The 144,179-nt window shown below is 36.9% G+C and overlaps 1 protein-coding gene across 1 annotated transcript; it reads left to right on the top strand.

The window, feature by feature from the left end:
- Positions 1-50,919: 50,919 nt before the first annotated feature.
- Positions 50,920-141,345, top strand: LOC131030692 (peptidyl-prolyl cis-trans isomerase FKBP20-1). Its single transcript, XM_057961591.1, has 6 exons — positions 50,920-51,249; positions 106,737-106,850; positions 140,244-140,377; positions 140,484-140,563; positions 140,672-140,764; positions 140,869-141,345. Exons 2-6 carry the CDS (start codon positions 106,742-106,744, stop codon positions 141,023-141,025), a joined length of 573 nt encoding a protein of 190 aa, XP_057817574.1. The 5' UTR covers positions 50,920-51,249; positions 106,737-106,741; the 3' UTR covers positions 141,026-141,345.
- Positions 141,346-144,179: the final 2,834 nt, after the last annotated feature.

The following is a 144,179-nucleotide window of genomic DNA, read 5'->3' as shown; positions in this document are numbered from 1 at the left end:
CTCATAATCAAACTATTGGACCCAAGAGTAAGAGCCCACACACATATCTATAGCATCTGGCAAAGGCTTACTAAGATCAATTTCAACACAAATACGAGCAAAAGTCATTACCTTTCTCCCCAAGTTTTGCGTTGAAAATCCAACAGGCTTCCCAAGCAAGGAGGCTAGCATTCACAACACATCCTCCCGACAACATTCTACTGGAAAACGAGGTAATCGAACCCACACTGGGACCCGATTCGGAAGCTCCTCTAAAGGGTTAAATTTTGCCTACCAAGGTTTGATGAACAACCCCACCTCATTATAAAAATAAGGGCCTCCCTCAAAGACTCGATTGTGATCATCCATGCAATTAAAAGTGACCATGAAGTAATTGTTTGCCAACAACATAACCTCCATTTCCCCTTCCGACGCCCAAGTCCTCTGAGCCCAATTCTTCAAAAACTGTAAAGAAACCCTCATCCCCAAAAATTTGAAGTATAACGAGTGCTTTGAGAAATATTCAACATCTTCAGCAATCATCTCAGGCGGAATTACCAATTTTGGCCGCTCTTCGCATCTCTCTAGGCAGCCATTAATCTTCAAAATCTGAGCACCATTGGACAAGCCCACCCTAGTAAACCTCAAATCTAGAATAAATAGATCATTAGCGAAGGTCTTGGTACCTTGGGATGGGGATTTCGTGCCCAACACACCCCAAAAATCCATACTGGGTGAGTCCCCTGAGGCTTCTCCCCCTGTAGTTGACATCACACCCAATGGCAAAACCCACACCCAAAACTAAAGTGGGTGAGGAAGCCTCACACCCCAGCACACACCAAACACCCACCCCTCTCAACCACCACCAAATAAAAACTGGCCAAAGCCCCCCACACCTCACAGGCTTCCCACTAAACAACTGCTAACACTAAATCCCTATCGTACCTTGAACAAACTCTCCACCCACGAACAACCACACCGCCACCACACCAGTCACTCAACAAACCAATCGGCTCCTCCTTGCACGAAGCCACGATGCTCTTCCGTCTGCGCACTACCAAACACAAACCGTCCACAAGCTAGGGCTCGGATGCCCTAGCTCGAACCCTACAACCTTCCCCCGCATGCGAAGCCATCAGCGTAATCTGAGAGAGCTCCTGCAATGCTTAATATTTTTCCAATATTATATCTTCTTCATTAATATTTATATTCATTTTAATTAATTATTAATGAATTCAATAATAATTCAATTTTATATTTATCTAAACATTTATATATTCAAAAATAATAAATTAGAGTATCATTTAAACCAAAATAACATTAAAATTATAAAAGTGAATTTAATATATAATATTGGCTATACTACAATTTTAAATAAATAAAAACCCTTTTTATAGAAATAAATTCAAAAACTTAACTCCATAAATATGGGGACCACTATTTACTGGTCCACTAGCAATTTCCACTCCATAATTATAGATTTGCCCATAAATAGGTCTGCCCTGTAGTTTAATAAATGAAATTATTATTATTTCATTATTTTCATTTAATATTAAATATAAACACTTATCATTTAGTGATATTTAATTTAATAATATTAGATGTATTAAAATAATGGATTGGCACCTCTCTTTTTTATTTTTATTTTTTGTATTTAAAAAATAATAATTTATCATTAAATATGTTAAAGTGGGTGTTTCAAGGTAGATATGTAATGGATCTTTTTTATTTATTTTATCAATAAATCTAAATAAATTAAAACACTATTAGCTTTCTTTTGAAATAAAATTTGATTTAAAACTAATAGAAGAAAAAAAACCCTATATTTATTTCATTTCTAAAAGACAAACAATAAATTATTTTATTTCCTAAGATATTACATGAAATGAAGACTTTATAATTTTTGAAATAAAACTAAATAAATTTTATAGATCAAACTTCCTTAATCATTTGAAGGAAGATTCACTTATCTGGTAATGCTCTCCTTTGTTGAAGATATTCAAATCCCTTTTATTTCTTTTTGGCTTTTCCTCTTGCTCACTTATAAGATTGTTGACATTTCTTCGATTTCAAAATAAAATTTCTTGCAAAATCTATTACTAAGAACTACCAAAAAAACAACATTTTCAAAAACATTCCTCATAATTCCCCCAAGTAATTTCAATATGCATGCAAGCAAAACCCCCCTCTTTTCCATTTTGAAAGAGTGCACAAAGAAAATTACTAAGAAAGAGGAAAAATGGGAACCTAAAACTATAAAAAGATCAAGACCCTTTTGTTGAACCAAACACCTATTTTCGGTTGTCCTCCTTCAAGTTTCTCTTGAAATCTGATCTCCTCTAAGAGCTTCTAAAATCCCACTTCATACTATAAAATACATTCACAAAAAATTCTCCTGCACAACTAGCATGATTCAACATAAATCTCTTAAGAAATTCAAAGACTAAACTTGTCACGTAACCTTGATTTCCTTTTTCAAAAATCTAGCATCCAATATATAGAAATTTGTGATCCATTTGATATTTGAAAAGTAATTATTATTTTAGAGATTCTTTGCCAAAAATAATTTAATGCAAAACTATTATTGTCATATTTTATGACATATTCCTTATGACTTGTATATTGGGGTTAACACTTGTCCATTGCTTCATCAAATTTGAAATATCTTTTCCCTTGTGTCAATTTTTCTATTTCTTCCATTTTGTCAAAATGAATTTTGTAACCCCTTTGTCATAAAAATGCCATGAATAGATATATTCTTGTCATAGAATAAATTTGTCTCCTATGTCATAAAATTTGATAATATAATATTATTCCTTCCAAAATAAACAAATATGGTAACTTCCACTTGTCATAGAATATGCTTATAATAACTTCCTCTTCTATTATGCCAAGTGTCTTGGCCTTCCCCTTTTCCCCTACACCATGTGCTTAATAAAAATATATGCATTAAAATAAATATAAAATAAGTTTTATCTATTGTTTAAATTTTAAAATTAATTATCTGCATATATGTATGTATTTGTTAGCAAAATAAGTTTTATATATATATATATATATATATATATATATATATATATATATATATATATAAAAGTCTACTATTATATTCAATCAAGTTTATTATTTAATTTCATCCATTTATTAATTTTGATTTTGTTTGATTTATTAGTTAATTTTTTCAATTTGTTAAATATAGAAATAACACCAATAATTATCTAAAAAATAAAAAATAATAATTAAATAAAATTATGTCATGTCAAGATGATAGATCACTGAATGATCTGAAACATATAGAATTAACTATAAAAAATAATCTTTTATATAAATTGTGATAGCCATAAACAATTATTAGAGAAGAGTTGAAATGCTCTCTCCATAATAAATGATCTTATTTATAACATGTCTAGTATGGTGATGAGATCTGAAATAAAAATACAAATGAATCAATGAATTAAAATAATAATTTATAGTCAAATTTAATGAACATGATTAACTTTAAATGGAGGTTGTTTTCTATTAATATTCATTAAAGAGAAGAGAATTAGAATAGAAGTGCTCTCTAAAATAAGATTACATCATTTTTGGTATCGATTCTTTTTCTAAACATAGTTGTGGGCATAAAAGTGGAATAAGATTTTACAATGAACATTCATTAGAAATGACATTATCTTCAAATTTACATGTGAACACTATCCCTTTTCTTTCATCAGCTTCCTCTAAAAAGTATCCACACTAGTTTATCCTTCTCTTATATCATCATTCCTCTTAAATAATGCGACTATAAATTGGTAGATCAAAAGGAAGGAATACATACAATGTTTATCCCAAATCAATCTGTTTGTGGAAATAGTAAATAAAGTATACTTCCTCTTCTAATTAAGAGTTTTTTTTTTTGCTAAGTAATAATTTATATTTTATTAATATTCAAAGATAGTCATACAAAAACATAAAAGTATCTTCCATAATAGTTCACAGAATACCCAAAAAAGACAACCCCCACACCAAGACGAGTCATTACAAGATACTCCCATATGAAAATGATAGCTACACTATCAAAAAATAAACTACCCCAATCCACCTCTATCCTACCAAACTAGGAAGTTAACAAAATAGTGGATAACCACTACAGACAAAATTAATCCAATTAATTGCAGGTTCATCAACTCACTGTCTTCACTTGCATCGCAGGCCAAAATCTTCATCACATTTTCTCGCCTCTGTCTCCCTTTGCTTCCTCGGATGAAGCACTCTCCTCGCAATACCCTCCACTTTGGCTTTAGCACTTTCTATAACTACATCTAATTCTTTGATTTCCACCACAAGTTTTAAGGCTTCCCATCCTCGCTCCACCTCTGCTCTGTGGTGCACCTAACACAAACCTCTCGGCCACCTTAGAAATGGAATCAAACCTGTCTGATTCCCATGAACATCTACCTCCATGCCTTTTCACATCAAATCCTACACCCGACACTGCCACTCTAGAAACGTTTCTATTCTTACCAAAAAATCCTCATGGACTATCATTTCCATGACCCGCCTCACCGTGCCTAGTTCTCCCCCACTTCCAATCCCCGTGCCATTATCAACAAGTAAATGTCTATTATCGTCTTATATCTATGCTTAACCAAGTTAAAGGCACCACCCACAATGATGAGCACAACATTGTGGTAGCAATTCATCTGAAAACCTAAACATTCCCCTAACCCTTTAAATTGTTAAGTCCCCATAGAAAGGACATAACCACTTCTTGCTTCTCAATGTAAAATTAGCCTCCATTTCTATTCCTTGCACCACTCCACCACCGCACCCTACTCATCTCAAATTTGCCCCTGCAAAAACCCTTTGCAAAAAGCTCGACTTTCTTCACAATGAAGCCTAGATGGAAGATGGGACATTAACTTAAATGCAAGTTCTATCTGCTTGACAACCAACATTGATGAGTCTCCAAGTTTTAAATGCCCGGCGCCCACCTCAACTCTGTTCTTCGTACTTATCCCATGCACTAAATCATTATATTGCAGAATCCTTACTCCTCTTCAAATAAAAACTGTCGAAAATCTTCAATTTTTAAATCTCCAATTGTACTAAAGGACAAAGCCCATTTAGAAAGGATATCAACTTCCACATTGCTTTCTCGCTTTACATGACTTATTTGGTAATCATAAAAAAATTTAAGTTCTTCAATTATACTATTATTCCAATTTTGCAAGTGCCATGCCTCTATACCTCCCTTCATTATTGCTTGAATGACAATCAAGGAATCCCCCTCTAGATGTAATTTCCTGAGACCCAACTTCTTACCAATTCTAACCACTAACAATGTCACTGACACTTCTGCTATATTATTTGAGTCTTCATCAAGCTTTTGAGCACCTAAAGCTACCACCTCACCCTTTCAATCTCGTACAATGACCCCTGCCCCAAATGGTCCAAGATTGCCTTTAGAAGCACCATCAAAATTAAATTTCCACCACCCCTCCAAAGGTCTCTCCCACTCCTCACTAGAAAGACACACATTGCAAGTTTGAACCCAGATTTGCCCCTTAATGGGCCTAAAGTGAATGTCAGGCCATTGAGATTGTACCCATCGATTTGGTACAGTAAAGGAGACTCTCAGATTTAAAAACTGGGATGATGTTGCACCTACCATTTCCTCTATAGCATGGTTGATTCTCAATTTTAACCTTTCCAAAGATTTTGTCTAAACCATAAAAATGTGTCTATTCCTCTCTTTCCACAACTCTCAAATGACTAAAGAAGGACTAACCTTCCAAACACAAGAAAATGTCAATTTTTACCACCTCAATGGCTAGCTCTCAAAAACCTATTTTAGTGTTGTTGGCACTGGACTCTACCACCCCAATAAACCCCTTAACATTTCCCAACAAGAGAGGGATATTTTGCAATTTACTAATAGGTGGTATGTTGTTTTTTTAGCTTCTCCATACATAACATACTTCGATGGTCCATAGAAACCCAAATGTTTTCTTCCGACACCCGTAAGAATGTGCCCTCTAAACGCCAACCATGAAAACACTACTGCTTTAGCTAGAACTTCCTTCCCCCAGTACAGATCCACTAGACAATTATCCCCATCAACACCTATCTCCAAAATTTGGTAACCCAATTTCACTAAGTACTTACCGTTGACAGCCCCACACCACACCACTTTATCTTCACTGTTCACCCTCTGAATATTTCTGGAACTGAAAATCCCCTGCATAAGAACTTTCAAACGAACTGGAATCTCTAAATCCTGAATAGATTTCCATCGTCAAAGACCACCTAAGGGTCCACCCTCAAAAGAAAGGTAATTGCGGACCTTTTCCCCCCAATGCTATGAGAACCACTCCCTTAATTCCTCATATTCAGGATTATCCTTTAAGACTGGGTAACCATTCCAGGACTCGTCCCAAAATTTGGCTTTCATACCGGAACCGACCTGCCAAGTAATATGTTCAACAATGAATTTTTGGCAAGAAATGATGAAATTATAGATTGTAGAACCCTTTGGGGGATTACTAATTGTGAATATCCTTCAACTATCCATAGAGTCCAAATATTTTTCTTTTAGAAATTTTACCCACAACTGAGATGGTTGAGAATAAATGCTCCATACAAGTTTTGCCTCTAAGGCTTCATTCATTAGGTTCCAATCCCTAAGACCCACGCCCCCTTTATTCTTTGCCAAACATCTTTTGTCCCATGCCAATAGAGGAATTTTATCTTGATCATTCACCCCATTCCAGAAGAACTTTCGCATCCTTTTCCCTATAGTCTTAACAATTTTCCTAGGAATTCTAAGGCACATCGTTGAAAAATCGGAATTGTTGATACCACTGATTTTAGCATTAGAATCATTCTTGCCGAACTTAACCATTTTCTCCTCCAACCATCCATTCTTCAAAGACAACTCAACTAAATCCTTCCACACAACCGATTTAATAGCGCCCCCAAAAAGAGGGATACCTAAATACTTTCTAGGTAAAGTGCCATGTTTCATACCCAGAATGGAGCAAATTTCCCTTTGTTTTTTACTACTAGTATTAAAAAAGAAAATCTCAGATTTTCTCCAATTTATACACTATCCAGAAACACGACTATATCTATCCAGCACATCCTTCATTATTCTTGCCTCCTTGAAAGAAGTCTCTCCCAATAATAAGGTGTCATCTGCAAACTACAAATGTGATAAATTCTCTAAACCTTCCGCCACCTTTACACCCCTCCAACTCCTATCTCTCCTTTTTTTTTTGAAATCAATCTTCCAAGGACCTCAACCATTATGATAAAGAGGAATGGAGATATGGGATCACCCTATCTCAAACCTTTCTCAATCTCAAAAACACCTTGTGGGCTGCCATTAACTAAAACCGAGAATCGAGGAGTCTTAATGCAACTTTTCACCCAATTCACCCATTCCGAACAAAGCCCAAATTTTTTTTAGTACATCAAGAAGGAAGTCTCTCTTCACTTCATCATAAGCCTTTCTGATATCTAGTTTTACCATCATTTTGTCTATTCATGAGGTTTAGATAGAGTGAATTGCCTCATTAGCTACAATCACACCTTCATAACTAGAGCGATTGGGTGAGAAACTGCTCTGCTCCAAGGAAATGATCGAATCCAGGATCACTTTTAGCCTATTCACCATTACTTTAGAAATGATCTTGTATATTGTGTTACAAAGTGATATAGGTCCAAAATCATTAAAAGACTATACATATCTATTCTTCGGTATGAGGACAATGAAGGTATTGTTGAAATCTTTTAATACAAAAGTTCCCATCCTAGATTCTTCCACTACCTCTAAGAGGTCATTTGCAAGAACCTCCCACATTCCTTGATAAAAGAGAGCCATAAAACCATCCATACCTGGAGCTTTCTCTGCTCCCATGCTAAACAAAGCTACTCTCACTTCTTCCAATGATACTTTTCTTGTTAGGAAAGCATTTTGAGCATCAGTAATTATAGCTGAGATCACATTTAAGATATCATCTCTCTGAGAGTCTTGTAAAAAATTGATAGAGGGGCTAGAAAAGAAGCGAACCACTTCAGAACATATATCCTCCTTCTCCGTGAGGACAACACCATTAGCTTTGAATAAAAAAAAAATTGTTACTTCCTCTCCTTACCTTGAATGAACTATGAAGAACTTTGTATTGAGATCCCCTTCCTTCAACCAGATTTCTCTAGATTTTTGCCTCCAAAAGACTTCCTCTCTTGCTAACACCTCTGAGTATTCTCTTTTTAGATCTTTCTCTTTCATGAACTCATCCTCTCCCATTCCCCCTTTAATCACTTTTTGATGTAAATCCCCTGATTCCTTCTCTAATCTAAACTTCTCCAAAAAAATATTTTAAAAAACTTCCCTATTCCATTGCTTTAATTTCTCTTTAATGTACTGCATGTTTTTAAAGAAGTTAAAAGCTTTATTACCATACCTTTGTGGAGCCTCAAACCATCGCTTAGCCACTCGATCGAGGAATTCTTCTTCTCTCAGCCACATCTTTTCAAATTTAAAGGGACATCTTTCTGGAGCCTCATCCTCGTGAATCCTTAAACAAATTGGATAATTGATGGTTCAAAAATAATATAGTATTATCCAGAGTTTATATTATATTTCTCTTCTATTTCCTCTTCTTTCTCTCTACATTTTTTAACCACTTATATATGTGTTTGAATTGGCACCATACCCCTTTTGGGGTGAAAAGTCACCATTTTACATTAAAATTAACAAAACCCATTGAAATTAATATGCAAACTAGTTAGTCAATAACCTTGCTTTAAGCTATCCTTCAGGTTTTTGTTTGGTCGGAAAACTTAAACTTCAGATAAGAATCTAAAATTTTTTGTGGTAGTAGGAAACATCCACTTCTAAAATGGGTCTTCATCAGATTTTATATTTGAATATATTTTCATTCCAAGTCGACATCTTTTTTCATGCAGGTCAAAATAATAGGCTTTTCAGCCTTCTTACGGTCTTCTGTATGGTCTACAACCAAAAACACATTGTACATATCAAATATTTTTACTGGATCTTGGAAACTTGATTTTATGAAATGGGTATTTCTTATATTTTCATGTTTCATTCATTTTAATTCTCTGTTCATATCATCTTTTTTACAGATCAAAAACGCTAGTCTTTCATGGGGTCCATTGGAATTAATTTATTCATATCCTCCTTTACTCTAGTTGTTCAAATCATTAATCATCCATTATGTGTCATTTCCATGAAGTGACCACCATTTTTAATATTAGGGTGCTTGAAATTATTTGGAAATTTGAAGCCCCAATAGTGGCTCTGTCTCGGGATGTATGCCCCTTGCGGGCATAGCATGAATCCAGTTTTCTCTGGTAGAGTAGACCATTGCCAATCACCTCCCTTCTATAGATTAAGTTAAAACTGCTTCTGGTGGCCCCTAGGTCCCAAAAACATGAACACTCATTTCTCTTGGACCAAACACCTGGTTCTCATTTTGCAACAACATTCCAATTTGGTACACATCATTGACCAATCCGATTTCAGCATGAGGCACATCAATTGTCATCTTTCCATGTTTGTCATATATGTTATAGTGACTTCTATTATTATAATATGTCCTATAACTTGGATAATGGTCTTTTGAGTAATTACTCGGGTAATTACTTTCTCCTTTTCCCCTTACTTTTGGGGACTTTGGAATTTCATAAATTATTATATCCACACTTTGAAATTGTCCCTGGTTTACATATATCTTATTTCTCATTCCTCTTTTTCGAGCATGCTTCACATTACCCACTTGACATTTGTTTTTGCCTTCTACTTCATGCTTAGGTTTAGGCAAGATATCAATATTAGGGTTCAAAATATTATTACTCTCTTCTTCGGATATTTCCTCATAAAAAGTTAAAAACTTATATTTTTTCCTATTTTCCTTTTGAAGTATCTTCATGTCCGCAAATGCCCTATTCTTCATCCCTATATTATAGGGGTTCTCCACTTTAATAAAAAAAAATTGTTGTTCAACTTTTATTTCATCCTTAGCGATGTCAACATTGAAACTCAATAAATAATTTTTTTTTCTTCAGATATTGTTTCACATTCCTCCATAGAACTATACACCTCATATTTTCCCACTGAACCAACATCCATCACTATACCACTCATTCCATCTAAACTTACTTTTCCCTCTTCAAACATTGGACAGGAAAATTCAAACATGCCTATGTATATGCCCTGGCAAAATAACTGAGGTTCCTCTGAGACTTCACCATATAATGGATTTGAACAAAATTTGAGGCCATTTTCAAATGTATTTTCTTCCATGCGTTGATCACAATGCACATTTCTATTAGATACAACCTCCCCTATCTTCCATGAATTTCTATGATGCATATCTTCAGTATCAAATTTTATCTGTGCAGGAGATAGAGGTTTTGAATTTCTCTTATATTTATGATACACTATATCCAACAAATCTGAAATTTGTTCACTACTGAGTGAATATTCTTCTTCTTCACCAATTAAATCATCGCAGTTCTCATGTATGGATGAATCAACCATTTGTTCATTGTCAAACAAGTATGCTTCTTCACATGGAGACCATTCCTCATCATCACTATCAACAATAATTTCTTCATGTTCTGACTCGTACTCACAAACATCATCAATTGCTTCTTCATTAGATGGGCCTTCCAAATGGATAACTGATTCTCGTATATATTCGTCTTCATTTGCATCTCTTATGTTGATGTTACTCTTCTCACGTATATCATGTAGTGTCTTGTTCATCTCCATAGCAATCGAACATGCTAATTCCAAATTATCAGGTCTGCATTCCCTCATGAGTAATTCCATAAGCATAGATATATTAGGCCTTATATCATCAGGTATTTGCAAATAAGTTGTCATTGTTCTACCAATTAATCCTTTTATAGATTCTCCTTCCTTTCTCCTTATGCTAAAGAATGCATTAATACGTGCGAAAGGATCAATATAATGATTTGTTTGAATCTGATTATGGAATGTAAAACATTGTGGCGAATAGACTGATGGATTGATGACAGATACATTTTCTTTAATGATGCCATAGAAATCCTCTACAAACCACCATTCAAGTTCCTCCCATGATTAGATTCTTTGTGGGGACAATAAATTAAAAATCCGTTTTGCAACACCTTCCAGTGTCATCACGAACAGTTTCATGATCAATTCCTCCGCACAAATCTGAAATTTTTCAATAAACCAGTAATATTCTTTCAAATGCTCAATTGATGATTCACCCTCCGCTCCATGAAACCTCAGCATACGAGTTTTAAGCTCATAGGGGAATGGATATGGATACATAGGGATGCTATTGAAATCCAACGGCTTGTATGCTTCATAAAATTGCCATTTTGTATATGTATGTTGTATCCCCGAACACGAAGCTTTATAAGAATATGGATAATGATACATTTTGGATTGATATTGTATCAACCAGTGATCTTTTCTTCATTAATTATACACAGAGTCGCCACCTCCTTCATGGAGGACAAAATTTTTTTTGTTTCTTCTGAGTTTCTTTTCTGATCAAAGTTCAATTGTACTATTAGATGGCCTTGTGTTATTGACCTCCTTCCGTACATAAAATTTCTTATTTCAGATTCACCACCTTTCTTCTTGAAAGGAAATTGTACTTTGTATATGAGTTCTTTCCCACAGCAGAGTCTTTCTTAAATTGAATGTGTCCCTAGCAGAGTCGCCAATCTGTTGGATCTCAAATCAACAAATCGGATAAGTTCTAAGGAAATGCCAACTCCTATGGTCAAACCCTCCAATTTACTTGGCCAACTTATAGAGTGAACCTATTTGGTTACTAACTCTCTCACTTTAGGCTCTACAAGACCTAGGCGGGTATACCTATTCACTAGTGGCTTTCAATGACTAGTGCTTTTTAAAGCAGATTGAGTGTCTTCATCTAAGTTCTTCCCTATCTTAGAATGTCATAGGTTCCTAGGATAGGTAGCTTTTAGATAAGTTCAAGATGGTTATTTGTGAAAGCTATTCAATATTTGCACTTGAAATTTATATATTTACACTATTGCTAGTTTATTCTATATTTCCTACTCAACTATTCCTATTGCTTTAAAGTAAAGGTAATTGATATGGTAAAGAGTTGTGATTTGTGAATGACCAGTGTCTTTCCTGTTATTTGGGCTATAGAGTCTTATATTTCTCTAGGACTTAATGTATGATTTGTGAGATAGTTTTTAAACTTACCCCCTTTGGTAAATCTGTTAGTTACTATTTCTTAAGAGATCTGCTAAATGTTTATATCATAAACTGCCTGAATGAATTTAACCCTAACCTTAAGGGACCATTCAAGGAAGAACTACAAGGAGCAATTACAATCCACGATTAGATCTTTTTAATCCAAATTTATAACATAGGAACATAGACTTAACTGTAAGTTTACGAATAACCTTATCTCTTTTAGATAATATCATAAACAACTGCCTACAGAAAATGAGTAATCCACAACACATATGCAAAGGAAAACAACTGATTGAATTGATGGTTCAAAAATAATACAGTATTATCCAGAGTTTATATTATATTTCTCTTCTATTTCCTCTTCTTTCTCTCTACATTTTTTAACCACTTATATATGTGGTTTAATGGGCACCATACCCCTTTTGGGGTGAAAATTCGCCATTTTACATTAAAATTAACAAAACCCATTGAAATTAATATGCAAACTAGTTAGTCAATAACCTTGCTTTAAGCTATCCTTCGGGTTTTTGTTTGGTTGGCACCCTTACACTTCATATACGAATCTAAAAAAAATTTGGTAGTAGGAAACATCCACTTCTAAAATGGGTCTTCATCAGATTTGATAGTTGCATACATTTTCATTCCAAGTCGACATCTTCTTTCATGCTGGTTGAAATAACAGGCTTTTCAGCCTTCTTACGGTCTTTTGTATGGTCTACAGCCAAAAACACGTTGTACGTATCTAATATTTTTACTGGAGCTTGGAAACTTGATTTTATGAAATGGGTATTTCTTATATTTTCATGTTTCATTCATTTTAATTCTCTATTCATATCATCTTTTCTACATATCAAAAACACTAGTCTTTCATGGGGTCCATTGGAATTAATTTATTCATATCCTCCTTTACTCTAGTTGTTAAATCATTAATCATCCATTATGTGTCATTTCCATGAAGTGACCACCATTTTTAATAGTAGGGTGCTTGAAATTATTTGTAAATTTGAAGCCCCAATAGTGGCTCTGTCTCGGGATGTATGCCCCTTGCGGGCATAGCAAGAATCCAATTTTCTCTGGTAGAGTAGACCATTACCAATCACCTCCCTTCTATAGATTATGTTAAAAGTGCTTCTGGTGGCCCCTAGGTCCCAAAAACATGAACACTCATTTCTCTTGGATCAAACACCTGGTTCTCATTTTGCAACAACATTCCAATTTGGCACACATCATTGACCAATCTGATTTCATCATGAGGCACATCAATTGTCATCTTTCCATGTTTTTCATATATGTTATAGTGACTTCTATTATTATAATTTTTCCTATAACCTGGATAATGGTCTTTTGATTAATTACTCGGGTAATTACTTTCTCCTTTTCCCCTTACTTTTGTGGACTTTGGAATTTCACAAATTATTATATCCACACTTCGAAATTATCCCTGGTTTACATATATCTTATTTCTCGTTCCTCTTTTTCGAGCATGTTGCACATTACCCACTTGACATTTGTTTTTGCCTTCTACTTCATGCTTAGGTTTAGGCGAGATATCAATATTAGGGTTCAAAATATTATTACTCTCTTCTTTGGATATTTCCTCATAAAAAGTTAAAAACTTATATTTTTTCCTATTTTCCTTTTGAAGTATCTTCATGTCCGCAAATGCCCTATTCTTCATCCCTATATTATAGGGGTTCTCCACTTTAATAAAAAAAATTGTTGTTCAACTTTTATTTCATCCTTAGCGATGTCAACATTGGAACTCAAGAAATAATTTTTTTTCTTCAGATATTGTTTCACATTCCTCCACAGAACTATACACCTCATATTTTCCCACTGAACCAACATCCATCACTATACCGCTCATTCCATCTAAACTTACTTTTCCCTCTTCAAACATTGGACTGGAAAATTCAAACATACCATATATGTATATGCCTTGGCAAAATAATTGAGGTTCCTTTGACACTTCGCCATATAATGGATTTGAAAAAAAATTGAGGCCATTTTCAAATGTATTTTCTACCATGTGTTGATCACAATGCACATTTTTATTAGATACAACCTCCCCTATCTTCCATGAATTTATATGATGCATAACTTCAGTATCAAATTTTATCTGTGCAGGAGATAGAGGTTTTGAATTTCTCTTATATTTATGATACTCTATATCCAACAAATCTGAAATTTGTTCACTACTGAGTGAATATTCTTCTTCTTCACCAATTAAATCATCGCAGTTCTCATGTATGGATGAATCGGACATTTTTTCATTGTCAAACAAGTATGCTTCTTCACATGGAGACCATTCCTCAACATCACTATCAACAATAATTTCTTCAGGTTCTGACTTGTACTCACAAACATCATCAATTGCTTCTTCATCAGATGGGCCTTCCAAATGGATAATTGATTCTCCTATATATTCATCTTCATTTGCATCTCTTATGTTGATGTTACTCTTCTCACGTATATCATGTAGTGTCTTGTTCATCTCCATAGCAACCGAACACGCTAATTCCAAATTATCAAGTCCGCATTCCCTCATGAGTAATTCCATGAGCATAGATATATTAGGCCTTATATCATTAGGTATTTGCAAATAAGTTGTCATCATTCTACCAATTAATCCTTTTATAGATTCTCCTTCATTTCTCCTTATGCTTAAGAATGCATTAATACGTGCGAAAGGATCAATATAATGATCTGTTTGAATCTGATTATGGAATGTAAAACATTGTGGAGAATAGACTGATGGATTGATGACAAATACATTTTCTTCAATGACACCATAGAACTCCTCTACAAACCACCATTCAAGTTCCTCCCATGATGAGATGCTTTGTGGGGACAACAACCTAAAAATCCGTTCTGCAGCATCTTCCAGTGTCATCACAAACAGTTTCATGATCAATTCCTCTGCACAAATCTGAAATTTTTCAATAAACCAGTAATATTCTTTCAAATGCTCAATTGGTGATTCACCCTCCGCTCCATGAAACCTTGACATACGAGTTTTAAGCTCATAGGGGAATGGATATGGATACATAGGGATGCTACTGAAATCCAACAGCTTGTATCCTTCATAAAGTTATCATTTTGTATATGTATGTTGTTGTTACTACTTATCAAGTTGTCATTAGTTTTATGTTCAAAGTTATTCTATATACTCTAGTCGGTTATCTCTACCGAGATATTTAGTCGGTATGCACAGTCCAGTCGGTTATTGAAGAAAGTAGTCTCAGAGCGTAGTATACACCGAGCTGTCTATCGAGTATCATTTCATGTCTACCGAGCAGCAAAGATGACACACCGAGTTGATATACACCGAGTAAAACATGTTACCAGATTCATTCAACCTGGACATACATATGAAAACGTGTAACAAGATCGAGGCACATCTAACCGTTATCACATTGGAAATTGCACTTAAAGATTGTGTATGATGTTGAGGTCATCTAACCAATGAAATATCTTGCATGGTTATTCATTCGATAAATCATATTTGTAAGATCGAAGCAATGAATGGATCACCATCATAAAAGATCTATTTATACAGCATGAGTTAAGAATTAAAGAAGTGTGTGCATGAGTGTAAGAAGACTATTACAAAGGCATAGAGGTCACCGAGAAGGTTTTCAAAGAACAGTCGAAGAACAGAGTAAACAAAAGGGTTTACCGAGTTACTATATGGGTTATCGAGGTATGCTATAAGCAAGGTAACTTATTCTGAGCACATAGAATTTGCTATAACATTCCAGATGTAAAGTTGCAGATATTTGTAATGATTTTATTGTAATATTTTGAAGTTGTAAGAGAAACCTTTAACAGGGTAAAAGACTCTAATCAAGTCTATAAATTGTAAAGCCTCTAACCAGGTGCAACATTTAGATTAAGTGTTGTAAAATCCTTTAGCAAGGTAGATCTAACAGATCTTGATACTCCTAACAGGGTAAGCTATCAGAAATAGCTAAACATGTAGCTCTAACCAAGCACTCTTTATTATTGCAGTAGTGAAGTTGTGGGTGCCATCCCCACCGTAGTTTTTCTCTCTAACCAAGAGTTTCTGCGTAACCAAAATATATGTCTTATGAAGTGAATCATGTATGATTGTTATCTATTGTTTTAGCTTTATATTATATTACTGCACTATTCAGTTTATGCATAACAGTAAAGTTATTATTAAAGAAAGGTTTTGGAGTACTGATTCACCCCTCCCCTCTCAGTACATTAGCTTTCCATATTGGGCCTAACAGTTGTATCCCTGAACACAGAGCTTCATAAGAATATGGATAACGATACATTTTGGATTGATATTGTATCAACCACTAATCTTTTCTTCATTAATTATACACAGAGTCGCCACCTCCTTCATGGAGGACAAAATTTCTTTTTGTTTCTTCTGAGTTTCTTTTCTGATCAAAGTTCAATTGTACTATTGGATGGCCTTGTGTTATTGACCTCCTTCCGTACATAAAATTTCTTATTTTAGAGTCACCACCTTTCTTCTTGAAAGGAAATTGTACTTTGTCTATGAGTTCTTTCCCACAACAAAGTCTTTCTTAAATTGAATGTGTCCCCAGCAGAGTCGCCAATCTGTTGGATCTCAAATCAACAGATTGGATAAGTTATAAGGAAATGCCAACTCCTATGGTCAAACCCTCCAATTGACTTGGCCAACTTACAGAGTGAACCTATTTGGTTACTAACTCTCTCACTTTAGGCTCTGCAAGACATAGGCGGGTATACCTATTCACTAGTGGCTTTCAATGACTAGTGCTTTTTATAACAGATTGAGTGTCTTGATCTAAGTTCTTTCCTGTCTCAGAATGGCATAGGTTCCTAGGATAGGTAGCTTTTAGATAAGTTCAAGATGGTTATTTGTGAAAGCTATTCGATATTTGCACTTGAAATTTATATATTTACACTATTGCTAGTTTATTTTATATTTCCTACTCAACTATTCCTATTGCTTTAAAGTAAAGGTAATTGATATGGTAAAAAGTTGTGAGTTGTGAATGACCAGTGCCTTTCCTGTTATTTGGGCTACAGAGTCTTATATTTCTCTAAGACTTAATGTATGATTTGTGAGATAGTTTTCAAACTTACCCCCTTTGATAAATCTGTTAGTTACTGTTTCTTGCGAGATCTGCTAAATGTTTATATCATAAACCGCCTGAATGAATTTAACCCTAATCTTAAGGGACCATTCAAGGAAGAACTACAAGGAACAATTACAATCCACGAGTAGATATTTTTAGTCCAAATTTATAACATAGGAGCATAGACTCCACTGTAATAATATCAATAACCTTATCTCCTTTAGATAATATCATAAACAACTGCCTACAGAAAATGAGATAATCCACAACACATATGTGAAGGAAAACAACTGATTGAATTGATGGTTCAAAAATAATACAGTATTATCCAGAGTTTATATTATATTTCTCTTCTATTTCCTCTTCTTTCTCTCTACATTTTTTAACCACTTATATATGTGGTTGAATGGGCACCATACCCCTTTTGGGGTGAAAATTCACCATTTTACATTAAAATTAACAAAACCCTTTGAAATTAATATGCAAACTAGTTAGTCAATAACCTTGCTTTAAGCTATCCTTCGGGTTTTTGTTTGGTCGACAGCCTTAAACTTCAGATAAGAATTTGAAATTGGTTTTGGTTGTAGAAAACATTCACTTCTAAAATGGGTCTTCATCAGATTTTATATTTGCATACATTTCCATGCCATGTCGATGTCTTCTTTCATGTAGGTCGAAATAACAGACTTTTCAGCCTTCTTATGGTCTTCTGTATGGTTTACAGCCAAAAATACATTGTACAAATCTAATATTTTTACTGGAGCTTTGAAACTTGATTTTATGAAATGTGTATTTCTTATATTTTCATATTTCATTCATTTTAATTCTATGTTCATATAATATTTTTTACAGATCAAAAACACTAGTCTTTCATAGGGTCCATTGGAATTAATTTATTCATATCCTCCTTTACTCTAGTTGTTCAAATTATTAATCATCCATTATGTGTCATTTCCATGAAGTGACCAACATTTTTAATAGTAGGGTGCTTGAAATTATTTGGAAATTTGAAGCCCCAACACATCCATCAATCCATTGTTACTAACAAAGTCACTAAAGTCTTCATGCTTCTAATTGTTCCATCCTGTACCTCCAGTTTTATCCGAGGGCCGCAAAATAGAATTGAAATCACCCCCTAAAAGAAAGAGTTTGTCACCATGACTAACTATTCCTCAAATAGAGTCTCCCAGACAATCTTCAACTCCTGAATATTATTGGGCCCATAAACATTTATCAAATAAAACTAAAATGTAGTTGTTTTCACCATACTTCTAAAGGCATTGCCAAGATCTCTTAGCTCTAATCATTTGAATGTCCACCACTGGATCCTTCCATAGGATTCCCAAACCACCCAAATTTCCAACCGACTCAACAATCATGCACTTCCAACCTTTAAAACTTCTAGTAAATCTCTCAACATCTTCACCATGTAACTTCATCTCTTGCAAGATAACTATTTCAGTTCTTGTTTGATCAAAACATCGCTTGATCAAACGAATCTTGTTAGGGGCATTTCAGCCCTCGACTTTCCACGATAGGACCCTCATGGCTCCCAGGAAAAGGCATGGCCTTTTTCCGATCTCAATTTTTTCTGACCTGCTACACTCCCTGCCATTTCCAGCTTTACTCTGGTAGACTTTGGTCCCCTCTTCTTTTCCCCTACTGATGGTTTCAATTTTTTCGCTATAGTCTGGTCCAAAGATATCTTTTCCATAATGCCCATAACTACTATAAGACCTAACTCATCCCCATCTTCTACTTCTTCCTCAGAATGAGAATCCTATTCTAACTCCTCAAAAGAGTTATCATCCTCCTTCGCTTCTTCAAGAGAACTTTCTATATTTCTTATTGGGGAAATTTGTATGTCTTAAAAAAGGAGTTCTGAATCTTCCCCAATAGCTTCAGTTGTAAGGGTAGGTTCTAAACCCAGATTCCCTATGTTTACCTGATTGTCAATACAAGATTCTCCAGGTTTCCCCCCCTCAAAGCCAAATCCAGTGATTTATCTCTAGAGGGAGGCCAAATTAACTCCTTTCCTTCACTATCCTTGCAATTTGACATTCCCCCATTCTGATTTATCTCAACCTCCATTGCCGTACCCTTGGAGGGGCATTTCATTTCCTCTAACATTGGACTCCTATAACTTCACTATGAGTCCGTTGTGTTTTGAATAATATCAAACTCCATCAGTTCCTGCTCCTTTCTATGCACCATTTCCATTGTAAATCCTTCCTCATCCCTTACCAAAGACCAAGTATCTAAATTATAAATAGAGTTATCTAGCCCCTATTCAGACTTACCATGTTGATCTTTCCTCTACAACATCACCTCAATGAAGTTCGGATCTTTGGCCACAAAAGAATCCTCCTTATTGAGAAGCATCTCAGTGAGCTTCTCTTGTTCCAATCCTTTTCCTTTAGTATGAACCAAACACTCATTATCTGAGTGTCCCTACCCTTTACAGACCTTACATATTTCTATGTGCTCCTCAAACTCCACTTACTGTTTCCATATGCCCTCTCCAGTTCTTAGCTCTACCATTTTCGGAAGTGGGTGCTCAGCTTGCCAAAGAACGTATAAGAAGGCATACTTATTATAATACTTTACTGTAATAGCCTCATCTACTTTAACAAAAGTACCCAAGATCTGGGTTAGGGTTTCAAGATTCCAACACTCATGCGGTAGGTTATATAACCTAATCCACATTGGTGTCTTTGTGATGAATTATTATTTTGGGTTGAAATTTGGAGTCCAATCCTTAAGATAAAAACCTTTCCCCCCCATCATGTAAGGTCCACTATTAAAAATCCACTCCTTATCTTTTGAGCTTGGACATATTACCAAGTAGAAGCCATTCGGTAACGTTTTCAAAACCATCTTCCCCCAGTGATCATTACACCAATCTCTAACCCATTTGAAATCCAACCAAGGGCCACTCCATTTCATGAAAAAATCTTTCTCTTTCAAGTTATTTACTGATTCATTCCAATCTTTGTCATCTATAGACAAAGAGAGTACAGTCGTGTGTTCAAAGTTAGGGCTTACCTTATCCTGACTCTTCTCCTCGCATGGAGACTTTTTCCTCCAAAACATTTTCTCTATCCTTTTGAAATCAAAAGTCCCATTCAATCATAAGTCCACAAAACCCCATATGTTCCTCTTTAGTGTTTCCTACTAAGGTTTTATGAGCCATTTACGGTGGTCTTGTTGAAGTTCTTTACCAAAGCCTTCCATGCTTGATGTGGAGGCCAACAAGCCCTGTTCTACAAGTGATGGTTAGCCCTCCTGTTGAATGGCTAAGCGCCATGACCTCTACCCATCCATCGATCTTGGGGTCTGTAAAACCCTATCTCTCTCCTCTATTCCGCCATCCCGATTCTAATTAAGAGTATTGTAACTAAGGAAAACTTGCAAATATGCAATGTATACTTCCATTAAAAAGTGTAAGTTTATTAAACAATTTAAGTGTCTTAAAAAAATAAGTTTCTTAGAAAGAGTAATATTAATAAGTAAAACTTGCGATTTTCATAAAATTAAATATGTATGCTACTGCAAGCTAACTAGACTAAGTATAAGTTGTTTGGATGATGCACTGCATATTGGATCCGTATTCAAATAGAACTAAAAATTAAACTAAAATATGCTAAAATGCATGGCTTCAAAATATTTTAGTTATGATACTGGTGAAAATTCATGTCTTCAAAATATTTTATTTATTTAATTTAATTTAATTTTAGTTATTTAATTAAATTTAAGTTATTCTATTCAATTTTTTAATTCTTAAAAAATTAAAGTTTCTTAAAATTTAGTTTCTTAAAAAGAGTAATATTAATAAAAGAATCTTGCAATTTTCATAAAATAAATACATGTGGTAGTGCAAGCTGACTGAACTAAGTATAAGTTGATGGACCATGCACTACATATTATATCCATACTATTCGATTCATATCTAAATAAAATTAAAAGATGCTAAAATGTATAACTTCAAAATATTTTAGTTGTGAGACTAGTGAACATGCATGTCTTCAAAATATTTCTTTTTTTGAGAGTTGGCCATGGAGGTGGCGGAAATCGACCTTTTCTTGTGTCTAGAAGGTTAGTCTTTCTTTAGTCATTTGGGAGGTGTGGAAAGAGAGGAACAAGCATATTTTCATGGATAAGACAGAGTCTTTGGAAAGGTTAAAAATGAGAATCAATAATGCTATTGAGGAAATGGTAGGTGCAGCAACATCCCAGTATTTTAATTTGAAGGTCTCCTTCACTGTAGTGGATTGATGGGTACAATCCCAGTGGCCTGGTATTTTCTTCAGGCCCGTTAAGGGGCATAGCTGGGTTCAAACTAGCAATGTGTGTATGTCTAGTGAGGTGTGGGAGAGACCTTTGGAGGGGTGGTGGAAATTTAATTTTGATGGTGCTTCTAAGGGCAATCCTTGGACCATTTGGGGCAGGGGCTATTGTCCCGGATTGGAAGGGTGAGGTGATAGCTTTAGGTGCTCAAAAGCTGGAGAAAGGCACAAATAATATAGGAGAAGCATCAGCGACATTATTAGCGGCGAGAATTGGTAAGATGTTGGTTGTTAGGAAACTGCATCTAGAGGGGGATTCCTTGATTGACATTGAAGCTATTATGAAGGGTAGTATAGAGGCGTAGCACTTGCAAAGTCGTATTAATAGTATAATTCATGAATTTAGATTTTTTTATGATTACCAAGTAAGTCATGTGAGGCGAACAGGGAATGTGGAAACGGATATTCTTTCTAAATGGGCGTTGTCCTTTAATTCTAATGAAGATTTAAAATTTGAAGATTTTCAATAGGCTTTGTTTGAAGAGGAGAAAGGAATCTGCATTATAATGATGTTAGCACTTAGGACAAGTACAGAGAGAAGAGTTGAGATGGTTAAAGGTGACAGGCATTTAAAACATGGAGCTGCATTTATTTTAGTTGTCAAGAGGATAGAACATGGTATTAAGATAGTGTCTCATCATTCATCGAAGCTTGTTAGCGAAGAAAGTTGAGCCTTTGACGGGGGTTTAGTAGGGTTGTTTTTGAAGCAGAGTTCAGTGCGGTGGTGGAGTGGTGTGGGGCGAAGAAATGTAAGCTAATTTTGCTTTGAAGAGCAGGAAGCAGCTATGTCATTTTTATGGGGACTTAACAATTAAAAGGCTTAGCAAAATGTTCAGGTTTTTCAGATGAATTGTTGCCACAATGTGTGGCTATCATTGTTGGTGATGCTTTCAACCTGGTTAAGCACAAGTATAAAACCAGGATGGACATCTACTTGTTGATAATACCGTGGGGATTGGAAGTGGGGGAGAACATTGGAACGTTGAGACAGATCATACATATGATAATTCATGAGGGTTTCTTAGTTGGGATGGAAACATTTATGGAGTGGGTTGTGACGGGTGCAGGATTTGATGTGAGTAAAGGCATGGAGGTGGATAAGTGAGGTAGACAGACATGATTGATTCCTTTCCTAATGTGGCTGAGAGGTCTATGCAAGGTACACCGCAAAGCAGAGGCGAGGTATGGATGAGATGCCTTAAAATTGGTAGTCAAAATTAAAGACCTGGATGCAGTGATTGAGATTGCTAAATCTGAAGCGAAAGATTCTGCAAGGAGAGTGTTACATCCAAGGAAGCATGGGAAAACATATGAGAAAAAATCTGAGGAGGATTCTAGCTTGCAATGCAAACGAAGGTAGTGAGTTGATGAACATGTTTTTAATTGGGTGCTTTTTGTCTGTAGTGGGTTGCCATTTTTTTTGTCAACTTCCTAGATTGGCAAGATAGAGGTAGTTTCATGTAGTTTGCTTTATGATAGCATAGCTATTGTTTCTAAATGGGAGCTTTTTGGATTGATTCATCTTTGAGATGGGGGATGTATTTTGGGTAATTTGTGAACATTTAAGGAAGACTCTTTGATGATGTTGTAAGACTTTTATTTATTTTTTATCGGTAATTTTTCTTTTGTATTAATTCAGAAATAAAAGATATACATATCAACCAGCATCCATAAATCATTTACATGTTGTAAACAGCATCCCCAAAATGTCTACAGCCATATCCTATACTAAAGCCATACATATGCAAGCCCAAAAAGGAAATTGTCTAGTGCATCTTCGCACCAAATATTACAGAAATGTGATTTAAAGCAACTAATAATAGTATATCAAAAAAGAAAAGAGAAAACAATGGCCAAATGGCAACTCACTCGCTCTCACTTTGATTCTCCTTCTCCCCTTCCACCTTATCAATTGGAGCTTTACCCTTTGTTGCTTCACTTTTTATCTTTGGTATGCAATCCAGGCATCCAAAGTCAGGATCTCCTTCCAAACTCGCCAGCAGTTGGATACCCCGCCCTTCCTCAAACCTGTCTCTCAGCTCCCTCCCAACCTCCATCTATGCCACCACCATTAAAGTCTTCAAAACCTCATCTGTCCTAATATTTACATAGATCTTCATGGCTTCCCATCCAATACGAGCTCGTTCGCGACATTGTTCTTTTATGTCATCCTCTGGCCCACAAACAAAGGGCAGCAGCTCCTCCTAATCATCTCCCTCATTGATGTGAATTCCTATCTAGGGTACTACCCACTCCAGAATGGAGTCAAGATTGGTCAGATGCTCCTCGTCGATCAATTTGGTCAAAGTGAGTTTGATTTTCTCCACCTCCGACTCAAACTCACATGCCCATGCCAGAATCAGGGAATACACCTCCATATTCATCCTATAACAGAAGTGGATGTGCGCCACCTCTTCTGCAAGCATAAGATGTGCCACACTCCATAGCTTCTCCTCCTTGTACCGGAAGATTCTATGCATCCTCTTCTCTGACACTTTGCCCAGGAAAGGCACCAGCTTCTTCTCTATACGTAGGGTGAAATTTGATTCCATGAACACCTGCAAAATATATTCACTCCTGCTTCTACAATAAGAATGTCATAAGAAACACTAAGAGTTGCAATAATAAAGAAATGCAACCCCAAACACGCAAACCAAAGGAAATAAATTCCTCCACCGTTGTTTGAGTTGAGTAATAAATGCAGGATTGATGTTGTAAGAGCCATGAGATTGCATGGCAGATTTGCTGCCTCCGCCACCCTCTCCAAAATGTATTGTTTGTCATGGACAACTTCCCCTTTAAAGAGCATGCGCCAGCTTGCAATGTACTTGCCATAAAGGAACTTACTTTGCGTGCATATTGTAGACTGCAAATTAGGCTTGCATTTAAGACCACCTCCACACACTTTCGTCTCCTCTCCACCACTTGGTCATATAAGTATCCATGTCACAACCAATATTAGAGAGTAGATCAGCCACTACATTTGCACCTCGCCTGACATGGGAGACATGAAATTCCACAAATAAATTGAGTCTCTCGGATAATAGACACCCAATGATTTAATTTCCAACTAGGAGTGTTGCCTTTAGCAATTGCATTAATGACCACCAGAGAGTCTCCTTCCAAATGGAGCCGTTGGACTTTCATATTTAAAGCCAACTCGGTTGCCAGAAGTGCTACCTGAGCCTCCACTTTGTTATTCGTACCATCCTGTAGACGTCGTGCTCCTTTGAAAAGTATAGATCCGACATCATTCCTCGCCACTACCCCAACACTTGAGATTCCCGGATTTCCTCTAGAAGCACCATCGAAATTTATCTTTATCCATTTCTTGCTAGGTGGCTCTCATATGACCTCCCCTTTATCTGATGAAAGATTAACCCCCAAAGACCCATTAACGGGTATGTTGTAAGACTTTTATTGATAATTAATAAAATATAAATTATTACCAAGCAAAAAATATATATTTTACTTTTTAAATTTTAATTATTTAAGTATTTGATTTAATTTAATTCAAGTTATTTAGTTTAAGTTTTTAATAGTTAAAATAAAACAAGTTTCTTAAATTAATTTCATTTTAGCTATTTAATTAAATTTCATTGACACTCACAAGCACGTCAAATTAAATGCTTTTAGATGAGTATAGGTAAAGTATGTCAAAAGATTTCATATATGTTCATTATTTTACTTAAAAAATTATTATATTATGATATTCTAATTAATATTAAAATATTATAAAATATTATTATATTTCTATTAAACTCTTGACTAAAACAAATTTTTTGTTAAGGCTACATTATTATCATTATTATCATATCATTATATTATTATAATATTAGATTGAGATAATTACAAGTTAACTGATTGTATGATGGAATATAGAAAATTGATTCATTAGTTAAACTTAGAGTGAGTGGTAGTTGAGAGTTGAGAAGAGAAAATAAATAAAACATTTTTTCTTTTCATGCATTTAAGCGTCACAAACATGTCAAATTGAATGCTTCTAGTTTTTATTGACAGATGATTTTGTATGCATTGTGTGAGTGTAATACGCCTTTGACGTAATAAAAAAATAGAAAATTAAAAATAAAATTTATATTAAATAATTTTGTTTTGTTTTCACTATATTTGATTTTAAAATTTGATCTATTGATTTTTTGTAATATATAGAAGTCTCATATCTAAAATTCAAAATTTCATATTAATTTAAGTAGCATTAAAAATCCATATTATTATTATGTTTAAAAAAATCTTTATTATTATTATTATTTTTTTGCTCGATACTTTATTATTAATTATTACATTTTAAAAAAATCTCTATAAATATTGATTATAAAATTAAAAAAAATTAACAATATTTGACATTATCTATGATATCAAAAGATAATAAAAAAATTACATAAACAAAATTAATTTGTTTTACCCTTTTAATATGTTTCTTTGTATTGAGGAAATGGCGTCAAGGTGAAGGCTTAGTCTGCAACTGATGGATTTCAGGGATTTCAGTCAGAGAGAGCAACCCAGATACTATGCTTAGTCGACTTTTAAGTTGTGGTCGAAACCAAAGTGGGTTTGGGAGGAACAGATCATATTTCAGATTTCGTCACAGTTGCATTTGGATAACAACAATGGCGGAAACAAGGGTTTTGGTTGGCATTAGAATGATCCTGTGGGGATTTCAAGGGCCTTAATGGTTTACCAGATGGCTCGAAGGCAAATTTGAAGTCAGTTCACGAAAAAGAATGGTGTCTGAAAAAGATATCTCGAGTGAATAAGGAGAAGGACGGGCAATCGAGTCTTGAAGTCAAGAAATTGTCCTTTTTCTACACAACAACAGTTGGAATGACTCAGTCTCTTTTCTGAAGGCGAGAGATTTTTTTATGAAATGGGTGGGGGAGTGATCTGCAATCAATAGAGTAAAGAAGTGGTGTACAGAAAACTGGCCCTTTAAAGTGGAAATTAAGTCTATGTCGAATGACATCTTCTTAGGAATTGCAAAGGATGGTGCTAGTAAAAATTGGGTTTTTAATAATGGTCCTTTTTTATGGGAGGTAAGGGTTTGTTTGTGAAAGATTGGGAGCCAAATTGTAATCCACTGAAAGCCCATTTAGAAGAGGTTCTGGTCTGGCTTAGAATTTATAACCTCCCGAGAAAATATTGGAATGAAGAGACTTTCAGTACTATTGGTAACAAGCTAGGGTTTTACATCAAATCATATGAGGCCATTGAAGAAAATGATTTCAGCATGTACGCATGGATCTGTATCAGGTGGAAACCACACTTTCCACTTCCTTCCATCATTGAGATCAATACGAATAAGGGTTGTTGGTGCCAACAGATTTAGATTGAGGAAAAAATGAAGCATTGTAAAGTTTGTAAGAAAGAAGGCCACTCGGAAGGTGTGTGTTTGATTGGCCATAAGGGTAAGACAGTGGATGTTAATGAGAGGAATATTTTAGAACGGGCTATACAAGAGGAGGTCAATGCTCACTAGAAGAAGAAAATGGAGGATGGGATTTTGGCTTCTTCAAGTTCTATTCAAGTTAATGGGCCTAATGGGGGAAGTCAGCCAAACCTAAATGGTGAGGGATGATTGACTCAAGGGGCAGGTCTAGTCCTTAGTCATGCTGAAGTAGCTCATTTTATGGGAGAGGCCCTCGATAAAGTCAAAAAACTTATGGAAGTGTCTGAGAAGGAGCAGACAAAGGACCAGATTGAAGGTAATAATGGCCAAGAGGAGTCAATGAGTTCGAAAGAACATGAGAGAGGGATGGCAAGTGAGGCAAATAATGATTTTGATGGTATGTCTTGGGAGGATGATGAGGATGATTAGGGTCTACAATAGGAGGAAGGCATAGTGGAAGCTCACACAATTAATTAGACAGATTCACATGTCTTTATTTAGCTTGTTTGGGGGACAAAAATATAAGGGGGCAAAAACCCAATAGAGTTCAACTAGCAATGGCAGGCAGTGCTAAGGGGCAACGTAAGTTATCAATAGGGAAGGGGGATACCCTTCCTGAAGAGAAATGAAAATCATAAGCTAAAATATCAGGGGATGCAATGCCTCTGACAAGTGTCATTTGATCAAGCAAGGTTTTGATCAAATAAACCCAGAGTTAGTGTGTTTACAGGAAACAAAGATGAGTTTGGTTGATGCAGGTAATTGGTTAAGATACTGGAGGTCATGGGCAGGTATTTTCTCTGAAGCGTATGGGTCTGCAAGTGGTCTTGGTATTCTTTGGAACCCAACAACTTTTAATGTGGAGGAATTGGTCAATGCCCAGTTCTAGCAACTTTGTAAGGTCCATTCTTTTATTTTAATTGTCTATGGTCCTCCTAAGGCTTGTCTTCAACAATAAGTTTAGAGACAGCTATCGCTAATTTTCCAAAATTGGGCGGATGAATTAGTTATTTTGGGGGGATATTTTAATGCAACTTTGGAACTGGCAGACAAGAAAGGGGGTAGTGTGGACTTTAGAAGCTCACAGGTGGAATGTCAAAACTCCGTTGCCTCAAACAGCTTGAGGGAGTTCAAAATTGGTGATAGCGCCTTTACCTAGACTAATAAAAGGTGGGGGCTAGGGCACATAGTTGATAAATTGGACAGGTTTTTTCTAGGTGGTAAATGGGATAATAAACCACTGCTATTTGAAGCTGCCATTAAACCAATTGTAGCCTCAGATCATTTTCTAGTTGAGTTGCTTGTGAATCTTGATAGAGTTCCTATCAGATGCTTGTTTAAGTTTGAAAATATGTGGCTACGTGATAGAGGTCTCCCAGATCTTGTGAAACAATGGTGGGTAGAGGCTCTAAGGATTGTGGGAACCCATGCTTTTAAATTCTTTAAACAAATGCAGTTTGTGAAAGACAAGTTGAAGGAAGGGAATAGGGTTAAATTTGGGAACATTTTCTTTGATAAAGTAGCTATAGAATTAGAATTAGGTGTGGCACAGGAGATCATCATAAACCAAGGCATGCCAGCAGATACCTTTGATAAGGAAAGGATCCTGAAAAGTAAATATGATGACATTTTAGCCAGGGAGGAGGTGTATTGGAGGCAGAAATCACGAGAGTGTTGGTTAAAAGAAGGGGATCACAATACAAAAAAAAATCATGACTCAGTTAAAGTGCAGAGATCTTGGAATAAGATCACCTCCATCAGAGGAAAAAATAACGTAGTTCTGGATAATGTGAAAGCTATCAATAAGGAGGTGGTGGAATTCTTCCAAGATCTGTTGAAATAGAACAAGGAGCTGAACGCTCAGCAGCAGGATTTGTTACTTGCAAATATTCCTCAACTAATCAAAGATAGTCAAAATCAGGCCTTATGTAAACCGATCACATTGGAGGAGGTTAAGGAGGTTGTGTTCTCAATGCCTAGGGACAAAGCTTTGGGTCCTGATGGATTCCCTAGTTTCTTTTTTTATCACTTTTGGGATGTTGTCAGACAAGAAGTTTGGCTAGTGGTGGAGGAATCTCGAGATAGTGCTTATGTGGCTAGAGAATTAAACTGTACTTCCATTGATCTTATTCCCAAAGTTGAGAAGATTGAGACCTTTAGTGATTTTTGACCTATATCCCTTTGTAATACATTGTACAAAGTGATTACCAAGGTAATCATGAACAAGATGAAACCGATTCTGAAGTTTATTATCTCAGAAGAGCATAGTGGTTTCATACCTGGTAGGTCTATTGTGGAGGGCATAATCATTACTCATGAGGCCATCCACACAATGAGGAAAGATAAGGTGGATCAGATGTTGATTAAAATGGATATCATGAAAGCTTACAACATGGTGGATCACTTGTTTTGCTTCAAGTTTTGAAAGGCTTTGGCTTTGTTGAATCTTGGTTGAACTAGGTAAATGCTTGCATTGAAGGACCTTGGTTTTTAGTTTTAGTTCATGGTAGACCTCAACAATTTTTTCAATCTTCATGAGGGTTAAGGTAGGGGGATCCTTTGTCTTCCTTTCTCTTTATTATTCTAGTAGAGGCCTTGGGGAGAGTTATCCAGAATTTGAGGAGCAGCAATAAGTGGAAGGGCATAAATATTGCAGCGGGTGTATCACCTTCCACGCACCAACAATTTGTTGATGATACCATCCTCTCTGGGGAAGAATCACTCAAAGAAGCTCGCATTATTAAGAAGGCCCTTGCTTCCTTCTGTGATGCCTTAGGACCGCACATAAATTGGGCAAAATCTGATATTTTTTCCTTTAATGCCCCTTTGGATCAGTAGAGAGAGGTTGTCAGGATCCTTGGGATAAAAGCAGGTAGCCTACCGGGAAGGTTCCTTGGCACTTCTCTTTTTAGAGGTATTAACAAGACAGAGTTGTGGAATAGTTTGGTAGATTTTTGTGTTAATAAGTTAGAGGGATGGAAGAGTAAATGGCTTTCGTCAGCTGGTAGGTTATTGATGCTTAAGTTGGTGTTGTCTATCATTCCCATTTACTCCATTATGTGCTTGAAAATTCCTGAAAAAGTGGTAAAATATATTAATCAACGCATGAGGAAATTCTTTTGGAATGGTAAAAGCAATCAAGACAAAATCCCTCTGGTGGCTTGGGATAAGCTTTGTCTTTCCAAAGAGTCTAGTGGTGCAAGATTACGAGATTGGAGTCTCTTGAATGAATCTATGGGTGCAAAACTTATTTGGCAAATGTATCTAAAACCTGAACAAAAATAGGTTCAAATCCTAACCCATAAGTATCTGGATTCATAGCACAAGGAAAGAATTATTTTTATTCATGATCCACCTAGAGGTTCAACAATTTGGAATTTCTTGGCTTCTTGTCAGAGAGTGATCACAGATCATCTCACATGGCAATTGGGAAATGGGGAGAAAATTGATTTCTAGAGAGATTCTTGGGATGGAAAGTCTACTTTGACTTTGTGGGATGATATAGAGGTAATTAAATAGGTGGCAGAGCAGCATTGGGGATCTAAGGTTTGTGATTACATGAAAACGTCAAGAAGGAGTGGAGTAGATGAATGGAGATGGAAGGATGTTAGGGCCCTTCCGTTGTCACCTAATCAATTTGTACTGTTTGAAAGTATTTTAAATGAATACAGACCATATCTCTCAAACAAGGAGGATGTTATAAGGTGGACCGACTCAAAATCAGGGATGTACTCAGTTAAGTTAGGTTATAAGTTGGAAAAGGAAGCAATAATTATTGAGGATTGACCATCTGTATTGTGTTGGAACCCGAAAGGCCTATCAAAAGTTTGGGGTTTTCGCTTGGTTGGTTCTAAAAGGAAGAATCTTAATCGGTGATAGACTTAACAGATTGGGCTTTGATGGTCCTTTCCAATGCGTGATGTGTAAAGATGGGAGTGAATCTTTGGATCATTTACTGTTGCATTGTAAGGTGGAGTAGAGTCTCTAGAAATTTTTATTGCATAAACTTTCATGGGGAATCACATTACCAGCTAAGATAATAGATTTGTTTAAGAGCTGGTTTGAGGAAAAGGTAAAATCGATTTACTTGTGCATTTGGTCTGTTTCTCCTTCAGTGGTGGTGTGGGAGATTTGGAAAGAGAGAAATAGATGAGTTTTTCAGGATAAGGAAGAACCAGTGGAGAAGTTGTGTGACAAAGTAGAAAGAGAGATTTCAAAAGTTATCTCTGTGTCCACAGGTAGCCATAATTATACTAAATACCCCTTTAATATGGCAGACAAGCTAATTTAGGCCAATAGGCCTCTTTTAAAGTTCAGGCCCCTTCATGGGCGACCTAAGGTTAATCTTAGTTCGAAGAGGGGCTCGGTTTGTGTTCGGTCTAAACTTGAGCATGGGTGGATAAATGCCAGCTTTGACGAAGCTTCGAGGGGCAACCCAAGTATCTCAGGTGCAGAGTGTGTTGCTTGTGATGAGGAAGGCAAAATCCTATTCAACAGTGCTCAACGCTTGCAGGATGGAACGAATAACAAAGCGGAGGTGCAAGCAACTTTGCTTGCGATAGAGCTAGCAAGTAATTTGAAGGCTCTGAAGGTCCATTAGAAGGAGATTCACAAGTTTTTGTGAAGGCAATTTCTAAGGGATCCTCCCCATGTTGATGGATCAGTAAGTTTATATCCATCATCTACTCTAAATTACGTACTTTTCAAGATTTTTGAATTTCACACATTAAAAGGGTAGGAAATGGGGTGGTGGATTATTTGTCAAATGTGGCATGTAAATTGGACCAATTTGCAACCAGGTGGTGGGGGGAATGCAGATGAAGAGGTACATTGGGCTGCTTAGGTGGCAGTCAGAGGTTTTTTTTTTGAAATTTTTTAGAGAAGATGTCGAAGTACCAAACACCGTAATAAGTGCAAGGAATGATCAACGAATTGGCGAGGGAGTGGCATTAATGGGGAATTTTGTAATTATTGTCCATTGGATTGTTTTTTTCCTTTTAGTAAGTACAAGCCTTTAATGCAAGCTCATTTCATTTCCTTGGGAAGCATGCAAACTACCTTTTCATGCTCGAAAGGGGACGGGCTAAGTTTAATGCATTGATGGTTTTAAATGGTTTTTATGCCACTTGTCATGTTTCAGGTTTCATCTTCATTCCTGATTTTAGTTGATAGAGTGAAATGGTCTCGGTAGGCATGGAAGCCAAATTCACATTGAAAACCATAAAGCAGCTTTGCCCATTTCTTGGGCCATTTTCGAAGAGAAGATTGAATGGCATGTTCTTGTACAGAGATGAAAGGCTGGTGAAATGCATTAAGAGGTTGATGTGTGAGAGCATTGGGGTGGTGGAGCATTGTTACAATACCAATGTGGACTCATATTCATTAATTGTGGCGTGGGGATTGGAATTGGAGCACTCGGTGGAGCCGGTTAAAAAGGTGGTGGATGCCATTATCCCAGAGGAGTATAGCCTGTGTTTAGAATCCATTTTTGAATGGGTGGTTCCTGGTAGGGGATTTGACTTATGCAAAGGTATTATGAATTTTCAGCGTTTATGAGGGCAGTATTTCATCCCTTTCCTGAGGTGGCTGGATTTCTATCCAAAAGTGAATTTCAGGGAGGAGGCCCAAATTGGGTGGGAGGCTCTCAAGACCATTGTTGGTTTGATGAAGGTGGAAGAGGAGTTTGAGTGTGCCATCAAGGAGGATAGAGCCTTGGAAGAAGTGAAAGCAAGTGGAGTTGCAGAGTGTCATACAAGGAAGAGGAAGTGTGAGGACCCTTGCTCCTCCTCTGAGTAGTTTCGTCAATGAAGTCTTTATTGTGTTTTTTGTTTTTAGGGGTTAATCTTGGGTTTTGTTTTGTCGAATCCTAGATTTCAATCTGTTTGAATTGTTTAGACTATATTATTCGGCTATTATAATGAGCAATTTTTGAGTGTTCGAACTATTATTTTTGCAAGGTGGGTTACATGGGGGTCAAGTTCAGTGGTTTTGGATTAGATGGTGGTTTGAAGGGTGGCTTTGGAATGTTTTTTGAATGGTGGTTTGCTACTTTCTGGACAATTAGAATGTAAACTTTCTTAATATTAATAAAATTCTACTACTAATCAAGAAAAAATATGTTTCTTTGTATTTTTAGCTTTTTTATTATAATTTAAATTGTAATTTTTAATGTGAAAGTTAAAATTTAAATTGTATCAATTTAAAAAATAGATTATTTTATTTTTAATCTTTTACTTGAATTATAGTTTTAATTTTTCAAATTTAATTTATTTAAGAATTTTACTATATTTGTTTTCAATTTTATAATAAAAAATTATTTGTTTATATTAAATTTATCTTTCAATTAACATTATAATTGTTTGTACTAACAATATTTTATATTCTTATACTTTTAAAAATTTAAATTTAGATTAAGAAATATAATTTTGTCAACTAGTATAATATTATAAAATAAAATAATATAATATGAACATGTTCCATTTAGAAAAAAAAATCTTGATATAAGAATATTATTTTGTTAAATATTTTTTTTTATCAATAAAGGGTCGAAGTCGATAAGAGTTTATATTATATAATAAAAAGTGATACAATGTGCATAGTAATAGATCAGTTATCTGGATCGTTGCAAGTAACATTCAAAGCCCCAAATCGCCCCCAAAAACCTGATTGGAAATTATACAAAACATGCCATCCACAAACCCTAACCTAATCATACGCCTAAAATTCAGATATAAAATGGTCACTGACTTTCTATATCCCATTATTATGTATAAAACTAACTAACAAATTACATAAAGCAGGGGCCAAAAAGACTACTCCCCTGTAGTTCAACCCGCATTTTGAAGATTAAAAAACCATCAAGAGATGTTAATTCATCATCATTGCTTTACCCTTATCACCTGAGATGCAGAGGGAAGATCATATTGTATCCCTGTTGCTTTGTTCCAAACCCTGCGCCTCAAAATTTCCTCCAGACCATCCACCCTCAACTCAGCCCATTCCTCCTCGTCACTGGTATCAATCCCATCCACTTTCATGTAGCTCTAAATCTAATTCTCCCATTCATTCTTCCCCATATGGTTTAGTTTCATCTGGAATATCACATTGTGTTTGATATCTGCTTTCCTAGCTCCAAATGCCCTTGCATCCCTAATCACTGAGATGGGAAAATGTGGCATTGACTTCCCATCCTAAATAATGACCTTATAATCCTTAGGGTAAGGAATGATTAATTCATCACTAATGTTATCCATGACCTTGTCCAGGTCTCCAATAATTTCTTTCTTGAAGATTTTTTCTACACAACCCTGTAGTAGCTTCCTTGTACTCACCAACATGGAGTGTGGCAAGAAACATGACTGGAATTTTCATGTTGACTCCATATTTGTGAAGAGGTAAATATGAATTCCCCACGCAGAATTTTCATAACGACTGAATGAATCAACACCTCCTTCATTCTCTTGTCCTTAATTTCTCGTATGAATTCCATTTGCCTCTTACTCACCACCGGATGGATTGGAGATTCCATTATAATAACCATCTACAACTCCTCACTCCTCAAATCTATAACTTCCCGACTTGATAGACCAAGACAAGGCTCGAGTAAATAATGCCAAAGAAAAGCTCGAGGAGTGATTTATGGAAAAGGACTCTCTGCCCTACCAAATCGGGACTAGATATCATAATATCCAAATAAATCAGAGCATATAAAAGTCCTTGAAAATCAAAATCAAATCATTCACAAAAAGTAATCGTGTCATTCCTTAGGGCATCGTAGCCCAATTGTCATTGACATGTGGAATAGCCATTAAGGAAATTCGCTACTATCTAGAAACATCATTACTCAGGCCTATTTATTAATATGTGTGTGTGTGTGTGTGTGTGTGTGTTATTTTAAAATCTTTTATAACAACCCTCCTAGCTATATATTGCCTCAAGAGGAAAAGGGCTACCAACTTCAAAACTTGATAATGCTACATCATCAAAAAACAGTGGATGAGTGAGATGTCTACCTCACCATCAAATCCTCATTTGAAATTTGAAATACCTTCTTGCTCACAACATTTACCTTGCGAAGATGTTGTATTTTAAAATAAAATTTACCTACTCCTTGACAACATATTCTCAACAAAGCAAAATCTAACTATGTTGGCATAAAAAAATGCTCGACCACCTCCCTGTATGCTCCCAAATTAGCTAAATGGTCAACTACCAAGTTTGCCTCCCTATAGATATGACTGATTAGTGAATGCCTTATAAGATTTAAGAAATTCCAAGGCTCTACCTAACAGGGCATTAAGTCTCCAATTCGGGATAGAGTTTATTCTAACTGCATTAACTACTAATGTTGAATCTCCTTTGATTTCAATCTTCTTGACCCTGAGATGAATGTAGAGAAGCAAACCTTCTATAAGTTCCTTAAACTCTACCATGTTATTAGTATCCTCCTCTAGAGGATTAGCCAGTCTGGCCACCACCAAACAATCTCAACGATGAACCCCACAACTCGCTCCTAAAGCTCCAATAATTCCCCTAGAAGCTCCATCAAAATTCAATTTAAACCATCCATCTTTATGGGGAGCCCAAACACTATTCTCTCTAGTCTTCCTGTTGTTTGTCCCACCTTTTCCACATAAAGGTGGAATTCTTAGCCCATTCCACCATCCCTTGATAATCCCATCCTAATTAGTGAATTAGGAATCTTTAATGAAATGCTCTTCAATCTTGCAATTTACCACTTCCACAATAATTTCCTCTAACTTGTTAATAAAAGAGCCCCACTCCATCTTCTTGTCTTGAAAAAGTCTGTGATTCCTCTCTTTCCAAATCTTCCATATAGTTACAAAGGGACTTACCACCCAAATACAACCGTATAAACAATTTTTGTTTAATCCAGGCCAAGACTTAAACAAACTTAGAATATAATTGGGAAGAACTGTAGTCCAACTTAATTTAGTGCATAACCACCTCCAACATTTATGAGAAAAGGCACAACTTAATAGGATATGATCAATTGTTTATTCATCTTGTTCATATAGAACACACCTTGAGGGACCTTCAAAACCAATCTTCCTAAATCTCTTAGCTGTGAAAATTCTACCTTGCATATCTACCCATGAGAAAATACCTGCTTTGGAGAGACATAATTTATTCCAACATAGTTTAGTGGGAATGTCTGATTGTGGGAAGTGTTGTTTCTTAATAATAGTGTTGTATCTATCTTTGGAACTATAACTACCAGAATTTTCTCCTACCTAAACAATTTTGTCATGACCATTGCAAAAAGTTAAAATTTTGCCCTTCAAAATATCCTTTAGATGTTTAACATCTTCATCCTACAAATGATGCTCACAAGGTTTCCACTTCCACCCCAATGTGGGATCTCCATCAACAAACTCCAAATAATCTCTAACATTTGGTCGCCAGACCTGCTCCAAAATATTGCTCATCCTCTCCACATTCATCAAAGAAGTAATGTGTGGATAGTCCCCCAAGAATCCTCCCAAAATAATGCACTTCTGCCATCAACAATATCTGATGATTAATTCTCAATAATGATATAGATACATTTTAGCATAAACTTCCATACTTTGGACCCCTTAGGTGGATTAGTTGTCCTGTAAATGCCACTAATATTATCGTCCTCCAAATATTTGGCTTTCATAATTCAAACCCATTGAGATGAGGATCCTGATACATCTTCCACACTACTTATTCTCTTTTGCTTTGGTCTGCCATAATTGATTTCTCAATCCTACACCCCCAATCTCTTTTGGTTTGCATATCTTGTCCCAAGCTATCGTCACTATCTTGGTCTTCTCTGCCAATATTTTCCAAAATAAATTTCTCATTCTTTAAATTAGTTTGGAATGAGCTCCGACTGAAAGAGAAAGAGGGAGGAAAGACATCAGATAGATAGGCACTATTGAGAGGACAACGTTGAGAACCGTTACTCTACCTACCCATGATAACCATTTTCCTTTCCATGAATTCATCTTTTTGTGTCCATCTTCTCACCCGTAGGTTCCCACACTTTAGTGGACTTAAATCCTTTATTTAGGGGAAGGCCTAAGTAAGTACATGGTAATTTACCTACTCTAAACCCCAAAATATTAAAAATGTCTCTTTCTTCCCTTGGTTTAATGAAGAAAAATATTTATGACTTCTCTTGAATAATCAGATGACCAAAGGCTTTCGATTAAAGACTAAAAATCCTCTTAAACCGTCCTGATTCCAACGTATTCCCATCTCCCAAAAACATAGTATCATCGATGGACTATTAATGAGAGATAGGTGGTTGTGAATTTGGAACCCTGATACCTCTAATCAGCACCACCTCTTGAGGCTTCACAATGGATTTTCTTAGAGCCTCTTCCATAAAGATAAAAAGAAACAGAGAGATAAAATATCCTTGCATTAGGGCTCTGGAAGACTCAAAGAAACCCTATGGGGAACCATTAACTAAGATTGGAAATCTAGGACTTGAGATGCAATACAATATTAGGTTAATCCATTGCATGCAAAAACCAAAGGCTTCCAAACATTTGCTCAAAAACATCCAATCCACTTTATCATGAGCTTTCTTTATATCAAGCTTTATTAACATGCTTGGTTGTTTATTGTTGTGAATGGAGTGAAGAGCTTCTTGAGTTATGATCACTCCATCAAGAATCGATCTCCCTGACATAAAACATGTTTGTTCTTCAACTATGATTGTTGGGAGGACATTTTTTAGTCTATTGGCCAAGGCCTTTGCAAAAATTTTATACAAGGTGTTGCATAAGGATATTGGTCTAAAGTCATCTAGACACATAGCATTTTCTTTCTTCAGAATTAACACTACAAAGGTGTTGTTTATCTCACTTATAAACCTTCCTGGTACTCTAGTAACTTCTAAAGCTTCCACCAACTCCTACCCAAAAATATACTAGCATTTAAAAAAAAAGAGTATTGGAAGACCATCTAGACTGAGGGCCTTATTTGGATGCAAATGCCTAAGAGCCATTTCAATCTTTGCCGCTGATAAATTTCATGTTAGCATCTTGTTCTTGTCCTCTAAGACTAGTTTAGGAATATCACCTAGTAATGCTAATTGAGTAGTCAAATCTAAACCTTCCTAATTATTCAAAATGTCATTGAAGAATGATACTACCTCTCTAGCTATACTCCTTGGGTCTTCAATGACATTGTCATCATCTCCTCTCAATCTGAAAATCCTATTAATGCTCCTCCTCATCTTAGTGCTATTATGAAAAAACATAAAAAAATTATCTCCTTCTGCTAACCATAACTCCCTATATTTTTGCCTCCAACAGATTTCCTCCCTTGTTAATACCTCCTCGTTCTCACAAAAGATCCTTCCCTTTAAAAATCTATCTTGATCCTTGTTTACACTAGTTACTTCTAAATTCAATGGTTGCAAAGCTTCCTCAATGCTAATCTTTATTTCTAAAATATTCTTTAAGTGTTTCATATTCTATTTTAGGGCCTTTTTCTTGATTGATTTTATTTTAGAAACAAAACAAAAGAGCTTTGAACCCTCAAATTGTTCCTTATTCCACCAAGTCTTGAGTAGCTCAAAAAATTGCATGTCCTTCATCCACATCTTTCAAATTTGAAAGGGCAATTCAAGGGTCTTTTATCCCCTAGAAAAGTTAATTCACCAGATGATGATTTGAGCTTGAATAGGCTAAAATCAAAGACTTCATCTACCAAGGGAAGGATGTCATATCACCTTTAAAGAAAAATCTATTTGACCTCTCTGCTATATAGCTAAAACCCATTCTTCTGTTATTCTAAGTAAAGGTGTCATTCTCCAAGGCTACCTCCAATAAATTATTGCTAAAGACCCATTCCTTAAAATCTTTTTGAGGTTGTAGTTCCTTCTAAATTCCCCCTCTTTTCTTTGACAAATATATAATAGCCTTGAAATGTTCCCCAATTATAAAATGTGTTGAAGGAAGCTTATTCAAAAAACCATTTAAATCCCACCACACCTCATTTTTCTTGTTGTTTGCAATAGATCCATATACATTAATTAATACAAATCTCAGATTGCTAACCGCACTTCTAATCACCGCCCCATTCAGTGCTTACTTTTTGTAATGGGTTCAAAGGATATTCTAGCTGGATTCCAAAGAATAGCTAACCCACCTCAAGATCCCTCTTCTGGAATATATGCTACTCCCCACAACCCTATTCTTTTCTAAAAACCAACCAATTCCTCTCTGGTCAATTTTGTTTCCTGTAGCAAAATTCCTTCTTCTTTGGACAAGTATGTTCCATGCTTGACCAAACACTTTTTAATAGGAGAATTTAAGCCGCTAACATTCCATGATAGGAGACTCATATCTCCTTGGGAAGTAACTTACCCTTCCTTGCATTTAATAATCTAGTTATTTTAGTTTCATCCACAATAGATCCATCCACCAATCAAAGCTCTACCAAAGATTTCCTGCCTCTCCTCTTGTTTGTAGATTTCCCATGGTATGGTTTGTCCTTATTGGGAAAACATTATCAAATGCCTAATAATTCTTCCCCTTTAACCCCTTCCTCAGATTCCTAATTGAATTCTTCTACATAAAGAATTTCTTGATCTGCCTCCTCATCCGCATCTAGCTCCAATGTTTTTTGAATCAACAATTTTTTTTTTCAACTATTCTTCATTTTCTTTTGTTTGTGGCTGAGATATGCCTAAAAAGTCACAATTTGCTTCTAGTTGTGGGGAAATATTGTTGCATTCTGCCATTTCAAACCCTTATCTCCCCCTTTTTTCTCATCTCCTTCTTTAGTTAAAAAAGAATCCTTTAATGTACCCCTATGTTTTGCATCTTTATAGTGAGTATCGTCTTCAAAAGACCTAATATATGACATTTATGCATTGGGACTTTCCATTTGTCTCTTTGATGCTTTGATCAATGATAATTATCGATTGGTATCCTGACTAGGAGCCTCAACCTCAATCCTTAGTTGGTAAATCTCTTCCTTGTTAAAATCACCAAATTCTATCTGCTTCTTATTCTCCTTTCTCCCTCCAATCGGTTTGGTCATTAAAGACCATACATTTGTCCCAAAGATAGTATTATCATCTAACACTACTGCCCTAACTCCACCCGCTCCATCTTTAGTTTGATTTCTTGAAAACACAAAGGTAGACTTACTAAGACCCTCACCATTCAAAGGAGATTTGCCTTTTGTATCTGCCACTCGATCCCCAACCTCTTTAGGAATTGAATAAGTTGTCTCTCCTACATCCACACATTCTCTACTCTACTCATCCACCAAATCTCTAATTCCTTAACACTCTATTATCATTTATTCCCTTAGGAGGCATTTACCTGGTTGTTGATACCTTAAAACTTGCAATTTTTGGTGCCATATTCCCAAATCTGAAAGAATATCTAGTTCTCTATAGACTCCTGGATTTGTATCTATCTCAACATAAATGTTTTCCACATCCCCTTTTTTCCAATTGGGGAAATCCTCTTCCACCCCCAAAAAGGAACTTAATGAGTCTCCTATCCTCAATAGGGCTTCTACATTCCAACATTCAGCTAGTAAGCATATTGGACTATACCGCATTGGGGTTTTCTTGAAAAGTATATTGTGATGGATAGAAGTCGGGATTCCAATTGATTCTATGAATGCTTGATCCTTTGAAAAATATGGGTTTTCCATACAATATTTTTTCTTTCACATTTGAATCTATACATTCAATGAGGAAAAAATCATTCTATAAGGGGAAAATACTTAACTTAGTAGGAAAAGATTTTCTCCACCATTATGTGATCTCAGCCTCAATCCCTCCATCTCCACACCATTTCATCAAAAAGGCTCTTTCTTTTAGTCGTTGAGCATTTGGAGCTACCAAGTTTGAAGGCATGACAAAAAGTTTACTTCCTAGGTTCTTTCTCACCCTATTACCTTCATCTTTATTGGGTTCCTTAGGGTTCAATAATCTTCAATTATTCTACCATATCCACTGCCTCATGCTCCGGAACCCATGTTGAGCTTGAATCATCAAGCTTCTTTGTCTATCCGCTTTTTCCCTATCTACTTCTGATTGATTATATTGAAGCTCAAGTGCTCTATGCTTTAGTTGATCTCCTAAGTGACTCCTAAGGCTCTGAATCGACAACCATCCCCCTTTCCCAAGAGGAATTTTGTTCGAGGTTGTTATGAATGAGGGTAAATTTTGATCTGATACGATATTGTTTAAATTTCTAGAACCACGCTTATGTTGATCCCTTGATTTATTTGCTATATTTTGAGTAAAAAGACCCTCGTTCTTCCATGATCTCCTTTGCCAAGAGCAGAAAGTTGCAGAGCTCCTCTCCACTTTTAATATTAAATATTTAATTTTTATATAAAATTATTATTCAATTATATTTATTTTATGTATAAACTATATAATATAATTTATACTTATTATTATATGTAATATTTTAATATCATATATTAAATTATAATATATACCATTTCCTATATATTTATCTATTCATCTTTATATACACGTATCTTCCTCTCCCCTCTCTCCCTATCACAAACATAGCATGTGTGTATTATCAATTGATCGTTATTACTCTCTATCACTCTATATCACCGCATATATCTCTCTCTCTCTCTCTCTCTCTCTCATGCTTTATGTCTCCCTCTCTATCTTCCTACCTCTTTTCCTCTCTATCTTCCTACCTCTTTTTATCTATATCTCTCCCTCGACCTCTCTCTGTATCTATATCTATTTGTCTCTCTTTTTGTCTTACTCTATCTTCCTTCCACTCCCTCTATCTCTAGACATGTGTCCTTTGTTCATTGATGTTTCTCCCTCTCCATCCCTCTATGTCCATCTCACTATTCTTAGGCCTCTATATTTATATCTCATTGTCTCTTTATCTCTATCTCTCCATACTTCTTCTCCCAACCCTTCCTTTATCTTAATCTTGTTATCTTGTCCTCTCTCTCCACTCCTATATCTCTGTAGTAGTCTACCCCAAATTTCAACCAATTTTTTGTGCAAAATTTACCACATAACTAAGTAGGAATTTTGTCAAGCAGTTGTCAAGTATTCATGAAATGATATTATTTCCATATAATAACAATCACATTAAAATACTTGAAAATCTATATTCTAACATTCATTTTGCTTAGTGACCGACTGATCTTAGCTTCAATTCTATAGTATAGTAAATGGATGTGGCATCGACACTATAAATAATGTTGGAAACGCAAGCTACACCAACAAAATTGACACCAATCCCAAATATGTATTCACTATTTTGAACCCAGAAATACATCAATAGTAGATTGTCTTTGTATGTTCTCAATTAATACCAACAGTACAAAGTATTTATGCATAATAGAATTGTTCTTTAGTGTACTAACAATAGTAGTAAGCCTTGGAAGTCCTTCACCAAACTATTTTGAGACCTATACAATATTGTTCCAGCAAGTACGAATGTCTTTAGTTGAGTCTACACCTATATGATGCTCTTGTTGTTGGTCTCAAACTTTCCAACACCCTAGCCGTTGATTCTTAGTCCTATAGCTGTCTCTCAGGTCTATACGACACCTAACCAGTCTTGTACGACTCCAAACACTCTATACAAACTCTCATGGTGAACAATAATACACTTCAAACACAACTCAAATCGTTATCTTGAATGATTGCGACTCATTTGAATGGGAAATGAACAACTAAATCAGATTTTAACTTAATGCTCAATTAAATCCCCAAACTATGTCTTCCGATAACGTAGAGATTGTTAGCAAAGAGAGATTTTGTCCTCCAAGCCCATGACAAATAACTCTCCAAACAATTTTATAAATTTCATATTCAATCTAGCCTACCTAAAAGAGAACTATTGAATCTCTCTTATAACTATCTTAAGAGAGTCCATTCACTCATCTTGTCAATGTGGGATAAAAGAAACACCTTTATTTAATATTTAGCTACTCTTTATGTGTGTCATGTACTTATAGTGAAAGGGGACATTTAATATTTATAACATATTACTTTATTGTCCCCACTATAGTCATTTATTAAATAACGATAAAGTTATATATTTTAATTTAACTTTATATCTCACTTTATTGTTAAATAAATAATAATCATGTGACTAATTGAACACCAGTCAAATAATTAATTGTCATCCACCTAAAGATTGTCCATGAAGTCTCTGGTGTCACTGAACTAGCCCACAACTAACTTACTATAATTACTAAATTCCTCAAAAACATCTCAAATCACCTCAGAATGGCCTGAAACTGAATTTGTCTGGGTCAAATATTCCCCTGATCTCTTAAATGTTCCAGTTAGCCCACGAGATCACCCAAGAATAGGCTAATGACAAATCATAGGTTTACTGGCTAGAAAGGGAACATTATAGTCCGCCCTTCACAAAATTGCTTGCCCTCAAGTAATTTCAACTTTGGATGCTGCAAAACCTGTTCATTCTCCCAAGTAGCATTCTTCACTGGTAGGTTCCTCCACTTAACTAGATACTCCTTGATGGTTCTTCTTCTAAGTGTTCTCTCCCTAGTGTCAATGATAGATTTAGGAACCAAAATAAACTTTCCCTCTTCATCCAGAGGGGGTACCTCTGCAGAAGGTTCAACATTATGACCAAGGGATTTCTTAAGTCTGGAGACATGGTACACATTATGTGTAAAGTTTTATTCAATTGCAATAAAAGAACATATTATATATGTGAGAATTTCATATGATTATATTGTCTAATAATCTTATTATTTTGTTGTAGGCAAAAGGAGAGAGATCATTAATATTTTTATATATCTTCTCCAAATGATTCATGTCGGGCTTTATATGTTTTAGAAGATTGGTCAATAGATGTCTTGACCGGTCATGTCTTTTAGACATGACGGATCAAGGCACCTATTGATCGGTGCACATCCCGATTTCGGTTATGTTTGGTAACTAACATTTAATACTTAACACTCGGTTGAAACGGTGTTAGTTATGATGCTTTGTTAATGGCCCGAATAAATGTTTATCCTGATAACAAATAGCATTACATATGCTATCGGGTTACTAGCCCGATAACATTTAGATCGACGCTTAACTATGTTAAGCAAGTCGTCGATCTTATCCATCTTTATACAATGTCAATATCATAATCATGATCAATGTTACAATCTGATAAACATATTTAGTTTGGAAAAGCATAAATCAGATAATCTAATAACATAGACGAGTAAACCAAAATAGAATAGAGGAGAGTAAAGGATTAGGAAAGTCTTATCTTGCAGAAGCTACTAATGCATTAACATTATGTACTCTACTGCTTGCTAGAAAGTCCAACGATGAGCTCAAAATATGATACTTTTAATTATATTTTATACTTAAACACTTTAAATATTTTGTTAACTAATATGCTTGGCGGTAGACTTTATGCATGCTTGTTTATTTCTCTCACTCTTATACTCTGCTAATTAAAAGATATAATAAAAATAATATTTTGTGATCTAATGTATTACTTTTGTTGATTATCAATGATGAATAGCCAAATATTTAAGATTGTTACTACTATATCTTGTTCTATTTTCTTGGATATACTTTTAATGTGTTTAGAAATTACTGTCAGACAAGGAGTTACAAAATTCATGTTCACCCAACGTGGAATGTTGGTCATCCCTAATTGCTCTAATTGGATGATACCTCCATTTTTCTCTAACTCTGTTTCATCGGTTGTTTTGTTCAACTTCAACTTTTATTGAAGTAATAAATTGCATTGTAAAATCTTCTGCAATTAAGTTAATAATAGTTACTCAGTTAGGCAAGTAACTTTGTATTTGAATTCAAATAAAGATAAGTATATATTCCATCGCTTTTAGTAGAAATCTAGTTAGTTAGTCAGTAAGTTAGCCAAGAGTTTAGAGTCTCGTTGTTGTAGTTCAAACTTGTTTTACTTCCTCTTGGAAGCCAATTGCAATGAAAATCTGAAGTTGATCTAAGATATCTATGTTCAGGAATCCCACCAGAGGAAGAGCAAGGCCCATTCAACTGAAGGGAAGTGATCCTTGTTTGATTCCGTTTTCATTTCAGTTACGTATGTTGATTTTGTTACAATTCTTTCTACACATTTGTGGTAATCTTTAGAAGTTGAAAATCAATTGGAATTTGTAGCTTGTTTATTTGTACGCAGAAGCTCTTTGATGGATGAATTCTTGTGGATTTCAATTTACAATTTGTTAGTTCAGTTCAAGTTTATTAGTTCAGTTCAAGTTTATTAGTTCAGTTCAAGTTTATTAGTTATTTTATTTTAGTTTCATATTCATTTTTAATGATAATGGTGATTGAGGTGGAGATTAAGATGAAAACTTTATTGAATTTGTTTATGTAATCTAGTTTGTTTTAAATGCTCGATAGAATAGATTTATGATTTACTGAAAGCATAAAATAGATTTCATTTCCCTGCAAATAGAATAGATTTACCTTTTTAGTAAGTAAAATAGGATTTGAATTCCTATGATAGCTTAAGTGTGCTTTAGTTATAAATAGATGATTCCATGAATGTTTTAATTGAGTTATGTTTAAACCTTGCGAAAAGCACTAGAGCCTTCTTTAGGATAGACTTAGTCTCTTTAATTTCAGTTTGGGGAAATATCATTTGCATGAAATTTAGTCTTAGAAAGAGATCTTGAGAGCTCCTGATTGAAACAACAAGTCACTATTTTCAGTGCAGAAGCCCCCCAATCTTAACTCATCCTGATTGCATATAGCTCTAAGACACACTCAGTTCGATATTGAAATAATTAAATGATGCGAGTTGTGACACTAACGACCTCGCCTATAATTTTTGGCACCATTGCCGGGGAGCTAAAAGATTTGGCTACCAAATTTTGAAGCCTTAATGTTGGTAAGGAAAGAGTTAAGCAGTTGATGAGAAGAGCTAGAGATCCTTTTAGAATATTTCTTCCAAGGCATTATAATCTTGATTAGTTGCAAGAACAACAAAACAATTTTGAAGAGAAAGAAGAATAATTTGAACAAGAAGAAGAAGAAATGAGTGATCAAGTAGCAGTTGAGGATCCCCCACCTAATAGGACATTTTCATATTTTATTTATTTGAATGTAAGAGACAACGAACCCTCTATGAAAAATATATCACCTTCAATTTTACCTACTTTTAGTGGAAAAACTTATGAGGATTCTGACCAGTTTCTCTTTGAGTTTAAAGTCCTTTGTTAGACTTATGATTAAACATCTGATAATCAAAAGTTGAAGTTATTTCCTTCTACTTTGAAAGAATCAACATTATGATGGTTTATGGGTTTACGAGCTGGTTCTATTGCAACATGGTAGGAAATGGAAACTATATTCCTAGATAAATACCAAGATTATTGCTGAGTGAGAGATAGGAAGGATGAGTTATTTCGAATGAAGTAAATGGAAGATGAAAGTTTGGAAGATTATTTTGATAGGTTTCTATTTGTATATAAAATATGTGCTAAGGGACTCAATGAAGATATTAGTAGGACAATTTTCTTAAGGGGAATTGATGATGAATCTAGAGAAGCTTTGAATTTGATGGGAAAAGGGGATATCAATAGGATTCTTTTGGAATGTATTATTGGTATATGTAGAAATAACTCTAAGACTAGAGTTAGAACTAGGGCTTCTAGAAAAAATATAAAGTTTTAGGGTTTGATGTATCTCAAGTAATGGAGTAAATAGAAAATTTGAAAACGAATTTTCTCCTTCATCTCAATACTCAGGTAGACAAGAAAAACATTGAGCCCTTGGTCATTTACTGTTCAAGTGTAGGGGGAAACATCTTTTGAGGGAATGTCGATTAAATCAGATTGATCTTTGTGAGATTTGTGAAAAGAATCATGCACCGAGATCTTGTAATATTTTACCGAAGATTAAGACCCATTTCAAGAAACCACCTATGGTAGAAGAAGATCTTAATTATGTTGGACAAAGATCTCAGAATTTACGATTCAATGCCTATTCAGGACAATACGGTCCTAGAATTAATTGGAATTCAAATCAGTGGCAAAATGTTAATCAATGGACTCCTCCTTATGCAATGCAACCACCTCCTATAACTTGGGGACCTACAGAGTGGGTTAGTCCTCAATGGATCCAACCACAGTGGCAACCAAATCAACCATAGTGGCAACCCAATCCACCACCGTGGCAGCAAAATCAACCTCAATTTCAACCTTGGTAGAATCAAGGTCCAAAATGACCTTGGGGGCAACCCCCACCTCATATTACTGGACCAAATACTGCTAATGAGCAAGTTAATTAACCTCAGATACCAACACAACTAGTCCCAAACTCTAAGAATAATCATCCTTAACAAACATTTAACGTTGACTCCAATCCTCCTAGTCTGAATGTAATAGAAGTTGATGATATCCAACTAAGAAATCATAATATTCCTTAAAAATATAATGCTCTAAACAAGGAGGGGGAGAAGAATGAGAAAGCTCAGGGAAAAGATCACAGTTTTGATAAAATAAAGGAAGTAATGAGTGAAGCGTCTTATCCAAAAACGTTTAAAAACAACACAAGTAGCTCCTAATTCCTCCCGACCTGATCATATCAACATGGTAGATTCTCCACTTCTCTAAGAATTGAAAAATATCAATATAGAGATCCATCTATTAAAAGCTATTAAGAACATACCATAAATTAATCAACTCATTAAATCACTTTGTGTAAAAACGTCTAGAAGAAAAAGGAAGTTTCCTTCGACAATCCAAGTAGGAACCAAGCCACTGATATATTGTTAGGGAGATTGCTTCCTCAAAAATATAGTGATCCTAAACTTAGTTTCTTTGATTTTAGTTTCGGGAAATATCATTCGCATAAAATTTAGTCTTAGAAAGAGATGTTGAGAGCTCCCAATGGAGTGTGACCGAAATAAAAAGTCACTGTTTCAGTGCAAAAACCCCCCAATCTTAACTTGTCCTTATCACATACAACTCTAAGACAAACCCGGTTCGATATTGAAATAATTAAATGATGCAAGTTGTGACACCAATGACCTCACCCATCTTTTTTGGTGCCATTGCTGGGGAACTAAAAGATTTGGCTACCAAAGTTTGAAGCCTTAGTGTTGGTAACGAAAGAGTTAAGCAGTTGATGAGAAGAGCTAGAAAAACTTTTGGAAGATTTATTCCAAGGCATTATAATCTTGATTAGTTGTAAGAAGAACAACAAAATGATTTTGAAGAATAAGAAGAACTATTTGAACAACAACAAGAAGAAGAAATAGGTGATCAAGTAGCAATTGTGGATCCCCCACCTAATTGGACATTTTCATATCCTATTAATTTAAATGTAAGAGACAATGACCCCCCTATGAAAAATATATTACTTTTAGTTTTACCTACTTTAAGGGGAAAAACTTCTAAGGATCCTGACCAATTTCTCTTTGAGTTTAAAGTCCTTTGTCAAACTTATGAATACACATCCGATAATCAAAAGTTGAAGTTATTTCCTTCTACTTTGAAAGAATTAGCATTGCGATGGTTTATGAGTTTACGAGATGGTTCTATTGCAACATGGCAGGAGATGAAAACTATATTGTTAGATAAATACCAAGATTATTATCGAGTGAGAGATAGGAAGGATGAAATCTAAACAAGCAACTAATAGACCAAAAAATTCCCTAATTGACTTTCCACAACTCTTCGATGTACCCATTTCACACCAAAATGCAATTGCTAGTTTTAGGGTAATGTTTGATTACTCCATTAGTTGTCTTCTTTCACTTTCTTGTTCAAATATCTGTATGCTCGTTTCAACATTAAAACAAAAATGGCGGCAAACAAAAAGACAACTGGTCTAAGGTACTAGACAAACCAAAAACCACATAACATTAATCACTAAGTTGCTTATGAAATCTAACAAGCAACCTTTTTATTAATCTCACAAAAAACAATAACTCATCAATTTTTAGCAAATAGATAGGGACTTCAGTTGTATCACAACTCTTATTTGCTTTTATTCATTGAATCAACTTAAATTATATTTCTTTTTAAAAAGTGTTATTTAAGTGATATCCTATTTCACAAAAACTATATCTAAGGGCATGTCCCCATGCTGCTGTAGCAGCTCCTCAACTTTTTAAGGCAATCTTCTTAAATCATTTTGTAAATGAAATTATTGGTAATATTTTTTACTGTAGATCAGGAAATTGAAAATCATCAAAACAATAGCAATTAGGACAACCACAAAACCTAAAGCTGCTATGAAAGCAATCCTAATCCAATCAATGAAGACATAAAGACAAGATATTCAAATCAAATGACATCGAAGCAAACCGACGCAAATATCTCCTTCATGTGGCTCCATTGTTCTTCTTTCACCTTCAAATTTGATGTGGATCTCACCTACAAGTGCAAAATGCAAGTGGAAAGCAAGTTGTTGAGAGATGAAATTCGCAGCATAAGGCTACTCGAAAATGTGACTGATTCTTCCTTTCATTGAAGAAAATCATCCAATTTATAAACAAATTGGAGAGAGGACAAGATTAGCATGAAGAGATTTGAAAGGAAATTCAAATCAAGAATGGCAAAATTATGACAAATGTGTGACACTTTCTATGCAAGGTGTATGACAAATTATGCACAAATTATGACAAGTTGCTATGCAAGATGTATGACAAATTATGACAAGATTGAAATGCCATTCCCATGACAAAAGGGAAGAGAGAAAATAGCCTCCATGATTGCAACAAATGGAAGCATAAACATAGGAGAAAATGAGGGAATGAAATTAGGGGAAATATTAGAAAAATTAAAGAAAATAGCAGAAATAGAAATTAGGTGAATTAATTAATAGGTTTTCATCCATTAATTAATTCATGAAAGAGACCTAGGACTAAATAAATAGATTTATTTAACCCACAAAGAAGAAGAAAAGGATTAAATAAACAAATCATAAAACCCTAGAAATAAGAGGACAAGGAATTAGGTCAAGACAACAAGAAATTAATGTAGGTTCGATCATGATTCTGATTGACAAAGGACCAATGTTGATAAATGATTGAGATTGGTTGACAAAGATCAATGACAAATTGACCAAGATTGACAAAGAGATCAAATTGATAGGCACCAATTGACGAGGAACAATGACTAATCGATCCAAATTGACATGATTGAAAAGGACAAGGATCGATGACGAATCGATCGCAAAATGACAAGATTGACAAATTGATAATCGCAAATGATTACTAACAAGCTAAAGATGATTGAAAGATTGACAAGAGGACAAAACCCTAATTCTATCATCGATTAGGATTGACGATGTCCAAAATGATGATAAATGAGCACACACCATGATGCGGCAGGATAAGATCGACCATAATCATGACTGAAGATTGCTATCGACAAGACCTAATTCGAAAGCGATAAAAATGAGGAATGTAGAAGGAGGACTCGATGCTCGCAAATGATAAAGACCAAGTGCGCAACATAGAAGAAATGTTAATGCGACGCAAGAACCCTAAAATAAGGCAATTCGCAAATTTTAAAGTATGACTCCACAAGCGTTGACCATTTTTAGACGTCTACATTTACAAATAAAATTCATAACCAAAATTCTAGGCAAGTAAATAGGAGAGCAAAAAAATATGGTGAATCCATGTGTCTTTTTTTTCCAGCTGCTTAAGCAGAAAATGCTCATAAACAGCGACATGAAGACATGGGTAACCCAAATACACCAATCCATAAATTATGATGTATGAAAACTACATATACATCTCAATGCGCATTTCCCTACTTCTAATTAGTTATTTTGAATAACTAGTCTACTACTAACTAAACTACTAGTCTACAGGTACTAACTAAACTGATAACAATCAACAATTAACGCTCTCCTTTGACTGTGGTTATACGATACATTTACTCATATTTAGCTGGAAAACCCCTTCGGATCATCTGATAATACCCAAGACAAGAAAGAGGGCGTGGGCGACGAGAGAAAACACAGCAGAGAGTGGTGATATGGCATACGCCTTCCTCTGTAAATCTCCCTACGTCATAAGTACAGTACTTACTAAAAGCTTCACGCCTTTAACGCCTCTTGCTATTTCCCCTACTTTTCTCATCGATAAGTGCTTTCTTCACGTCTACTGCAAACACGTAAATTGAAGGACTCTCATAAAAAATCCTGCCTTCTACCTTCACTACTTTCTATATGTGAGTAATTTATTTCTGCATTTTTGTCAGATTTATGTACGAGTGGGCTAAATTAGGTTATGTAGACGTGATTTCTTACTGTTACCCCTATATGGGCATTTTTGATGTTGTGAGTAATTGCACTGGTTATGTTTTTAGTGTTTGGTTTGGCATCCCTGGGATTTAGCCACGAGGCATATTGTGACATGAAACCTCATTGCAAGTGATTGGACAGATGAAACTCTTTATGATATTATGTTGTTTTTTTATTGCTTTTAGTAAATTCCCCTTGCGGCATATCATTGGGGTTATATACCGTTTTTCAAAGTTAATTGGCACTTCCATCAGGTAAAACAAGCCAGCAGCTAAGGCGAAATTTTGAGTAGAAAAATACCTTTTTTTAATAATTATAAATATAAGGCAGAGAGGAAATAGGACAATTTACCGTTCCCTGGGAGGGGGGACTTCAGCAATATTACCAGCAGGCTTTGTAGAGGAAATTTAGGAGTCTAAGGCTGAGTGTTTCCCCTTTTTTAACAAAACTGGGCTGTCTCCGGGAAGTTCGCTTGATTTTTGCTAAAATTGAAATGCCCTGGCGGGTCTGGGCGGTAAGGCATACCCCCATGCGGACAAATCTTAACATCGTAAAAAAGACATTCTAATAAAGAAAATGTGGGAAGTCTTCCTGCGAGCTTGTCGTAACTGAGATCAAGCCTAGTCGGGAGATAGAGAAGACAGTGAGGAATCTAGGTAGCCTTCGAGAATTAGCGAAGCCTAATTGACAGTGTAAACCTGGTGGAATTTGTTTCATGTGATTCTAGTACATTCATACCAGAACTGGGATCACTCGTTTTACAAAGCAATTAAATTCAGTGATTCTTTGCCAATGCTATTTTTGAATAACATCAACGCTTTTCCTTAAACAAAATCTAGTTGATTCAAGAATGTAGACAGGAGGGCATTCCTGGTTTGAAGCAAGTAATAAAACACACAACTTTATGAAAGTTGGCTACCTTTTGATTTCATCTTATTGGTGGTGTCTAAAGGTTTATTCGAATGTTAGCGAAGAGCCTTGTTCTAGATGGAAGGTTAACTCAATGGTAAACTACTAAAGGGTGGGAGGTCAACCCCAAGAAGAGATTTTATCCTATGCTATCTGGAGGAAGTATATTGGAGTCTTGGATTATTAGAACTTACACTAAAGGAGTTAAGTTTGCCAAGTCGTAATTTAATCCTATCCCCATTTTTATAATTTTAGTAGATTTATTTAAATGTTCATGTGTTTTAACTTTTAACTTCAGCATCTTTTTAAGTTGTTTTAGATATTCTTAATTTATTTTTATTTTAAATATTCAACTATTAATTTTTGATTTGTTAATTTTTTTTTTGCTATCCCGAAACTTTGGTTTATTAAGCTGTCCCTGAAACTTGAAGAAACACAGGAAAATATATAATTTTTTCTAGCACCAATTGGATGTTACCATATGGAAAAAAAACTGTAAAGATCTCTTTGCAGGAATTGCAAATTTCCAACTTCCCACTGTAAATGGTAGCTTAGTGTAATAATCACTCTCAATTTTTTTTTTAAAGTATGTTAGCTTTCGACTGAAGAAAAAGTATAATTTCCTTTCCACTTTTTGATCACCTAGATCTCAGAAATGGTAAGTTGAGAGCACATAGTATTCCGGATTACAAAGCATTTAAAACAATTTTTTGGAAAAAAGCATCTGGTGGCAAGCCGGCCAAAATTACTTATTTAGGGGGATGTGTATATATTACTGGAAATTAAATTGCATCTTCCAGTTGTCCAGTGCTGAGTGAGGGGGCACATCTGCTTATTCAGCGGGAAATCTTATACAAATTGAAAGCAATTAACAACTTGGTACATCCACTATCAGTGGGAAAGCGTATACAATTGAAAGTAAATAACAAGCCCTTCCACTTGTCCAGTGGTGGACGATTACAAAAACTACTTGTTCAGCGCAGTAAGCACCAACAATCATCAATTAACTCATTGGTAGTATTACCATCTAGTGTGACATATAAATGCTCAGAAAGATAAACCTTCGGTGGTATAACCTTCTGAAAGATTACAGGATTAGTTCATAAGCATCATAATCACTGAATATCTGCTATAATGAAGTGCTGATACAAAACAAATGCTGAACTTACCCCCAAAATATGCCAAATATTCATAAACACAACATTCAACTGAAATAGCAATGATATACCTTGAATTTGATGAGCAAGATGATCAAGTATTAGTCTGGAATAACACTTTGGTCGCTGCATATTGATATTGCAGGTCTGGTATGGATATGTGTAGCGCTAATAATCTCTATTCAGCTCAACAAATCACCCAAAATGCATACCAAATTGATAAAGATCTCCTTCAATGACAGTTCTTTAACATAAACCACTCCAGTTACTGTGCAAAACACACCCCAGATGTACTGAAATCAAATCCATGTCAAGTTCACCTTCAAACTACTATGTTAGCTCCTAGACATCAAATCACCCCCAAATAGCAACAAATAAACCTCAAACAGGCAGTGCATTGGCATAGTATTCACACACCAGACCTGTACATGGTACGACCCAGTGGGGAGAAAACAGTATGGCCTCTTCTTGTGCCCTCCTTCAAAATGAGCAATCTTCCATGCATTGAAACAAGGCGATTCTAAGGCAATCAATGAATTTCAAACTCAGAAGCTATACCTTATGTGGGTTCAGCCAAAGTTTGCAAACTCAGACTTGGAGAGTACTTGGCAAGCCAAACTTTTTTTTTGACTCCAAGAGTACTTGAGAAAAACTTGACAAAAACTTGGCACCTTAAAAAACACTTCAATTAAAAAAAAATAAAAATAGTTTTTTGAAAAAAACACTTATCCAAAATATAGCGACAAAATGTATCAAATGAGTTTGGTGGGGGTCTAGGGGCAGCACCTCTGGGATGTTCCCTGTCACAATACAGGGTGGGGTCGAGGGGCAGAGCCCTTGCCAACTAGCCCAAATGAAGACCTTCAAAACCAAACAGACCTTCATGGCACACGCTATTTTTATAATTTTTAAAAGGCAAAAAGCAATGCTTATAAACCCCAAAAAACAGAGTTTTTACAATGTCTAACCTATGTTTTTCCCTTGATTTTGATATTTTGCTGAGTTAAAGAAATGCCTAATGCTTCTAGGAGTTTGAGGACTTCCTTGTATCAAATCCTTATGGAGTTTGAATACATTATTGTATCAATGTTCGGTAATATTCAAGGATTTTATTGTATTTAATGTCTCATTAGATCAAATGGCTTAACTATGTCAATGCATTTTGGTGTTCAACAATTTCATCACATCAAGTTACCCTTGAGTTTCTTGCTTCATAGAAACAACATATCAAAGCTTTGTGGTCTTGTTGTCACAAAAGCTTGCACCCTTGCGGAGCTATCAACTCAACAACTTCGTGAAATATGGAAACAACTTCGAAGTGTGCGACCTTGCGCAGGGGGGTTGAATCTCCGGAGAAGGCCGACTTCCTTCTCAATCCAGGTGCATCAAAACTTACTCCTAAGCCTATCCTAACAACTTGCAGAGGAAAAGGGAAGAGGGAAATGCTTAAAATGAAAGGAGGTGATGCACCAAGATAAGAGGTTGTTTCTCTCCCTACCCGAAATGACACAAATAATCAACTAAAATACCAGGAGATGCACAAACTTCAGTTGTATGAATGACCCCAATGCATGTATGGAGGTTAGAATTTGCTGAATGTCAAGAGGCGAGAAGGTTTCCCACAAGTCACACCCAGAAATAGGTTAACACAACATATATGTGAAAGAAAGCCACAAACATACACTTATAATGAAGGTAAGAACAAATACACAACATCCATAAGTTGAAGTAAGGCAAGAATGATGATTTCAATTCATTCAAAGGCCAATGGCCAAACTTACAGTTGCAAAAATGCAAAAATATACAAGTCTTTAAGAGAAGTGAAAGAGCATAGAATAGCTCAAGCCAGCAAGGAGAGAACCCCTTACAATGAGGCATAACAACCTTATATAGAAAATGGTTGCATAAGAGAGATCATGACCCTTGTGTGTGCAGGGAAATGTCAGTCAGGGAATGCAAGGAAGTGCATGCACCTGACATTGTGTACATGCAAGCAACTTGGCCATACCCTAAAAATGCAATCCTAAGAAGAAAGGTACTTCTAGAAGGTGGATTGACTGACATTCCAAAGTCAGAGCATGCAGGCATGACACAAGTAACCACAATAAGCATGGCCTTGTACCTCTCTTGATGGAAATCCTGCAAAAATCATTAAATGCAACCCTTGTAGCTCCATAAAAGAAGGTGCACAAGTCACAAGAGTCGTCGGAGCATTTAAAGCTTTGAGTGTTGATTACGCCATCCAGAAGTGTTGTAAGTCGGAGGAAGTCGGAAACTCGGTTTCCCGAAGTGGGGAAGACTAAGGAAGGAAATTCGGAACCTCGGGGTTCTGGAGTTCCGGGGAAGGGGAAGGAAAGGAGAAAAGAACTTCGGAACCTTGGGGTTCTGGAGTTCAGAAGAATTGGAGAGAAGGCAAGAAAGGAACTTTGGAACCTCGGGTTCCAGGGAACTGGAAAAAGGCAAGGAAAGAACTTCGGAACCACGGGGTTTCGGAGTCCGGGAAAGAGGAAGGGAAGCAAAGGAAAGGAACTTCGGAACCTTGGGGTTCCGGAGTTCTGGGGAACAAAAGAAGAGATAAGGAAAGGAAAAGGCTAAGGAAAGGTACTTCGGAACCTCGGGGTTCCGGAGAAAGAAAGGAAAAGGCCAAGGAGGGAACTTTGGAACCATGGGGTTCCGGAGTTCCGGGCAAGGGAAGGAGAAGTAGCAAGGAATTTCGGAACCTTGGGGTTCCGGAGTTCCGGGAAAAGAAAAGGGCAAGGGAAAGGAACTTCGGAATTTCGGGGTTCTGGAGTTCCGAGGAACTAGAGAGCAAAGGAAGGAACTTCGGAACCTCGGGGTTCCGGAGTTCCAGGGAAGAGAGAAAAGGCTAAGGAAGGAACTTCCTCTAGACAAGACAACACTTCACACTTCATAATTCCACTGCTTGTCACTTTGATCAACTGGGGCAGCGCCGGTCCATGGATCGTATCTCTGATCGGTTCTCACCGATGGACCAAGGGTGTCATAAAATGACAACAGGTCTTTAGGGGCAAATGTAGAGTTTTATAAACTGAAGATACTGTTTTAGGTGTGTTTAACCCTAGTTCTTCTCGTGTTTCCACGTGCACAGGCCTTGTTGTGATTTTTTATCATATAATTGCCCAATTTTGGTGAGTTTCTGTCACAAAATAGTCAGCGAGGCTTGTGAGTTAAACTTGCAAATACTTGTTTGACTTAAAATCTCACGAGTACTTGGAAACTTGGTAAATACTCACCAAGTTTACCAACTATGGGCTCAATGATGGATATACAATTTGATATAAGAAAGGAATGGTACAACCAGTCATAAACTTCTACCTTTCGCCCTTTCAACAACAAACTTCATCGATCTGCAAATTTAAAGCACATAAAAAATGCCCATGGCCGAAAACAACAAATCGAGACTGCAATTTGCACAATGGTGACTCTTGAATAAAATCACTCCAGTCTAGCTAGAGATTATCTCTCAAATTCAAAACCAAAAATCTTGAGAGGGTTTTCATGCTCTGATTATTGTGGAAGAACTCCCAGGTTCAATCAAACAACATAACAGTGTCATTCATCAGCATAACCACAAATGAGCCCCCTCAACCTCTTTTTATAGCTTTTGGAGGGAAAATAAGCAATTTGAAATTATGAAATAATTCATTTATCCCTCAAAAGGCCTTTTTGAATTATTAAATAACTTTCACGTGCAAACCCCCTCCCTTTTCTGTCATGTCCCCAAATAAGTTTCAGTTAAACATGTTTGAAAACAGGAAATAAAGTGTTGTTTTAACACTATTTATTAATAAATAATGTTAAATAATAATATTATTTTAATCATTTTGTTTGGAGCTGACTTGGACGTAGTAATGGATAATAATATAATATCGTTTCAGGCTGACCTAGGCAAGTTTAAATAAATAATGTATTTTTTAATAAATTTTTAATTTAATTTTTTTATTTTCTCTTGGGCCAACTTGTTTGCATTTGAGGGTATGATGCCTATTAAAGGGTGGCAAATCCATTTCAGGAACTCTAGTCTGTTGGGACGAAAACCTCAGAGACTTATAACTAGATCGCGGATTTAAGGGAAGAAGGTGCACACATTTATAGAGGAAGAATTCACTGGAAACTACCAAGAAGTCACGTAGGGAAGAAATACACTTGCATTTAGCATTTGTATTGAAGTTGTCTTGACCAGAGGGTCACACCAATATGTAGAAGGAGAATAGCTTTATGCTCAGGAAGAAGCAGCTCCACTTTCAAGGCACCTATCAATCCTTCATTTGCCTCAATCAGATCGCAGCGACACCTGCACTCTGATAGCTCAAAGAGTTTATTTAAATCAGGCCTGGAGGTTTTATAAGTTTGATATATCGCATATGAATGCCGAGTTAATATCTGTAAGCAAATTTCTTTAATCCATTTGTAGAGTATTTATCATGGCTATCATAATTCTGTGAACTCCTACATTTTGAATTTGTGGTTTATGAACAACCTGATTTCAATATTTATTCCATTCTATCTCTAAGATTATGGATTTGTAGGCAGTTATAATAGAATTTCCAGTATCAAAATTATTTAGGAGAAGGGTATCTTACAGTGGTATTAGAGCCTGTGAATCATCGGATTCAAAGGGAAAGTTGATCATGGCATTCGTTAAGAATATCTTGTGATGGCTCTTTATGACAAGGATGGAGAAGAGATTGGAGTGGTAATTTACTATAAATCTCAGCTTGCAGAGGTTGCTGAAAGGTATGAAAAATATATGCATCAACTAGGGAAGTTGAAGGCAATTATCTCTTTTCCAAAATATGAGGAATTAATAAGAAAGATCTCATAAAGAAAATGGCAAAGCAGGAGTGAGAATGATCCAATCATAATTGATCACTTGATTGCCTATTATGGTATAGACAATGATCTTATTGAAAAGATTGAAGATATGTAGGAGAAAGTATCTTTTCCTCTTTTCACAAAATTGGTGGGGGCGATAGAAGAATATTGTGTTCCATTCTAGGAGACCATGCCTCATTCCATTAGTCGAGAAGAATGAAGAACAGTCAAAATACAAGCAAAACATTGATGAAGTTAAGGTGGAGCAAGCTTTGCTTATTGAACACGAAGAGGCCAAGATAGAAATAAATGTTCCAATCCACGAATTGCCCAATGATCTGTTAGAAGGTGAGCTGTCGTGGAAAATAATTAATCTTCAGAGTTGCCATGTTGAGGAGGATGTCTTAGTTGATTCTAATGCTGAAATTCAAAGTCACAGAGATGATTGTGTTGGATTGATATTTCAGTTTTGCCATCATGAAAAAGATCCTTAAAAGGGGAATGTGGAAGGTTGCATGAATTGTTTCATCCAAAATTGTCCATACTACCAATTTGGGCCTAGGAGATAATTTTTCTTTGATGAGGGATATTTAGAGGCTTGATTTTGGACCCTTATATCTTGTAACATCGAAAGAGGACTTAGCCTATATGCTTTTGGTGGGAATCTTTGCATTACATTTACTAACAAGAAAGGCCTTGAGAGGCTTATCAAGATACATCATAGTGGAGTTTCACTTGAGCAAAACACATAATATAATTGTATAGCTTGTGGTGTTCATATTGTGGATGGGTTCAACAATGACAACATGCGATGCTTGTGTTGAATATTCGGGCAATTGAGAGGGGGGGGGTGAATCAGTTGACAATAAATTTTTTCTTTTAACCTTAATGCATAGATTCAGAATAATAAATAGAATTAACAGAATTTGAAAATGCATGCAAGAATCAAATGAGACACATGAAACACAAGAATTATGTGCAAAACTCGACAAGGGAAAAACCACGGAGAATGCTAATTCTCAATATATAAACACTGGGTAAGGTGATTTTTACAAAGGGTGGCTCACTGCTGGTGGGCTCATTGCCCTGAAAGGCTCATTGCCAATACGCTCACTGCAGATGGGCTCATTGCCCTGAAAGTAATGCAGAGGTCTTCAGCAGTAGTGTGGCAAACCCCACACACACTCTCACCTTCTACTCACACAATCTCAAGCCTTTGAAGGCTTCAACTCACACTCAAAACCAAAAATTGATTTTTACCCCTCACAAGGGTTGGCAAACACCTTTACTACGTCCTTAGGTCCTAACAAGACCTTCCACAACCTTCTTGTCTCACAAGGATGGTAAATTTTGTTCTTTATCCCTATTTGCACCTACTCGGCTAGTAGCCCTGTTTTACTGCTTTTTCAGTCTTTACTCCAAAAAGTGCCAAACAAGGCCTAAAACAAATTGTAGTTTCAAATACCCTTTTGGAACTTCTTTCAGATCCCAAAGAACGAGATCCCCAACTTGCTCCAGCACTCCTAGACACCTACTTGGGTCACAGACCTAGTTGATCAAGTTAGGCTTGGATTACAAGGGAAGTGTATGGGAATGGGATCACAAGGAAGATCCAATGCTTCAGAGGGCTTGTCTAGTGTCTAGATGCCCCAATTCGACTATCTAACTCCTTCTCCCAATGTCTTGCATCTTGCAATCAATCAATTCTTGACTGTTCTAATCGAAACCCTCACAAAGTTTAGACTAGGGCTTGGTGGCAAAATGCCAAACCAACTCCTCTGGCCTCGCCCCTTTGGAATCTCATAATACACCCTCCTAACTTGCATTCTACCAATGGCCGTTGAAAACCAATGAATAGATTACAAGTTAGGGCATCATCTATACGACACCCTAGGAAAATGGAGGGTTTCAGACCTGCAGAGGGCAAATTGTCAATATCTTCCTTCAAACACCACTTCAAGGGGTCAGACCGGGTTCATTTGAAAGGTAACTCAATGCTCCACCTTACCAAGCCAAAATCTTACAAAACCATTCAATTCTCTGTATGGACAGTACGAAAAAGTGATCCAATTTTGGCAAAATCAGATTTGTTTTATTCCACTCTCCTCCAAACTTCTCCAAATCATCCAATACCTTCAACAACCTTTCTCATCGGTTGTACAAGCATAAATAGGCTTCTCTCAACGACCACAACCAATGTTGAAATGGTTGTGACCGTTGGAGAGAAGTTACATTCCAACCGGCAACTCTCAAAAGTTTTATTTTACAACAATGACAACATTTATGCAACTTTTGCAATTTTGAATCCCTAAGCACCTAAACCTTATCAAACATATCTAAGGACATCATTAACCTTTAAAACACCTAAGACAACATTCTAGGATCATAAAACACAAAATTTCAAATTTCAAGTCCACATGGCCTAATAGACCTCTAGGCTTATATGTGCACCTGAGAGGTTATTGACCACACAAAGGCATTTTATTACATCTAGGGTGATCCTTGAGATCCAACCCATTATGGCAACATAAGTAAACACAAAACAAACACTAGACACCCCTAATGGCATGAAAACATCATGAAAAGAAGAGGTGCCCTGCACCAGAAAGGCTTACTGTCGAAGAAGAAAGAAAGACAAAGAGAATCCACCACAAGAAAACATAGTCTGCATCGTCGGAATTGCTTCCGGTAGTGATCCGCAACACTATACTCACACAATCATTGGATTCTTTCAATCTCGCATTTCTTCAACACAAAAAGCCATGTCTCAAATCATCAAATCAAACTCCTATATATACTGTCTCCGGAAATCATAATTCTCAATGTCGACTGAGACAGATCTAAAATAGGTCTCCACTAAACATTCCGATGGTGGTAGGAAATGAGAAGTGGACCATATCACACTGATCCTCATCAAACATATCAACACGCTACATACATTACCAAAGCCGGACCTAAAACACATCCACACACTATACAACCTCAATATCCGATCTAAGGCCTCGAGCTCCAGACCCAAAGATAATACCGAGAAATATCTTCCGAGATACCAAACGCATCCGGCGAAACCGAGAAACCTCCAACCGCACAACATACCTAAATCAAATACTTCTGCTCATCATACCACATCTAGACTTAATTCGGACCAAGGATTTGATATCAATGACAACACATAATGCAATGCTATTAATCTCCCCCTTTGTCATTGATGACAACATCCATCAACAACAACAACATGGAAAATGAAAGGTCATCATTGTGCACACCCATCTCTCTCTCCCACTTTGACAACAATGACAAAGGTGGACAAAACTCCCCCTGAGAAACTCATTCCTGCTCCCCCTGAGAGGAAGCACACTGGCATCAGTCCAGAAATGAATATACATGTTGTTCATTGGACCAATGCACACCTGAAATGCACATTAGTTGAAATTGGTAGGGGCTAATACCCTTAACTTTTGCCGGAGATACTCAAAAGTATCTTTGCACAACGCCTTAGTGAAATGTCAGCAATTCGCTCTTTTGTGGGCACATACTCAAGTCTGACCTCATTATCTAGAACCTTTTCCCTCAAAAAGTGATACTTGATAGAAATATGTTTTGTTCTGGAATGCTGTACCGGATTCTTTGAAATGTTTATTGCACTAGTATTATCACACATGATTGAGATAGGATTATCAAATTTTCACTAATGTCCTTCAGAGTCTGCTTCATCCATAAAATCTGAGTACAACAAGAAGATGCTACAATGTCCCTGTCGTAGATGAGGACACAAAATCTTGCTTCTTACTCGGCCAAGCAACTAACCGGGAGCCAAGAAAGAATGCTCCTCCACTTGTGCTTTTCCTGTCATCAACACTTTCGATCCAGTTTGCATCTGTGTAAGTTGTGAGGTTAAAAATTGAGTTCCTGGGATACCACAAACCAAATTCTTCTGTACCTTAAAGATATCTGAAAATCCTCTTTACTGCTACAACATGTGATTCTTTCAGTTCTTGCTGAAACCTTGTTGCCAAACATACTGCATACATGATATTTGGTTTGGTAGTAGTTAGATATAACAGTCCTCCAATCATTGACCTGTACCGACTTGCATCTGTCTTAGGTGATTTATCATCTTTAGTTAACTTGCATCCGGTAGTCATAGGTGTACATACCGGTTTGGAATTTTCCAGCCCAAACTCCTTCAATAGTTCTTTGACATACTTAGAGACTGAAAAATGAAAATTCCTTTATCATTCTCATTAACTTGCAATTCAAGGAAGAAATTCAACTCACCAATCATGGACATTTCAAATTCTTTCTGCATCTCAACAGCAAATCTTCTACACGTCTTCATTTCCTCCAAAAATTATATCATCAACATACACTACCACAATTAGAATTCTACCTGAAGCTGTCTTGAAGTACAAGTTGCTATCCGCTGAACCCTTTCTGAAATCCTTGATTAGTTAGATACTTGTCTAATCTCCCATACCAAGCTCTAGGAGCTTGTTTCAGTCCATACAAAGCCTTTTTCAATGTGCAAACAATGTTTGGATCATCCTTCAACTTGAATCCTTTTGGTTGTTCAATGTGAAGTTCTTTTAATTCTCCATTGAGAAATGCTGATTTCACATCCATTTGATAAACTTTGAAGTTTTTGAATGTTGCAAACGCCAGGAACATCCGGATTGCCTCCATTCTTGCAACCGGGGCATAAGTCTCATCAAAGTCAATTCCTTCAATCTGAGTGTATCCTTTGCAAATCAACCTTGCTTTATTCCTTACAACCTTTCCATCTTCATCCAACTTGTTCCGGAAGACCCATTTAGTACCAATCACATTCTTGTCTTCTGGTCTGTTGAATAATTCCCATGTCTGTTTTTTTTCAATCCGATCTAGTTCCTCTTTCATTGCCTTCATCTAGTTTAGATCATTACAAGCTTCTTCTACTGTCTTTGGCTAATTTTCAGATAGCAAACACAACAAGACCTGTTCTTGTGCTGCTTTGCTCCTTGTGGTAACACCTTTGCTCTTATATTTGATGATCTGTTCTTCTGAGTGATTCTTCTTGACATACCTTGGAGTCTTGGATGCAGCATCAGCATCTGCATCATTCTTTTCTTCACTCCTGGTTTCTTCCTTCCTTTCCTTTTCTCCGGACTCATCTGAGTCATATCCTGCTGCTATCTCTGATTCCTTTGAAGTTTTCTCGTAACTTTTACACTTGCACTTTCAACAATCTTATTCAATCTTTTGTTGAAACATTGATATGATTTGCTCTTTGTAGAATAACCCAAGAATATGCCTTCATCTACTCTGCTATCAAACTTGCCAAGATTCTCCTCATCAAACTGGATATAGCACTTGCTTCCAAAAACTTTGAAATATTTCACTGTCGGAGTTCTGCCATACCATAGTTCATAATATGTCTTACCATACTTCCTCCGATACAAAATTATGTTAAGTGTGTATGTTGCTTTATGGATTGCTTCTTTCCAATAGACTTCCGGTAACTCTGCTCCTTTTTTTATGGTTTTAGTTGCTTCTTGTATAGTCTGGTTCATTCTTTCAACTACACCGTTCTGCTGAGGTGTTCGGGGGGTAGATAACTGTGTTTTGATGCCATGCTTTTCACAGATTTCATTGAACTCATCCGAGATGAATTCTCCTGCTCTGTCAGACCTTAAACAATTGATTTTCCTACCAACTTCATTCTCAACTTTTGCCTTGAATATCTTGAACTTTTCTAATGCTTCAATTTTTTCTCTCAGAAATGCAATCCAAGTCATTCTAGAGTAATCATCAATCAGTAACATGAAATATCTCTCACCTTGTAGGCTCCTTATCCGGGTCGGACCACAAAGATCTGTGTGAACAAAATCTAGTAATCCGGTGGATGAGTACTCCTTTCCTCTGAATTTGCTTCTAGTCTGCTTTCCTATTTGACATTCCCTGTAGATGTTCTCCAGTTTAGTCAATCTGGGCAAATCTCTTACTGCACTCCTCAAACTGATCTGTACCAAGTTATCAAAGTTGATATGACACATCCTCCGGTGCCATAGCCAGCTGTCATCAAGTTGTGATATCAAGCAATGTTTTGTAGCTCCTTCCAACTGGTACATATTTCCATTTGTCCTCCTTCCAGTAGCAATAAGCGTTCCAAACTCCTTCCGGATCTCACACCCATTGTCCTGAAAAACAACAGTGTATCCATTTTCGCACATCTATCCAACATTCAAGAGATTATGATGCAAACCCTTCACATGATAAACATTGTCAGTGTTATGTTTTCCATCAAAAGTAATTGAACCAATACCAACAATTTGTGCTATCTGATCATCTCCAAATCTAATTGAACCTTCATCATATCTTTCAAGTTTTATGAATTTACTTTTATCACTGGTCATATGATTTGAACATCCACTGTCAATTAACCATTCATTCTTATTTCTTCTAGCATGAAATGCATTAGCAACAGTCTTAGAGATATCAAACTTAGGAACATCCTTTTCTACCAAAAACAAGCAATCATCATCCTCATAGTCTGGACTCTGATTCATCATCTGAAGTACCAACATCATCCTTAACATAATATGCCTTCTTGTTGAACTTTCTCTTTTTTCCTTAAATTTCTGTCTATTTCCCTTTTTCGGACATCTAGTTGCAATATGACCAATCTTACCACATCTAAAACATTTAAAGGGTAACATACCTTTGTATTTGCTAGTGCCTTTCTTCAGTTTTCTCACGAAGTTTGCTTCCACCTCATCCGGGCTCTCCTCATCATTCGGACCGTCTTCAGATGCCTTGAACGCGGTCTTTGACTTGTCTTTGTCTTTTCCAAACTTCCTTCAAATGCAGTCAGGGTACCAAACAACTGCTCTCTGGAGAATTTCTTTGGATCATAAGTTTCTTCAATTGCTGAGATCTTATCACTGTAGCTTACAGGTAATGTCATCAAGATCTTGTCAATCACATCTTCATCACTCAAAGTGCCTCCGAGTTCTTTGATCTCATTTAGTGCAGTATCAATCTTCTCAAAGTAGCTCACAATATCTTTGCCTTCTTCCATCCTCAGATTTTCATATCTTCTCTTAGTTGTTAGCCTCTTTGTCAACTTGACTCTTTCATTTCCTTCATAGATGTCTTTCAACTTCTACCAAACCTCATGAGCAGTATTCAAAGAGATGACTTTAGTTAATTCAGTTTTTGATAATGCACTGAAAATAGGATACCTTGTTTTTTCATTTTCTTCAAAAGCTTGAATCTCATTCGGAGTGTTGAGACCATTTGCCGGTAGAACATACTTAGTCTCCATAGCCTTCCAAGTATTGTAACCCAGAGAAACCAAATAATCTCTCATCTTCACTTTCCAAAAGCTATAATCAGATCCTTCAAAGATAGGAATGGACAACTTGTGTGCCATTTGATCAGGATCTAACTCAAGCGGTTAAGCTCTATATCAAGGAACCACAACTTTGATACCAATTGTTGAATATCCGGGCAATTAAGAGGGCGGGGGGGGGGGGTGAATCAGTTGACAATAATTTTTTTTTTAAACCTTAATGCACAGATCTAGAATAATAAACATAATTTGAAAATGCATGCAATAATTAGATCAGACACACGAAACACCAAAATTTACATGGAAAACCCGAGAAGGGAAAAACCACGGAGAATGCTAATTCTCAATATATAAACACCGGTTAAGGTGATTTTTACAAAGGGTGGCTCATTTCCAAGGTGCTCACTGCTTTGAAAGGCTCACTGTCGAAGAAGAAAGAAAGACAAAGAGAATCCACCACAAGAAAACACAGTCTGCACTGCCGGAACTGCTTCCAGTAGTAATCTGCAACACTATACTCACACAATCATTGGATTCTTTCAATCTTGCATATCTTCAACACAAAAAGCCATGTCTCAAACCATCAATTTAAACTCCTATATATACAGTCTCCGGAAATCATAATTCTCAATGTCGGCTGAGATAGAGATCTAAAATAGGTCTCCACTAAACATTCCGGTGGTGGTAAGAAATGAGAAGTGGTTCATATCACACCGTTCCTCATTGAACATATCAACACGCTACATACACTACCAAAGCCGGACCTAAAACACATCCGCATGCTATACAACCTCAATATCCGGTCTAAGGCCTTGAGCTCTGGACCAATCCGGACCCAAAGATAATATCGAGAAACATCTTTCGAGATACCAAATGCATTCGGTGAAACCGGGAAACCTCCAACCGCACAACATACCTAAATCAAATACTCCTGCTCATCATACCACATCCGGACTTAATCTGGACCAAGGATTTGACATCAATGACAACACATAATGCAATGCTAACAGCTTGTTCACCCCAAGGAACTCAACCAATCTGTTTGTATCAAAGAGTGGGTAATTTATACAGAATCTTCAAAACCTTTGAAGGTCGAACAAAACAAACAAGACACTATTAATCCAAGTTGTTCTAAGCAAGATTGTAGTTGTGAATTTGATTTCGAACATAAAATTGAGAGCAGTCATTGTAATATATCTCCAGTTCAGGAAACAAACCTAATCAAGTGGAGGGCTAATTAGAACAATCCAAACGTCTACAGTATATAAACATGTAGCTGCTATAGCCAGGAAGAAGTTGGTAAAAAGAATCAATCTGCAGAGATATATATTGGTTGATGATAAAGTCCAACAATATAACAGAGTGAAGGAAAAGAGAGATTTACTGAAGCTTACTTTTCAGCTGTAGCAAACATGTTGCTGTCAGAAGCGCAAAAGGTGAAACAGTTGCCTAACAAAGTGGAAATTCTTCATGTAGCTTGTTCAACTTGCTGTAGAGCCAATTTACAGGCATCTTTGGAAGAAAAGTGTGAGGTCAAAAATAGGTTAGATCATGAGAATGGAAGACAAGAGTTATGTGAGATAGAAACTAATGTTGGTACTTAGAGAATGACATGAATTCCTTTCAGGAGAAATTGCATGGGAGTATGATGGATGCACTTCAAGGTCAGGAAATGACAACACAATTATCTAGGGAATTTTCATCAATTGTTTTGAAGAAAGTTATTTAAATGGTAAATGCAATGAGTACCATACCTAAGGTTGAAGCTATATGCCTACTTGCAAAGTTGGTTCATTCACCTACACGTGCATGGGTAGCACAAGAGGCTGGCAAAAGTTTGATTTTGAAATTACCAATGGATGCGATTGTAACATCTACGTTGTTGTCAAAGCCCACCATGGGATCAATAGTGACACCCCTAGATCAGGTGAATCTTCTTTTAGCATATGTAGACTTTGCTCTCCATTACATTGTTTGTGCAATATCATTTTCCAAGACATTCTATGCTGAAGCAAATAAATGCATATCTCTTCATGGTAAGGGTTTGGAACCCTGCTTGCCATAGTTAAGGGCAGTAGTTTACCAACAAGTCTACACTACCTTGCTCCACAAATTCTAAGCAAGCTCTGCCACCACTATGTCACTGGTATGGATGCTTATCAACTTATAGGATTAGTATCCATAATTTTAAGATTAGTTTCCACTTTGATTGGTCCAAAAGACAAGCAACAGGTTCTTGGTTAGCAGATCTAACATGCAACATTGAAAGGTTATGGCCAAAGGTGTGGAAGGAGGTGTTTGGTGATGGATGGTTTAGTATATTTTGAGATTCATTTAATGATCTATCTCGATTCTTTTAAGGGAGGATATGTTGGGGGATTATAAGGTGCTTCGTGTTCATTGTCAGTAGTCTCAAGCTTGGAATTGGTGTCTTTATAAGAAATTTGGACCATGTTTGCTTCATAGTAAAAGTCATACATGTAAGCAAATTGCTTTTGATAATGAAGTATGTCTAGGTTCCAAGCTTCAGCATGGGAAATGCTAGTCTTTATCATAAGAAGATTGAATTGTATTAGTTTGTTTGTGTTGTATCCTTATTGAAGATGTTGATTTGCTTAAAGGGTCAATTCATCAAGGTCAATCGGTTGATCATCCTCAATGCCCCTTGATATGATAAAATTGAATGCATAATTTAGTGATGTACGTAGAATAAGTATTAGAAATTAGCATAAGAAATTGCAATAAAGCAATAATTAGAATGGCAAGTTTGTCTAACCGCGGATTTTCTTGAGCTAAAGATGGAGGTTATGTTAAACAAACACCAAATCATTTATTTGTTCTTGGAGTTTGTGTGTTTAAACACACTTCCAAGTACATAGATGGTTTAGTATATTTTTTCGATTCATTTAATGATCTATCTCGATTCTTTTAATGGAGGATATGTTGGAAGTACTCAATGGTTGCCAAATAGAATACAACCCTATTGACAAGTACTAACAACCGACACTTAACAGCTGCCCACAAGTCAACAAATAAATCAACATAGTTGGATACAAGCAAATTAATGAAACATTACAAAAGCATTTTACACTAAGTACATCATTACCCCCCGAAAAGAAAAGTCAGATTTTGAGCTGACAAGTAGAGAACAATAATAGATCAAGTAATATTAAGTAAAGTTTTCCAAACTCATGATGGCATGATAGAGGAAGCATTAACTTTGAGCCGATGATTTCCTTGGCTAGCCATAATAGCCTTATCATAACTTGATCATTCCAAAACAAGGGAATGCTCCATAATGAATTATGGATTAAGATCCTAGAAATGTGAGCCTTGGTTATGGCTAACTTAAAATTTGCATTGGTTTCTTGAGTTGGAAGTAGAAAGGAAAACTTATGAAGTATACCTTGATCATCAACATAGCCAATAGACCTAGAAAACAGGGCATTTTGTAGGAAGAACATAGTTGCCAATGGCTATATAATTCAATGACTTGTTTTGGAGGACCAAACAAGCAAGAAGCCAAGCCTAAAGGTGTACTTGACTTTTAAAATGCATTAGTGGGTTGAACATTTGCCAAGGCATTTTCTTCCAATTTACTAGCTTGTAATGCTTCATTTTTCTGCAAAACTTAGAATTTAAGAAAGGGCATACTATAGAAGGTTGGATAGTTGCAATAGAAGTCTCAACAATTGCTATAGAAGGATAATTAGTCAAGAATTCTACAACAATTATGGGAAGGTGATGAATAGGCCTTATATCAACAACAAAATTGTGGGATTCGCTAGACTGAATAACAACAACGAATTGAGCATATTGAACAATTGTGGAATGAAGGGCTAGAAGGCTGTATAATAGAAGAAGCAACTAATGGCCATATCGCAAAATCCTAGATATTATGTATGGTGGAAAACAAATGTGATGAAGTGTGTATGACATAAAATGAAGATTGGAAGTTGGATTGGGTAGACCATACATTGTGCTCTAATTACCCTTGCAATTCTTTTGAAATCCCCAACATAAGTTTGCTTCTAGGCAATACAGGAAGAACAATAGGAAGAAATCGTACTACTTTTTTCTTGGTGACTGGTCATATGGTGGAGTTGCAAGGAGCATAAGAGCATAAGGTGGAAATAATTTTTCTTTCGTTTGAGCTATACAAACTTAATTAATTATTTTCTTCTATTTCCTTATATGGCCATATTATTGAAAGGTAATGAACTTTAATTTTAATTTTCTTTTAATAATTGTCATACAATTTTATTATGCTTCTCCCTTGAATGCCATATGGCGAAGTCTTCACAAATGTGCATAACTTCATAAATGCTTCACAAATCTGCATATGTCTTTCTTCTAGATCTGCAATATTCTGTCAGATAGATCTGCAATATTCTTCATATTTCCTTCATAATTTTGCTCTTATTCCTCTTCAAGGGTCTGTTCTTCACATCTGAATGATATTCTTTTCTTGCTACTCACTCATCTTCTTCTCGACATTTCACCATCACCTTTTATATCTACATATCCTTATGTCTCTTCATGTAAAGAGACATCTCTTTGAATAGAGGCGACTTATTTTATTTTCCATTCATCTTCTAGTTATAACATTGCATGGTCTTATGAAGAGAGGCATCCCATTCATGTAGAAAGGCAATTCTTCGAGGGAAACATTCTTTGTTAACTAATCGCAATAAGCTTGCTAACAATCTTCAATACACCTTTGACATCAATGACAACCAACCTTCTAAGAACCTCGCCCATACATTAATCATAATATGCTTTAGACAACAAAACCCTTCTTCACATCACTTTGACATTAGTGACAACTTCGTCTTTGTACCTTTGATACCATTGAAAATATTTCCAACAATCTCCCCCTTTGCTGTTGATGTCAACCTTACATAGAAATGTTCAATGAAATTCTCCCCCATACTATGAAATGGTTATAATTCTTTCTCTTTTTTCTAACTCTCCTCCTTTCTATATCTTTTCCTCTTTGACATCAATGGCAAAGGGATGTTCAATAAACTTTTTCCACAAGGAGATTATAGGAAACATCCATTCGTATTCTTTGTGGTTCATAATCATATCCAATGCAATAAGAATATGCTTCTTCCCCCCACAAAGATTCTCTTATGCTCCCTCTTGCTATAATACCCCTCTTTCTCCAACTCTTCACCCTTTGTTTTCTAAGTTGCTTGGGTGACATGATTCCTCTATAGCTGTCCAAGAGCTGGATCATCTCTTCTAATTTAACAAGTTAGGAACTTGTTTATCTATCCCATCATTCTCTATCCATGGCTGCCAGATAAATATCATCTTTTTGAGTGTCTTGTCATCGTATTTCTCTTCCTCGAGATTTCTGATTGCCACAACAAGATGATTGTCTTTCTTCTTTTTGCTATTATCCTCTTGCATGGGAACTTAATCTTCTGTCATTTGCTCTCAAATGATAACACTTCTTTTCACTTGTTCTATTTCTTCAATACCCTCTATAGACTATAAAATTGATAAATGATCTCTCTCTTTCCAAGTGCTGCTCACATTGAAACTTTCCTCTCTTATTACCTTCCAAAGCATTATACTTCTCTCTATTGTTATTATTCAACATAGATTTGAATGACACCTTAATTCCCTATTCTTAGCTCTTCCAAGTCTTCAATCTCTTCATGTGCGTGGGTTAAAGGCATGCAATCTCTCATCATCTAGGGTCTTAAACATTTCCAACAATTATGTAGATATCAATTCATTATTTTCCCTTGATACTAGTCTATCGTACAAGTATATTGTCTCTTCAAGTTTTGTGATGCTTCATCTTTTGAGTTATCTTCTCCATGGGGCTGAAAGATAGTCTCATACTTAGCTCCCTCTAAAATGGCTATTCTCCTTATGAACTAGGAGATATTACTTGTGCATATAATGAAATTATGTAGATATCAATTCATTATTTTCCCTTGATACTAGTCTATCGTACAAGTATATTGTCTCTTCAAGTTTTGTGATGCTTCATCTTTTGAGTTATCTTCTCCATGGGGCTGAAAGATAGTCTCATACTTAGCTCCCTCTAAAATGGCTATTCTCCTTATGAACTAGGAGATATTACTTGTGCATATAATGAAATTTGCACTTGCATAGATTTATCTTTCATCTGATTTAGCTTCCTCTTCCAATTTTTCTTAGGTTTTAATGAAGTTTGGACTTGCATTGGTTTCTCTTTCTTATGCTTGCCAAGTGTATTTATCTTCTTGTTTTGTCTCGAAGGTTCCATAAAATGACTTCTGCAGTGGCGTGCTATATGTCCATAGTTGTTGCATTTGTAACATACAACACTATAATCCACTAAAGGAACATATGAGTTATAATTCAAAGGAGCATATGTATTGTAGTTCCTACTTGAGAATCCATTAGGTCTTCTATCTTCGTTCCGACCATAATCATATCTCATATGTGTTCTATTGCCCCTTGCTCCATACCTGAAAAGATTACTTGAATAGCAATAACCATAGAAAGAATGTTGTAACCTAGATGTATGCACTTGCCTTGGAGGAAAGAACTTCTTGAGAGTGTTCTTGTTAGATGAGATGTTCTTTAGTAATTTTGCATTCTTCAGCAAAATTAGATACCTCTACTAGAATTGTTGTCTTTTCCAAGTCATTCTTCCTTGGTTCCTTATCATCATACAGTTTTTGTTTGTCTTCATTGATCTCCTATAGCTTCAATAAAATTATAGTTTAATGGAAATACTTCATAATCCTCCATTTGCCAATGAAATAGGCCATGTAGAGAATTTGTTTCATTCTTCGAAAATGATTGTAACTCCAAATTCCTTTTGTTTGGTTCCATCGAATCTTGATTCTTCGTCCATTCTTTAAAGTTTGAATCTAACAAATTTGAGGAAGCTGCTTACTCACTGATTTACTCACTGGTTGCTTGATTATGGAAATCAATTGTATACTTTTAATCCTTGTTCTCAATGGAGATTATGTTCTTTTACCAGTTGTGATCAACTTTGGCTGCTAGCAACCAACCTCGACCCAACAATGTGTCATATACTTTCTTCCTTAATGAAATGGCCACAAATTCAACAAAAATGCTTGGGTTTCGATAATTACCTTTTGTCCCGTTAAAACTTCAAGTACCTTAATACCTTGTTGATTTGCACCCACCAATTGGAAAGTTGGGGGTCAAGTAGTTAGCTTGCCTAAACTTCTCCAAGTGTCTTTCAGAAGTATATTCACACCAAACTCACCATCAACAATTTTATTGGTGAAATCCAAGGTTCTCCATGTTCACCACAATTGGTTCCTTTGCCATGTTAATTGTCAGTAACATTGGATCGATCACTTGGTTGCCTAACAACAGGTGTTTAGCTATTGGATCTTCATTCTTGCTAGAGTCTAGTTCGGTTGTAGCATGCACCGTCTCATTCTCCCCTCATGCGATATTAGTCTTGACATTTCAAAGTTCAAGCTTGCTTTGGAATAAATCTACTAACATAATTGGTACGGAAGCTTGAAGTACATGCCTTGTAATATTTGAATTGAAGGTAATTGATGTGTTACCGTACTTGCATTTGCATTTGATTGACATTGTTTGTTAGCCATAGCATTCTCCACTTCATCCCTTGCTTCACGAATCCTTTCTTTTTCTATAGGTGGGTCTAGGTACATAGCCTTCTTTGCTTGGGCACGAGTAATGGCTAATACTTCATTTTGCCAGGTCATCATCAATTAGGTTGATGTTAACCTTTTGCTTCAGACATCCAATGTCTTCATGGTCCCTAGGTCCATACCATATGCACAATAACTGCACTTTGTCATGCTTGTTCTGTCATTCTTTTGCAAAGTGACCCCATTTGCTACATTGATGGCATTGTATGATAGTGTCTTTTGGCATCATATTGTATTTGGATTCAACCTCCTCGTTGATTTCGATAATTGCTTGGAGATGCATTATGTGGCTTCGATGGGGTGGAATGCTCCCCTTGTGGAAAGAGTACTTGTGTACTCTAGGTCTTCAAATTGCATTGGCACTCCTTTATTGATTGACCCATAATCTAGCAAATCTCACAAAACATATTTATGGGATAGTTACCTTTACGTGCCCCTCAAATTTGCACTCTGTGCAAGCATAGTTCATTAGTTTCTTTGTTGGTTTCTTTCTCTGCCTTCAATTCTTTCATCATTTGTAGCAAGTCCCTCCGAAGCACTTGTATCGTTCCCGATTCATTATCATTATTGTATTGGAACTTCCATCTTTCTCTATTTTGCTTTTATTGCACGGGGACATTTTAACTTTGCTTTCTATGCCCTTTGCCTAATTGTAAGGTTTTGAATAGGAAGAGGGTGGTACTACCTTCATCTTTTTTCTTAATGACGAAAGTAGACCTTTCATGAACCATCATTTTTTGAGACTGTTGGTTGGTTCTTTTTCTAACTTTACAAGCAATTCTTTAATTCTACAATTATAAGCTTGTACGTTTTCGTGCTTACCTTGTTTTGTATTGTAAATTTCTGCTACTATTTCATTATCACGACGAAACAATTTAAACTCTTCTTCAAGGCCTTCTTTAATCTCTCCCATGTATTTCGAGAGGCTTGGTCAATTTCTTTATGCCAGTCAATCACTACACCTTGCAAGGTGGCTGGAAAAGATGGTAGCCAAATTGCTTTATCATCTTGCCCATTTGTTGTCTTGATTTTTTCACAAGTCTTATAGTGCCATACAGGGTCCTTTGATCCATTCCTTGTGAATTTTGGAAGTTTCTGCCTCTCCATGTTCGGACTTGCTGGGGTAGTTACTTTTTTTTCCTTGATGCAACCTTTGTGCCTAAAACCTAGTAGGAGAGTTTTGATTCATACATTCCAATGTTTTTCTTGCACTCTCAGCCATGTGAAAATCCTCTACTTGTCCTTTCCTAGCGTTGTACACTCTTGGGTTGCCTTCAGAATCTTTCCTATGTTCCCTTTGTTGTAGAGTTTTAAGCTCTAATCCTCCTATTGGCTCTTCTATAAGTAGTAGATCTTGAATGAGTCGAATGTTGTTTTTGTATGTTTCTAACAATGAGTTTGTGGACTCTCCTTCCTACTCTTCATATTCTAGTGGTGATTGTATTGATGATTTTTTGACTTGATCGACAAGGTCCAGGTTTGCTTCGTTAGGAAGTGGTAAGTGCCTTGCTATTTCTTCCCACTTTGCCTTCGTGTATTTTATTGCGGTGGAAGTCTTTTTCTCTTCTTGACTCCAACTTTAACTTATGCTTTGGCTTTTACTTAGTTCTTGGAAAGGGCTTCGAATTGGGAATTGTATGTGTGTATTTTCCTTAAGTGTTTCTTGCAATCTTCTTCTTCATTCCCTTTGTTCTATGACCCTTAAAGATAGCTTGATCTCTTGGTCTTGACCACCTATGGTCTCTTTCTGCCTTTATTGGGGTCTAAGGGCACAAATGTCTTACATTGAGTTCGATTTCTTTAAAGGCAATGACACCAAATTTTTACTGCTTCATATGATAAAAGGAATACTTGAATTAATAATAGAGATGAGAATGCATACCATATACAGGAGTAAAGTATATCTTTATTCACACATGAAATTATTTTAGAAGACCACTAGAGATGGTTAGCCAAGGATCAGAGTGATCTGACTAGATCATACTATTTTCTTGACAATACGCAATCTATTTGAAGGACTTGATGGTTGCCAAGAGGAACACAATTGTCGACCAACCTGTTGATGTGTTTTTTATGCACATGCGAACACATAAAATACCTAGGTTGCCGGTTTGGGTTCGGGTTCGAAGAACCCGGTACGCCGGTACGACAAAATTTTGAAAAGGGGTTTGGGTTCGTTTGGGTTCGTTAGTACAAAAACATGTAATTTTTTTTATATATATATATATATATTTTGATATTTGTGAAGCCTATAAGCATGAATTAAAATTTGCATGTCACATAGCATCATATAAACAACAAAACAAACATAAACTTGTAATCATAGCATCATGATCATACCATAATAGCATCATATACATCAAGTTTAATATCAAAATGACAAAATATTCAAGTATCATTGTTTCAACTTTCAACAATATAAACTTAAAGTTTAATCATCAAATGGATCATCTAATTCATCCTCCTCCTCCTCCTCCTCCTCCTCATTGACATTGACATTAGATGAGCCAATGCCACTTGCACTTGCACCATAAGTTGGCTCAATTTCCGAGTCATCAAGTGTCAATGCAAGAAGCTGAGAAGCAGGAGCATCCAAATCAGTATGCTCTGGCTCTATATCCCACATCTTCGTTTCCCCTTGTGTGTAGTCATGTTGTTTGTGTGAAAGAAGACGTAGGTTGGAATGCACATATACTAAATTCTCCGCTCTTTTTGATAGCAGCCTATTGCACTTTACTGAGTGGATGAAAGAGTATGTGCTCCAATTTCTTTCTAAAGCAGATGAACTAGCAACCTATGAAGACAAAGTAAACAATTAAAGTTATACATTAATAAAAATAAAATTACTAGCAACCTATGAAGACAAAGTAAACTATAAATAAACTAAAACTTGTAAATTAAAAATTTTAATTAATTAAACTTACTTGTGATAAAACTTTAATAGCGAGGGGTTGTAGGTGTTGGAAGCATGTGCCATGGAAGTACCACCAGCTATGAGCATCCTTCTTCGATCTATGATGAAGTGTATCAACACTTAGACCATTCCCATTTGCGAATTCTATGAACTCATTTGTAACAACATCTCGCAAATTATCATCGGGATATAGTCTAAGAAATGTTGCCTTGTACCCATCAGATACTTCTAGATCTCTCCATGGTGGGATCCTTCTTGGTTTATCAAGAAACTGATTGCTATAGTACTTACGTGTCAAGGCATAGGCAAGAAGGTGCAAAGGAGTGGTCATCTTATTACACCTTTCTACAATAATTATTTCCAGTTCTTTGAAGAATTTCTCTTGGGGATCATTCTCTTTTTCATTTATAGTGACCTTTATTTTTTCAAGCATTGAGTCAATGCCATCATAAATCTCACCTATGCAAGGCCTATCCATGTCTGTATAGCGAATCATGCTCATGATGGGCTCAGTGATAATTAGGAGATATGTAACAAGATCCCACCATTTCTCATTTAGTATTCTATCCCTAATTTTTTCTGCCCTCTCAGTGCTACTCTGCTTCCATACAGTCCAATTGGTGCTGATCACCATATTGCATAGTGCCACTCTAACTTTCACAAGTCGTCTTAAGACTAGGGAAAACTTTAAGAAACCCCCCCTTGGACAAGGTGTAAAAACCTGGCGAAAGTTGTATAATTCCGAGGAAAATTTTAATTTTACTGGCAAATTTTTGCGATTTACGGAGAAAAATAATAATCTCCATTGGCGAATTAGCCGTGATCGCTCAAAGTTTGTGAAAAATCCTGGCGAATTGTACTATTTTTAAAACCCAAAAAATAATTGCATGGGCGAATGGTAATGTTTTAAAAACCAGAAAATATTTGCATTGGCGATTTCAACCTATTTTCAAACCATAAAAATAAAATATTGGCGATTTCATGCTATTTTCAAACCATAAAAATAAAATATTGTCGATTTCAAGCTATTTTCAAACCATAAAAATAAAATTTTGGCGATTTTAAGATATTAACTTTAAGTAATTAAAACACGTGGCACACAGTCATCAACTCTCTGCCTCTCACAGTCGTCAACTCTCTCTATCTCCAACTCGCAAGCTGAAAATGCTAAGCCTTCTTAACCTCGAGATCTAGCGATTGAGGGAAACTGAACTGACACTCGCCAATTCTCGACCACAAATGTTAAGTCTTCGTCACCGCAGTGACTTGGAGATAGTGGTAACCTTAAAACTTTAACCCTTGTCGCGTACTCGCCAATATAAAACTGTTTATCTCAGACCAACTTGAGACCTCGCGACCAAAGCAATTTCACTAACAATCTCCAGCTCGGTAACATAAAACGCTAACACCCAAAAGCTAGAGACCTCGCGATGTAAACCCAAACCAACTTGTTGCCAACTCGCGGCTTGATCACGTCTTCAGACATTTTACCTCGCGAGCTGGCGATAACCATATAACTTAACCACAAACTATCTGGTCGCTAGCTCGCAACCTAAAATTTTTAAGGCTTGGATGCTGACTCGTTCCTGAGGGACTAGTTTGAAGGTTTCTCTTGAGTCGAGGTTGATTAGACAAGCGAGGACGACGGTTTCAGAGGCATAAAAGGATTTGATAGCTTTTGAGTTAGAGATGGGAGATCACGGATTTCTGTGAGAAATAAGAGCTCAGGTTGCTTGTTGTCAGGGATTTTGAAGCAGAATTTGTCCAATCAAGGAGGAATAAAATCAGGAACAACATCGTTCACAATAGATGAGCCTTAGCGGGATGCAGTGGATTTGATAGGCATGACGATGACTTCTAGGAATCTAGAGTCTACAGTCATGTTGAAAACCACCAAAATGATAATTTTTCACGTGAATGCAGAATGAGCATCACCAAATGAAGTGTGAAAATGTTATAAATACAATGGAGTGGTGACTTAATTGGTAGAAGAGAAAATAAACCTTTTTCATTTTCCAGAGAGTGGTTTTTTTCCTCAGAAAGGAAGATGATGTTTGAGCAGGTTCGTGCATGGAGTTGTACTTGTTGTGTGCTCTGTGATACCGGATGGGTGGTTTTTTGTTTTCTTCTTTGTGAGTTTGTTTATTGTCAGAGGGGTTGTGAAAGTGAGAAGGATTGCCAGAGGGGGTGTGAAAGCCTTTTTTGTCAAGAAGGGCCAAGCATGGCACATCCTCTGCTTCTACTCTGCCATAGGATGGCAAGGGGTTTGAAGAAGGAGCCCGCAGAGGAATGAAAGAAGGATTTTTTTGGGTGGGGAGTGGTAGCCAGTCATCTTTGTGATGACATGGAAGCTGCAACCCCCCCCCCCCCCCCCCCCCAACAGATTACATTTACCCTAAAGCTCCTGTTTCCACTTTCCCTGATCGTGGGCATGAAGGCTCAAGTTCCTCTTTCCATTTTCTCTGTTCCTAGGCATGAAGGCTTCCTCCTCAATTTGGAAACGATCTGTTGGACTTGGACAGAACGTAACATCTCACATTCCATCCGAAATGAAGGCATCAGGGTGATAATGGCATGGCTCAAGCAGTTTTGCAAGTTGTATAGTCATTGGGGTTCCTTTTCTGGTTCCAGTAGTGATTTTAGACTCTAGGTGAAGGGAGCAAGTTGTATACTGTATAGTCATTTACAGAGCAAATGAAAAGCATTTAGTGTCAAGCTTTGTCTATATATAAATTTATTTTGTGTATAATTCTATCTCTTTCAAATGATCAGAATCATGAGATTTGGTTTTTTTCATTTGTTGCATTTTTATGGTGTATGTAATTTTTCATTTAATGCTTCCTAATCCTATTATGCCCAGGAATGCAAAATTTCTGTTAGTCTGGAATCATATTAAATAATTAAGGATTCACCTCATTGGTGGGCGGATTATAGAGTCATAGACAGTCATAGAACACCTCCATATATATTACATAAACATCAATAGCATATAAAATCATAAGAGTATTAAGAATGAAAGTATTAAACACCACAATAGATTATTAGATAGGAATACAATTATACAACATAATTAGTAAAACATCAAGACAACAGACCAGTGCCTTATCCTAGGGCATAGAGTCACTTACAATTCAAGACAACCTGATAATAAACTTCAATAAGATTCATTTGCAGATAAATAGGAATGAAATTATGAATAATGCCATTACATACAGTTACACAACCCAGATTCATATGTAAACTGAAAAACCCTTGACCATTCAATTCACAGTGAAAACATAAATTCAACACAAAGACAATTATGTGAAGATCACATTGCTCAAACTGCAAATGATATTGATATTATATTCATAATGATATCAGAAAGTAAATTCACAATGCGATTCAACTATGCACTTATCAAATTCTTGAATAGTTGAGCTATTATAACTATATCAATATAAGAGTTTTCAAGTTCAACATCATTGATCAATAAAAGTGGCAACTTCAACCTGAGGATTCAACAAGCTTAGGATTACTGTGAGGAATCTTGGGTAGCAACCTCAACCTGAGGATTCAACAAGCTTAGGATTACTGTGAGGAATCTTGGGTAGCAACCTCAACCTGAGATTTCTTCTTTGGCTTTAGCATGGCTTGCCACCTGTTCACCTCTTTGTCTGTTGGCCAACTGAATGCCTTTACCTCTTCCAACTTTGCAACTGAATTTGCCCATTTGACATCTGTAACTTCCCTGGACTCAACAATAAACTTTGCATGGTCAACCTCAACCTTGAACAGTGAATCAAGCAGACCGTTAAGGAAATCAGCATCAACCTGTTCATTTACATGCTTGATTATTTCTTCTTGCTCCAGAATCAAATCAAATTCGCTGGTCCAATTAGAAACTGATTTCAAATCTCCATTACTACCATAAATTGAAGGCACCAATTTATTATAACCTTCCCCAAATGTCTGCAATTTTTCATTTATAAGCACATCCTTCCCTGTGAAAAATGCATAAGCTGCATTCATTACCTCCACCATGTCTTTAGTGTCACTGATCTTGGGAGGGAACTTGTCACTATATATCATTGCAGTATCTAGCTTATCCATTAATCTGCTTTTTCTTGACCAAACATTGAACAAAGGTCCAAGAAAAGTGACAGCCTCAGAGGATGTTTTGCTTGCCTCTTTCAAAGAAATGTGCATATCATGCACAACCATCAATTTGTCTTTCAATACACTAATCCTGTGTTTCAGAATTCCTGACACAACAGAGATAGCCTTGACATTTTGTTCCTTTTCAAGCTTTTCAATTTTCCCTGCGTATTCCTCCATTTTTGCTGTCACATCAGCTGGTATTTCTTGTACTTGTTTTGTAATCTGTATTGGAGGGGGCTCATTTGCAATTTTTTTTTTCAACTCCACTAACTCTTCCTCCAGAGCGCCCTTCTTCATCAGTGTCTCTTCATATTTTTTAGACAATGCAATCAATTGGGTATATGTTTCCGTGTATCTTCTTGACAAATCCTCTGGTTTTGATAAATTCATGAAAGAAACTTGAGTAAAAAATGAGGCAATCTCCTTGTCAGTTGTGTTCTGCAAGTTCCAAATTATTCTATCAGCTTTCTTTTCTACTTGGATATTTAGAAGGTGGGGCTTTTGAGTGGAAGGGGCCAAAGACCAAGCAGCAAGTGTCTTTGACTTAGGATTAAATCCCGATCCTCTTATTACATCTCCAATTTCAAATTCAGTTCTAAACATTGGGTCCTCTTGCTTCCTAATCTGATCAATAATAAAAATAGACTGGATATCCCAGTCAGGCATCATAATCATACCAATACTCTTTATCAATTGTCTTGCCTGTTCCACAGATATTTCCTCCCTGTCAGGATCATATTCCTACAGTGCCTTGATGATCTCCTCTTTCTTTTCTTCATTTGCTTCCTCTATGATCAGATTTTGTTTCAACCTTGTCAAAAAACTTTTAAATTCATTTGACTTAATAAAGTCATCATCTTTCATGAACTCATTTGACAACATCACACGCTCATCAAAGCCTTGAGCAAGGGCTTCGTTTGTTTCTCCCTGTTCTTCATTCTGCCCTGCTTCTCTAAGATGTGTCCTTATTTGATGAAAGTAGTGTCCTTGTTCTGTAACAATTGCTCTAGCAGGGTCTGTCCTCACAATTGTACCGACCTCAGTGGTTTTTTGTTTCTTTGCAGCTGGCACTCGGGTAGATTGAACTTCATCCCCACTCTCTACATCATCAGCAGACACACTAAGTGGCCTCTTGCCATGTGAAGAATGTCCATCTTGGGGGTCTTGCTGCTGAGCAGTCACTTTTGGAATTTGAGGCATTTGTTCCATCAGAGTTTCATATAAACTCAGCATTTTGTTAATCCTCTTCAGGTATGGGCTATCAGGGCAAAAACCTGAGAAACTAGGGTCAGCAGCCAACAATTTTGCTTCAACTCTCATCAAATTTTTCCATTTTCTTCTCCTTTCTTGTACTTCATCTTTTCTCAGCAAATTTCTAACCACGTCTTCATCATCCAATGGTTCATGGTCCTTTATTGTGGCCCAAGGTGTCATTTTTGGCATTGCAACTTTAATAAATTGTTCCGGATCATAGAATCTAGACACAACATTAACCAACCTATATTGTTTAAGGAAATTGTTTACTTCATCAAAGGAACTCCTACCAATGGTAAAATCAGACGCAACCCAAAACCTAGGAAGAAAAGTACCCTTCCTGTGTTTATCAAGGTATTCTTTTTCAACTAGGGTCAATTGCCAGATAAACTCCATAAAAGCAATCCTAATTGGAACAAATTTTGGTAAAATATGGGGAGGCTGAGGACACCCATAGACTGTCATCATAGTAAAGTTACCAAAAAAATAAAAGCCCCCCCAGTTAGGTGAAATAGGCCAGTTTGGAACATACTGGTAAGGTCTCAAAACTCTCCTAACATTAATTGACAATCGTTCCCTATTTATTCCTAGCATTTCCATAATTGGCGAAACAATCCAATTTTCAAAGAAAAGGAAAGAAGAATGGCGAGAACTACTGTCCCAAACCTGGGTCCATCTTTGTATTGCCACTAAGACACCGAATTCTTCTTTGAAAAGCTCCAATTCTTTATCCACGAACTCAACATTATAGAACAAGATTAAATGCATCAGCAATGAATAATGCTTGAATGTAGGGCTGGGTGCACCACTCTGAATTTCAACTAGAGCATTATGAATGTGTTCAACCACATAGCCCACATAATCATAATCTTTGTTAACATCTGGGTGTTGAATGTCCATAGCCATCATCAATAATTCAGCTGACACTGTTGAATCTCCATCAAAACCCAACACTCTGCATAATCCATAGATTGTACAATGCATATAATGGTGGAAAGGTGTGATGTCAAATGGTGGTTCGATACTCTTTGGAATTATAACCGGCTTCTTATTCACCCTAGGCATGTATCTGGGCATTGCATGCTTCTTGATAACACCTTTGTATTTGTCATAATCCTCTGCAATCTGCTCCAAATCTATATCTGTACATGCAGCACCCGTAATCTGGAAAGCTTCAACAAAGCTAGCTTTGATAATTGAAACTAGGGCAGACTGGTTCTTTCTTCTGATTACTTTAGATACTGGGCAATAGCGTTTGCCCAACTCTTTGATCAAATCCACATCAACATACACATCTGGCACAATTAACTTTGCCATATTTAAATCCCAAGGGTTTGACATCGGGACACCCTTAACCCTATTTTTCCAAAAATAATGAAACAGAGCAGAACCAGTCATATTAAGCGTGGTAGGGTTTCTGCATTGGCTCCATAAATCTCTCCATGCCAAATGATTTGTATTCAAAGCAACGGAAGTCCCTGGCATCAAATCTACAAATTCATCTTTGTATTTCTTAACCATCGTTTCCTCAATGGCACTGGCCTTGGAACCTCCGGGTCCACCTGCTCCACTTGTCGTGGCCTTGGGCTTGGGCTTGGGCTTGGGCTTGGAACCTCCAGCACCACTCGTCGCCTGTCTCATTTTAGCTGCAGGAGAAAAACTTAACCAATTTTCTGAAATTTTCTCACACCCAACAGTCTGAATTCTCCAACGTTGTTGCAGAGCTCAATTCACTGGATTACCTCGAAGGTAGAATGCATTAATGCAATTATACAAAACCTCGGCTCGATCATGCAATTTATGGTATTTACTATTTGAATTTTGGGCGCCGTCACTTCTCTCAAGTCTCAAGTCTCATTAATTGCCACACTTGCATGAACTAGCTAGTAGCTACTGTGGCATAATGACATTAATTCAAACTTCAAACTGAAGTACTCGAGCGAAATTTGAATTCATGCCCTTCTATTTGATTGGCGATTGGCATTCAAAACTTTTACAGAACCCGGCAAACAAGTCCACGTGTTAGCGAGTTAGCGACAATGCTACCAAATCCTCTTAATCGCAAGCTCGCAACCCCTTTTACGAATCCTCAAATAATCTCGCGAGTGAGCGACAGCCGTTGATCTAACAAAACAACTTATTTCATCGCAAGCTCACAACTAGAAACTTAACTTGACTTAGACCCTTGCGATCCCGAGACAACAAGACACTTAACCGCCTTCGCATGCTCGCAACACTTTTTGACTTAAGACTTTGACTTACAAACCCGCGAGCATGCGATGACCACAAAATCAGACCAAAACTTACCTGTTGTTAGATCGCAACTTAAAATGCTAAACAACTTCAAAACTTGCGAGCAAGCGACTTAACCGCATCGCATGATCGCAAATTAAAAATGACTTAACCGCGAACACCTCGCGACCTTGCGATAACATAAAATCACACCCAGTCACAACCTCGCAACATAAAATGGTATTTGGGCGCCGTCACTTCTCTCAAGTGACCAAGTCTCATTAACTGCCACACTTGCATGAACTAGCTAGTGTGGCATTAATTCAATTAAACTGATAGAATGCATTAATGCAATTGTACAAATGTCAAAATCTCGGCTCGATTGTGTCAAAACTTTTACAGAACCCGACAAACAAGCCCACGTGTCAATCCCCATCTTTAATCGCACACTCTCAACCGGTTATAACAATCAGGAAAGGAACCGGCGAGTTAGTGACAATGCTACCAAATCCGCTTAATCGCAAGCTCGCAACCCCTTTTACAAATCCTCATAGAATCTCGCGAGTGAGCGACAGCCGTTGATCTAACAAAATAACTTATTTCATCGCAAGCTCGCAACTCGAAACTTGACTTAAACCCTTGCAATCCCGCGATAACAAGGCACTTAACCGCCATCGCATGCTCGCAACACTTTTTGACTTAAGACTTACAAACTCGCGAGCATGCGATGACCACAAAATCAGACCAAAACTTACCTGTCGCCAGATCGCAACTTAAAATGCTAAACAACTTCAAAACCTGCGAGCAAGCGATGAAACCAACTAAGCTGCGATACCTTATACCAACTACATCGCATGATCGCAAACTAAAATGACTTAACCATGAACACCTCGCGACCGTGTGACAACATAAAATCACACGCAGTCGCAACCTCGCAACATAAAATGGTCAAGTGCAAAACATCTTGCGAGCTAGCGACAACTAAAATCTCCCAGTAGTCACAAGCTCGCGACTTAAATTGACTTGATGATAAAGGACCTGCGAGCTAGCGATAACCATTAAACATGTCTGACCAACCGTTTGACCACACTTGATGTTGACATGGACAAATAAATAGAGGACAACTTAGATTTTCAACGCGAGACAACTTTGGTTTACTAGCCAACTAAGACAAAAAACAAACACACAACCGTAATCGCCATGAACATCATTTTAAGCATTTAATGTAGAACAATAGAAAGGTAACAAAGGTTCTAGCAGTAACAGTTATGCAATATGAATAATTTTATGGATCTTGTGACACAAATTTGTTGCATTTCATGTTCAACATGTTACATAATGTGGAACTGTTGTGACGTTTTCACACATCGCCCCATTGCAAATGGGGACCCCTGCTTTTTTTTTGCTTTCTAGGGTTTGTTTTTAGGTTTTTTAGGGTTTTGTCAGTTAGCCTTTGCATTTTGAGTGTCGCCAAGGGGGTCACCTGGATAGCAGGTCCTGCTTGAGTGATGTCCTGATCCTGAAATTTGACTAAGTCTGGAAACTGAAAAACCTCCAAAAACTAGATTTTGCAATATAACTCCTAGAGGTCTGAAACCACTCTCAAACATCCTGAAAGTATATATGGAATATAACTTAAAGTATAAGTGACATTTCCTTATACTTGAATGTTATATTCCATAAAATTATCCTGACAGAGAGTTCAAAAAGTCAAATTTCGCTCCTGACCCTTAGAGAGGGCCCACAGCGAAAAATCGCTCCCGACCCTCAGAGAGGGTCCACAGCGAAAAATCGCTCCCGACCCTCAAAGAGGGCCCACAGCGAGATTTTGATTTCCTTCATTTTGCAATGAAAAGAGACCAAGTTTTGATCATGAAGGGGAAATGAATAACTTTCTCCACCCGCCTGAAGAAGTTTTGACTAGAAATAATGAAGGACCTTGTTGAAAACACAAAAATCGCTCTTGACCCTCAGAGAGGGCCCACAGCGAGAAATATTGTAGGGGTCATTGCTAGCCTTATTTGGTTGACTTAAGATGTCAAAGGCATGGTGAAGGATAGAATGAGCATAATGAGGTATCTAGACTTGATCAAAGATGATAAATTGAAGGAGTTTTGCCCAGGAAAGGAAAAATCACTCCTGACCCTCAGAGAGGGCCCACAGCGATTTTCTTTGTGTGCACATTTTTGGACCTTTCTTGGACATGAATTTTTATTCATAGCAAAGAACAAGATGACATCTCCCTTGGCAAAGTGATTTTTAGATGAAAAGTGAAACATTTTGGTCCAGGTAGCAAAAATCGCTCCTGACCCTCAGAGAGGGTCCACAGCGGGATTTTCAAATATGCATTATTCTTGCAAGATCAAAGTGATTTTATGATTGGAAGGGATGAAGGAAAGCATGTTCTATCCATTGAATATAATTTGGAGGATCAACACAAGAAGAAATCAACCCAAAATGAAAAAGTCGCTCCTGACCCTCACTAAAGGCCCACAACGAAAAATCGCTCCGGACCCTCAGAGAGGGCCCACAACGAGAAACCTAAAATGGGAATTTTTCATCCAAGTTTGAGGAAGGCTAAGGCTGGGCATGTTTGAAAAGCCTTGAAGTGAAAAGAAATTGTTGAGAATCAAAATTTTGAAGGCAATTACGAAAATCGCTACGGACCCTCAGAGAGGGCCCATAGTGATTTTCCAGTTTTCTCTCCTTTGTTTGAAGAATTGAGACAAAAACTTGCTTGGACAGGAGGAGGACGTGATGTGTTATGTCTTGGAGGTGATTTGAAGATTAAAAGATGAAGGAATTTGCCTAGAACCAAAAAATCGCTACGGACCCTCACTGAAGGCCCACAGCGAGATTTTCAAAAAATGTATGTTTTCTTCAAAATGGTGCTGAGGCAAGGTTTGGACAAGGAGAAAAGACCTCCAAGAGCAGGATGAATATTATTTTGCCTTCGAAACTTGATGATTTTTGGTCAAGAAATGAAAAATCGCTCCTGACCCTCACTGAAGGCCCATAGCAAAAAATCGCTCCGGACCCTCAGAGAGGGCCCATAGCAATATTGTTGAAAAACCTCATTTTACCTTGCAACGCCTAAGCGAATTTGGTTGGAGTGGATTAAGGAAGGACATTGCCAAATGATGAACAAAGTTTTAATGAAAAATGATGGAAAATCAAGCTCAAAATCAAAAAATCGCTACGGACCCTCATTGAAGGCCCATAGTGAGAAACTTCAAAAACCCACCTTTTTCCCAAAATTTGACAAAGCTAAGTTTGCAATTCCATGAAAGGACCTAGTTGAAACATCTTGAAGAAGTTTTGGAGGTTGAAAAGTGCTAAACTTGAGCAAAAAATGAAAAATCGCTCCTGACCCTCAGAGAAGGCCTAAAGCGAAATTTGCATTTTCACCTATTTTTCCTCATACAAAATGTCAAATTTGAAGTGCAACACGTTAACGGGATATTAATTTACCCTCCAGGAGATTTTCAAGTTGAAATGTGGAATATTCAAGGCTAAAAATCAAAAGTCGCTCCTGACCCTCAGAGAGGGTCCAGGGCGAAATCCTCATGAAATCTCATTAAGCCTTGTTTTAAAAATTTAATATTCTCCAAATTGCATTAGGCAGCTAAAATTGCTAATTTGAAGGCATGTGGAAGATTAAGATTAAATTGACATTAAATTTTGGCATTTAATAAATTGATTTTAAGCCTAAAAAAAAAAATCGAACTTTTATTGTGAAGGCATTTAAAATTGATTTTTATTAAATTAAAATTAAATATAAAGCGCACAAGGCCTTATTTTCATTTATTTTGCCAAGTCGGCCCCCCTTTTTGGAATTTTATTTATTTTAAACCTCTTTTTTGCCAAGTCGGCCTAGAGGAAGCAAAGGGGTGAGCGCTCTATATATTGGAGGTGTTTTTCCACAATTCAAATCATTCAATCATTGCCTTAAGATCAAATTTGGAGAGCTAATTGGAGGTGCGAAATTTGGTTTGCTTGGAGCAAATTTATTTCAAGTGTTGAAGACTAGAAGGAAGTGGAGTTGATTCTTTTGAAGGCTAAAGGAGGCGCATTTTATCCAAGGGAGAACTTTGATCTACATTTTGCCTAGTGAAATTCATCTATTTTTGCATCATTTCTTAGAGTTTAATGCTCAAGAGGAGGTATGGCGAAATCATTTTGACACCATTGTTGAAGATTTGAATTTTGAACATTTGTTTTGGAAAAATCTAAATATTGCATGGTTAATTAGGAAATGATAACTCAAGATTTATCATGAAGTTTCCTAATTAAAATCTTAAATCTCCCTTTTAAGTTTAATTTCTACACTTTAAGATATATTACTAATTGTGAAATGTTGTGTAGGTATCAAGATGGCGACTCCAAAGCCCGGAGGATCCACGAGTCGGCAGGCTCTCATCAAAGAGGATCCAGTCCAGGTTAAAGATGATCTCCTCCAGCTCAGTATCATCAAAGAAGATCAAGCAAGGATAAGGGAGACCTCCTCCAGTCTAGCATTGACAAAGACGACCTTCTTTGGACTAACGTCATCAAGGGCGACCTCTTCCAATCCAGCATTCTAAGGCGAGGTACATCAATCATCCTGCACATCAAAGACAAAAGAAGTTAGAGCAAGGGTTCGTTGAAGGAGCAGATAGTTCCAGAAAAGTTAATTAAAGCTAGCTTCTCAGCAACATCAAGTTGAATATCTACCAAATTACAAGTGTCTGACGAGTTGGCATCCCAGTCATCACTTCTCCAGTCTGTGTGGTCCACCTCAGCGTGTCCAGATTCAATGTACCTAACTCATGGGAGGTGGCACAAACTTCGATGTACCTACCCCAGCTATCCATTGGTCGAATTTTCCAGAGAAAACATGTGTCCTTAAAATGTAATTTTATCATTGGTCAAGCATTAAATGTTATGTAATGGTTGTAACAAACCCTAATTAGGGTTTTCATTATTGAATCTTGGCCATTGATCTCAAATGGATCTGAGCCATCGAATTGTATTATGGGCACTATATAAGCCCCAACTCTTCATTTTGTAAAGGAATAGAGTTAGAATAGAATTAGAAAGGAGTTAGTGAATAAAGAGTAGTTAGAATAGTGAATTAGTCAGTTGATAGAATAGCAATTAGAGTAGAGTAGAGAGAGAAGGCAAAGATTGTTGCCAAGATGTTGTTGTAAAAGACTTGTAAAACTTCATTGAAGAAATGGTGAAATTTATGGGTCGATTCAACAATTTGCATGGTCTCTATACTTCTCATGTTTGATTTCATGTTATTAGATGAGTGGAAGAAATGTGTTTGATTGATGGTGAAATTCGTATATCCATACTACTAGCAGTTTGTTGATTGCAGACTTGCCTTGTGTAGTCAACTGGAATCATTCAGCTTAAGCTTAACTTCAATTGTCGCTTCTTCATTGATATGCATCAGCCTGATGGTGTCTATGCCTGTAGTGATGATTTGAACATCATAAAGCTCTCCTTCGAATATTGTACTAACCTTGTGGAGATGGTCCTGGGATGTCAAAACAAGACTTAGTTAGAATTTCATCAAAGATCATTCATTGCTCCTACATTCTTAGTGTTAGGATTAGATCATTTCCTCGCCCTCGTCTTTTTTTCCTTTTTTTCAAGTCAAAGCTAGTAAAATCCTATGTTCCAGCAATATTAAAAGCAAATCAGACGTTTAATCATCAAGTGTAAGTCCCCTTGTGATTCCAGCAAATCACATCATACCACAGAGAGCTTATCCACACGTAGAGATCCTACAACAAAGAACCTTGAAGTCATCCCGATTGATCCTTTTCGCGACATCTTCAGCATTCGGAGGCTTTATTCAAGAGAGGATAAGGTACCTTTAGGTATTTTATTCTGTGTTTGATAGTGTACAAAAAACACGTCAACAGGAACCAAATACCTATTTACTAATAATTCAATTGTTTAGTAATAATTCAAATTCACAATTAAAAATATGAAATAAGTATCCTTTCTACTTCTGATTGACAAATTCAAGGAATACAATATCAAAAATCATCAATGACAACTATAGTATTGCAATTTTGCAAATTGAAATTGTAATATGACTCAAGAATTGTAGTATAATTATAAATACCTATAAATTGACTGCTAATTCACTTCAATGATTCAGTCCGACTGTTTGAGGCTTCTATATCCCAAATGGACTCAAGATCCGGAAACTGACTAGTACTAACAGGTTCATCTTCATTCTGAGTCGGGTATTCAAAAATGTCTTTGTCTTCATGCTGACTTTGAGTCTGCGATCCATCATATTTATTTGTCTCAGCACTAGCACTAGCAGTAGCACCACCAACTTTTAAAGTGTTGCACACCCCTCGTCTATCACGCATGGAATTCTAGATTGCCAGTGCCCTATCATATGGAAAATCTCTAACATTATACTGGGTTACAAACAACCTCAAGCAAGTTTCCAAATTGTTGTCTAATTTGTTTCCGATCTTTGATTTCAAAAGCCCTAATGCACTGAAAACTCTCTCATCTTCCACCGACCCCAATATCATTGTTTGACATAAATCAGCAAGTTTCAAATATTCTGGTATTGCAATACGCAATGCTTCACTTTGATCTATCCTTTTCCAAAGCCTTGTGATTGATCCAGGTTCAAATGGATTCTCCAAGTTAACCAACTGCTGTTTCATAACCAATGCAAACTGTTTACATTGTTTTCTAAGATGATCTGAATTTAAAATTCCTTCTATTGGTTGTCCATTGCAATATGCATCTTTTGAAAATGTCAATATCAATTCCTCTAGTTTTTATGATACACCTTTGCGTCATTTGGATTATCTCCAATTGAATGCCAAAATTGAGGATACACACAACCCATGGCTTCAAGTATTTCTTCTCGAGGGAATCTTTCTCGAATCTCAGTTGAAAGTTCATATGCAATAGACTTCAAATTATCACTAACAGATTTAACAATCCTGTCAAAATCTTCCTTTTTAACTGGTAGTGCTCTGCCTCGCTTGCCCGTCTTAGATTGGTGCATTGGTATCTGAAATCCTTTTACAAAGACACATAACCCATTTTTTGTATTGAAATGTAAAAAATTTTCAGCATGATCCAAATCTGTAATTATCTGCCACCTAAAAAAATTTGGGCTTCGCCTTGTTAGATCTGAATATAGACCATCCAGGCTCAAGCATGTCATTTTACGTAGAGTGCTATACTCATTGATATACATAGTTCTGTCTTGGGCTTTCTTAACAAGTTTGTTCATTGAATCCAGCATGGGGAGAAGACTAGCTAAAGTTAATAGTCTCTATATCACTTAACTTATGTAAGAGATCAGGGGCTTTGTCTACTGTGAGGTGTTGCTCATACATTAGTCCGATCAAGGATTGATATTCTGTTAGAACTCGTTCCGCCGGTCTATGCAAGGAGATCCATCTGGTCTCAACATCCCTGAGAAGCTTGTTTCCTCCTGTTACTCCCTCAGCAAAAATCTGAAATTCTACAAAACGTTTAGGACTTCGGCAGAAGTATGAGTGGAGCTCGTGGACCAGATCTTCAACTTTTGACACTGTAGGGAAATTGCTTACAATTCTATATGCTAAATTCATTTGATGGGCCATGCAGTGAATGCCAACCATGTATGGTGCAATACTAGTTTGTAATCTTGCTCAAAGACCGGTCCTTTGACCTTGCATTACTGCAGCTCCATCAGCTCCAACACACACCAACTTCTTGGCAATTGTCAAGTCATCCATACCAGCAATTTCATTCAAAGCTTTCTTAACTTCCAAATATAAATTTTTTGTTGTTGAATTGCCCCTCATTTTACGAACACAGAGTAGATGAGCTCGGCGGACGTGTTCTTTTACGGTATACACATGCATACAAACCCAAGTAGTGTTATCTACTGCAGTAACTTCATCTATGGATAATGAAATGAAATTTGACTCTTTAACACTCTCTTGTAAATTTTCCTTTTCCACCTCAGCGAGACAGTTTGCCATTTCCCATCCAGCATTTATTGACCAATGTGACATAGGATAGTGAGGAACATTCAAAAAAGATAATAAATTACTAAATTCTGGGAATTCTTTCATAGGACGCCCTCTCGACATAATATGAAAAACAACACTCATCTGAACAGTCTTTGCTAGGTTTGCATCTTTCGCTGCATGTTCAAGCCCAACCTTGATTGTATTTCCAAATCCACTATTACGAATCAGTGTCGTCTTGTGGTTATAGTCTTCATATTCCGCAGCATACTTAACATGAAGACATTGTTCCTTTGATTTCCATCTTACTACTCGTGTTTCCTTTCCGTCTACGATCTGTTTTTCATAAACCTTACCAATATGCTTTTCTATGGTGTCAAGCTTTAGTTGCATCTTCTTCTCTCTTTTAGTTTTCCAGCTACAAATCTTACACCTGCATTCTGTTGGTTGTTCATCATTGTTTGGGACCGGTTCAATGAATGGGTACTTTGCTACCCAATCAATCTTAAAACTCCTTGTCATCTCCCACTCTCGCCCCAGTTTTACTTTCCTTTTTCTTTTCTTCCTACCAACATCATCTTCAGTACTAGCATTTGCATTCGCCAATGGTATCTCATTGTGTGTATCCCTTAGAACATCTTCTGTCGTGTTGGTATTGTCATCCTCATTTGATGCATTTAACTCAATGACAATCCCACCTTGTGGTACTGGTGGTGGTGAGCTACTGTGAATGGGTTCTGCAACTGCAGAGGTTGATGGACCAGAAACTTTGCCAATTCCAAAAAAAGACTTTATGGTACTATCTTTAAGTTTAAGTTTTGGGCGTTTTGATGGCCTCCCAATCCCTTCAGTTTCACTGCTCTGAGGAGTCTTACCCTTGTCTGACATCCCAATCCCTTCACCACCCTGAGGAGTCTCACCCATGTCTGACTGTGACATCTTGAGTCTTGACCTCTCACTACGAATTAAAAGTTAAAACTAATACTATCAACTATCAAGTATGAAGAAATGATTACTCACCTTTATGCCTTCTCAATTCTCTGAATCAGGAATCAGGAATGAATGCCTGGGCCTGTGTTGCAGGATTGTAACTCTGGCCCTCCGCCCTACAATGAACTTTGACTTTCTAACTCAATTTGCGGAATCGAGACTCGAGACTCCGAGAGCTCCCGATTTACTAATCAGACACGAACAAATTGTAAGAAAGAGTGTAAGAAATAGTGTATTTATAGCAATCCATGATTGCATTTTTGGTGAATTGCGCGGGGCCCGGGCGTCGCAATTGCCAATAAACATTTAATTTAATTGCATTTTTGGCGAATTGTGCGGGCGTGCAATGAACATTTAATTTAAGCGGGGCGAAATGGGTCCTCGAATGCTTATAATGTTTTATTTGATATTGGCGAATTTGGCTGACGCATGCAATGAACATGTAATTTACCATTGGCGAACTAGGTCCTGGGTACGTGGTCGTTTAACTATTGCTGGCGAATAGCGGAGGTGATCTAATACCCACGTCCTAGTGATTCTAGGCGAATATTACGGGCATGCACGTCGATGGGGTGTGGTCATTGGCGAAGCCAGTTTCAACAGTGTGTCGTTAACCTCGAAATTCCGGGCGATTTGACCACGATGGTGCCCAAGACTATTTGTGCGGAATTCGCCACTAAAAAACTCTCTGCTTAAGATGATTGTGTTTGATGCAAAACGGGTCTCAGCAACCTATAACACAAATTAATGCCAAATGATTAAAAAATAAAACCAAACTTTAAAAAAGAATACACAATATAGCTTACACAATGATATTATGAACATTGAAAATTAAAAAAAATCAGAAAATGTAAAATTAAATTACTATTTCACTTACCTTCAATAGCTCCAAATTCGAATAGGTTCTAAAAATCCCTTGAGACATGTGGTGGTTTGTGATGAACATCTGGATGTCCTCAGCCTCTGCATGCACATCTCTGATCCATTTTATTTTTTGCCCAATCCTTTGTAGCATAAGATTGAGTGAATGTACCGCACAAGGTGTCCAAAAGATGTGATCATAGCGTTGCTCAACCAACAAACCAGCAGCTCTACAATTTTTTGCATTGTCCGTTATGACTTGGACAACATTGCGGGGTCCCACAGACTCAATGGCAGAGATGAGAATTTCTGCAATAAATTGTCCATCTTTTATTTGGCCCTCACAATCCACAGCTCTCAAAAACATTGCCTCTTTAGGGGACACCGCTATGACATTGATCAAGGGACGGTTTTTAGCATCTTTCCACCCATCTGAAACAATTGTTACACCTGTCTCAACCCATGAATCCCTTATGGGTTTCAATTCATCTTCAACCCTCTTCACCTCTTTCTCCAATAATGTTCCACGTACCTTCTCATAACCGGGGCCCTTATACCCTCTTGGAGCCTCATTAACACTTTTTATCATTTGCTTCCAATATGGGGAGCGAACAACATTGAATGGCAACCCATTTGCATAAATGTACCTTACTATATCTTTGTCAGCATTGTCTCTACTCTCATTTTGGAATGCAGTTTCTAAAGGTCCCTTTGTTGTTTTACGTGTCAAGGGTGGTTCACTTTGAGGTTCATTTGTGGCAAAGAAGGGGTGGTCTTCTACTACAATACTGGGATTAGAAGGGCCTTGCATTCCCTTTGTTTTCTTTGATGCGGTTTGGTTCAATCTACGGGCTTCCCTCTCTTCTGTCGCCTCATGCTCCCTAATATATTTCATCACTGTCTCATTTGGTATAGGTTTACCATTTTTTCCAGGGCATTTTTTGATGCCTCTTCCTTTTATTCCACACAAATGGCCTACCACCCGATAATATGAAATATTACGTTCAATATTACATCCATGGCATTTCCAACGGAATCCTCCACCTCCTGGAAGTTGTTTTATAATGTCCACATATTTCCACAAGGGAGAATTTGGATCATTTCTTTGTTTTGCAATTATTTGTTCATTGCCAATGGAGGAAGATGTAGATGTCATTCTAGTTCCTATGGCAAGAAATAATATAAACATATTAAAAAACAAAAACTAAATAATGAAAAAAAATTCAAGTTTCATGTTTGACAATTTGTGAAACAAAAATAGATGAAAAAAAATGTTTAAAAACCTACCTCTTGCAGCCAATGGAAGCTTGAAAATGTATGGAAATGATGCTTCAACACTTGTTGAAGCTTCAAAAATCAGTCTTCAACTCCTCGTCTTTGATCTTGGAAGCCAAATTTTGTTCACCCTTTCTTCAACCTACTCTCATAAAACTTTTGTTTGCAACACAAATGAGGTGAAATGAGTGAATAAAATGTTTTAGAAGTCACTTTTAGGTTATAACTTTCACTTTTTACAAGGCGGAATTGAAAAAAAAATTAAATTTGCATTATTTTTGGACTTTACGGGCCGCCCAGCCGCTCAGGTTCGACTGGGTTTGACCAAGGTCGAACCACCTCTGGGTTTTTCGAACCCTGGTTGAACCTAGTTCGAACCGGACCTGGTCAAACTAGGACCCGTACCAGGGGGGCCCAGAGGCGAACCCGGTAACCTAGTAAAATACCCAAAAGTATCTTATCCTCTCTTGAACAAATTTTCTCAAATGCTGAAGATTGGCTTAAGGATCACTTGAGACAACTCTAAGGTTTTGGTATGTCGGGTCATGACGTGTGGATAAGCACAGTTGGTCATTGTGATTACTGTTTCATCAAGGGGCCTTTTATATAAGAAGAGATTTCATGAAGCACTTTGCGGATGATATGTGGTGAAGTTTTTTCCTAATACTACTGATTTTTTGTCAAAAAATGGCAAAAGATGAGGGTTTAGAGAGGTTCTAAGCTATCCTAGGAATGAATGGATGAGGACGACATCAGTGAAACTCTACTAGTTTTAGCATTGCCATACAAGAACAACTCTACCAAAACTAGTGCAATCTTCTAAGGATACTTTAAGATTTTAAAATTGTTACTAAGCATTCGACTCCATCACTTGAATGCATACCCATGATTAAGTAACAATTGAACTCGAGCGCTTACAATGATTCCAGTTGACCACACAAGGCTCACTTACAATCAGCAAGAGGCTAGTGGTATGGATTATGAGTTTCACAATACATCAAATACAACATTCCATCATTCAATCTAAATACTTAAGCTAATATCAAAGATCGACTTGAGAGGATAAAGAACCATGCAATAAGCTTCAAAGATTGAATAGAAACACCATAACTTCAACGTTTTATTAATCCAAAAGCCAAACAACAAGAATTCTTCAAGTCCTCTTATCACTCTTGAATTTTATCTCTAATATCTAATCTCTCTCTTACTAATTTTCTAATCAAAATCCCTATTAACCTTTTACAAATGAAATGAGTGGAGTTTATATAATACTCCCAAATACAATGAAGGGCCAAGATTGAATGGAGATCAAGGGCCCAAATTTTGCCACCTAAACCCTAGTTAGGGTTTGATATAAATGAAACCCTATCTAGATAAACATCATCATGGAAACAACCAATGAGAAAATAGCATGTGTTGGCACAAAAATCGAGGAAGCATCCTCCAATGAGAAAATGAAATGCCAAGTAGGATCACAACAAACTGTCTTCTAGAATCTGATTTCCTTTCTCTCGTTCCCTTCTGGCATGTTCAATGAATCTAGTCACTATGCCCTCTATCTCTATCATCGGGATCTCAGGTAGAGACTTCAACTGTTCTTCCATGTGCATGACCTCATCGAAAGCTTTGATGATGGCATTCTCCCATTCAGGTTGAAGTTCTTGAGTCTTGCTGGTTAATACCACAAACTCAAGCATATCATCCAATTGTCCTTTGGTGATCATTCCATCAGTCCCATAGAAGATAACTCTTATTCTTTCCTCCAACTCTCTAGCTTCTATAATCGTCCCAGGATCAATCTTCCTTTCCAAAATGATTTGTGCTACTTCTACTATCTTATCATGAATACGATGCATATCATCTTGAACTTGACTGCATCCGTTTCCAATCTCCTCAAAAATGATCTTCTTTGTGCGAAGTAGACTGCTCCATTGTAGAAAACTGGGTGTAGATCTTTCTCTTCTTATCTTCTCTCTTGATAAAACTTCCCTGGGTGTTTTCCTTATTACTTGCAGTACTAGAATGATGACATCTCTAGCATGAGCAAATGTTTCAAAGGCTTCTATGAGGACATGAGTTCTCCCAAGAACCTTTATGACTGTGTCGAGCGTCTTCAATATGTCCTTCATGAACTTGCTAACTCTAATATATGAACCTTCTATCCATGTATCCATCAATTGTGTCGAATTCCTCATCTTCTCCATTTGATCAACTGATTCCGCAGAAAGCAAGGGTGGCGGTGTAGCTGCTGGACTCTGATGTCTCAATGGTTGCTGAAATTGCTGGACATAGTTTCTCCACGCACTTACCTCCTTTTATAATCTTCTATTCTTTTCTATTTCAGCTCTCAACATGTCCTTAACTGCCTTCAATGAATCAGTTGCATCACCTATAGCTTGCTCGGAGTTGAGTGGACCCAAATCAATAGTCTCCATATCATACTCTTCTGCTGTGATCTCACCTTCATACTTATCAACCTTTGGAGTAGCTATTTGCAACTTCCTCAATCCCGAATCATCTCTAATCGCCTTGGACTTCTTTGTAGCTTTCTTTTTCCCGGTGACCTCTCGAGTGTAGCTTAGAAGGCTCACTATGTTGTATGTTGGTTCTTCATCCACTACTATTACTTCTTGGGCTGGTCTTTTCTTTAGCCATTTTGGAATAGAGGATCTTCCTTCTTGAATTTGTGTTTCTTCATGCATTCGCTCATCTCTAGGCGGTGAGGTAGTCTCATCATTATCCTCTTCTTCACCTCCTTTGATCTCTCGGGTGTGATGAGTGAGATCTTCTTGCCCCTGTGATGACTTCTCCTTGCCTTTATCATTGTGAAATGTGGATTCCATTGATTCATTAGCTCCTTGACTCAACTTTTCTACCCTCTGTTCTTTGTGTCTTTCATCCTGGTTCAGCTCTTCTTCCTGTTTGGAGGAAGGATGACTGGAACTCGATTCATGCTTCTTTCTTGATGACTCCTTCTCTTCACGATCATCCTTTCTCTTCGAACCTCTTGAGTGAGATGGTTGAGGTGCACTACCACTTGCACTGGCTTCATCCTCACCATTTGCTTTTTCTTCTAAGTGGAATGTCATTGCTAAGTTTTGTTCTTTCAATTTCTGGTGCTGTATGTCTATCCATATGTGAGTGTATTCCAAAACTGGTTCATCAACTCCTTCAAATCCACGACTTCCATGTCAACCCACTTGATGTTGATCTCCTTGTTTTCTTTGGCGTAGGCTGATTGAAGATATTTGCCGCTATCTTGAACTTGATTGGCAACATGGAACAACTTGCATTTCTTGATGAAATTGAGAGGTAGCCTGGAATACATCTTCTTCTTCACTTCTACATCATCTTGCACGTTCATCCAATAATCTTCTAACTGCCACTGGTGTCCATACTTCTTTCCCAAAATTTCCTTTACATTATCATATGGATCGAAGCAATCTCTAGGCATGAATGGCTTGAGTGAATGGAGTGCCAACTCTCTCTCGGCATCCTCAGCGACATGAATGGAAGGGCATACTTCAATAGAATCTCCAAGCGTGATAGGAAAAGAAACACTGGTTCCATGCTTATGCCTATATGCCTTGACATATGCCACCAATTGTCTCACCACCTCGAGTAACACCACTCTATTTGTTGGATAGCGCGACAACATGTTTGTTGGTTCCATTCTTATGCCTATATGCCTTGACATATGCCACCAATTGTCTCACCACCTCGAGTAACACCACTCTATTTGTTGGATAGCGCGACACTGGTTCCATGCTTATGCCTATATGCCTTGACATATGCCACCAATTGTCTCACCACCTCGAGTAACACCACTCTATTTGTTGGATAGCGCGACAACATGTAGGGAGGAGAAGGACATCCTTGAACTCTGATATATGTGAATTTCAGGAACTGGATAAACCATGCACCATTTTGTTCTACCAATCCTTGTGCTTCTGGAGAGAGTCTTTGCTGCAATCCACCTCGAAGCGTCGTCGTGATATGCATAGTGAATGCACCATTCACTCTCCTATAGTGTTGTTTCGGTGGATGATTAAGCTGCGTATAACACTCATGCACCTTTATCTCTCCGGGTCTCCTTCCGACTATGCCCGTGTACATAAGTCCTAGATACTTGTAATTTCTTGCAAGGGAGTATATGACGTAGGAGTTCATATAGAATGTTCTGGTACGCATCAGCCTCCTTAATTGTAGATCAATGCTGTTGTTGATGAGTCTCACCCGATTGATTGCATCCTTGCCATGAGTAACAGTCTCTACGAAGTAGAACATCCAGTCTTCGAAATATGAAGCCTCAGATGCACCAACCAATCGATGGAGTAGGGAGATGAAGTCTCTGAATTCATCATTGAAGTCCACCCTATGTAGTTTATCGGGCCATCTGCTCCTACCACGTCTACTCTTCTTCAACCAAAACTTGTTTATGATCTTTGCACAAGCATCTGGATCATCATCATAGGCGGACTTAGCTCCTTCCATGCTCATGTAGACCATGTCCTTAGGCTCAGGTAGATGAAATGTTTCACTGATTGCTGTCTCCAAGAGATACGCGAGCACTGTTCCATCCTTCGCTACTATTCTTCTTGAGGTAGAGTCATAATATTGAGCACATTCCACAATTAGCTCGTAGCATTGCACTGTGGGAGGAAAGCCGGCAGCATTTATGATCCCACTTTCAATCATCTTCTTGGCTGTAGCAGTAGGTTCACTTTTTTATGATGGGTGCCGAAACTTCTTGGTGTCGAACTTCCTGAGATTGGTGTTTCCTATTTTGCTCCAATGCGAAGTTATCATGCTTTGGAATGCACCGCTTTTCGAATCTTCCTTGATGAGCATATGAGGGGTAATGGTTTTGTTCGGTTTAGGAGCCGCCATCTCTCACCTATAAGAGATATGTAAGTTAGAGTGGTGGTGAAATATTGATGTAACGAAGCCTATTTACTTAGTAAGCTAGTTATGAAATTAATCCAAATCAATCTTGCATCTTAATAAATGTGAAATTAATTGCTAGATAAGACTTATTTACTCTTCTAGATGAATTAGGGAGGTCTAATTTCCCTAAACAAAATCAATTTCTGTCTATAATCAGACCTGTACCTGATTTTGTATCAGTCCAAATGATGCACGCACTTCTGATCCTCAAAATTTGATCAACGATGTGACTGTTGATGTCCAAGGGTTTGCTGTCCTCTTAAATTCGCCTTTATTCTTTGACTATGGTTGCTGTTGAAGGATAAATTTCACCTTTCAATCTGCAAATTTAATGTTAGAATTTGCCCTTGTGATGATGAAGTCGCTGTTCCTTTGGGGTGAATACGCTGTTGATGGTGATGAATTCGCTAATCTTGCTGCTAAAATTTGCTAATCTGCTCTTTGATTAGAAAGAAGAGTTTTGATTTGATTGATATTTGAAATGATTGTTTGAGCTTCTTCTTATAGGCAATTAGGGAAAGGTTGTGTCTTTTTGTACATAGGCCGACTTGGTTAAATTAAATTAAAACAACAAAACTCTCAAGCTGGCCGACTTACCTCTTTAAATTTGAATTTTGTTTAAGGGGGCGCCAAAACAATGTTTGATTAGTGCATTAAATCATTAAGAAAATTCGCTCATCTCCCTTGAATCTTGAAGTTCTTTCATATAGCTTTAAACATGAAGTTTGCTCATATGTCTTGATTTTTGAAGTTCGCCCATATAGCTTGATTTGAGAAGTTCACTCATCTACCTTGAAACATGAAGTTCGCTCATGTGGTTGAATTTGTGAAGTTTGTTCACGTGTCTTCATTTTTGAAGTTTGCTCATGCATCTCAATCCTTGAAGTTCGCTCAGGTCATTGAGTTTGTGAAGTTTGTTTCAAATTGAATCAACTCAAGGTAAATGCTTTCAAATCTCCTTCGCTCTTCCATCATGAATTTCGCTAATCTACCTCAAATCATGAAGTTCGCTCATATACCCTCAAACATGAAGTTCGCTCATGTGTCTTTATTCTTGAAGTTCGCTCATATGTCTTGATTTGTGAAGTTCGCTCATGTGTCTTCAATTATGAAGTTCTCTTCTTTCACCAAGTACATGAAGTTAGATCCTATCATCCATCACATGAAGCGACTTTTGAACTTCGCCTTTGATCTTGCTCTCAAAACCACTCTTTCCTTAGCTTGTGAAGTTCGTGCCTATGTTGCTAAAGGTGAAATTTGCTCATCTCCCTCAAATTGTGAAGTTCGCTCACCTCCTCCAACTTGTGAAGTTCACTTGTCTCGCCTCAAACATGAAGTTAACTTGCCTTTCATTATCCCAAATTTGAAATCATTCTCTCCTAAACGTATTGAGGCATCAAATTAGCTTCAAGGAAATGATCTATTATTTGCATCTTGTTGTAGGCAAACAAATTCACTCTCCTAGGCCTAAACATGAAGTTCGCTTTCATCCTTGAATTCATGAAGTTCGCTTACTTAGGCTCAAACATGAAGTAAAACCTCTTGAGGGCTTGGAGATGAAGTAGATTTCAGACAAGCTTATCTTCAATCATTTTGTTGCATATTGATTCAATCCTTGGGCTATCTCATTCAAACGCTCAAACTCATATTCACATATATACTCAAACAAGGCACTCAAGGGAAGTTCGCTCCCCTCTAGCCAAACTTGAAGTTTGCTCATATAGCCTAATTCTTGAAGTTCGCTCCCCTCTAGCCAAACTGGAAGTGCGCTCACTTAAACTTGAACATGAAGTTAAGGTTTTTGGGGCTTGGAGAATGAGGTGAATTGAAATCGAATAATAGCATATTTGCTCATCACCTTGTTTCATTTTCTCCATTCAAACTTACAAGATAAGGTTTCTTGGGAACAACTTCGGTTGAGCTCATCATTGACTCACATGACATCTAGACACTATGAACTTACTCATTTCACCTGTGAGAGGGAGAGACTAGACTAAGAGGCTAGGACCTGAAAAAAAAGGGGGGGGGGTCTCCCCACCTTGATAGGGCGATGTGTGAAATGGTCACAGCACGACCGACGCTTATAACTACCCTGAAACTGACAAACAATTAATACATAGTTGGATAACCATATTAACTATAGTTAGAATTTGTTTTAGAATATGAGGTATTAGGGAGGGGAGTGCATTGTAAGTTGCCCCAAAGTTTAGAGAAGGGTAAGGGTGGGCATCATAAGGTACTTCCCAATTTTAGAGTGAAATTGTCGGCACTGTAAGATGCACCCATGTTTGAGGTGAGTTGAGGTATTTTCCATTGTATTTGATGTCAATTTCTAGGTCTATGAGTTTGTTTATTTTTTCATTATTTTCTTGATTGATGTGTTTGATGTTAGTGATTGTGACATTTAGGCCTCTTTTATGATTTGGGGAGGAGAGTTGATTTTTGTGGACATCATTGGTGCGACTGATGATTTATGATTCTTTGGACCTTGTTGAACTTCATTGGCTTGGTTGATGATGTCCAATTTTTGGGATGTGTTTTGAATGTCATCAACATGGCTGCTGATGTGGGGTTTGTTGAGGTTTTTAGGAATGTTATTGGCTTGGTTGATGATGTCTAATTTGGGGCTGATTTTATGTAGGATTTTAGATGGTGTTTGGTGAGGAATGGATTTAGTATATTTTGAGATTTTTTTAAGGGTCCATCTTGTGCATTGCAAGGGAGGATTTGTGGGTGGACTATAAAGTAGTTGGTCATTTGTTCTCACTAGTGTTGAAAATGGGACTGTAAGCTCACAAAAAGTTTGGACCATGTTTTCTTCATGATCAAAGGCATGTATTTGAGCAAGTTGTTTCTAATGGATTACATATAGGTTTCGAGCTTGTGGGAGATGACATGGTCCTCAATATAAGAGGATTGAATTGTAGAAGCTTGTTTGTGTTGTTGTTCATTGTATGGTGTATTCTTATTGGAGATGCCAAATCAACTAAAGGAGTGAGGAGTGATGACAACTAGGTCTTGGAAAAGTTTTTCAACTCTATTTATCACATTGAAAGATGTCATTGTATGATGCTTCGTTAGCAATGTAAGGCGTGTCACTTGTTTGAAATATTGTAAGAGTTCTAGGGTACTATTTAATAGTATTGTTTGGTATGTATTTGTAGTAGGAGTGCTACTATTGATGTAGGGTTAGGAATAGAATCGCTAGTGAAACTATTGTAAGAGTCCCATCCTTTGAAGGGGTGTAAGTAAGCCCATTGTCTATATATTTGATATTGAAAAATTATGTATCTTTTTTCATTATACTTGGTAGTTTAATCATACTACATTGAATAAATGGTCCAAGTTGATATTGACAAAAAATTACTTTACAAGGTATTATCCTCAATGGTGTTCATAGGAGTGAATTTACAATTACTATGGAATCTAAATGAGTCGAGGTTGGATAGGATCCTTAAGAGGCAACTTAATTGGAAAAATGGTTGTAAAAGATGCATAAAATAAGAAAAAAAGGAACACTTCGAAATACCTTAATCAAAGTGTGTTAAGAATCATGTTTGGCTCACCAAAAATGTCTTGGTTTTACAACACAATTCTCTGTTATAAGATCTTCTAAGTAGGAAAAATGTAAAAGACCATTCTAGATCCAACAATTCAAGAGTGTCATTCCACAAAGTGGTTTGGGGCTGTTGGCACGAGTTGTTTGTAAGAAGGGTACCACTAGATGGTAAGCAAGAGCTATGAAGCCTATAATGCCATTAGGGGGTTAGCAAGGGCTACAAGTGACAACAATGTACAAGACAGAAGTAAGGCAATGCAATACTAGGCTATCTACCGCATGTATCATACAACATTCACGATAGAAACAGAAGTACCAAAAGAAAGAGATAAAGGTTAGGGATACTTAACTTCGGTCAACTTGTCAATCCATTAATGTCCTCCTTGTCCTGGGTACTTTGTGAGAGATGGTCGGATGGGAAGTCAAGATGGATAGAAGATGACCTTAGTAGATCACAGTTGGGGATCCTAAAGACTTGGTAAACCTTGTTGGTACAACTCCTATTCTTGTAATCTTCAAGGCCTTTATATTGATTTGTCTTCCTTTGGTGTAATTTCAAGCAAATGGAATAATGTGTGTTCTTGTAGTTTAGAAACACAAAAGGATAATCTTATATATATAAATCCAAATGTTTGTTTTAGCTGACATCTTCAGCATGGTTGATGGTGTCGGCTAAAACAAAGTTTCTACAAAATGTCATCAGCAAGGTCAATTATGTCTACTACATGCAAACACCTGGGAGGCCAATTATGTAGTCTCAAATGAGGTTCCTATAAAATATATTAGAGGGGGAATGAAGGAGTCAGGAGGATAGATCTGCAAAGATGCTGTGATATGACAGATGAGCCATATATAAGCAGTAATCTCTAAAGTAGGTAAAACAAAGTAAGGTGTATATGACATATGCCTTGGGAGAGTAATGCGTCAACAAGTTCTGCATGAGAGAAATGTGAGTAAAGCAAAAGTAAGGTGTATATACATGGTGTAGACATAAATAATGTGTGTTAGCAAGTTTATTTTGATGGAGCCATCTTTTAAACAAAGCAACATGTTTGCATTCAGAATGCTAGTCTTAGCAGCATAGGCAAGTTCATTTATATGGTGTTTCAGAGAGGCCATTGATATTAGTAAGCACACTCATTTTTCAAATGGAAATGATGGGTTGGGCTTAAGCTTCCCTTGGAGGCTTATTATTAATTTAATAAAAATACCTGCTTTATCTTGCCTGAAGAGAATGGTCATTTAATAATTTTGAATTGTTGGTTAAACAAAATAATGGTCATAATGGCTATTTCATTTAAATACAGTGTTCCACGGCCGTTGGGGACGGGGAGACGCGGGGATGGGTTTCAAGGACGGGGGAACAAAGGGCCTAAGTTTGGGGATGACGAGGGACGGTGGCGGGGGAGTGGCAGGGTGGTGGTGCTGATATAATTATACATATACTTATAGTACTTGAAAAACTAGTTGTGAAAAGAAGTATAATAGTATAAGATTTCAAATGAACTGTAGGAAATTAGTAAAATTACAAAATAGCAAAATTTGAAATATTAAATCTAAATACAAAGATTTCTTGAATGCTAATTGCTAAATAAAATTTCAAATTTGACAAATGAAATTGTCAAATTGGAGATTTCTATTATTAAAATATCATATTAATATTTGATATCACTAAGTCTATAATGATGATTACATGATACATCATTACACTGAGTAGCAAATAGCAATAGCATTACAAAAGACAAAATGGCAAAATTCTCAAATCGCTCAAAAAAAAAAAGAAAAAAAAAGGATTTCAATTTCTTTTTGAGTCTGACGTGTTCAAACGGGAGACTCCTACAAGTCTCCTTGCCCCTCAAGAGACGTCTGGGAGCCTCCCAAGGAGTCTTGGAGACGTCAGATGGGAGATTCCTGGAAGTCTCCTCGCCCCTCAAGAGATGCTTGGGAGTCTCCCAAGGAGACTTGGAGACACTTGGGAGTCTTCCAAGGAGACTTGGAGACGCCTGGGAGTTTTCCAAGGAAACTTGGAGACGCGGAGACGTTTCCCCGTCTCCGGCGGAGATCCGGTGGCGGTGGCGGTGGCGGGATGGCGGGAGACGTCGTGTCCCCATCCCTCCCTCCCGGAAATGTCCCCGCCTTCGAGATGCAGCCCAAAAGGAGGGGAAATGCGTCCCCGTGGAACACTGTTTAAATAGTACTTTTGTGTTCTCTTTCTGCAGGTGGCCCAGTTTTTGCATCTTAGTTATATTTAAAAAACCATTTTCTGCAATCCTTAATAATAGTTTTTCATCATGATGATGGATCATGGAGTGTTGGCTGAAATGCTGATGAAAAATCTCCTACACAGTTTTTTCCAAAAATCTTTCTTTTCAGTTTTCATGGACCATGAAAACCTTATATCTTTAATTTTAGGTGTTTTCCTTTGCAGACTTTTGTCAACACCTATTTATAAATGGTTTCTTTCTGTCAAATTATCCAAATCATCTTATTTGGCCATTGGGCATCTCCTAATTCATTCGTTCTCGATGGCACTTGCTAAATCAGGAGTTTTGGATTGGGCAAGGATATTCTGTAGATAGGAAACCTTGTCAGAAGCCATTGCACTATCCTCTTTTGTTAGTATGCTGGTCATGAGTGTGAGATAATCACTGTTATCTGTAGATGCCATTCATTTGATCTGACAGTAGCCTCTAGTGTATTGGCAGAAAATTATCCATGAGGCTTTTACTCTTATATCTTTTGTGATGAAAACTTGTTTTGTTAAATTTGTATTCTGACTCTCTGCACAGTAGTTTTTGTTGTTAAACGTTTTCAGATTAGTTGAGTTGTTTCACTGAGAATTTAAATACTATCGCCACAAAAGATATGGCTTTCATGGTTTGAATTGATTTCCCTCTACTAGGTGTTGGCCTTTTATTCAGGTAGGTATTTTTCTGTTATTTTATCAATCTAATCCACTCAATGTGTTGATATATTCTGACATTGGTAGAGCCATATTTATGGAGTAACCTGATTGGTGTGTGCCTTTTACCATACATTTCTATTTTTTGGCCTTTGGCTCATCATCATAAATTTCTATTGATGCACTCCTTTTTGGATTATTTTAGCCTAAGATGGCTGTTGCTTTTGCTAGTACTTCTCTCTTCCTATCTGCTTAATTTCTTTTGAAACAATCTGAATTACTTGGACCCTGAAGGTCAACCTAATGGGAATTGCAAGTTTATCTGTTGGTGGTTAATCGACTCTTTAATTAGCATACTTAAAACAAGTGGTTATGATAGAGTTTGTTTTATTCTTAGGTCTGAACAGTATGTGGCCTAATTATCTTTTTCATAAATTTTGACAGAGACCATGGGAGATGTAATAGATCTATCTGGAGATGGAGGTGTGGTGAAACAAGTTCTGAGGTCAGGAAAGCCGGGTTCTTTGCAACCATCTGATGATCTTCCCTATGTGGATGGTATATCTTGTGATTCACTGTCTTATGATTTAGGGCATTTCTTTACTGGTTTATGGAGAAACTGAAGTAATTTGTTACTTTATAAGTGTAAACTTATTTAATGTACTAAAGATACAATTACTTTCTATATAAAGGCACTCTAAATCTGAGAATATCAATGTTGTTTTTGAAATCCCGAAATGTGCTAGGTGTTTGGTTAAAAATATATTTTCTAAAACTGATTAATTCTTCCGCAAAACAACATTTAGAACATAATCGCCCAACAACTAATCTACCTCACCTACCTGTAATGTCCCCTACTAATAGTGAGCCTGTTTAACAATAATTGTCTATGCAATACACTTGCAATTTAAAAACAACTTATTCAATTTAGGTAACAAATTCTGATTAAACTTATTATAGTGAATTTCTGAACCAAAGATTAATATATCATTCGATTGATCACTTAACATTCAATTCATAGAATTTGGAAAAATCAAAGTAAGACTTAGAACTTACCTTATTCCGGAAGGGTAGGTTACTTGATTGGAGAGAACCTGCAACCACAAGGAATCATGCACACTTACAAAATATTTATTTCTGGTCAGCACACACTATTCTATTTAATATACAGTCAGAGAGAAAGTATAAGAGGTCTGGAGGGACAGCTTGGGTCTGTTGTCTACCAAGACCAAGGGATGGTTGCTTCTAATCCCATTGCTAGACTTGGCGGCCCTGTTTGCTATCCTTCCAAGCTTTATACCTTTAACACTTCTATCCTTTCCAACTTGGTAAGACTGGTATGGAGAAAGTAACTGGTTCCTTGACCTCATGGGTCCAATGACCACATGAAAGCCTCTCGTCACCACTGGAAACCCTTTCCATACTCCCACCAAGATGGAAATATTAATAGTTCCTAAAACTCCTCACTGAGCAAGCAACATTCATCTACCGTATAAGAAATCAGACATATTCACAGTGTATATAAACTTCCAGAACACTATTATTTCATTATAAATATACACTTAACATTACCAGCATTCTAGATATTATTAATACTGATACTAATCTGAATTATATGACATTCTTAATGCTGATACTAATCTGAATAATATAACATTATTAATGCTGATATTGATCTGAATGATATGATATTAGTAATGCTGTGAATTCTATTAAGCAGGGAAGTACTTTCCTTGTTCGGGGTGAAACAGAGTCAATCTTTGACGTATTTGCTGGACCCGATATCTCCCGGAAGATAGTCTATCTCTTTCTTTCATTATTCTCTTCCTCTCTATATCAGTTCTCATCTGATCTGATCGATGGTGTTCACCCTGGATGCTTTGATTCCTTTCCTTTATATCTCTCAATGAGAGAGAGGGTCCACACCTCTTCATCGTGTATGCCCTTAGGCCAGAGACACCCTTTCATATTAACTGTAACAATCAGTCCAACTGCTGATACTAACATCTTATGATTATCTCCTCTGATTCCCCACCCCCCTTTGAGTGAGTACATGACCCTTATTAAATATCTTTCAATACTATTCGGTTGCATCTTCTGACTTGGACGGTCATGCCACTTCCTTAATCGTGGTTCTTCATGATTATTTAATTACATTTTTTGCACGAGTTTAAGTTACTAACTGATGATTAAGGTTGTAATCGGAATTAATTTTTGATTATAGATTTCTTGATCCATAATCAGATCCTCCTTGACCCGCAATAATAAGAGTAAGTAAATCATATGTTTTATGTTTTTGGCTGATCGGTTTTAGCTCTTGATTGCTGCCTTGTTTCGATCATTGCTCTTACACATAATTGATCCCTCTCATTAACAAATCGCTAACCTTCAGTCATCTCTTGCAAGCATTCGTCGCTCTTATTCTTGATTGATTGCTGCCCCTTGTGTTTTCAATAATCAGTGGTTGGTCAAATATGATTAAGGGGAGTCATGATGCTTTATCCTTCATTGATTATGAATGATCTCTAAACAACGTGCTGATCTCCTTGATCATTCGATGAGTTAATTCATTATATCGATAATATTGTTTGCCCAATAAGTCGCTGTATATCCTTTCATGATCATTACTATCAATTAGATTTTGCTAATTGTTGCCTTTATCCATGATTAATATCTACTGGTTGTAATCACTGACTACTGATTATTATTGTGCCTCTCATAATGATATCAGTTAATTTATAATGAATAGTTTGGTATGCCTATCTTAATTGATATTGTAATCAATATCATTACTATTGGGTTTACATTGGTTCGGATATTGATCTCATTATTATTGGTATTTGGTGCAGGAGCACCCTTATGCTCACAACGGTTAAAGTTGGGTTTTTGTTTCATCTTAATAAGGTCATTTTGGGCCATTATTATTCATTTGGACCCATTTGTGAAAGTTTGGGATCCATTGGTTCAAAGGTGTAGAAGTTGTCAAATATTGTCAAAGTTGTCTTGACAACCTTTCGCATTTTCTTGTTAACTTTTCAAAAAGTTGTTAGATGGTAGTTGGGGTCGGATTGAATGGTGGAAACTGATTGTATAGGCATAAATAGGCATCCATTGTACGATCCAAGGGTTGGTGGATTGCATTTTGAAGTTGGAGCAATAAAAACACATCAATTTCTGCATTTTCCTACCATTACATGTTGGCTAATTCCATTGGTATGGCCTGTACTTGCTGGGTTGAGGTTTGAGACCGATTGGGAATGAAAGCATACTGAATCTACTTTCCATTGCTTTTTGTTGCATCCATTTCATTAAGAAATAAGCAAGCTATATCAATTTCTTCTCAGACTGGTCCAAACCCTGGGTAGGGTAACCAGTGAATAAGAAAAAAATGTACATCTTTGCCTTCCACCGGTAGAAAACTCTAAAACTTGATGGCTTATTATGACATGTATTTTAGTATCCTAAGTTTGCAGGGACAGATGCGGCAGTTTGCACGTGTAATGATGCCATGAAGGGTCTGATATCCCTATGTATTAGACTGAGAAAACCAGTGAGAGAATAAAAATTGCATTGTAGAAGGCAAAAGGTTGAATTGCCTAGTGTTTGGTGTTGAGGTGATGTGTGGGGACCCTGCCAAATCAAATGTCCTGTTGAAGTGTCGAAGGGTGGAGAGAGAAGAAGCATTTTGTTGACTGTCCTAATAGACTGCCTGTCATAGTAATGTTTTACCAGTGATATGTATGCTGCAAACAGAGTTCCAGAGGAAGTCTCTGCTGTTGTAAGACGAAGGGAATGTTCACAGACCTTGTGTAGGTTCCTCCAAGTCAAGAGTAAGGGGTTTGAAGCAAGATACATTGATTTGGCCTTTTGGCCATCAATGAGGATAGTCCTAATTGCAAAGGACAAGTATGTGTCAATGAAATTGTGTGTGGAGATGTTGGAAACCATAAAGTTGTATTTGTTATGATGTCACAAGCCTCAAATCAGTATGTACACATTGTCTTATGATGTTGGTTCAAACCCCAATGAATGTTCAAGTCTAGAAGCCCAAGTAGTACATCCAAGAGCACCTAAAGGATGGATTGTGTAACTATGGTCTTTGAATGTTGATGTTTATTGTCTATACCCTTACCTCTGCATCCGTATTATCTAGTGTTATATTAGCCGCTGACTCCCACTCACATATAACTGAGATTTGTATATGCCTTACCTGATATCTCTATAATCATATTCGATTCTCATACTTTGATATAAGTTTGTATTTCAAAATGACTAAATGCACTCAATTGAGGTCATCTCTTATCATCGTATTCTCGCCTTAGTTGGTTAGCCCAATCTATCCATATATTGATCATATTTCAGTTCATTATTGCAATTATTATTAATTGGTCCTATAACCTAATAATGATTATCAATGCTATAACACTTGATTCCTATTTCCAAATTTGTCTCCATAGGAGACTTCCGAATTTGGGCAATCTCTCGGAGCTAATCCTTGGGAGGGGGATGTCAAAATTAGGATTTCAAACGAGGGACATGACACTACCATAGAATTTTAGGGGGAGGTGGGAGTATAGTTTTATCTGCCATCAATCAGCCTGCGGCAATAAGGGCCACCCACCCACCGCTACGATAAGTTGCCCTACAATAGTTGTGGGGGGTTGGGGGCAATAGTTAGGCTCTCTCCAATGGGTCTATGGAAGCCCAGGCGCAAGAAGATCCTGGAGAGAGAGATAGAAGCCTTGAAGTGGCCAGCCTAGGGATGGGAGGGAGAAGAGGAACTTAAACAAATGGGAGCTTTCTCCCCTCAGGCTGGGTCAGACATTCACTTGAATTGACTGCCGTAAAAAGTGGTCAATGACATTGGCAACAAGGGAGGTGAATGCCATCAGTAGTGGCAAGAGATGATTGCAGATGGGATTTGGAGTGGAAGAGGGAAATATATTCGTGACAGATAGGAAAATGTATATGGGTGTATTTCAAGACAACTTAGTTAGTGAGCATGTAATCAACAATGCTAGCTTGACTAAACATTGTAAGTGTTGTGACGTTTTCACACATGGCCCCATTGCAAATGGGGACCCCCACTTTTTTCTTTTTAGGTAGATGTTTTGCTTAGATTGCCTCGGCTTAGCAATAATTTCCTGGTTTTAACCTATTTCTATGAGAGGGTGTCGTATCAAAATTGATGTTGTCAAAGAATGCAAAAAGTTATCAAATTGCGAGGAAGTCATCTGGAATGCTAAGCTGTCCAAGTGTTTGCAAGCTAATGTATATTTTATTATGAACAGGTGAAAAGTCCCTAAGAAAATCGATTTTCCACTTGGGGGATTGAATAAGTGAAGTGATTTGAACAATTTGGAAAAGGAAGAAATCTAAGGATCAAAAAGTCCTTATGGAAATCGAACTTCCACTATGAGCAAATTCATAGGGACTAATTTGTCCCTATAGAGACTGATTCTCCACCATGATATGAACAAGATCCAAATGGAGGTTCCATAAGGACAAATTTAAGGACTAATTTGCTCCTGTGAAGGTCAAATTTCTTCCCCTCAATGTCAAATTTGCAAAGATAACAAGCAATTTCATAAAGACAAAAATAGGGATCAAAATGTCCCTATCAGGTTTGATTTTCCACTCACACAGCATGAAGAACAAATTTCCTAAAGGGGATTACAACAAAAATAAGGACAAAAAAGAATAGGGATCGATTTGTCCCTATGGAGGTGGAATTTCCACTCTTCAAGGCATTGAGAAAACTAAGTAAAGGATTCATAGGGATGAATCAAGGAAAGTCATGGATCATCAAGTCCCTATACATATGGATTTTCCACTCAGCACCTCAAGATCAAATTACCTATGAGAAACCACGTCTAAAAGTAGGGACAAAATCAAGATCAAATGTCTCTATACAGGTTGAATCTCCACTTGAAGTGAAAATTACAAAGGAAAAATGGATTTTCATGTGGACTAATTTTGTCCTTATGCACATCAAATCTCCACTCAATGATTAAGGTTGCAAAATTTGAATAATTTTCATAGGGACAAAACAATTTTTTCATAAGGACTAAATAGTCCCTATTCAGGTTGGGTTTCCACTTGGAGGAAAATGTGCTGTAGGTAATGTGAATTTTCATAGGGACTCATTCAGTCTCTATCCCTATCAAATTTCCACTTGTAGGTAAAACTTCCTAAGCTAAAACAAATTTCCATAAGGACTGATCTGCCCCTATACACATTGATTTTCCACTTGGAAATAAGATTGCAAAGATTGAACGAATTTTCATATGGACTGTCCCAATCCCTATCAGATTTCCAGCAATGAGCAATCAGAATTTGAAATTAAATTTATCTTTGTGTGTTGCAGCTTTCTGTCATGGTATAAGAATTAAGTGAAATGCAATAAAAGTAGGGATAAATTAATTCCTATGAGGTGCAATTTTTCACCTTATGAATGAGACTTAAGCACAAAAACAAGCTGAAACATGTGGCAAGATACAAGATAGGTCTTGGTTGAATTGAAATAGGTCCTCACAAAACGCATGAAGAAGGGAATCCATTTGAAGTGTGTAAGATGAGGTCCTGACCTAAATCAAACGTGTGGACCTAAATCTGAAAATACAGACCTAAAAGGCAGTCCTAATTTGCATGTAGAACAGAGCTAAATTAATTCAAGTGTGAATTGTGTGTGGAATGAGGGAACCCTTGCCTCCTATACTTACACATTTCGAATGCAAAATACAAAATAAATGTTGACCTAGCCGACCTGATGATTATAAATGGGGAAAGAGTGATTTTTGCTTAAGGCCAACCTTAATCAGTCCCTGAACATACCAAAAGTGCGCACTACTTTGTCCTTTTAACCCTCCTAAACCTGCCTAGAGAGAAGTAAGTCTTGAGTCGGCCCCCCTTTGTAGGTGGTAATGTAAAATCAAACAGCAAAATAAGTGATTAAAAGGTGCTTAGGTCGGCTTGATGAAGTTAAATATAAATTCAAGGTGGGGGAAGATATGTATAAGAATAAAATTTCATTTCAAAGCATCATTTGATTCATTTCAAATCAATTCAGTGCGCATAATAAAGGAGCACAACTTAAATGCTAATTGCAGACCTGAGGTAATTATACTTGAGGCGAATTTCATTTGGCAAGGGTTCTTTAATCATTGTTGCTTGTTTTGGCAGGTTGCCAAGAGCAAGTGAAGGCAGATTGAGACCTGAAGCTGGGTGAATCAGACCATTATTATGCAGATCTGATTGAAGGGGATTCATCACCAAATATAGAGTTGGAGTTTGATACGAATGACAAGGATGAAATCAGAACTAAACCACATGAAATCAGACCCTAATATTCATTTCCAGATCCAAGAGGAGGGTTTTGATAGTGTAATTGGTTTGACATAAAAAAGGATGCAAGAGATGAAGGTGAACTGCGTTGGAGTACTCATCTGTGGCAAGGTTTCTTGACACCAAGGGGAAGATTAGCACATTCTACACAAAGTCCACATTTCAAGAAGATCAAGGAGTATCAAGAAGAGTTGTAGCTGAAGAAATCCAAACATCATCAAGGCTTCACAAGAACAAGTTAGTAGCAACATCAGAACATTCAAGGCAAAAGTGTAAACGAGTCTGGCACAAAGAATCAGATCAGAACGAAGGTGAATATCAGCAGAGATGAATGCAAATTCGGGGCAGGGGAAATCATATTTCCAAGCCAAATGATAAATGAAAAAAATGAAGAGCTCTACAACAACGCCGGGAGAAAGTCAATACTCAGCAAAGTCAAGGGAAGACAAGCTCAAAGAGGGTCCATAAGAAAGGAACTTACAACATCAATATTCAAGACGACATTAAGATGCACAAACACAAACCTTACAACAAGAAGATTGTTACAATGCGCAGGAATTACATTAAGGAATTTCAAGATCAAGGAAAATCAATTAAAGGATGTCAAGATGCACATTTGCGACATGTTCTACTATTCAAGTACAAGGAAAAGTGAAATTTGTGACAGGACGATGATAGCCAAATCGAGGAATATCAAGAGGAAGGAGTCAAAATATCCAAGAGAAATGTGAAGCATCATAAGGAATTCCCAAACATTGCCAAGAATGTCCAAGACAAAGAAATGTTTCAAGATTCCCAAGTTAAGAGGTGAAATTATGCAAAATGTGATTAGGGAAGCAAATAGTTTTAGAAGAGTTAATCAAAGCTAAGGACTTGATCACTTTGAGATGATGCAATTTGGGAATATGTCCCAATTACCATCACAATCAGTCAAAGGCTAAGTAGTGTTGAGTATCAAGTGATATGCCTCAATTACAAACAAGTTGTGATGATCTACATGAAGAGTGATGAGGTGGAATCCAGTCACCATCCGACCAATCACGTTCTTCCAAGTCAACACGTCTAGATACACTAAACCTGATGCATTCGAAGAACCCCAAGTGACACATGGCGCTACATTAAATATTGTTTAATGCACCTAACCTATTTCCTCATTGGTTAGAAATCAAAATGGACATGTGTCCAATTCATTGTAACGATCTCATTGGTCAAGAAAAGAGTTTGTTATAGTGAACCCTAATTAGGATTTTCATTTTGTAATCTTGGCAATTGATTTGAGAATCAATCGAAGCCATTGAGATGTAGTGAGCTTTCTATATAAGGCTCAAACCTCTCATTTGTAAGGGTTAATAGTGGATAGTCAGAGAATAGTTAGTAGATAAGAGTAGAGTAGGAGGAAGCTTCTAATTGTTGTCAAGTTATGTTGAAATCAATTCATTACTTTCATTGAAGTTACGGTGGATGTATGTGTTGTGTTTCTACATTTTGCATGTTTGCTTGTTACTTCTCAAATTTAGATAAAGTTCATTGAACATGGTGGATGTCTATGGGGATATTGTGATGAATTCCTTGTTTCATACTTTTGTAGTTTGCTGATTGCAAGCTACAGTGTAAAGTTAGTCTGCACCCCATTAATTGTGCTAAGTTCGATTGTGGATACTTGTTCAAGTTGTGCCAGCTTGGGTTTTTGAGTGATCTATTTGCAATGTGAAAATCTTTCATTTCCTTAGAAGATTGCATCGGTCTTGTTAAGTTGTTGTCATCATGATGAAGCAAGGATCGATTTAAGGGAATTTGTCTATCTGAATAACATCTATCATCATCATCAATCTTAGGAGTGGCATAGTCTGTCTAAACCCATATCCTTTTTACCTTTTTTCAAGTCAATTAGATCTCAAGTTTCAGCAGAGTTCAAGTATAAACATAAGTCCTCTTGTGAGTCTAGCAATATCACATCAAAACCATGGAGTTATCCACATGTCAAGACCTGACATTTGGAACCTTGGATTCACCTCAAGTGATCACTTAGTTTAGCATTTGAGGAGATTTTATTCAATAGAGGATAAGATATTTTGGTATTTTATTCTGTGTATGGAGTGCATAAAAACTACATCAACAGTAAGGTTATTAGATGAAGGTTCGGGCCTAAGTTATCTAAATATACCATTCAAAATAAATAGGTTCCAACTGTAGATGGATACTGATGCAAGTCACTCAAGTACCTTTCAAGATTATACTTATCCGACAATAGCTCATCATCAAAGTTATGCATAGTTTCTTTCTTGGTTCCATCATCCATGTAGAGGCATTGAAATCTCCAATGTGGGGATCAATGTCAACCAAGAGTGCACTGAGTTTCTTTGAGTAGGGCATTGGGAAATGAGGCAATAGGGCTGTTGAAAACTTCTTGTTATGTAGTAGGTGGATAGCACATGAAAGAATTTGATAGAAAATATAAGAGAAACATTAGATACCAATTTATCATCTAACAAAACTATAGAAATACCAAGCACATATTGAATGTAGTGAAATGAATCACTATTTATATGTCTTGAACTTATGAAGCTACTTGTTGTGGATTGTTAGGAACTTAGGATGCAATCTAGATGATACATTGATATTCTTAGTTCTCTTAAAATTCTTAATTATCGTAGCAAAAACCAAAATTTATATTACATCATATCATATCGTATTTTGTTTATTGTAAAAATCATCTCTCATTTTATTGTTGTTTTTTTATTTGACTTAACCCCTGTTGACGGGTGTTTTGTGACACTCTCTAACATAGAATTAAATACACCAAGTATTCTATCCTCTCTTGAATAAGGAAACCTCAATTGCTAAAGATATGATCAAATAAGGTTGCCCCAAGGTTCCTACTGTTAGATCTTGATGTGCCATGGATAGTCTTAATGAAATGATTTGATTTTTTTAGCATCACAAAGGGACTTACGCTTCTACAAAGATGGAACTTTAAATATTTGTTATGGTGATCTAAGTGATGCTTTTTTCGTAAACTAACTCGAACTCTTCAAACAAAAGGACAAAAAAAAGGAAAGGAAAGGGACTTTTATAGTCCACGATGCCAGCCATCTGTGTATGGGTCTAGAGATAGGTTAGAGCTGTATGGGACTACCTTGTACTCCTTGCCGGAGGTACCTAATTGCACTACAGACGAGGCATACATACCTTACCCCCTTGTGGGATTTGAGCTTGTGACCTCTCTTTCAAGAGCACAAGTTCTCCACCACTAGGCCAACTCAGGCTGTACAATGATGGTAAGGGTTAGAGAAACTAAGCTAAGAACCTAAGGACACTGATGATAATGGATAGTGTTTTAGATAGACAAATTCCTTATGGAACTACTTTCTACTTAACTAGAGATAGCTCACAATGCCATAGAAAGAGTGCAATCTTCAAGGTAGTGTAAGATTCTCATATTGTAAACATCCACTCAAATACCCAATGTTGGCGCAATCCAAGTGAATATCCATAATTGAACTATTGCTAAAATGAGGTTCAAACTAACCATACATTGTAATTTGCAATCATAAACTACAAATGGTATGAACCAAGGAATCTATCAAATATCTTTGCATTTCACCATTAAAATCAATGAACTTTAATTAAATATTGAGAAGTAGAAACCATGCAAAATGTTGAAACTTCATACAAATGTTCACCATATCTTCAATGAAAATTATGTATTTATTCCAGCATATTCTCGGCAACAATATCTAATCTTCCCCCTTTTACAAATGAAAAGGCCAAGCCTTTTGTAGACTTCAATTACAAATCAAGGGCCAAATCGATCCTAATCAACGACCAAGATTAAACAGTAAATCCCTAAGGTCGAGGTAGATATTCCTACCACCATTTACAACATTTTTGACCAATGAGAAAATTACATAACTTTTGAATACATGTCCTTTTAGGGAAAGGACCAATGAGAAAAAAGGTTGTAATATTTCATTTAATGCCCTTTTACATGTTTGTTTTTCTCTTTGCATGTATCAGGTTTGATGGATCTGGACATGTTGACCTTGAATTGTTATTGGTGGGGCAGATAGGATTTTTATACTTAACAGCACCTCAGCTCTTTGTTTCAACTCCACTTCTATATCACCATAAAGAAGTCTCTGCATCTCCAACAATATCTCTTGATACCCAGCATCATCCAGTTTTTTGACTCATTGTGATGGTTCATATTATTAAATTGCATTATCTTTATCATATATAATACCATTCTTTACCTCCATTGGATGAGTTTCTAACTTTGATTAACTCTTTTGAAACTTCAAAATGCTTTCTTTAGGCTTCATTACGCACTTCCCACTAAATCTTCACCATTCTCCTTCTTGGATATCCTTGACCTTGGGCTCCTTGTCATAGTTGCATCCTTCATGCTGTGATGTCCTTCTTTTTCACCTTCTTAAATATCTTGATCTTGTCTTCCCTTTTGCTGTTGAGTTCTCATTTATTCGTTCTCATTCAATGCTTGCAATCATTCCTTGCATCACCTGAAAAGAGAAAAATACCTTGAATCATAATTTTGAATGGATCCCAAGTCCAATCTGGAAAATTTCAGGTGAAATGCAAGAAGATTGTGATAAGGAAATGAAAGTTTATATTCTTGAATTCCTAATTCAGTGAAGAATTTAAAAGAATTTTCATGATAATCATTGTTCAAAGAGAAATTGTGAAACAAATTGTATCTTAAAGGAACAAACTCATTTGGATTTGTACAATATCATCAAGAATGCTTCACAAACCCTTGTTTTCACTTTTTTCATAAATTTTCCAGAAAAGATGATCCTTTAATACATTCTGATTTTACCTCTAACACTGTGGAAATAACTTGGAAATTCTTTGGAAATGATGTTCTAAATCTGGGAAAATGTTAAAAACTGGTGAAGGAAATTGCTCAGATCTGTATATGAATAACTTGTTTTTCCTTCACAAATGATTCCTTCCTGCTGTTGAATTTGCTCCTTATCTTGGTTCTTCAAAACATCAAGCACTTGTCTCTCTTTTCCCTTCAATACTCGACTTGAAATCCTGATTTTCCTTGTAGAAAATCACACTTATCTGCTAGAGAATTTGCTCTTTTTCTGCTGTGGACTGATTTGAATTGCCTTGCAAGAATGACTCTTGTGATTTCATCTTTTATAGGCACTCCATGTAGCAAGTTATCCTTGGCAAAGGGGTTCAGCTAGGTTTGCACTTTTTGTTTGTTTCTTCAACTTTCACATTGCAAATTAATTCCTCTTGATGCCAAGTCGACCTTCTTTCTTTTGTTATCCAAGTTTCAAATTGCCTCTACTTCATTCCAAGTTTTTTTCATTTTATTTTATCCCATTTAAACACACCTCATTATCTTTAGTGGAGATTGGAGTTGGTCCTGGATTCTTGAGCGGGATTCAAGCATGATCATGGATTTCTTGGCAGAATTTCACCTCATGCAAGGATTCCTTGGTGGGATTTCACCCTAGTCATGGATTGAGGGGTGGAATTCTAAGGTGTCCTTGCATCACATTTTATGAATTTCTTCTTCTTTTGAAGCTTTTCCTTAGCATTTACCTCCATTCTCTTCACGTTTCCATGTTTTAATCATTCAATTCACTTGGGGAAAGAAAATTGAATTTCATTCTTCATATGTCAAACTTGACATTCATTCTTGCATCTTATGAATTTCACATTTTTTTGTTTGGAGCAAGACTTTGTGCAAGGGAAGATCTGAAATCCAACCTTCCTTGGAACAATTTTGCCTTGGAAATTTTAGTTCTTTGGAATTCTGTCTTCCTTGAGCGCCTATCCTCTTCGTTCCAAAGTCTTTCAACCTTCATTTTTTCCTTTCTTGTCAAGGCATCGAATGCTTGGAATTTCCCTTGTCATGTTCTTGAAATCAAGGAATTTTCCTTGTCTTGGTCTTGGAATCATGGAATTTTCCATATTTCTTTCTTCCTTATCTTATTCCATGAAAATTAAATCCTTATTCATTTGCTAAGTCTCAGACAAATTTCTAATTCTATTTTCATCCCTTGGATAATTACCTTATTTCATTTTCATTCCAAGGATAAATCCCTCCCTCCAACTCTGAAATTTTCATTAATTGTCACCCGAGCTTTGGAATTTTCCATGATCCTAATGTGGATTTGCAAATTTATCCAAGAGGGTTGGAAATACGACCTCTCTTGGATAACTTATTCTTTTGATCATATAGACTTCTTTTCTTCAAGCACCTTTCGCATTTCATTTTCCACTCTTTCCTTGACAGTCCTTCTACCTCATCTTATTGATTTCCATGCTTTGTCATGCAAAGTTTCCTCATGGTTTTGTCCTCTATTCTTCATCTTGAAGATTACTCATTTGTGGCTTTTCTACCCACTCCTGCCTAAGTCGTTGCACTCTTGGGTCATTCACTCAACAAGGATTTTGGGACTCTCATTGGAACTTAGGCAATTTTGACAAAGGAAAGTGAAATTGTTTCCTTATTCCTAGGGTTGTCCTTGCTCACTTTCAGATTGACAGGGGCCTTGCTACCTTCTCCCAATAGCTATGAGACCAAAATTATTTCCAAACTAAGCAAAACTAAGCTAGCAAGCGACAAAAAAAGAGGGGTCCCTATTTGTAATGGGGCATGTGTGTTTACAACACAACCAAACACAACCCCCTTTTTAAATTTTTGTTTTTAGTCCAATTTTTTCGTTTCTTGTGCCTCCTAAGTTACCATTCGTTCTCTAGCATCGCTTGGTCTTTTTCATTCTATTGGGAAAACCTCATGTTTATCATTAACTAACATTTAGTTATTCATCATAGTTTCTATTAATAGTTATCCAAGTTGAAACCGCAAGAGCACAAATCACTCTTCATAACAGTTAGCAGAGAAAGCTAGTCCCTATATGCAAACATAAGGAAAACAAAACTACTCAGCTAGTGTGCTTGCTAAGCCATTCCATTAGGGAAACAAATTTAGCCATCACAAGACTTCCAAGTAGAACCCCTTCCAATGTCAATGACATTTAAGTTTGTTGTTACCTTTAGCCAACATTGGCCCATAGGTGTGCTCTGCTACTATGTTGTATCATTCTATGTGCATGAGGATTGTTCGTAGTGCCTTAGAGCCCATGTAAGTAACTATACCACTTGGATATCAAGAGGTTTCCTTGCTAATGGGCACAAGACTATTCCCATCCCCTCTAATTTCACGACTACTTGTTAGAAATTAGGATCTTAGAATATTACCAAATATAAAATAAATGAATTAAGAACCATACAACCATAAAATAACACATTACACAAGGTATACCCTTTCGGGCAAAAAACCCCATAAAGCATCATTTTATTAAAACACTTACAAATATGTTCTATCATAAAATATACTAGAACCTGGGGACACTCCTCCAATACTTCCACATGGCCAATAATACCTCTTGTGCATAGTGATACAACTCACCATAAAGCTCCAAATTCACACACCTCTCAAATGAGAGAGAACCTCCTTAAATATAGGAGAAAGGGTGACTTCACCAGTGACGCGTTTTCAATAACCTCCATTCACGAATAATTAATAATCTAATAGTTATTAGATTGTAATTATTTCAAATGGGATATTCTTATAAAGCATATAATAAATAAGATTTTATAACCTTATATTAGAACATTATAAATAATTGTTATAAGGATGCGACCCCTAATAACATTATGTTCTAACACTCCCCCTTAATGTTAATAGGGGATCACATGTCAATTTCCATAAAAGAAAAAATGAAGTACCCCAGTAACGTAGGTCTTCTTTGACAGTGATAAATAGGGACAAAAATATATGCCAACATGAAGATCATGCATTCCGGACCACATGAAAGTTATGTTGTCATAATTTATAATCCTAGTGTTTTAAAAATGATGTCGTGAGGTCTTATAAAAATATATATTTTAGCGGCGGTCTCCTCAAATTAGCCTCTCCCCAGGTTCATTACATAGCCTGTAGGGCTTAATACAAATGTGCCTGCAGGACTTAATATAATGCTTTTACAAGTGGAAGATTTATTTACAAGTAGAAGAATTTCCAATATGCCTGTAGGACTTGAGCACAAATGTGCCTATAGAACTTACTAATGTTTACTTGTAGCATTTAAAACAAAAAGGACTTACATATGCCTATTTGCAGGCTTAAAGGACTTTCTTATGCCTATATAGTTCTTATTTCATACCTATTAGGACTTACTTATGCCTACTTTTTAGGATTTAAAACTAGAATTTAGCCACTAGGTCGTGTCATTGACACACACACACTCCCCCTCAATGGCATCACCTAAGGCCAAGCATTGATTTGAATTTGGAGCATACAATGCCTAAAGGTCTTATGCCTATCAGGTCTTACATCTAAGATTTAGCCACTAGGTGGTGTCATGTACACTCCCCTTTAATTGCATCGCCTAAAAGCCAATCACTGCATAGAGGATTTCAAAGTGATGGATATGATTATGATATATAGAATGTGCCCATGATCTTCACTGTGCTTTTATGATGGAACTGGAGAGAACTTTTATGAAGTACTTTCACTTTAGTAAGATGCCATGATCTTCAATGTACTTTTCACTCTTTAGAAGTGGTATTCTTTGGAAAGAGTAAAATAACTTTAAGATCGTACTTTTACATGTATCCAACTGGAACTATTTCATGAATCTTCAGGGTCATATTGATTCTTCAAGAGCAACTTTCATATTTTGCCCTCTTGATTCAAAGACACATAGAAGATAGTCTTTTTATTAAAGTATTTCACCACCCATGTGATAGCACCTGCACCATATGTTTTGAGGGCATAATCTCGCCAAAGAAGAAGCACCAATATAGTTAGTAACATATTAATCAATTAAATTTGATTCTTGGTGCAACGAAAAACCATTTTATTATGAATTTGTCATTACCCAAAGATCATATAATATTCTCATAAATTTAGAATATAATCCAATGATTCGTAGCAAGGACATCAACATATATTTTCATAAGCATAAGCATGGATAATTAGAGAAGTAGACATATTACTACATATAGTAATGATCCATAAAAAAATTTAAGTAACGAGTGAGCTATCCTTTCTAGGTTTGCTTCACAGACAATTTATAAGGGCGATAACCACCCATTAGAAATAGTTTGATTGAAAAAAATGGATCAAATATAAAATAGAACAACAAATCTCTCCGTTCTCTCAAAAAAGATGCTAGAATTTTGAATTTACTTGTGCATATTTACTAGCCTAAACATTTCATAAAAAATATTATAAAAAACCTTTATAAGGGAATTATGAAGTATCAACACTTATAATGGATGATCTAGGAAAGTACAAGTCTACGCCATCTCTTATAACGTTGTGAAGGCAACCCCCCTTAAGAATATTCTTCATATATACATGACTTACATTAATCATAGACAATGTGCTTTTCTTACATTGACCACTTTAAATGATAAGTTTATTTTATATGTATGTGAAGTGTTCAAGTTTGGTGGAGACTCTTAAATTATTTGACAACACAAAGGAATGAGACATCTCATAGAGTACAAGGGGTTACTCATGAGACAATCACATTGCTTCACAAAATTTAATAATTAATTTACAAAACTATGTTAAATCTTTGTAACTTAATTTAACATTTTCTATATTTAAAAATGTTCAATTCCCAAAAGAGGGGGGCCATACATATTGGGTCATTATTGATTTATAAGATACATAAGATGATTATCTAACACATACTTGTAGAGATAATATTATCCCCCTTGCTAGGAAAAGAACAATTAACCTTATTCAGGAGTTTGATGAGATCAAATATTCAAACTACTATGTATCAAGTTCCATGCATTTATAAGATTTACATTCTAAAGACAAAAAAAAAATGCTCCTAACAAGGCTTGGCCAATATAATTATTTCAATGCATATTTGTCAATAAATTTTTACTCTTTATGCCTTGTCATGTTCATTGCACTAGTGATTTCCATGCCAAATGAAATTTGAGATTAAATACCATTGAAAGTCTATAAACAATATTCTAATGAAATGTTTCAAAATTGACCAACTTGTAATTTAGTTAGCAAGTGGTGGGTCTTAAAATCTCTTATGTTTCAATGCATAAACAATGCCTAATAATAGGTTCTCATTGACAAAATGTACGATAGTAGGTTTCATGAGCATCATTTTGTATGTATGTCATCAACCCTACCAAATAGATGATTATTAAACACCATAAGGAATTTATTGGTTCTTAAAGTGTTAATTGAAGCTTTATAGATCAAGAGGGAGTTAATAAAAGTGGATCCACTAAATTATATCTCTATTTTAAAAATGGGCCTTATATTATCTATCATTTCAAGAGATCAATGCGATGAGCTTAGAGTGATTATGTGACCTTCCAAAACTTAAAAGGTGAGCTCGTAATATGTTAAGGTAGTAAATTCAAAACAATATAAAGGCATTGTACCTCATTTTTCCACAACCTTAAATTCTTGCATTCTCCCGCTATATACTATCCACTAGCCAATCTACACAATATCCATTTATGGGTTTTTCCTTTTCTATAATATTGATGCATATGCCAAACTCCCCCAATTTATGAGTACGCTAAAATAAAAATAAATAAAAAGGAGGAAAAAATGACCTTTTCTTTTTATTTTGTGATAATATAACTCAAGTTTTAAAAATATATATAAAAATATAATTTAGATTTTTAAAAAATTATAACAAATCACACTCTATGTATAAAGTGAAAAAGGGATTTATCTTTATAGTGAAAAATAAATCACTTAAAAATAATATTTAACTTATAGTGAAAAAATAATCACTTAAAGTAATATTTAACTTTATGGTGAAAAAAGAAATACGTGAAAGTATAGTGAAAAATAAATCACTTTAATAATAAAATTTAATTTTATAGTGAAAAAGAATCACTTAAAATTAATACTTTGCTTTATAGTAAAAAAAGAATTACTTGAAAGTATAGTGAAAAATAAATCACTTAAAAAAAATATTTAACTTTATAGTGAAAAATAATTGTTTAAAAGTAATACTTAACTTTATAGTGAAAAAATTATTACTTGATAATTAAATTGTATTCTACAAATGATATTACTTTTTCTAAACTATTAAATTTTAAATTTTAATAACCCCAGAATTATCTTTGTAAAAGCCATAAAATTCTAACATCCTCAACATGGTAGTTTGACATCTTTCACTTCACTCTCTTCAATTTTGAAGAATAAAAGCAGCAGTAAGATGTGAAATCAAAAACATGAAATGGTACGTGTTTATCTTGAGATGTGTTCATAACTCTTTTAACTAAAGGTCATTATTTTTTTGAAGGGTCGTGTCTTTTATTATAAGACAAAGGTTGGGACTCTCATCCTTTATAAGTTCTTTAAATGGCAATGAGAAAAAGTTCTTTTATAAGTTTTTTGACTTTTCTAAAAGTTTTTCTATGATCTATTAAAATAAAAATATGATTTTGAATGCTTTTTTTTTTTAATTTTTTTTTTTATCTTGTTCATTAGCACAAAACTCATATATGCATCTCTAGGTGATAAGATAGCAAAAATTGTGGAGACTAAAATTGGTTTATTATGAAAAAAAATCTCAAATAAACTTAAAAAGTTGTAGTTTCATTTATTTCAAAGGAATTTCTACCTTAAGTTTATTCTTTTTTATAAAAAAGGTAAATGGTTGCCTTGAAATATTAATAAAGGAAATAAACACATCACTATAAATGTAATATCATGAAACATACTTGAATGTGACAACTTGATTTTCCATATTCAACATTTCTAAAATTGATAGAGGAAAGTAAGATTTTTTTAAACTATTTGTCTATTCTTCTCATTTTAAAAAATCAAATATTTACCTTAAGATTTGTGGCATGGATTGTAGGAATTGGCATATTTTGTAAAAAAGATTAGTAGTAACCTAACTTGCTCTAATACCATGTTAGAAATTAGGATCTTAGGATACTAATGGTTATAAACAAGATATAAAATAAATGCATTAATACAACCATAAAATAACACATTACACTAGATATAAATGGGGAAAACCCTCACGAGTAAAAAGCCCATAAAGCATCATTTTATTAAAACTCTTACAAATGTAGTCTATCATAAAATAGACTAGAACTTGGGGACACTCCAATACTTCCACATAGCCAATAATACTTCTAGTGCATAGTGATACAACTCACTATAAAGCTCCAAATTCACACACCTCTCAAATTAGAGAGAACCTCCATAAATATAGGAGGAAGGGTGACTTCACTAGTCACACCTTTTCAATAACCCCCATTCACAAATAATTAATAATCTAATAGTTATTAGATCATAATTATTTCAAATGGGATATGCTTATAAAACATACAATATCTAAGGTTTAATAACCTTACATTAGAACATTATATATAAATGTTAGAATGATGTGATCCCTAATAACATCATGTTCTAACACTACTACTATCATGCGCACTAGTAACAATGTAAAAACACATGAATATAGTTATATGTGGAAGCTTCAGATTAAATACTAGCACTTGGGTGGTGAGTCTAACACTTTCTTTATTCATTTTACACTTCTCTCTTTCTTGCTTGTCAAGAATGTCCAACAACTCCCTGCTCCCTTTGACCTTGAGGAGTAGACCGCATCAATCCAGGAGAAAAAAAGATATACCTTGAATCTTCCCCTAGATAGATGCACCAACATATGCATCTAGTCTGAAGGAGGGGTAGTAACCCTTAACTTTTTCCTGAGATATCCATCCTTTGAAAGTGCCTTTGTGAAAATATCTGCAATCTGATCCTTTGTGGGAACATACTCTAGTCTGACTTCTTTCTCTACAACCTTCTCTCTTAAGAAATGATACTAGATAAAAACGTGTTTAGTCCTTGAGTGCATCACCAAATTCTTTGAAATGTTTATAGCTCTAATATTATCACACATGATAAGAATAGGCTCATCAAACGGCAACTTGATGTCCTTAAATGTTTGCTTCATCCACATAACTTGAGTGCAACAAGATGCTGCAACAATATACTCAACTTTTGCAGTTGATAAGGATACTGAATCCTGCTTCTTACTTAATCAAGAGACCAATTTGTCTCCCAAGTAAAATGCACTACCACTGGTACTTCTTCTGTCATCCACACAACCAACCCAATCAGATTTCATCATCCTTCTTGTACCGCAAACCATAATCCGGAGTCCCCTTCAAATATATGAATGTTCATTTAACAACCTTCCCGTGAGATTGTTTAGGGTTAGCTTGATATCGAGCAACCAGACATACCACATGCATAATGTCAGGTCTAGAAGCAGTCAAATAGAACAATCCACTAATCATAGACTTATAAAGAGTTTGATCAACTCTCGAAGACTCATCTTTGCTCAAATGACAGCCAACAACCATGGGGGTATTCATTAGTTTAGAGTTCTTTGTATCAAACGTCTTCAACATCTCCTTGACATACTTAGCTTGAAAAATAAAGAAACCATCATTTAACTAAACAACTTGAAGACCAAGAAAGGACAACTCACCAATCATAAACATCTAAAACTCTTTCTGAATTTCTTTTGCAAATTTCGTACATGCACTATCATCTCCATCAAACATAATACCATCGACATATTCAACAACTGTCAAAAGGTTGTCTTCCTCAATCTTAAAGTAAAGATCGCTATTTGTAGTACCTTCCTTGAAGTTTTGCTGAAGCACTTATCCAAACTTTCATACCAAACCCCGAGGGCTTGCTTGAGACCATACAAAGCCTTTTGAGTCTGCACACTATGTCCAAATCTTTTGATAACTGAGAAGCATTAGGCTGCTCTTTGTAAATTTCTTCCTCTAGATCACCTTTCAAGAAGGCAAACTGGACATCCATTTGATATACCTTGAAATTTTTAAGTGCTGCAAAGGCAAGAAACATCCTGATTGCCTCCATCCTTGCCACCAGAGCAAATGTCTCCTCAAAATCAAACCCTTCTACTTGTGAATAACCCTTACAAACTAGTCTTGTTTTATTCCTTGTTACTTCTCTTTGATCATTTAGCTTGTTTTAGAACACCCATTTTGTTCCTAAGACATTCTTATCTACAGGTTTAGGGACTAATTCCCTTGTTTGATTCTTTTCAATTTGATCCAATTCTTCTTCCATTGCTTTCAGCCATCCTTCATCTTTGCTAGCATCAACAAAGTTCTTGGGTTCCACCTTTGGAAGGAGACAAAGGTTCACTTGCTCACTTGCTTTTGCAAGTCTTCTAGTTTGTACACCTTCATTCATCATCAATGATCTGATCTTCTGAATGATTCTGTTAGACATACTTTGCTAGAGTTTTAGGGGGCTTCTTTGATTCCTTTCCTTTTTCTTCTTTCTCTTCATCTTCCTCTTCTTCTTCAATGTAGGCAAAAGCTCTTTTGATCCGCAATCCTTAGGTTCTTGTTCATTCTGGCTCCAATCTTTATCTACTACATTTGTTCTCTTTGATGTTACATTTGGTGACAAAAATTCTGAAATACTTGACTATTGGAGGTCTTCCATGGCATATCTCATAAGTGGGTCTTAGAGTTATTGACCCTTACGTGCACCCCATTAAGAATATAGATATAAGTATGTATTGCCTCTTTCCAATATACATCAGACAACTTATCATCTTTCATAATTGTTCTAGCCATCTCTTGAATTGTCTTATTGTTCCTTTCAAGTATCCCTTTTTGTTGAGGGGTCCTAGGAGCAAACATATATCTCCTAATGCCATGATCTTCACAAAACTTTTCGAACTCATTTGAAGTAAATTCACCTCCTCTGTTAGATGTTAGACACTTGATCTTAGCATCTATCTTATTTTCTACCATATATTTAAAAGCTTTAAACTTAGCTAGAGCTTCTGATTTTTCCTTCAAAAATGTAACCCATGGCATTTTACAGTAATCATCAATAAGCAACATAAAGTACCTTTCACCATTGAGCCCTGGTTGGTCTACATAAGTCAGATGTATCAGCTCCAGAGGTTTTGTAGTAGAGCATTTCTTGTTCTTGAACTTGGTCCTTATTTGCTTTCCCATTCGACATTCATTACATATGGTGTTTGTAGGCTTGGTGATCTTTGGCACATCTCTTATTGTATGTGTAGAGCTGATCTTTACCATGTTGTCAAAGTTGATGTGACTCATCCTCTTGTGCCATAGCCAACATTCACTAGACTGTGCCAACAAAAAACTTCCTTCTTTAGCTTCCTTCAAAGAATAAACATTTCCATTAGTTCTTGTTCCTTATGCAATCAACTTTCCTGAGCTACCTTTTCTAATTTCACAACCTCTGTCATGAAATGTGAGATTATATCATTTGTTGCACACCTGACCTGACTAACATTGATAGATTATGTTTCAATCCCTTAACATAAAGGACATCCTTTGTCTTATGTTTTCCATCAATAGTTCATCACAAATTTGTGCAGATTGTTCATCACCAAACCTGATTGATCCTCCATTCTACTTCTCAAGGCTGATGATTTTTTTCTTATCACTGGTCATGTGATTAGAACATCCACTATCAATTACCCAAGTGTTTGGTTCCTATTTTGCATGGAAGGCAATCCACACAATCATTGATTTTTCACTATTCTTAGTCTATAGAGTACCGGATCCCTTACATTTTTTAGCATCACTCATGTTGTCATTAACTTTCACAGCCATAAATAGTGTCTCATCATTTGAATCATCAAAACCCTCATCCTCAGATGAATAATTGCTCTTTTTGGAATAAAAGCTTCTTTTGGGATTCTCTCTAGAATTTCTATCTTATTTAAAAATACATTTAGAAGCAAATGACCAATCCTTCCACAATTAGAACATTTGAAAGGTAATTTACCCTTGTATTTGCCAATGTCTTTCTTCAATCTTCTTACAAAGTTTGCTTTAACTTCATCAAGACCCTCACACTGATCAGCATCATCTTTAATCTTCTTACTGACTTTGAATGTAGCTTCCCTTTTAGGAGCAATTTCACCAAACTCCCTCATCTCAAAGGCAGCTAAAGCACCATATAATTGATCCATTGTATATTTATCCAAATCCTTGCATTCTTCAATAGCAGATACCTTAGGACAATAAGATTTAGGAAGAGATCTGAGTACCTTTTTCTCAACTTCTTTCAATTCAACACCAAGACTTCTGGTACTGGTTACCACATCATCATCTCAAAGCATAAAGCAAGCAATGTTTTCATCCTTAAACATCTTCACATTCTCAAACTTACACTTGAAATTCTGCAACTTAATTTGCCTCACCTTCCCATCTCCTTCATAAATGCCATTTAGTTTCTCCCACATTTCTTTAGTAGTGCCACAGTGCATCACCTTCTCAAGTTTTGAATCTGCTAAACCACTCATGATAGCATTCCTTGCTTTGCCATTGTTTTCCTATAGCCTAATATCACTTGCATTAGTTGGAGGAGTAGGAGGAAATGTATAAACATCTTTGACCAATTCCATACTCCAAACCCTAAGGAGGTCAAGAAACCTTCCATTCTGCATTTCCAAAAGGTGAATTTTGTGCCATCAAACTTAGGTGCCTTGTGAGATCCATCTTGTGCCATTCGGATCTTTCCTCAAACGGTTAAGCTTCCTTAGAGGAACTTGGCTTTGATACCAATTGTTAGACACATGCCAAGATTGGAGGGGGAGGTGGGGGGGGGAGGGGTGTGAATCAATCTTGAGTAAATCTTAACACGTTATAATTCAATTCAAATTCAATTTTAAACTTTAATCTGATCAGCAACATAGAAAGATAAGCAATGAACACACATACACGAGAACACCGATTTACGTGGAAAACCCAAGAAGGGAAAAACCATGGTGAGAGTTAACTCACTATATAAACAATATTAAAAATTGTGGAAGCGCTCATTGTCTAAAGAAGCTCACTACTCTGGAAGGACTTGCAGACTAAGGATCACTTCCCTTTGGCAAAATACAAAGGATTTGCTGGGGAGATTCACTGTCCCCAAGCAAGATACATGGATATCTGAGTTGCAATGAATAAGTCTTCAGCAACACTACATCCGACAATCTCGTATAGATGTAGCTGCTTGATTCATTGTCTGAAGCAACCATTATACAATTCAGCTCTAACACTTCCACCACACACTCTTACAACTTCACATTCGCATCTTCCTTATTCCCCTCTGATCCACACACTTTGCAATTGACTTGATCTTCTTTATATACAATCCACACCATCTTAAGACATCAATTAGGTCGGCCAGAGCAAGGGACAAGGAGTAATCCCACAAGGTTGGCCACTATAATAGTGGTGAAAGCGGTCCCATCTAGGAGATAGAGGGGACCTATAATCATCTTAATACATCATCTAATGCAGTCCCAAGCATCATACATGTTGGCAGACATCCTCCAATGTCAGTAGCATGGTAACTGTTTGCCCTCTCGGGTAAACGGTTAAATGCAGAAAGTAAATGCACAGAACATAATGGAAATACATTAAATAACCAGTCTCTATATTAATTCAACAGTCCCTATATTAATTCAACAGTCCATGTACATCAAGTGCTTATAACATTACATTTGACACGACTATCATGATCCTACTTCGAAGAAAAGGTACACCATATATAATACCCGAAGGGGTGCGACACAACCGTCGCAACTCCAACTACCTACCCGTCGGCTAACTAACTGACCGCCGTAATTCATTATTACCGACGACAACATAAACATAATATAACAACATAACATAATGATTATTCCCGGCAACATCATCCCCCCCAAGAAAAGAAGTCGACTCCGACAACTTAATACAAAAATAGAGATGAACGGCAGGAACTACTGACGCCAGTCGGGCTTGGATCTTATACACGTGCTGCGTCCTTGCCTGAAAACCCTTTTCTGCTACCATCCGATGCTCAAGTGCGGATTTCACCAATATTGCTTCCTTTGCCATCACAGTCCTCCTGTGCCTAACCCAAACTTGTCTGCAAAACACGTTTTTCAGTCTCAGCTTCCACCAACTGCTACTCAAATGATACTGTCTCCCTAGCCAATTTGTCCTTGATAGCCACCCGTGCTACTCTCCCGGCATCCAACTCCTGGGTACGCTGAACTAAGTCTCATGCGACTATTGCCTCCAACCTGGTGGTCAGCTCCTCCCGAGCCCTCTGTGCATCCACCAAGGCAACCTCACGTCCAGCCGAGACATACTCTGAGTTCCTCAAAGCGTACCAGTCATGCCTGGAGGTGGCCACAATCCGTTGGCACAAATGCTAGGAGACACCTCAAATCGTCCATCACACTCCCCAAAGGCCAAAAACTGAACTGAATAACTCCCTGGTGTCATACAACTGCGCGGACCTGCAATGCCTTCCCTCAAACTCTGTTTGTTCCCAACCTCCAAATCCGTCTCCCTCTACGACTTATGGCTTCCCCGCCAATGCTTAGCTGTAGGCTTCTTTCTCACAGTACGGACAACCACAACACTTCTCGTGGTACTCTGTAGCTCAAAATAAACTGGGGGTCTGGGGGCAATGCCCCCAGCGGGGTCGAACCCCACGAAAGTCCATGGCGCGCTTCATTTCTGTGATATTTTAAGATGTCAAAACCCTTCTTCTACACTCCAATATTTTCAGTGTCTAGGCTCCAGATGTCATCGAATCATTTTTCAATCCGTCGTCGTCGTTTTTTTTTTTTTTTTAAGGCACTGTAATGTCCCTGATGGCACCCCGGCCATACAACCTCCCTGTACGGTCAACAACAACACTGGCACCTCCGATCGTGCGGTCAACACCCTCCACCGTACGACTGCGTTTGTTTGTGCAGGGGCTGCGTTTATGTCTTCGTGCTCCGCGACAGCAGTGGTTTCCACCGCACGGTGGTGTACAATGGTTCCACCGCGGGTGTTGCCACCGTACGATGGTTCCACCGCACGGTGGCCACACCGTCGGTGGTGCCACCGCCGGTGTTGCCACCGCACGGTGGTGCTACCGTACGGTGGTTCCACCGTGGCTTTCTTCTCCTTTTTTCCGTACGGTCAGCTGACCCTTACGGCCATACGATTTATTTATTTTTTTCTTTTTTTCTTTTTCTTTTTTTTTCTTCTAGAGAGTCTTCTGCTGGGGTCCCCTGTCTCTGAGATCGCCCTTCATCCTTCTCAGTTTTCCTTGCCCAAGGGTCTCCTGTTGTGGTCCTGTGCCTCTTGAGTCGCCTGCCTCACCTCTCAGGTCCCCTTCCATCTGCTCAGGTCCCCCTTTGGGCTCTCGGGTGTCCGTCCGGCCTCTCGGGTCCCCTGCGCGCTTCATGTGGTAGGGTTTCAATTTGTACCCGTTGGTGGCCAATCTATTTTCAATGTCTATCCGAAGACTTGGAACCACAAATTCTATAGGGACCACGGTCTCCTTCCCATACATAAGAAGAAGAAGAAGAATAAAGATTTTGAAGACTGTTGTCTTCCACACAGGGTTCCAATCATTGCCAACACTCTTCGGATTATCTACGTCGCCAGGGTTTGAGGCGTCTCCTTTCCAATATTCTTTGTATTCCGGCAGGTACACCTCTGTTGGTTGCTCTGGTTCCTCTACTTCGAGCCTGTAGCTTTGGAACATTTTGTAATCCTCCATTTGCCGATGGAAGAGCCCGTTAAATGAGCATACCTCATCTTCAGAACATCCCTCCAATTCGAGCACCCCTTCACTGTTCGGCTCCATCGCGTTCTTGCCCTTGCTTTCATCAGGACCCCCTTCCCCTTTATTAAAGTCCTCTGAGTCTGAGTCAGAAGAGGCGAGCTCTTCGCCAACATCTTGGGTGTGTAGGTCAATGGTATATTTCCGCCCTCCCTTCTCCATGGAAAGTGTATTTTTTCTTCCAGTTGTGGTTTACCCTCGCGTTGATCAACCACGCTCTCCCCAGGATGGCGTCATAGCCTTTCTTCTTCGAGGGAATAACCACGAAATCTAACAAGAATGGTTGCGTACCAATTGTCACTTGCTGGACCATCAATAGGCCGAGTGGCTTAATGCCGTGTTGGTCCGCTCCCACCAGGTTGAATGTGGGTGGCCATAGGGTGGGCTTCCCCAGCCGCTTCCATGTTTCTTCTGGTAGTACATTCACCCCAGATCCCCCGTCCACAATGGTGTCCTTCAAAATGGTCCCACGGATACCCATTTCTACCACAGCTGGGTGTCTACCACTGCTCAAGGCTAGTAACATCGGGTCAGTCGAAGGGCTAACGGAAACCTCCACCTGTGGTGCACTCTTCGAAGCGGTGGCGGGAACCCCTACCTGTGGTGCACTCGACGATGCAGTGGCGGGAACCTGTACCTGTGGTGCCCTCGACGCTGCGGTGCTTTGCACATTGGTGAGGATGGTAGTCCTCAATTGTGGCATAGAGTCTAGAAGGTCTTTTACCTTTATTGGCACCTCCATCTGCAAGATTTGCCCAATGATGTTATTTTCCGCTTCCGTACGGGATGATGTACTTGCCACCTCGTTGTCCTGTCGTTCGGTCGTCATCTCACGTTCAATATTGGCCTTTGCCTCCCGTAATCTCTCCTTCTCCGTACGGGGGTCGGGATAAGTGGCTATTTTCGTTTGGGCGCGGGTGATCGCCAGTACTTCTTTCTCACCAGTCTTCTCAGCCTTCTCAATGTTGAGGAGATTAACCCCTGCCTGCGGGCAATTTGCGTCCTCATGGTCGCCTGGCCCACACCAACGACAGAGGTGCTGAGGGGTGGCTTCCTTCGTGCAATCACGAGCGAAGTGCCCCCACTGATTACAGGCCCTACATTGGATAATTGGCCGGCCCTTGGTGTCATACTGGATACGGCTTCCGTTATTGTTATTGTTGCTATTCCTTCCGCTGCCGCGTCTGTTATCTCGGTATCCTCCAGATGATGCCGTTGTGTTAGTATGTTGGCCGGTACCCGCTGGTGCGGATGTTGTGGCCTGCTCCGTGAACAGCACTTGGTTCATTTGCGTACCTCGGGTTTTCATGTTGTATGGGCACTCCTTGGTGGAGTGTCCCATCACTTGGCAAATCTCGCAGAATGCCTTCTTTTGGCAAGTACCCTTTGTGTGCCCTTCCTCTTTGCACTCAGTGCACCATATGTCCCCTTCGTTTCGACCAGTGCTTCTCATTATTTTGAATTCCTTTCTCATTTGCTCCATGTCTTTCTGGAGTGCTTGCACCTGTTTGCCAGCCTCGTCATCGCTGCTACTTTCTTGTGAAGAGTCATCATCCTTGGATGAGGATTTATTACTTTTCTTCTTCTTTGATGTTTTGTGTTTGCTCTCCAAGTCCATCGCCCTATTATAAGCGTCGTCATATGACGTTGGGGGTACAATTTTCATCTTCCTCCATAGGGAGGATTTCAACCCTTCAACGAACCATCGTTTCTTCAATCCATCTGCGGGTTGGCTTTCCATTTTACCCAAGAGTTCTTTCAGCCTCCGACTGTATGCCCGTACTGTCTCCCTGGTACCTTGTTTGGTACTGTATATCTCCGTTACAATTTCATTGTCATCACGGAGCAACCGAAACTCCCCCGTGAATTCCTTCTGTAGATTGGCCCACGTGGCCACTTTTTGCTTGTCCACATCGGAGTACCAATCTATGGCAACTCCTCGTAACGTGGCTGGGAACTGCTGTACCCAGTCATCCTGGTCTGTTACTCTGTTGGCGGACCAAATGGTTTCACATGTACGGCAGTGTCGTAAGGGGTCTTCCTTGCCCTCCCCTGTGAACTTTGGCAATTTTTGTTTACTCGCCATCCCACCGCTGGGTCTCGCTCCTCTAATTCCTTGTGTGCTTGTACCTGGCGATCCTCCGCCTCCTGCAACTGAACCTCCACTCGTGGGTCCTCCGGAAAAAGTTGCTGACACCGAACCAAACAAATTGCCTCCCGTGCGGTACCCTTGTGCTCCCTTGGCACCTTCGGTCGTACCGTCACCTTCCATTGTCTTCCTCCGGTTGTCCTCTGAAATGGACAAATTCTTTAGCAAGTCTCTGGTAGCGTCGATCAGGTTTAGGCTTCGCCTTGTTTGTTCCACCAACTCTTCGCGACTTCTTACCCTACGGTGGTATTCTGGCGAACTGTAGAGTTCTCCTTCGGCACCCTCCGTGACTCCTTCTGGCAGCCCTACAACAGTGTAGACAGTGTAGTTCTCTCCGTCTATCTCTGCCTCCGCAACCTCCGTGACACCTCCTGGGTTCCCTTCGGGCAACCCCTCGGCCGGTCGTCCCTCGGCAAGCTGCCTTAGCCTACGCCTTCGTTCTATCTGATGTCTGAGATTCAACGCGGTTTGTGCCACTTCCCATTCGTCACTCTGTATCTTTTTATTTTTGTCCTTATTTAGTCTATTGGTCATAAGTCACTTCCATACACAGCAAACACATGCCATGTACACAAAAAAAACTTTTATTATTTTTATTTTTATTTTGCCTTTCGGCCACAATTTATATCAGCAGTGTGTCGGGATTATTACAAGTTTCAATTTCCTCCTGGCCTGGTGCCATCTCGTTTTGTTTCTCGTCGGCTGTTTTCTTCGTAGCGTTGCAGGATTTGTTGTCGTCGCTCTTCCTGGGCAATCTCCTCCAAGCGGGCCTGTTGTGCCAGCGATGCCTGTGCAAGCAACTAGGGGAGGTGGTTCATTAACCGGTTTACTGCCGGGCTAATCTCCAGCGCTGTCCACACAGCACTTGGTGGGATTTCTGCCTCCGCCGCTTCTCGTCGAACGTATGTCTGAATGGCTACCTGGAGCAAAATTGAAAATTCTCGCGTTGTCGTGTCTTCTCCTGTGTAAAGTTCTGTCCGCGCTTCGTCGGCCTCCGGGTTTACTTCACCAACGGGTAGGCCCATTGTGTCTGTGCGCCATCCGTGTCTTCCGTTCCCGAGTACATCTAGGCAGCGGCGCCAAATGTTTGCCCTCTCGGGTAAACGGTTAAATGCAGAAAGTAAATGCACAGAACATAATGGAAATACATTAAATAACCAGTCTCTATATTAATTCAACAGTCCATGTACATCAAGTGCTTATAACATTACTTTTGACACGACTATCATGATCCTACTTCAACAACATAATATAACAACATAACATAATGATTATTCCCGGCAACAGTAACGTGTAGGTAAAACATGTAGAACATAACTAGTCAGCCCAAAAACACTCACTTCAAATGAATCTTCACAATGTGGATCCCCACAAGCCATAGTAGGACCCAAACATAGCTCAACACGTCTTCCAATGTTGGCAGAGACCCCCCAAAGATGCACTGCAAGCAAGATAACAAGCCTTGTTGGCTAGATGGCTGCCAATTACCCTAAAAATTAACACCAGACCAAATGCAACACCAAATAGTCTATCCAACATCATGTGAACCATATATAGAGGCGTTCCATGAATCCTCAACAACATCCTCATATACTTCTTCCACACTGTCAAGCCAAAACTAGTTGGCAAAACCAAATTGATATAGAGTTCTTTATTACTAGGATGCCAAGAACATAGTCATGAGATAGTACATCAACAAACACACTTTTAGAAAGCTTCATCACCTGAAATATGAACTGAGACATTGCACATACGTTATAAGCATACCCTCCAAGCAACAAAAACCTCAATGTGGAGCAAAACAGAGCATTATCAGGACTAGTCTTTACCAGTCAACACACTGCCAACATACTGTAATCACCAAAGATGTCAACTGTAACAAGGACCTTAAAAGATAGGAGTGTAACTTTCGCAGATTGTAGACATTATATTCAAAACCGCAAGACCATATTTGCAAATGTGGAGGAGTGCGTAACATTCTTCTAGACTGCATTCAACACACCTTCCTGCAAATCTCACTCTTTATCAACTTCTGAGTACAATGACACTACTTGCTCACTTGGGAGCAACAACGAAGATACTACAACAATCTGTAGTATGCACAAAAGTTAGAACCATTCGGAAACCATCACTTCATCATCATGCTTCTAATCCTCATCTCAATGCATCTAATCCTTATCCATCATCATTAAAGTATCATTAGCATCATCACAACATATTGAGTGTAGTCAACACCAAGAAGGTGGACATCCACAACAAAGAACCTCCCTGCTCATTCATCTTGAATCTCCAAGAACCTTTTGCCCAAACATCTAGTCAACAGTCATGCCAATAACTACCAACAATCTCCAGTAGATATAGCAGCACAACATATGTTTTCATCATCAAAGAGCTGACAACAATCCCAATACAAATTGACAATCACATCTCAATACTGAGTATATCATCAACACACAAGCGGAGGGTTGAACTTGACATCAATGACAACACCAAATCATCAATGACAACAACTGCCAACAAATATCTTCTTTTAAATCTAGAATCTTGAAGTTGTTATATTAATTTTTCTATGCAAGCCTCTATGAGCCTGCTTAAGTCTATACACAGATTTAAATAACTTGCAAACCATATGTTCTTTATTTGAAAAATGGAACCATTGTAGGTGCGCCACAATCTGTTTTGCTAAATTATCATTGAAGAAAGCACTTTTGACGTCGATTTTATAGACTTCCAGCCAACCTAAGCAACAATAGAGATTATGTATCAAAAGGTTAGCACCTTTGCAGTAGGCACAGATGTCTCCTCATAGACCACCCTTATTGTTGCACATATCCTTTTATTGCAAACCTAGCTTTGTACTTGTCCAAAGAATTATTTAATTTAGACTTGATCTAATACATCCTTTGTAGCCAAGGAGCTTCTTGCCTTGGTACTATAGATGATGCCCAAGTTTTATTCTATATCAAGATCTAAATTTCCACTTTCATGGAATCCCTACATTTAGGTGTGCCCTGGGACTCATCACATGCGTGAGGTTCTAATACCTCCAAAATAGTAGATGTAGGATGAAGAAACGCCCAGTACAAATTTGAGGATGCAGAAACCTGTATTATAGGGGAAAATGTTGATATCTTCCTCTAATTCCTCTTTCCAGATTTCCATGATATAGGTGTGAAGATTGCACAGCTTGGACCACAATCTTGAAAATCCGAAAATGAGGGCATGATTGTGTAAATATTCTTCCCACTCACTGATTACATCTTCCATGTTGACTTAAGGGATGTGATCTGAATGGTGCAAGGAGAGGGAAATGCCTAGGGTTTGGTCACCTTGATTCTTTGTGCCCTTGCTGGATTAAGGGCTGCCATGAAAGCTAGCAGCCCTGTGACCTTGTTTTGAGTACCATATTAAGTTTTTAAGATGGATCACTTACATTTTTTAGCTTGCTTAGATGAATATCTGGATTTGACCACATTAAGTTTTTTCCATCAATGTTTGGGATCATGCTCCATGATCCAACATTTATGAGAACCTTTCTCTTTTCTAGTTCTCATCCTTATGTTGGATCATGGAGCATGATCCAAAAATGTACAGTTGATGTTATCTTCTGTTCTGTCACTTAACATCTCTATTTTTATTGGCTTATTAAATAAGAGGACCCAATATTTCAGAAATTGCCATCAAGTGGAGTTCTTCGACTTTAGTTTGTACATAGGATATGAACAAGATTGTTGGAGTGCAATTTTGACGATACATGGGATAAGATCTGAATTGTACTGGAGACAAAGATGCTAAAAGCCTAATTAGTATATATATTATTTGTTCATTGTTCATATTTCCTGATTCTGTAAAAATCTTATTTATGCGTCTAGTAGATATCCATTTGTTCCAATTGTTTCAACTGATTCAGACCATCTTTGATTGTCTCCTTAAGCTGGATGCATATAGAAATTGGCAAATACAACTTCTCAAAATAAGTTCTGCACTAACATAGATTGTCTAGGTCTAGTTTCTACTTATAGGGATTATCTATTTGTGATTTTGAAAAAAATTGTGTTGTGTGCAACTATATCCACTTGTTTCGTTAAAATCCTGATTTGTAAGTTGGATGGTTTTGCATCTGCAAGTGAAGTAAACTTTTGTGCATAACATGCATCTAATGGACACATACATGCATCTAATGGACACATACTATTTGATTCTGCACATTTATGAGACTGAAAAATTCTTGTATCCTTAAAATTGAATTTTTTGTAGATTGAAATAAAGCAGAGGAGTTGATAGGGAAGACAAATGCAACATGACTGCAAAAATTGAAGCTTTGTTTTGGATTAAAGCAGAGTGGAAAAGATAAAATACATTTAAGACCAAATGAAACATAAATTTAAACAAATGAAGCTTTGTTTGGTATTGGAGTAAAACAATTGAAGCTTTGTTTCGTATTAAACTAAACACAGTAGAGTTGATAGGTAGATACTGAAGACGAATACAATAATATGACAAGGTATGTGGTGACATATGGATTACAGCAGGCAAGTATGGCTTTTATTGTTATATGAAGCCAGACCTATACATATAATTAAAATAATTTGGACTCGGGATTTTCCATTCCAGTTTGGTTTTGTGAGGCACAAGACTATGAAGGTCGGGTTAGTAATGGAATTAAATATAAGAGAATGGTTTTCTTGCTGTTAGGATTATAATTATCATTTGAATGACATTTATTTCTGTTATCTTCCTACAGTGCAATATGAGGGCACTCTTGCAGATACTGGTGACATATTTGATACTACCCGGGAAGATAATACTGTTTTCTCATTTGAAGTGGGAAAAGGCACAGTAATCAAGGCTTGGGAGATAGCTGTGAAATCCATGAAGGTAATCATATTTTCATTTCTCTGATACTGTTTTAAATGAATCTGTACATTTCTGCATAATTAGTAGCTCACCAAATGCTTACATGCTATTTTTTTACTGCTTCAAGGTTGGTGAGATCGCAAAAATTACTTGCAAGCCTGAATTTGCTTATGGAAAAGCTGGCAGTCCTCCCGATATACCAGAAGAGTAATATAATGTCACGTTTGATGATATTCTATAATGGACGGTCTTCCGTTATTCACATTTGAGTACTGAATATTTAACTTCAGTTTTATGTATCTCCTTTTCTGGCAGTGCAACGCTTATTTTTGAAATTGAATTGATAGCATGCAAACCACGGAAAGGTTCAACACTGGGCAGTGTCTCAGATGAGAAAGCAAGGCTAGAGTAAGTTTGATGTTATCCATTTTGGATTCCCTATTATTTGATTGGGAACTTACCTGTTTTACAATATGTATAGCTGACTAATACGATATTTATGATTTCTAAAGGGAGCTGAAAAAACAGAGGGAAATTACTGCAGCTAATAAAGAAGAAGAAAAAAAACGCAGGGAAGAAGCCAAAGCAGCAGCAGCAGCTCGTGTACAAGCAAAATTGGATGCAAAGAAAGGGCAGGGTAAAGGGAAAGGGAAAAGCAAAGGGAAATGATAGACTCACTGTAAAACCCGAGTCATTAATTTTATTGCAAGTGCACAGAGATGATTTCATAGTATTATGCGACATCATATAAGTTTGTTTATTTCATTGGATATTTAGGACAAGAGATGTGGACCGAATCCTAACATACTCACATTTATTTGTCTTTTCAATGGAAGCAAATACTTTTGGGGTACAAACTAACTAGTCGTGTTGCTTTCCCTTTTGGGCACAAAGGGAAGCAGCTATGATGGTTATTTGGTGCAACATAGTTTGTTCAATGGAAGAATTAGAATGATAATCTGTGGTGTAACACAGCTATTGGTTAGTTACTCATTGCCTAGCTTGCATTTCCATGCATTTGTGTCATAGGTAGTGTACCTTGGGGATTCATCACTGGTTTTTTTTATATGTACCCTAAAATAGAGACGCCTCTAGGATGGTGGAATGAGGAGAAAATGCCCTCCTTGCAGTCCTCAATGCTTGGGCTTCAACAAAGAGACATTCCCTAGAACTTTTGTCATTGATAGGACATTTTAATGGACCTTCGGGTGTCCCTGGCCATTTTGGAGACGTTAGGGCTTTTGAGTGGCAAAAAAAGAGGATTTTAAATTAAAAAAGGAATTACAAGAAAAAAATGTCATATCTTAAACCTAAACCTAAAGAGTGAGTATGCCAAGGTTTTCCAACTTAATAAAATCCTTAGCCCATCTAATTTACTAGAACCCTTGCATGGTGGGATGTAGAACCTAAGAAGTGGATGCAAATGGATGAGGATTAGATTGTCCGGGATGGTAGTGCGACAATGTCTAGGCATTCGTTAACCATAATCTCTCTCTTTTTTTTGAATATATCACACCCTAGCACACAATAATAATAATTTTGCTCGATGATATATAAAAATGAAATCCTTATTTTATTTGATGAGATCAGCTCATAAATTATTGCTAACAGTGTATACTGTATATCAGTTTTAATGCTTAGAAATATTGCTCATAATGTGGCACAAAACTGACCAAAATAGCCCCTTTCTCATGATTGGTAAATAGACCCAATACTGCAGTGATTTATTTCTCAATGAAGTGCCTTTTTCTGCCTCAAAATCTGCCCGATAGCTGCTCTTAAACTGTTACGATCTGCTACTAGTTGTTAGAATACTTTAATTCAAGCCAAGATTATAAAATTTGCAGAAAGGTGATCTCCGTGTGAAATCTTTCTCGGGAGAATTGTCGGTTAGTGTCTTCCATTTCTAGTCTTAGGTTAATTGAAACGTAGTTCCATGCTCCACAAGGATTCAAACCAGATAATAAAAATGTTTATCGACGACGCGCCTCCTTGCTTAGGTCTCTCTTAAATACCTTTCCTCTCTAATAGCCACACCTTTTCAAATATCCTTTGACCTCTAATTGTAGTTTCCTTTAATAAAATGAACTCACTCTTTGCCATTAATTTTTTGCGATTCCTTTTTCCCTTTCGATTCTTTTGTTTTCTTATGCAAGGGTAAAGGTTGTGATAAACTTTTTGATTTTGTCTTATTTAAACTATTATATCAACATCTTTAATCTCCTATGTCTTGTCTTGTAGTGGTTACTCACATGTGCATCTCCTTTCAATGTTTTAATAAATTATTAATAATTTTAAATATTTTAATTTGAGTTTAATTTTTCAAGTGGGGACAAATTTCTGCACCCTCTCATGTAGCATTTTTTTTTGGGAAGATCGTTCCATCGGATTAAATATTCTATCGTTGTTTTGTCTTGAGTTTTTTTTTCTTTAAAATTTGTAATAGCTTCAAAATCAAAATCAGTTTTCTTTCATCATTCAATAGTGATTGCTTACTTTCAAGGAATAATTTGTCGTCTTAATGTTTTTTTGTTTAAAAAACGAGACGAAATACATCATGAATTGTATTGTTTTTGACAATTCCAATTAATATGCCACCTCTCAAATTCTTATCTTGAATTTGTAAGGGTCATAGAACCTTTGGTTTTAACTTCCTCGTTCCACTCTAAATCAAGTCCTTAAACTCTATCATTAAATCCAAGCTTAAAAATATTTGCGTATCTCAAATATATCAATCTAAACACTCAAAACATAATTGAGTTTTCTTAAGAACCTAGACTATCTTATGTATAGCAACCCATCAAATCAATTAGATTCCAACAAGTCAAACCCCAAATCAAATGTTTCTTTAGAACTTTAGCTTATCTTAAATATAAAAATTAACCTTATCCATATTTAATTAAATAATCATCCTAAGGTCTTGATCTTTTGATTATTCAACCAAAATCAAGTTCAACCCAATCCTAATCAAATTTAATCTTATCTAAATTGATTATATCCAAAACTCTAAGGAAAATCCACTCCATCTAAGATCTTCATCTAAGATGCAACCATCACCTTATGCTCCTAATCACATGATTATAAGAACAATTGAAGATGAAGTTTAATGTTAGTCACACCTTTGAATTGGGCCATCTACACATTATAATAATCTCTCATCATGATTTCCCCAATCCCATAGGTGACACCTAAAGTCTTAATGATCAAAGTGAGTGTTCTTGTAAGATCTTGGGGACTTTTTCTCATCCAAATACCATATAGACAATGGATTAATTTATCAATAAACATAAAGACATGTTTCTCCAATGTTACATCAATATATTAGTCGAACTCCCTCTCAATTATAACATATACAAGTTGAACAACATTGTTCTTGCTTTCCAATCAACTACCCATGACTTTGACAACCCATGGGCTAAGCACAATATTCCCTCAAGTTAAATCTAACCACTTCCACAGAAAGAAATGCTTCATATAGTAACCCACCCAAAACAAACAAAGTATTCTTATCCATCGCCAAATATTTGTGGCAAGAAGAATGCATTGACCAAGGAAAAGCACAATCCCAATCCAAACCAACCCTTGATCACACCCAAATCAATCATTCTTTTCATATAAGAAAATCGTCACCTAGAACAACTCACCATCACGCATCATGATATCCCTAACCATAACATCCCCTTGTTATATAATCTCACTCTCCCTAACTATTTCCTATTTACGTTCTCATCTAACTTGCAATATTCCTCATGATCTCTTCCATTCTCGCCTCTTGGTAACCCTTTTGACCAAGAATGACAAGAAATGAAAAACATCAAGGGAT

The sequence above is a fragment of the Cryptomeria japonica genome, chromosome 4, assembly GCF_030272615.1.
Source record: "Cryptomeria japonica chromosome 4, Sugi_1.0, whole genome shotgun sequence".
Classification (NCBI taxonomy): domain Eukaryota; kingdom Viridiplantae; phylum Streptophyta; class Pinopsida; order Cupressales; family Cupressaceae; genus Cryptomeria; species Cryptomeria japonica.
This window is presented reverse-complemented; position numbering and strand designations above follow the sequence as displayed.

What these genes read in the sequence shown, in the direction of transcription:
- LOC131030692 (XM_057961591.1), top strand. Translation starts at nt 106,742, where the DNA reads ATGGGAGATGTAATAGATCTATCTGGAGATGGAGGTGTGGTGAAACAA. An exon ending in TGATCTTCCCTATGTGGATG is followed by an intron (nt 106,851 to 140,243) that starts GTATATCTTGTG and finishes ATCTTCCTACAG; the next exon opens with TGCAATATGAGGGCACTCTT. An exon ending in TAGCTGTGAAATCCATGAAG is followed by an intron (nt 140,378 to 140,483) that starts GTAATCATATTT and finishes TACTGCTTCAAG; the next exon opens with GTTGGTGAGATCGCAAAAAT.